Here is a 130,779-nt window from a genome sequence, read left to right on the forward strand (position 1 = left end):
AAACTAAAGCGCTGAAGGTCTCAAGTTCGAGACATGTCTGTATAGTATTTGGTTTAATAACATAATAAGTTTGACTGCAAAAAGGTATCCGTATATCAAGACAGTGAGTTTTGTGTCACATCTATGCCATTTGAGATGCATGCCACTCCGTATTTGAGATGGAAAGGAAGGGCATGTAAGGACAACCTGATCTTTTGTCACTTCTATACAAATTGCAAAAGAAACAAATGAGCTTTTTCTTTCCATCCATAGTTCCATACCTTTTTTCCTAAATCAATTTTGATCAATATTTTAAAAACCAGTTTTTGTTTTGACCCAGCAATTTGATAAAATATTAATTAACCATTAGATCATGAAACTGATGCACAAACATTATATATATAACAATTAAAGTTTGTTTAGCTACATCAACCTTTCGAGTTTTTTAATTTTTACCAACAAACTTTGGACTTTTCAATTTTTGCCACAACCTTTAATAAGTTTGGTTTTTAATTTGGACACCAAATTTTTTTTTTATTCATCTTTTACCCCTTTAAATCTTCTTCTCTTTAAATTGACCAACAAAGTTTGGGTTTTTTAGTTTTTGTCACTAACTTATAGTAAACTTTGGTTTTTTAGTTTTGGCAACCAACTTTTTTTTTCACCTTTTACCCTTTTAATCTTCTTTAGACCATTCGTAACTGTTCACCTTTTCACCTACACTTTTTTCTGCCAAATCAGCATCACCTTCTCATTTCATTCACCTTATACTTTTTTCCTTAACCATTCACCTATTATTTGGTCCCCACTTTTATTTAATTAAAAACATAATATATTTAATCAATATGTAAAAATGGACCACACATTTTGTCTTTTTAGATACGTGATTATGATCACCTTTCTCCCTTCATCTTCACTCATCATCTACACCCCTTAACCATTCACCCTTTTCACCTTTACCTTTCACCTACCTTTTTCACTTACCTTTAAACCATTCTTAACCATTCACCTTCTTCACCTACATTTTTTTCTGTCACATCAACATCACCTTCTAATCATCATCACCTTCTTTTTTTTCCCTTAACCTTTCACCTTCAAGTTTAATATCTCACTATACCCCACTATATCTTACAATACAACCAATCAAAATAGAACAAATAATAAAACAAAATAAACCAGACCCACCAATTTTCTTTTCACCTAGGTGAACCATTTCACCTAGCTTATTTCACCTAAGCATTTCACCAACCTACCTTAATAGTTCACCTACCTATCTAGTCATTTCACCTTTTACTTCACCTAGGCCTTACGAATGATCTTATGGTCTTATAGTGGTATAATTTTCTTATGAAATATATTTATATTATTTTATATGTAGATAGTATATATAAACAAATACGTGCACATATATATAGATCGAGTTATACCTAATATATATATATATATATATATATATATATATATAACTAAATAATTTGGCTTATTTATAATAAACCAAGCAACCAGCAAGTTGCGTAGTAGTCGAGCAGCCTATCTGTTTGAGGTTTTTATAAATCATCCTTATTGGCAGATTGTTGCGTAATTGCATGTAAGCAACGCTTAATATATATATATATATATATATATATATATGGGTTTAGTATTGTAAAACAAATATTAAAGTAAAACAAATAAGACAAGATCTTGAATTTTAAATCATGGTTAAATTGATGCACGAAGATTCACGAAGCAATGGCTGCCCGATGATTTTAATGATGCATGGTGATTTTCAGTGAAGAGAAACTTATTGTTTTATTTGTTTTACTTTAATACTTGTTTTATTTTACCTAAAACACACACACATATATATATATATATATGGGAAAGATAATCTGAGACCAACTAAAAAAGTCCAAAAATTTGTTTCTGCTTCTACTTTGTCTTTTTTTTTTTAAGTCATGCATATTAGTATGTTAATTTTATTATTTGTTATCTCCCGCCAACATCCCTAGCTGCGTGACCTTTATGTACTCCTTACTAGTTTTTCTTTTAAACACATATAACAGAGTTTTATTGCCAGACGATCAAAAAAAGTCGTTTCCGTGACAACACACGGGGATAAAATTCTAGTTCATAACAATTTCAGTTAAAGAAATACTCGTAAATATTTTTGTTGTTTTACCTTAATATGTGTTTAATTTATTTGAATAATCATATATGCATTTTGTAGCTATATATGTCGTATAACTGTTTTTGTGTTATAACTTATAAGACCGTTCCTAACGGGAGTGTCACCTCCTCGCCTCCAACATGTCACGGGGGGAAGCTAGCCATTGGCAAGCCCTCGTCTTCGTGGCTCGTCATTAGTTTTCGTCACCGAGAAGAATAGGAGAGGACGAGGAACAGTAGGGGCCCACAGACTGTTTGACCCATTAAGTAAATTATATTATATATTTGGGGGAAATGAGAGGAAACAATATATGAAGGATATATATGTAGCATTTTGAGGGCCACAAGCTTTCGATCTTTTGTGAGTTGCTGTTTAAGTGAATTCTGGGGAAATGAAATCACAAAACTAATCGGAGAAATCTTCAACGTTGCGACGCCGCCGACATGAACATTATTGGAGTGTTCGGATGCAAAGATCGATGATCGATCATAGTAATCCATGGCTCACGTGCTGCATTACATCTATTCTCATTTTTTATATGTTTTGTCTTTTCGGAATGGCAATTATATGCATGTTTTTGCTTGATCTATGAATATAATGATAGATACAGATAGATCGAGATAGACATAAAAATGTAATATAATGGTTAGGTGTGTATTGTGTATATAAGACACGTACTACGTAGGTTAATTACTACTTTATTTTCAACCTTTGAGAAATTAAATAGGAACACACTGGACTTATTGATATTTTTATATAATTTGTGTTTATTTTGATAATGTATAATTTTATTTTACAATTAAATATATTTATTTATAATATGTGTATTCTTGTTTTTTGCTTATAATTAAAAATCATTAAATAATGAGTAAGAAGTAAGGAAGAAAGGAAGAAGAGTTGTTGTTGGCATGAATGTGTCACTAGATTTAGAAATGAAGAAGAGATGATGTGGCAACGAAGAAGAGGTAAAGAATATGTCACTGTTAGGAAAGGCCTAACATATTGCCGAGGTAAAATCTTTTAACTACAAGAAAGAATGAAAGTCCCACAAAAATAAATCGTACAAATATATAATTGAAAAAAGAAAAGATCAGTAGAATCCATAGAAGCATGACAGTCTAGTTGTGATGGATTCTTCTGTAACAAGTTTGGAATTATGTTCATAATATATGATTTTTATAAATTAGTCTTACTAATTTGTCTTAATGTATGTCCTATACTTGATGCAACATTCTTCTTATCATGCAATAAACGTAAGATTAATTTTTTTAAAGTTAATTTTGATTCAGACGTGGCAATTTTTACCAGCAATTTGGTAGACATCCAACCTCTCCTCATGTAAAATACTTTGAGATGAAAAAAACCCACGACTCAAACCCGAGACTTTGGAAAAACTCATCTCTAGGGTCCGGACTCACATAGTGGATTTAGAAGATATCTCTAGCTAACCCACTTAAATGGAGTTGGTTAATTATTTTATAAGATTAATTAATAGTTGTATTCTTAATTATTAGACTTTTGATATGAAATAATAATATTTTTATACACGTTAATTATAGTCTTTTAGTATTTTACATCTTTCTTAATTATATTATAATAAAAAACGTTTAGAATAGTGTTAAGAATTACTATTGTGGTTTTGCCTTTAAATAAAAATATTAAATATATATTTGATATGATAAACTTTTAAATAAACTTATTCATGACAGAATATTTGTTCATTCAATACAAGTATATACTAAATAATACAATTATTTCAACACGACAATTGATGTCTCGCAACACAGGGCTGAATATTTCCTAGTTGAACAATATATTCATGAGTTCGACTAACTAATCAAAGTTAATTGTATCTGCACTAAAAAGTCTACGAAATCTATAAAATAACTAACATTTTAACACAAATTTTATAATAAGAGAAACCTATTTAAATATCATCTATTAAAAAGAGTTTTTTTCTAATTTTTTTTTTAATAAAAAGAATATCGTTAGTTATCATCGTTAGTTACCCGTTAAGTATCATGTCAGCATACCACATTATTAAAAAGCCCGTGTATACATCTCATGTTGCAGTTTTATCAGGATATATTGATCCGCTTCATATCTATTTCTTCGAAATCAATCAATATCTATATCCATTATCCATTTGTATATACAAATAAATTTATATATATATATATATATATATATATTTCCTATTTTCTATTTTCTTTTCTAAGATTCTTCAAATATCTTTTATCTTCAAACAATTAATCGGGGATAAACCATTATCTATGATGCACCGAAACTCCAAACAGGTAGCCGTATCCGTTTCCGAAACTCCATAGAAACGTTACCTCGTACGAAACACGTATGAAACATTCCCTAGAAATTTCTATAGATAGCGAAACGTTTCTTTGAAGTTTCCATACGGTTTCTAATTAATATCAAGGTTTTAAAGGACTTTTTCTAATCTCCAAACCCAAACATGCTATATTATATAAAATTTGATCAACATTAAATTTTTTATATTTCAAAACCAATTATTAAACACTAAACATTCAATGAGTGATCACTAATCAAGCATGTATTATACAGTTCTACATTTATAATTATACATAATACTCAAGTCTCAAGTCTCTCTTTATGAAAAAATTGATATAATTTATATTTGTATATTTTTTTATTGCCGTATCCGTATCCTGGATTTTTTAGTTTTGTCGTTTCCCGTTCCCGTATCATTCCCGTACCTCTTTCTTGTACCCGTTTTAGTGCTACATAGACCATTATTATTATTACTATTCAGATGCCACCATAGCCAAAGGCGCCGACTTCATCACCATCATCGGTGGATCTGTCTATATGTGTGTGTATATAGATAATTGAGAATTGTGTAGATCTGATGAAAATTAACGACATTTCCATTATTGAGAATTTTTTAGAAATGAGACGAAACCTAAAAAGGTTCTTTTTATTAATTAGAAATTTTAAGTAAAAAAAGTTATTTTAATATGATTTTTTTTTTTTTTAGAAGTATAAAGCACCTACATTATTTTTACAAAATCAATCTACATATTCTCTTATACGCATGTCTTTCATCTAAATACACTTGGATGTTTGCATGAATTTTGTTTTGTTTTTCAAACAAATATTTTCATAAACATTTTTTACTCATATTAATAGAAAATTCAACATTTATAATCAACCAAATAATTTTCAAATCATCAATAAATATCATCAAACCAAATTTTTTCTATCTATTTTCTTTTCTCCTCATGTTTCCTCGTCATTTCTATAAACAACTAAAGATTGATGACTTTTATGTCACCACTCCACTCATATCGATCATTACTCTTATTTACAGATAACCTCCAAATCACTCATCATCCTTCGAACAAACATCTTTGAAATATGTGGATAACTTTCGAAACAAGACCGAGTTAATAACACATATTTAAATGAGTGACGTTATGTGTGTACGATGAATTGTGAGAGGAAGTAACATTTTGCAAAATTTAAACAAGTTTTGTAACCGAAGCTATTAAGGCAATAGGTTGTCATTATGACTTATACTAGCTTATTACCCGCGTAATACGCGAGATTTGTATATTTTTTTTTCATTAAAAAACTTTTAGTATCAGAAAACTATTAACATCTAAAATTTTTTTACAACCTTTTAAACCATAATTAGAATACCATATTAATTGTCAAATAAAAATGTTACCAAATTATGTTTTTAACCATAAAACTAAAATATATATATAAAATGTTAAAGAGATATTTTTATTAACACTAAGCTGTAACTATACTTTTATTCTTATCAAGGTGCAAAAAATGTTATTTTAATCCATGTATTTAAGCAATCACATCAAAAAACTATGTAATATATAGATTTTTGATTTTTTTTTTGTAGTCTCGTTGAAATAAAATGTTATTAATGGAAAGAAAATGTAACCGAAAATTCTCGGAACAATATAATATTTTAATGTTTCATTACAATTAAACATTTAAAAAAAAAACATACAATCAAAATTCATTACCAAAAAACAATTAGTGAAGTTAAGGTATATATTATCAACAAATAAATAAACATATAGTAAATTTATCAATTTTTTTTTTATCAAAACTTTAATATCATATCCAATTTATTAACCTATTTTAGATTGAAATTTTGTCAAATACTTAGTTATACGACATTAAAAATACAAATATATAAATATATAAAACTTTTTATGCATGAAAATATAATATATACTATATAAATAAATGATTTTTTTTTATAAGTTACAACATTAAAAAAATAAAGAGTACCATTATTATAAAGATTTGGTTAGTACAATTAATGGGGGATATTCAATTAGGCGATATATTATTATACTAAAGTAAATAAAATTAATTGATTTATTTGTATAAAGGTAATGTATAAGGACTAAAAATGTTATTGACTAATTTTTTTGGTCAATAATGATGTCATCAAAAAAAGTCTAATGGTGAAAAATTAACGTAAAACTTAATCAATGATTCACACTTTCTCAATTTAAAATTAAGATTTTTGTTTTAATATATACGGAATATTAAAGATATAGTTAATATAATTATAGATAAAACATATTGAAATTTAATAATACTTTTAATTATTATAAAAATATTAAAAAATTTATATCAAAAGTTATTAGTAGGAAATGTTTTGTATCAGTTATAACATATTATTTTTAACTCATGATTATTTTAATTATATTATATTTTTTTTACCCGTACCACATACGAGCAAACTGGAACATGACGAATCCGTTATTATCAAAAGACTGTATATGCAAAACAAGGTCTCTGATGTGTTTCATAATTATCCAATTAATAATACCTCGCTTTTTGTGGTGGAGACAAACAAGCAATGCTACATGGGTATGTAATTTGTACTTTATCTACTACATCAATTTAAATAAACAATAATCCAAAACATATGACCTACAAGCCATCACGATTTGTATACGTCTCATTGTACGTGAGCTGAGCCTTCACAATAAAAATCGACATATCGTTCCAGTATTACTCTAGCAAGGTCTCGATCACTCTTTCATATTGTAAAAGCTAGCCCAACGTTATTGGTAAGGTATTTAACCTTAAGAAAGTTCATCAAAGTCTTACTTTTTATATTTATTATATTGGACTTGATTAATAGGTGATTTTTTGAAAGTACGATTCCATCCCAAGCATTGATGTAATGTAGCAAGTTTTTTTCAAGCTTTTTATATAGCAGTTAAAGTTTCGGATAGAGTTGTAATTAGTAAATCTAGATTGTGCTCTTTAGATATCTAGTATTTTTCGCTTTTATTAATAATATATCTACCCTTTTAAATAAAAATGTAGACCAATATGCCGCTTAAAAAAAATTAGTTTAAGAGTTTTGAATAACTAAATTTTTGTTATATATATTATTTGATGTAAAACAATATTAAAATAATTAAAATAAATATTGAATATTAGATAGCCTTTAAAGTGAAAGAGCGTGACTCTTTAAAATAAAACCCTTGATTCAATTCATGAATTAGCCCACTATGAGTCTACTCTACTGCATTTAAAAAAATATATGATCATGATCAAAATGAATAAAACTAATGAGAACAAATTCCAGTTGAAAAAATGGTTGTTTTACAAATTTTATTTTAATAAATAACAGCTATATTTGAACTTTGATCATATATTTATATGTGTGCGTGCGTGTATGTAGTAACGTAGCCTAATACACCTTTATCGACATGTAGTTATACGTATTTACGTACTTCCTAGTTAACTCAAGTGGTTGAACACCTGCCTTACAAGCAGGAGGTCTTGGGTTCAAGACTTGGGAAGTACATAGAAAAGTCTTTCTATGAAGGCTTGGCTTGGGTATACCCAGGTTCAAGTCTGAGGAGGCAGGGTTTACCCTTATTGATCGTCGTGCCTTTGGGCAAATTAGTAGGGGTGTTTTTTCCCCCAATCGGGTATTTGAAATAAGTATTTCTACTTTGAGGGAGATCTTTAGCGCGGACCCGGTTAAGACAACATATATTAAACCTCCCGCTGTCGAATCACGACACGAAATTTCAAACGAAATTGACCTTTCAAAAAAAAGTTATACGTACATACGACTAAACGTATCAAAAATTGCGGTTAATTAAGAATATCACCTCTACGGCTCTAGTCTTTCTGAAAACTTGGACAAATCTATGTTGGTCTTGGGCTCAAAATTTGGAAGTCGTTTTTCACATAAAGTTGAGTTGGAAATGGGTCGAATCCAAAGAAATGTGGGGCGGCATATAATGACAAAGAGAGTATCCTTTCCGAGTTCACGTGCCACTTTGTATCTATTTTGTGTACCAAAACACAAGAAGACATGACCTATGATTTTGTTATGGATTTCCCACCTGGACTAAACCTTCTCTCCATGTGGCGTCCACGTGTGGGACCCTACCATATTAGCTAGCATCTACCTCATCATTTATTAACCCACATGTCAATGTGATTGTAATTGTATCTATACATTACAAAATAGTAGCAAAAATACAAAATATCTCAAAAACAAAATGAACAAGAATACAAAAGATAATAACAACATGATGATCATTATAATCTGTAATACATTAAAGCGTAGTACATGAGTGAAAATGATCAATGAGATACCCTCATTTAACGGTTATGTAGCATTTCGTTTTCAAAAAGATACACAAGTTGATAGTTCATGTATTTATACTTTTATAATAATTGATATATATATATATATATATATATGAATAATGTTACGTATTTTACAGATACAAAAAATAAATAGTGTTGACTAGTTGAAATTCTAATGGCTAGGAGAGATAAAAATTAAGTATTATGCGTGGCATACCGCATATGTATTTTAACCTTAGCTAAACCTCTTTCTATTACTTAGCCCCGTGTCTTCTTTACTCTCTTTATATTACTTAGCCCCGTTTCTTTTTTACTTAAGTAGCACGATACCCGCGCAATACGGCGGTGTTGTAGCGGCGACGATGTAGTGGTGGGGGTCACTGTTGGTGGTGGCGGCGGCGTCGAGTGGTACAGATAAGTGATGTAAAGATAATTGATAAAAGATTAATGGAGATATATTAGATAAATGACTGATATTGTAATTTAATCTTTAATGGTATTTTAGATAATTCCTCCATAACTTTTAAAGAGAAGGTTGTTTTATTTATTAAATAATATAAAAGTATAGATTAGGTGTATAGGAGAATTAAGATTAAGAAATAAGGGTATTTTGGGTATAAAAAAAATGTTGAATTTCCTAAAATAGAAAAAGTCAATATGTTTTATAAGGGTTTATAGATAAACAATTTTTTTTTTGAACGACATTTATATTAATGATTCCGGCAAGTCACCGGAATAAAGGTACAACAAAAAGATTTTTTTAATTGACGGATTTCGTATCATAGTCATCTTAGTTGTTTCAGTGTCATAAAAGCATAACAAGCCATGAGCGCCACCGACTATTTGTGAATTGCAATCAAAATTGGGAGCGGGTAACCTTTTGATCATGTTGGAAATTGGCATCATCAGACGAATATTACATATTTGTAACCAGAGTTATCTAAATCTGCGTAACTTACAAGCAAACGATGATGTTGAATTTCTGGTTGACTGAAGAGGAAAGTGGTGTGAGCAGCAATAAATTCCTTGCTATCGGTCAAAGATGTTCATGCTTTTGAAACTTATCGCAATCGTATCAATGATTATAAATTATTAATTCTCTTTATGATTTCAATTTGGATTTTAACAGATCAGCTCTTGTTATTTTGATTTGATTTTCTAGGTTTAGGGATTTGCTAGGGTTCAGGGTTTTTTTTTAATTGAACATTCAGTCGGAACACGATATCAAAAAAACCTTATCGTATAATAGTAAAACCTTACACGTAGACAAAGAGATATTGTAATTTTGTAATTTAAAGTGAGTATCTAAATTCAAAAACAATTTTGTTTGATAGCCTGGCCCACAACCAATTAGGCCCTGAGTCATCAATGCAGCCCTTTAAGAGTAGACCCGGGGCTTTTTCCTCCTATCAGACTATGCAAATCCATATCTTCTAATAAGTTATTCTTTCACTCTAAACTCATTTATAATTGTAATCATAAATAGATTCATGACTTACACGGACCTGAGAATGTCTATTTTACCTTCTAACTGTGTACATCGGCGGCAGGTTTATGTTAGATTGTAACACGTTAATGAAGCAATGAATACTTTGGTAAAGCTTAAGTTGTTCAAAAGGCGGAGATGCTAATACGACTTACCTATACAACGAGTTTGTATTCGGACACATGAAGCTCATTTAAAGGCCCACATACATAACAAGCAATTTTTTTTAACCGGAAATCATAAATTATGGATTATGCTTTCGGACGAGGAAATGCATATAAGGGGAGCCCTTTATCCATATGAAGGGTGAACATGGTTCTATAAGTAGCTTCCTTATGCTCATCCACCAGTTTAAACTTGAAAAAGAACACTAGAAAAGCCGCCATTATTTTCATCTGTCTATATGCAAATTCCTTCCCTAAGCATATCCTTGGCCCACCCTAAACAATACAATTTAATCAACAAGTGTCTGTGTACTTATAAATCATGCTGAAGATAGTATTACATTTTTTTCGTACTTACCTGAAACGCAGTAAACTTAAACGGACTTTCTGACTGGAATACACCATCACGGAGCCATCTTTCTGGCCGGAAGTCCTCTGCATCTTCTCCCCAAATGTATGCCATCCTTCCCATCGGATATGCCATGTAACTTATTCCATCGCCTTTTTTAATTTTAAAACCATCTGGTAGAATATCATCATTTTCTGAACACTTCCCATCCTTGAAAAAAACGTTTAACATACTTAGTCAGGTAGAATATCATCATTTTCTGAACACTTCCCATCCTTGAAAAAAACGTTTAACATACTTAGTCAGGTGACAATTTTGGACCAATTATTTACAAATTAATGGGTTGATTTCGGTTGTCATTTTACTCAAACAAGCTATTTAACCTGTTCTAGTTATTGGCAGATCAAATGGCATAAAGTAAGCCCAAATTCTTGTGTATAAGCCTAAGGTCTTACTATTGTTTTAGACACTACAAAAGTAAATCATTTAATCACATATGGTCGAGCTTACCAGAGGAACGGCTGGATAGAGTCTGAGAGTCTCGGTTAAAGCTGCATGAAGATAATGCATTTTGTCAAGGGCAGTTTCGGCTAACTTCTGAGAGAATTCATCAATAGAATACGTGTACTCTGCTCCAGTGGCTTCTTTCACTTCTAATGCAATTTTTTCTTGAATAAATGTGTGTTTACAAAGCATGTAAAAGAACCAAGTGAGTGCATTTGCAGACGTGGCCTTCCCAGCAACAATGAAACTTAGTGATATGTCTCTCAAGTACTTATCAGTCAATTTACCAGGACCCTTCTCACTTTCGATAAGAAATCTTGACAATATATCGTCTTTATCTCCCTGTTTTCAGAGTAGAAAAATAAAGAAACCTATCAAAGCATGTCAAGTGCACATTAAAGTGTGAAAACTGGACAGATTAATGGATACAAAAACAAGTAAATTTTGGAATTGTTGTTCTGTTTCAGTGTTAAAACAGAACTAGAATCAACACATTTATAGGTAAATGAGTAAATCACCTCGAGTTTTCCTTTTTTCATCTGCTCCCTCTTGAGTTGTATCAGGCCATACACAAATTTGTCAATCAACTTAACGTTTTTCTTAAGAGCAGCTTCTGATCCAATGTTGAGATACCTTTTCACCCTCCATAACACATCAACATATCGTCCATAGAGGATATAATTTGAATCATCAAATGCTATCATAAACTGATTGCTGGCTTCATCCGAACCTGATAAAGTATCAAGATCAAACCCAAATCCGACTTTAAATATCGAATCTAAAGTTGATCTCATCAATAGAGCCTGCAAATTCGACACGAACATCATGATTATAATCAAACTTCATTAAAATCATACATATCATTTTTATCTGATATTTTGAAAGGCACAAACTATAAAAATCCACCCATACGTACAATATGTTCACAATAGCACTAGAACCCATATCCTAAGATATTTGCGCCAAAGATATCATTGTAAAATTTTAAAATGATATCTGCATCTAAGATATCATCGTAAAACCATATATAACATCATGTCAAGTGTAATCTACTTATTCTCTTTCTTGATCGTATTTCTTGATTTTGTCATGTGTCGTGATTGTGTAGGAGAATATTCAACTAGAAGTACATTTTAGGGGATATATATAAATACTTGCTTTGTGTTTATCAAACCAATACCTGTAAATCAAAATTTTGATTATGAACAACTGATTCAGAAACCTTATTCACCAGCTTAGCAGTGTTGGACCGAAAGACAACAGTACTAAAATCTCTAAGAACTTTAGTTGAAAACTCAAAACTTGCAAGCTTTCTTTGATGACGCCAAATATCTCCATCTGCTGCGAAAATCCCATTTCCAAAAAGATCTTTCATGATGCTTTTATGGTAATCACCCTGTAAAAATCACCATCATAATTTTATAACAAAATATCAATAACTTAATATGCATTAAACTTGGCTATGCAAGAATAAAACAAAATTATCCATAATATACCTTGGTGTAGTTCGGGAAGTTGGACTTAAGAATATGTTCAACGTTAATAGGATCAACAATATATACTTCACTTCGTGCTGGTGTGACAAAACGGAAAGTGCGGTGCTTCTTAGCTATCTCAGTCATATAATCAAAAAGATGGCTAAAGTGTATCAGTATAGTGAAAACCGAGCCTATCACTGGCGGCCGGTGATCTTTTGACAGCAATTCTCTCAAGTATTGAACAATTAGAGCCACCAAGATTGACAACATGAACAAAACTATGAGTCCAAAAAGTGTAAGCATGAAACGTGTTGAACAATAAAACCCTGTGAGGATGAACAGGTTGGCCAAAAGTAGGATGAGAGTGTTCATCCTTAAATGTTAACACAGATTGCTGATGATCATATGGTTTTGATTGTACCTGTCTTTCTTATATATAGACCATAGTACTATAATACTATTTTTTTTATCCCCGTGATATGGTACATTTAAACATGCAGCATAAAAGAAGAGGCCGATTAGAATCGATATATGCTTGAAGTAAGATTCTAAAATGTCGGTGTGAGCTATGAATAAGTTAAATCTTAAACATAGGAATAAAAGGATGAGGGTATTTCTAGCCGGCAATTTGTCCATGACGAAGAAGGAAAGAATATAAGGCAGGGGACAAAGCTGTACTACATTGGTGTTAATAATAAGGATAAAGATTTGAAATGCCAACGTACTATGGCTATATATATATAGATCAATATCTTCTTAGCGGTTGTCGGGATTCATTAATGTTGGTTTGAATATCAATTTGCTGAAGGAGGCTTTATTCTAATCAAAGACCCTTTTACATCTAAGCAGTTAAGTGCATGTATATAACCTGTTTTTTGATATGGTTATTGTCGACTTCAGGTGACTGCAGATTTTATTTCATGGGCTTAACCTTCATTTAATTGGTCATGACCTAATTAATTAGACTAAGATGGAAAGTTTGTCAATAAGTTATGGTGTTCGTCTCCACAAAACTATGTATATTTGCCCATTTTTTTAAACCATGTGAGGAAGAAAAACATTGTGGAAACCATGAAGAAAGTGTTCATTTTTGAGTTTGCCATCAAATGGTTGTATATATACAGATGATATATGATTGGGTTTGTTCATCACATTGACAAACAGAAAGTTGTTTAAATCCTTCACGATCCAATGCACACGATGCTCAGACTAAACTTAGACGAAAAATGATTAAAAAACATGCTTTTGATCTGATTTGGATTAATTATTTAGCTCTTCAAAAATAAAAATAAAAAATAAAAAACTTACCCTCAACTTTGATTCCTAATACCCAGCAATCTTAATTTGTCCCATTAAGGTTAGAAAGTACATAAACAATTATATCAATAGAATCTTTATTTTAATTTTAATTATAGTTAAAAGGGTAATACGGTATATAAGACTGTAATTAGCATTTCTTTTTTGTTAATAGTTCATATATATAAGGTAGCACTTCAATAAGAACACCCTTAGACTGGGCACACGTGTGAACACTTAAAAACTTCATTTTGATGCATTAAAAGTCCATAAACTAACAGAGTGTATAACTAATTATCATTATATATATATATCAATCTATGTTTTATGTTTGTAATTGTCAGTATTTAAATGTTTTGTTAAAAAACCTACTATTTTAGTTTCTTTCAAAACAAATTTCGTTTAATAGGGCATGACCGTTTAATAGGGTATATGTTCATGTCAGACTAGGAAGTGTAGTACGCAAATCCTATCTTCTATAGTTCTATGTTTTACATTCATTTCCAAACTCATTAAATCCTAACTATAAATAAATTCATATACTACTATACCAATGCGGTACATGGGACTAGGGGTTCACATTAATATACCCTTTTTAATATAGATCAATGACTAACAATGGCCTGCGAATGTCTAAACCTGTACATCCGCTCAGGTAATAGGGCTTAAGTTGTTCAAAAAGGCAAAAATGCTAACATGACTTACCCATACAACCAGATCGTATTCAGGCACAACTTATTTAAATGCCTATATACATAACAAGCAATTTGCCGTTAAAAAAGAAAAGAAAAATAAAAACAAGCAACTTTTTTAGCATGAAATCATAAAATATGGATTATGCTTTCGAACGAGGAAATGCATGTAAGGGGAGCCCTTTATCCATATGAAGGGTGAACATGGTTCTATAAGTAGCTTCTTTATGCTTATCCACCAGTTTAAACTTGAAAAAGAACACAAGAAAAGCCGCCAGTATTTTCATTTGTCTATATGCAAATTCCTTCCCTAAACATATCCTTGGCCCACCCTAAAAAATAGATTATAATTAACAAGTGTGTGCTTATAAATCATGCTCAATAGAGTATTATACACCTCTGTTTCAATTTAAATATCCTAGTTTGACTGACAAAGTCTTGTTTTTTTTTTGTAACGTTGACCATAAATATTTCCGTTTGTGTTATATTATACTTAATGAAAATACATCAGTGTAATTTACATTTAAAACTCAATTTATATATATGTATAATTCACCTCAAGTATTTTATAACAGATAATATTGATGGTCGAAGTTAACAAGAAAGTCTCAAAATTCAAACTAAGACATTTAAATTGGGACGGATGTAGTATATGTTTTTGGTACTTACCTGAAATGCAGTAAACTTAAACGGGCTTTCTGACTGAAATACACCATCATGGAGCCATCTTTCTGGCCGGAAATCCTCTGCATCTTCTCCCCAAATGTATGTCATCCTTCCCATTGGATATGCCATGTAACTTATTCCATCGCCTTTTTTTATTTTGAAACCATCTGGTAGAATATCATCATTCTCTGAGCATTTCCCATCCTTGAAAAACAGTTTAACATATTAAGGGTTGTCACAATTTTGGCCCAATTACTTGCAAATTAATGGGTCGATTTAGGTTGTCTTTCAACTCAAACATGCTATAGATAAACTGTTTTAGTTAAAAGGGTAGTTGGCAGGTCAAATAGCATGAAGTAAGCCCAAATTCTAGTTTGTAATCATAAGGTCATAGAATTGGATTATATTTGTAAGATTATGGTTTCAAACACTACAAAAGTAATTCCACCCGTTGCCCAACATGGATTTATTGCCACCTGTACAAGTGCAAAGTTAACTTAATCATATATGGTCGACGTACCAGAGGAACGGCTGGATATAGTCTGAGAGTCTCAGTTAAAGCTGCATGAAGATAATGCATTTTGTCAAGTGCAGTTTCCGTTAATTTGTGAGAGAACTCATCAATAGAATATGTGTGCTCTGCTCCAGTGGCTTCTTCCACTTCTAATGCAATTTTTTCTTGAATAAATGTGTGTTTACAAAGCATGTAAAAGAACCAAGTGAGTGTGTTTGCAGACGTGTCCTTCCCAGCAATAATGAAACTAAGTGATATGTCTCTCAAGTATTCATCAGTCATACTCCCAGGACTCTTCTCACTTTCGATAAGAAATCTTGATAATATATCATCTTTATCTCCCTATTTTTAAAAAATAAATATATCAATGCATGTCAGATGCACATTAAAATGTGAAAGATTTTTCTTCTGATTCGAGGTACAGAAATGAAAAGATTACGGATACAAAAAACAACTCACTTTTGGAATTGTTGTTCTGTTTTAGCTATAAAACATAACTAGAATTAACCCATTTATAAGTAAATGAGTAAGCGCACCTCAAGTTTTCCCTTTTTCATCTGCTCCCTCTTCAGGTCTATCAGTTCATACATAAAATAGTCAATCACTCTAATGTTTTTCTTAAGATCAGCTTCCGATCCAACGTTGAGATACCTTTTCACCCTCCATAACACATCAACATATCGTCCATAGAGGATACAATTTGAATCATCAAATGCTATCATAAAACGATTGCTGGTTTCGTCTAAACCTGATAAAGTATCAAGATCAAACCCAAATCCCACTTTAAATATCGAATCTAAAGTTGTTCTCATCAATAGAGCCTGCAAGTTTAACACAAACATCATGATTTTATTGTCGCGTCACTACACAAATCCACCCATGTTTACGATATATCCACAAATACACTAGAAACCATATCTATTAACCTATTTCTTGATAGGTCAACTCCAATATGGTTAGTACAAATGCCCTTTTGCCATATAAATATTACTATTATATGTGAAATGATACTTGCTCCTAAGATATCATCGTAAACCCATAACATTATGTCATATAAAATCTACTTATTTCCTTTCTTCAACGTATCTCTTGATTTTGTCATGTGTCATGATCGTGTTAGGAAGTTATATAACTAGAAGGATGTATTCAAGGGATAATAAAAGGGCATAAAACACCCTTTTATCAAACCAATACCTGTAAATCAAGAATTTGATCATGAACAACTGCTTCAGAAACCTTATTCACCAGCTTAGCAGTGTTGGACCGAAAGACAACAGTACTAAAATCTCGAAGAACTTTAGTTGAAAACTCCAAACTTGCAAGTTTTCTTTGATGACGCCAAATATCTCCATCTGCTGCGAAAATCCCATTTCCAAAAAGATCTTTCATTATGCTTTTATGGTAATCACCCTGTAAACATCACCATTATATATAATTACATAACAAAATATTAATAAATTAATATGGACATATAATTGGGTATGCAAAGTCGATGATCGAGTAGTTCACCCTTATGGTGGAGGGTGCTTGAATTGCTATTAGACAGTTAAACAAAAAAATATTTTTGGCTATGCAAGATTAGGACAAAATTAACTATAATAATACCTTGGTGTAATTTGGGAAATTGGATTTAAGAATATGTTCAACATTAATAGGATCAGCAATATATACTTCACTATGTGTTGGTGTGACAAAACGAAAAGTTCGGTGCTTCTTAGCAATATCGGTCATATAATCAAAAAGATGGTTAAAGTGTATCAACATAGTGAAAACCGAGCCTATCACTGGCGGCTGGTGATCTTTTGACATCAATTCTTTTAAGTAATGAACAAGGAAAGCAGCCAAGATTGATAACATGAACAAAACTATGAGTCCAAAAAGCCTAAGCATGAAAGGTGTTGAATAATATAACCCTGTGAGGATGAAAAGGTTGGCAAAAAGTAATATGACAGTGTTCATCTTTGAAAGTAAACACAGATTGTTAATGATCATAAGTGATAACTGTCTTTTTAATTTCTATTGTAGACGTACGTGTACTATAATACTATATTTGTGTCCCCTTGTTGGTTGACTACATGGCCTTGGACATGGAGTATATGTGTTTTTAATAATATCCTTTTTTTCATGTTTTCTGTGAGACGGATTTGATATGGGTTGATAATGGATTAGTTATTGATTTTAATACTATTTTTGTACTTATATCTTCAATTATCATTTGTAATTTCAAATTAGAATATGTTCCAAGAAAACTTCTAAAATGTTGTTGGTGTAAGTTATAACTATTTAAATCCAACAAAAATAGTCATAAAAAGATGAGGGTATTTGTGGCTGCCGGCAACTTGCAAAGTATTATAAGGCAAGGGACAAGGCTGACCTATGTGGAGTTGAAAATAACATATAGGTCAACATCATCTTAACGTTGTCGTAAAGTTTTATCGTCTATATATTTTGAACGGCAATTAGCATACAAAGAAAGCTTAAAACTCAAAATACATAGTACTATTTAATATACCTTGCAAACCAACGTTCCATGATCATTAATTGACCAAACAAGCTAAGGTGATCTTATCAGGTCATCTTGTCTTTCAGACATTTCATCAAACACATTCAAGGCACACGTCATAACCAAAATAACAACCGATTATAAATGGCTGCTTTTGAAAATGTATCTACCAGCTAGGCAGTGTTAGACCGCAATCAGCAAATACTAAATTATCTGATAAATCAAAACTTACAAGCTTATGCAAGTGCTGCCATATATGATATATCTCCATCTGGTGCAAATAATATTCCATTCATAAAAACATAATTAATGTGATATCCCTTTGTTGTTATTGCCTGAAAATACCATCCTGAAATATAATTAGGGAACATAACAAGTCATAAATTTTCTTGGTATACAAACTTGAACTCGACTATAAAGCATATTCCAAAATTGAGATCATTCTGTGGTTTCTTAGTGGAGTCATTGAGTATTTTTATTGGATATGTGACCAAAAAGGTCGATGCCAATAAATGAAATAGTTATTTACAACCTATGATGCACCGAAACCTCAAATAAGTAGCTGTTTCTGTTTCAGAAACTCCATCGAAACGAAAATTCGTATGAAACGCGTATGAAACGTTTCCTTAAAGTTTCCATATATACCGAAACGTTTCTGTGAAGCTTCCATACCGTATCAATTAATATTAGGGTTTCAATGAGCTTTTTATATCCCAAGAATGACTGTTATTTTGCGATTATGCATACCTCAAACACCAACCACATTATACAATTGAGATCACCATCAGACTTTTTTAATTCCAAAAAAGCTTAGTAAAAATTTAATCTGTGATCACCGGTCACCATTTCTCTATATAAAATCAATATATTTTTTTATTTTTTATTGCCGTATCTTTGTCGTACCCGTATCCTAAATTTTTTTGTTTTGTCGTTTCCTGTTCCCGTATCGTTCCCGTGCCCGTTTGCCGTATCCGTTTCGATGCTACATAACCCAGTAAATAAATAAAACCTATAAATAGTTAATAAAATTTATAAGATATGTGAATTATAATATCTCTAACCCTATTACTCAGTATCTTACATTTTTTTAAAGGTGTGCATCATTTGTTTGGCATAGAAGATCTATAGGTCCGCGCCATATAGCTTCTTAACTCTTTATAACTTGTAAGAGAAAAATCCTTCAATTAAATTGTCTAAAAACATGAATGAAAGTATGAAACCATACCTCTTCAGCAAGACTCGAACTTGAGTATTGTATTACTAAAATACTTGTGTCAGATAACTTGTATCATTGAGTTATTTCCTCATTAGTTATTTTTGAAAGTTTTTAAGAACTAGTATATATATATATATATATATAAACATATATATATATATGTTTTATATGTTTTAGGTAAAATAAAACAAATAAAACAATAGGTTTTACATCAGTAGAAACCACTGTGCATCATAAATATCATCGTACATCAATTGCTTCGTGAATCTCCATAGATCAATTTAACTATGATCTAAGGGTCAAGCTCTTATCTTATTTGTTTTATTTTAATAGTTATTTTACAATACCTAACCCCTATATATATAATCATTAAACTGTAATAAAATCGATATTAGTTAAACTATCAACATAATTTTAAAAAAATATTAAACTACCAATATTAAGAATATAATATTTTTTTCCCCACAGTTTTAAAGTTAAAAGACTTCTTTCATATGATATGATCATAAGATTTGATGAATCAATTTGATGAATCAAAATTCAAACATAGTCAACTTTAGTTTTGTCGTGGGTACATTTTCTTATATATCCTTAGTCTTATTTTATTTTTATTTTTATTTTTTTTAACTAGCTTCGTTCACATCCCTAAATTAAATTACTCTTTCATTTAGTTCCACGGAAAAATGTGGTAAGTATATCGATCGAGTATATAAATAAGCTGACATGTATAGAAATCAACATTTAACTATAGTTAAAATTTAAAAGGGGCATTTTGTTAATTAGTTACAGATATTTCGTCATAGTAAAATTATATATGATATCTTTGTTATTTCTTGGACAATAATCTTCGGTAAATGATTTAAATTTATTTATTAAACTTTTTCAATTTTTGTTAAATAAACCACGCTAAAACCATATTTTGCTTTTGCTTGCAAGCTAACAATATGGCATTGTACAGAAGATCAAAACTCTGTTTTGATGCCATATTCAGTTGCTACAACGTGCCCAAAACACGAGATCCGGTTTCATTAGCTATTTCTAAGCACAACAATATTAGATATTTCACTAAGTGTACATATAGTACAAACTGCCCTCTTAAAGTTTCTGCTAGAAAATCTTTATTTTCACCACGGGTAACAATCGATAGGAGCTTACGTTTTCAATCTTTTGGTAGTGGTTATCGATCATATTACACTCGTGCACAATTTGAACGATGGCTTAGGGACCCTGAAAATTTTTGGACAATTGTAGCATTTGCAGTATCAGGAATTGGTGCAACCATTTATTTTGGGACGGAAACTATACCTTATACAAAACGTAAGCATATTATTTTATTACCAAAAGTTTTAGAAAGATGGTTAGGCGTGTTTGTGTTTGTACGGATGAAGGGTGAATATATACTTAGGAGAAAACTTTTGCCTGAAACGCACCCGGATAGTATTAGGGTGAAAAAAATTGCAAATGATATACTGGAGGCATTGCAACGAGAGTTGAAGCAAAAAGAAAAAGAACTTTTGACAGATTTGAATAATGAAAAATCGGGTGAGTTTCTTGATGTTAAGTGCGTGGATCAAAGTTGTAGAATGAAAGGGAACGATAATAACGTTGCGATTGAGCATCTTGAAGGATTGAATTGGGAGATTTTGGTTGTGGATGATAAAATGATAAATGCTTTTTGTGTACCTGGTGGGAAGATTGTTGTGTTTACAGGGTTACTAAAACATTTCACAACTGATGATGAGATTGCTACCATCATTGGTCACGAGGTACGTATAACGTTATTAGTACAATCACTATATGTTGGTTTTAATTTGGGATGAAAATTATATATAAGAATTTAGAACTTTATTGACAACTTCGATTAATGATGAGCATATGACCTGAAAACCCGAGACCTAGCAGTCAAGGTCCATCCGAACCCGAACCGGCCGATAAGATAACGGGTCTAGCTGTGATGAATTGTGATGAACAAATGTCCCTTAAACCCGAGAGTTGAACCCAACCCACTCAAACCCGAACCGACCAGCCCGATAGGGTAACAGACCGGGTCACAGGTTCGATTTTGTTGCAGCGTTTCGGGTTTCCACGAACGAGACGGGTCCGACCGGATTTTGATATGTGCTCATGCCTAACTTCGATCAATTAGCTAGATTAAAGAATTTAGACTTGAATCATTTAACATGAATTGATTAGTAAAACAAAATTTGAGATCCACATAGGTTCGATTCTCACTTCCCACATTTATGAGGGTGGATTAATAAGGGCTTTTTCAATAGTTTTGGGCTTAATCTCAAACGTGTAGAAGTAAAATAATATGTAGTTAAAAAAATAAATAAATGGAAAGTCCGTTGATACACAATGTTTATGTATGTAAAATTGAAAAAGTACGTTAACGTTGAGTTTACGACCTAATTAAGGAGTACGTGTTTGTTCTTACTTGATCTAGGTTGCACATGCTGTGGCAAGACATTCAGCAGAGACGATTACAAAGTCCATCTGGCTTATATTCGGGCAGCTACTTTTAGCGGATTATGTTAAGCCAGATCAGGCCAGAACGATATCACACCTTCTTTTTGAGCTTCCTTTCTCCCGTAGGTACGCATATATGTTATCTGTTTATGAATTATAGATATTGTTGTCATGACATTTTCTTGATGAGGACTGAGGAGTTCAGGGGCGTCCATTTTGGAAGCCTAAAGCGAACTTATAAAATGAGGTCTTATCGATTTGAACTTTTACTTATTAACAGTGTCGGCTTCATAGTTGTTTTGAACTAGGCATGAGCGTAAAACCTCCATAAAAATAAGGCCCGCAATTTGAGATGAAATAAAATGTTATTAGATTGTGTTATTTTACATGAAGTTTCGGTAACTATCCACTTCATAAATTCTAATAGCCAGGGCATTTTCTTCCCAGTAAAGATAGTAAAAAGTCTCTGTCCCTCCATTGAATCTGTAATTAAATGCTTCAAATAATCTACATATATAAATAAAGGGTTTTGTTAGACTTTAAAATAGACCTTAAAAATTGGTGTCGCTTAGGCCCGTCCTTATAGCCGCGTCTCCCGGCGTCGGACGCGCGGCCGGGGAGAGCCGCTATAAGCACGGCTGCGTCTTCAAGTGCGTTCCGGCCGTTTATTCCACTTGCAGACGTGCGTTTCTTGGCTTGAGGTGGGTCCCTTTGCGAGTTTGAGCCATTAAAATTAAAAAAAAAGCTTTTTTTTTTTTTTTTTTATATCCGTTTCTAGCTTGAAAGGAACTTGCAGAACCTTTGAAGAAGAAGATCACGTGCAAGATTATTTATTACTAATATTTAATGTAAATTTTCAATTTAGCCCTTTGACTTTTCACTTGTTCACAATAAAGTTATTAGAGTTTAAAAAGTTTCACTTTTACGCCCTGCATATATATATATATATATAGTTTGAAATTGTATATTGTTTATTTTTATTATTTATAAAATTTTAATTAATTTGTTATATAATTTAAGAGAATTGTATGAAAAAGAATAATGGAATAATAAAATAGTGGATGAATAGTGAAGAATTGGGGAAGAAGTGGGATTATAAGGAGGAGTGTTCTTGGGGAGAAAAACCTGATGAATAGTGGAAGAAGTGGGTAAGAAAGAGGGAAGAAGTGCCTCCTATAAGGAGAGGCCTTAAAGTCACCAAAGATCGAGTCAGCCGTGCATATTAATACTTGACTATACCAAGGTCTAAGGCTTAGACATACTTTTGACTTATTTGCTTAAAGCCGGCCACGAAAGCCAAAAAGATATAGACCTTAAAATCTTAGATAATAGATTTATGCTTCTTTTGAAGTTAAAAGGCGGGAGTCTCTAAATACTAGCTTTAGTAGCTTAACCCTTGAGACACGATGTGCCGTTAACTTATGAATGATATTTTACCTATGAGCAAATTTGTATATGCCTGTCAAAATCATGTTACATATATGCGTAGACGAAATTCATTTTTAGTTACAACAAATTAAATTCGTTGTTTAGTTACGACTTACGACAAACTAAAAGGGTAAATTCTCGTTCCTGTGGTGTATGTATCAAAGTTTATGTGTATTGTGACACTTATGTAAAGGGTATAGATGCCAAAAGTGACAATTTGGAACCAACTTTAATATACTACTCCTGAAGTCCTATTTTAAAAGTCAATTTTTTAATTGTCATGTATTTTTCATCCAACTTTAACTGTAAATATTAGTCAACAACAACAAGACCAATCTCTGAATGGGGTATGGGGGAGGTAAGTTGTAAACAGTCTTACCCCCTTTCAAAAGTAGAGAGACTGCTTCCATAAAGACCCCCGATCAATTTGACCGTAAATATTAGTATTTGTGTTGTATAATACTTAACGAAAGTTAATTATATCAATGAAAATACATTTTAAATTGTATGAAGTGTAATGATAAATCCGCCTAAAAACCCTCATGTGATCATGATACTTGGTAAAATCAAATTATTAAGAAAGAGAATGAGTAGATTATACTTGTCATATTTTAAGATTTTTATAAGGATTATTAGGTTATTTATTAAAATGATATATCATTTTCATACAAGAAAGTGAAGAACCAAACGTTACAAAAAAAAAAAAAAAGTGTTTTTAGTTAGACTCACTTTCGTTAATTTGCAGTTCTTTTTTCGAAGGTCTCATACAAAAGAAACATTTTTCTTTTATGGATCTGATAAAAATGAAAATTACATTTTTTTAACCTAATCCTACACATGTTTCTTTTTATGAAACCTTAAAAAAAACTGTTTTATATAGTTGTTTAAACTTCTATCTATATATATATGTAGGATGGAGATTGAAGCTGATCACATAGGGCTGTTGTTAATGGCTTCTGCTGGGTACGATCCACGGATTGCACCAAAGGTATATGAGAAATTGGGTAAAGTAGCAGGTGATTTAGGATTTCTAGATTACCTTTCTACACATCCATCAGCCAAGAAAAGATGTAAATTGCTATCTGAAGCCTCGGTCATGAACGAAGCGCTTGCTATTTATCGCACTGACGAAAGTTTAGTAGATTAGCCAACATTTTGTTTTACAATCATTAACGACGACTAGGTTAATCTTACCATTTTTTTTCTGAGTGTTTTCTTGCGAAAATTGTAACTAGGAGGTAAGATTAAGATTTGGTTTCTTATTGGTCTTTTTTTTTTTAATCAAAAATCATGCCATAAGAAAGCTATTTTTGTTGCAGCTTCATCAAATTTATAGATCGATGTTATATTGTCAACAAGTCTATAATACCTTTAAAGTAATAATTTGGTTATGAGCAGCTCTTTTAAGTCTTAGAAGAGCTCCGCTCACATTCATATCCAGACTTTCTAGTCCTGCGATAAGTAGTACTCGATATATTTATATGCTTAAAATGTAATAACATCATATATATATATATATAGCACGTTACCCGCGCAATGCAGCGGTGGTCGTGACAATGGCGTTGTAATGGGGCCAAGTGTTGGCGGTGGAGACGGCGTCGAGTGGTGTGGATAATTGATGTAAATGGTTAATGAAAATATATTGAAGAATAAAGGATTGGTAGTGTAAATTAATCATTAATGTTATGGGGTAGTGTATGTTGAAATATTTTAAGGGGTGTTAAGTGAAAATATTACATATTTTTAACATTTTCATAAATAAAAGGGGCTATTTTTTTTTATAATATAGTATAGATAGTATAGATATATATATTAGATAAGTATCCTGGAATGTAACAAACTTTGGACGAATGTCTATAGTAAAAAATAACTAAAGTTGTGTGTATTATATGTAAACAACTTTAAAAAATGTTTATTGTATGTAAAAAAACATACGTGACAACCATATAGAGGTGCCAATTTGTAGCACCTCAACAAGGCGGAATCATGGGGTATCACAAGAAAAGCACAACACAACATGGAAATTATGTAGAGTAAGTCTAAATGCATAAAAAGGATCAAGTAATCCATACGAAACCATTCAATAATGCAAGTATCCGGATCACACATAAGCATAACCCCTAATTCGGGAAATGAATCACATATCCAAGAAGTCCAAGTCCAAGTCTAGCATGATCAAGCAATCAACCATCCAATATGTTTATGAGCTAACCTGTTCACCTGAAAAGTGTACTAACACGCGTCAACATAAAGTTGGTGAGTTCGTAGGGGTAAGTAATAGGAAACAAGTGTGTCGGGATAACAACCGTTAACGATATACGAGGATTAGAATACCTAATCACGTTCCAAGGAAACCCTAAAAGGTTTCACGTTATTACAATTCAACACATAACACAATTCAACACATATCGGCACGACTTACATATATTTCAAAGGCGTGTTCATTTCGGCATGACTTGCATATATTTCAAATGCATGATCAACGGCATGACTTACATATATTTCAAATGCATGATCAACGGCATGTCTTACATATATTTCAACGACATGTCTTACGTATATTTTAACGGCATGATCAACGGCATGACTTACATATATTTCAAATGCATGATCAACGTTACGTTACAACTAAGCATTCATATTCAATATACATGTTAAACAATATCGTTAACAACAAAGTTATGCCACAAATCGTGGGCTTATCGCTATGCCATCAACATGGACTTAATCGTTATCACAATCACAAATCTATAATACGTTAAGGGGGAAAATGTTATCATGCGAGATCCTATGTCCCGATCCTTATCAAAACGTTTTCCATCAATCAACAACACAATGCACATACACTACTTAAGATTCTAATTTCAAGGAATCATTGATGCTTATATATAGGGTCACCCGCAGCCTTCCCACCACATCTCCTATTCATTGAAAATATAACCGTATTCCTTGTATGTACTACCCAAACCACAACAAGTATTCATAAACGGAAGCATAATTAACCGAGCAACAAGTCAATACGTTAATCAAACAATCAATCAATCGATTAAACGACAATAACAAACACGTACTTTTTCAGCCCGAATCTCAATTGAGTAGGGAGGGTTTACGAAACTCACCTTGATTGGATATGCAAGCTAAGTACAAGTTATAATCGAGTTATAACGTCCAACAATCGCTTAGCGTGCACCACCTATAAACATATACATTACAAATCACGTGTCAAACCCTAAGTAGGTTTTAGAAAAGCAAATCAACCTTAGAAGACAATTGGGACTTAACTCGGTTACGTCACAACCCTAAAGTGTCTTATTGGTTCAACCGAATATGAACAAGGACACTTTATCACATCATTTTTGAAAATGGCAGTGGATTCAAGCTATAAGGATTATACCATGATAAAGTAGACCCTCTCACGATTCCAACGATAGGTCATACGCCTAAAACGGACTTGGGTAGAGAGAGAGAGAGTGAGTGAAGAAATGAAAAGGGAAAGGAAGGGGGGAAGGGAGTTGGGGGCCGGCCTATAGAGGTCTAAATGTGGCTCCCGCTCCACTAACTTCGACCAATAGCTATTTGTTACCCATTTAAACGCTAAAACGAGACCGTAAACATAATCTAACTCAACGTTACGTTAAAACATGTCAAAACGTTCCGGAATTTATCACTTAATCATACCTTAAATTTCGTTTCGTTACAAGTCAACATAGGTCAAAAGTCGCGAATGTTACATCATTCCCTCGTTAAAGGAATTTCGTCCCGAAATTCAATTCTACCTAGACTCGTTAAATAATTGGGTACTCGGCTTTTATCGAATGTTCTCGTTCCCCTGGAAATTCGGGTCTGCATCTAACTTTACATCGTGTTTTAACGTTTGTATACAAAATATCCTATAGCTTTCTAGCTTCTAGGTTTAGGATCCATATCGGCTCTCTTACGATCTTTAATGTTTTATCAACACGGATTTCTCAAAGAGACACATGAAGTGTTGGATTCGGCAAACGCTTCCAAAGATTACAAATATGAATAATATTATGAACTCTACTCAAGTATTGAGGAAGGCTCCAAACAATACGCTATCGGGCCAAAATGTTCTAAATTTTGTTAAATGGTCGTATAATCCTTGGACCCAATCTACTACGTTTCACAATACGGACGCCCCTTCTACGGGGACACATTCAACATAACAAAATCGCCCACTTCGGATTCGAGGGGTGTTCGTCTCACGTTAGCATAATTCAATCGTTGTTCTCAGGCTACTCTCAACTTAACTTTGATTTGTGAGATCACCTTTGCTGTTCAAATAACAAATTTTGGGCCCAATGGGTTGACTTTCACCAACTCCCATCCAAGCTAACGGTGGCCTACATCTTCTTCCATGCAAAGCTTTAAATGGAGCTATTGGATACTAACATGATGACTATTATTGTAGGAGAACTCGTCTAACGGTAAAATGCACGTCCACATTTGTCACCAGGCTTTAATGGCACAACATCTTAACGTATCATCAAGTGTTTGAATCGCTCATTCTCCTTGACCGTCAATTCGCGGATGGAACGTCGTACTCACATGAAGTCGAGTACCTATCTCCCTTTGGAACGCCTTCCAAAACTTTGAAGTAAATTGGGTATCTCGATTGGTTATGATGGAAATCGGCACTCCAAGTTTGGATACTACTTCTTTGAGGTACAACGTGCTAAGGTGTCAAATTTATCATCTTTCCGGATGGCTAAGCAGTGAGTTGACTTAGTCAACTGATTAACTATCACCCAATTGGTGTCCCGACCACTACTCGTTCTAGGTAACTTCGTGATGAAGTTCATGGTAATTCGTTCTCATCCCCACTCCGGTGTTACCGGTTGAACTAGTAAACCGGGTGGTCTCTTGTGGTCGGTCTTTACTTATAAAAAAAAAAAATGATACATTCACTAGCATACTTTGTAATGTCTTTCTTCATTCCCAGCCACCAATACAAGTCTCTCATGTCATTGCCGGACCCCGAGTGAACCGAGTACGCCGAGTTACGTGTTTCATTTATCAGTTTCATCCAAGCCCACCAAAAATGGGGATCCATAATCGTTCAACCAAGTATAAACCGCCATCGTCTTTTCTATCAAATCGTTCTTCGAAGCCATGAATGCTTCGTTGATGAAGTTCCCAGTCTAGTTGCCAACCTTTGTGCTTCAGTGATGGAGTCACGAAAACTCCTTTGCACGGTAAGGCTTATGGTTCTAATCCGTCTCTTTTACATGTTCCTTTCGGCTCAAGGCATCGGCTACAACGTTTTCCTTACCCGGGTGAGGCCGGATAACGCAATCACTTTACCCCGTTACATCAAAACAGAACCCTTGCTTGGATGCCTCACAATAAACGACAAAATCATCGGCTCCTTCGGGCAGGCTTAAGATTGGTGCATCGCACCACTTGTCTTTCAACAATTGGAAGGCTTGCTCTTGTTTCTCGCCCCAATCAAACGTCATTCTCATTGAGTCAATAAAGTTAGGGGTTGGGCGATCATCAAAAAGCCCTTAATGGAACGTCTAATATAACTCGTCACTAAGGAGTTGGTGAATCCCGGTTGGCGTCTAGGGTCGTCGCAAATTTTTCACCGTTTCAATTGTACTCGGGTCCACATGAATTCCTTCCTTGCTCACTACATGACCAAGAAAGTGAACCTCTTCGAGCCAAAATTCACACTTGGAGAACTTGGCATACAATTTTCTCTTCGAGGAGTAACTCTAAAACTTTCCTTCAAACGTTTCGAATGATCTTCTTTCGTCTTGGAATAGACAGGGATGTCATAAACGAAGAAAATGGCAAACTTATCCAAGTAGGGTCGACACACCCGGTTTATCAAGTCCATGAACACCGTCGATGCATTAACCCAAAAGGCATAACCGTAAATTCAAGTATCCATAATCGGTTCGAAATGTCGTCTTGAGAATATCTTGTTCATGGCTACGCAATCTGGTGGCACCCGATTGTGAACGAATTTTGGAAAAATAACAAGCACGTTGGAGTTGATCAAATAGATCATCGGTTCTAGGAAAAAGAGATAACGATTCTTCAACGCGAGTTGGGTGGCCAACTCTTGTATTTCAGTTAGAGCTAAGCGATAGGATGCTTTGCCACATGAGAACGTTAGGAATAAGATCGACTCGGAGATCACATTAACGAGATGGAGGCAAACCCGATAGGTAATCCGGAAATACGTTCATGAGTCCATTACCAGGGGCACGCTCTTCAATTCAACTTTCGGGACATTAACATTATATATTTTTCTCATCATATGGCTTGGTCGTCTTGCCTTGAAATACTAGTTCTTCACCATTTTCTAATGGAATCTTCACCACCCTACTACCGCAATCTATAACCGCATTCATTGCTGACATCCAATCCACTAATTCATTCTCACAATCACGTCAAAACTACCAATATCGAAAGGAACTAGGTCTACAAGAAACGGGTGATTCCACAATCTAACGTACAATCACGGACAACTTGGTCAATTTTCATAAACTCGCCATTTACCATTCCAAGTTCAAAGTAATACGACAACGGACTAGGACTATCATCGATCAAAGGCACAAAATCATTGGAAACAAGGCTAAAATCGGCACCGGAGTTAACTAATACGGCGGTATAATGATCGTTGAGAAAATAAAAGTACTTGCAATGACGTTTAGGATCAACACGAGTTTCAGTTGCAATTACTGTAAAAGTTCCTTCATGGAGAGTAAGTTGTCGTTGAACTTGTTGTTGGCCGATAAGATTTGGGCACTTATTACGGTGGTGCTCACGACTACCACACTCATAACAAGTACCTCGGGCCATTGGGGGACTTCAAGCATTGATCGGAATGGCATTCAAGGAAAGGCACAACGATTGATGGTACACATTTTGGTGTTGAACCCACTCGATTCTCTAACGTCCTTCACGATTACTACGGCCTTTACCTCATTTATTTCCTTGATCAACCGGTTTCTCTTACTCATCTTGGTGCCTATAATTCATGTTAGCTCTCCATGGTCTATCCATCTTTCCTCGAACACACGTGTTGGATTACCAAGTTAACCTCACAATTCTCACACAAGCATTCACAATTAACCGTCATATAACGACAATCCAAACTTAGGCTATCCTAAGTCATTACGAGGACACATTTCTACGGGGATATTATCATGGCAATAAACTATGTTATCAACATCTTTTTCGCTTTCTAACGAATCATACATTTCCAATTCAACCACAACCGAATATTCAAATCAACATTCAAGTTCAAATATAACGAGGCAAAGCATCATTGTCTTCATTCAATTCTAAATCAATTCACGATTTCAAACTATTGCATATAAATATATAAGGGGTCAAGTCACTAACAAGGCGGGTAAAGCATAGTCCGAATCTTAACTTCAACATTCAACACATTAAAAATGTATGTATACAGGTTGTACCAGCGGCTAACCCTCCACGCCGTTAATATATTGAATGGACATCAGGATTCGGTTCCGTTATGCTCTCTAAGTATTGGTCGAGTATGTATACAGGGTGTACCAGCGGCTAACCCTCCACCTAACCAACACTCATTAAACATACCGGGTTTCCTACTATACTTTATCCACAATGCGCAATCCACGAGACCATTAACTTTATATGACATAGGATAACCATAGATTTGTTGATCAGGCGCCTCTAGGGTTACCGAGTGTCATACTCCGTTAATGCCATCATTTCATTTTGCTTGGGTTAAACAATAAAACTATAAGAATATACATCAACGTTTATTCGGCAAGTCACGGTGTATCCCGACACTAACACATACGTCAATCAAGTCATCACATAGTAATCAAGTCATCAAGTCATGAAAAACCCTACGAACTCTGTTTAAACAAGTTTTATGCATCATACAATTCACGTTGCACACAAAATTTCCTACTATGCATGCTAATATGAAATGTGGGTGCAATGGCTATAGGCTAGGTCGATCCACCTAATTCTCTACAACCACGACTCTGATACCATTCTGTAACACCCCAACAAGGCGGAATCATGGGGTATCACAAGAAAAGCACAACACGACATGGAAATTATGTAGAGTAAGTCTAAATGCATAAAAAGGATCAAGTAATCCATACGAACCATTCAATAATGCAAGTATCCGGATCACACATAAGCATAACCCCTAATTCAGGAAATGAATCACAGATCCAAGAAGTCCAAGTCCAAGTCTATCATGATCAAGCAATTAACCATCCAATACGTCTATGAGCTAACCTGTTCACCTGAAAAGTGTACTAACACGCGTCAACATAAAGTTGGTGAGTTCGTAGGGGTAAGTAATAGGAAACAAGTGTGCCGGGATAACAACCGTTAACGATATACGAGGATTAGAATACCTAATCACGTTCCAAGGAAACCCTAAAAGGTTTCACGTTATTACAATTCAACACATAACACAATTTAACACATATCGGCACGACTTACATATATTTCAAAGGCGTGTTCATTTCGGCATGACTTACATATATTTCAAATGCATGATCAACGACATGACTTACATATATTTCAAATGCATGATCAACGGCATGTCTTACGTATATTTCAACGGCATGTCTTACGTATATTTCAACGGCATGATCAACGGCATGACTTACATATATTTCAAATGCATGATCAACGTTACGTTACAACTAAGCATTCATATTCAATATACATGTTAAACATACATGTTAAGAATCTGCACCCAACAGCAGCGGCTCATCACCATAAACAACCCAAAAACACCCATTTTGACCCCATAGTCGACAAAGGAGGATCTAGGACCTGATTTCAAGCTTGAATCCACACATTTGGACATAAACAAACTCAAATGAACACAACCCATTCCAAGATTTCATATCTAAACATCAAATCAAACTTCAAATTCGCTTTGACTTATTACAATCTCCAACAAACCCTAATTCGACTTTTGGCTTGATTTGTGACCCGAAAACACATGGTTACAACTAGAAATAAGTTTATAAGTATGAAGTGATGATTAAAGGATGAGATTCACTTACCAAATCTTGCACCAAAAGCTCAAACCCGTTTTTGACCCGAAGGTAAAGATTTCTTGCATCTTGAAGTTCAAAATTTTGATATGTTATTAAGATGATGAAGATGATGAAAACCCCTAACAATTTCTTGCTTAAAATTCAATAAATGTGACGCTTTTCTAGAGAGAGAGAATGAGAGTGTGTGTGTGTTCTTTCATTTGAGGGAAAAAGGGAAGAAAAATAGGGTAGAGAGAGAGAGTGAGTGAAGAAATGAAAAGGGAAAGGAAGGGGGGAAGGGAGTTGGGGGCCGGCCTATAGAGGTCCAAATGTGGCTTCCGCTCTGCTAACTTCGACCAATAGCTATTCGTTACCCATTTAAACGCTAAAACGAGACCGTAAACATAATCTAACTCAACGTTACGTTAAAACATGTCAAAACGTTCCGGAATTTATCACTTAATCATACCTTAAATTTCGTTTCGTTACAAGTCAACATAGGTCAAAAGTCGCGAATGTTACACAATTGTATGATTTTAATTGGTTAAATACATTTTCTTACATACAATAAACATTATTTTCAAGTTGTTTACATACAATACACATAACTTTAGTTATTTTCTACTATAGACATTCGTTCAAAGTTTGTTACATTCCAAGGTACTTATCCCTATATATATATATATAGGGGTTGGGTATTGTAAAATAAGTATTAAAGTAAAATAAATAAGACAAGATATTGACCCTTAAATCATGATTAGATTGATGCACGAAGATTCACGAAACAATTGATACAAAACGATTTTAATGATGCACGGTGATTTTCAATGAATATAAACTTATTGTTTTATTTGTTTTACTTTAATACTTGTTTTATTTTACCTATATATATATATATATATATATATATATATATAATTGGGGACTGTAAACTACTATCACATATATGAAGTTAGTGCTGCAAACGAGTCAATACTTTGGTATTCATGAACCCAGAAACTCGAAAGAAACCAAACTAAGAAATAAGTCAACCAAATTTAGTTTACCTTAGAGTGTTTGGGAGGTTGGTTTTAAAAATGTGTTTAACATTAACATGATTTGCAATAGTATCACTGTGTGTTTGGTGTAACAAAACAGAAAATGTGATTTGTCCAGGCAATATATGAAGGTCAAATAATCGACAAGATGGTAAAGTGTTGCAGCATACTCAAGATTGACCCAACCACCGGCGGTCGATGATCATTTGACATCAATTACGAGTACAAACAATGCTAACAAGAATGCAAACATAAGCAAGAAGTTGAAAGGAGTTAGTGTAAACATGAAAGGAGTTGAAAAGTAAAACCCTGTGAGGATGAAAACATTGTGAGATAAAAGGAAAAGGAAGAAAAAGAAAAAACATTAGTGTAAGATTATGAGTCCCATTATGATTTGTTTTGTGGTTAAATATAATGTGTATTTATAGATGAAAAAAAAAGGAAAAGGAAGAAAATAACTTTTAAAGGAATTCTCCCAATGGTCACACACAACGGTCCTTTTGGCCTTTACACGCGCATATTCAGTCCCAAGACCATTGGGATTTCAACCTTGTGAGCACGTACCTGCCGGAGGAGGGGCAGTGTTTGCCACTAGATTTCTCAAACCGTCGTGAACCCGGATCCGAAGAGAATAAAGATGAAAAATCAGACGATGAAGATCAAGATGATGACCTGGAAGATACATGCAATGAGAAGTAGGTGAAACGTAGACTGCTTAAAGAGATATAACAACTACAGAAGTACAGAGTAGATGCAAGGAAAAATTAAATTCAAGATACATACCATTTAATATACTTGTAGATAGATTATCTTGATTTTTTGCTGCATATATTCAAATACTCGTAAATTTCACTTAGTTGAACCCAGGCTTTTCTATAGTTTACCCAATGATAATGTATTTATTAATATATCCTTACAAACCCTTTTCGCCATTCCAACATTTCAAGCTTTTCCATACATATTCATAGTCGCTGTTTTAATCATCCCATTTCTCATCCAGTGTTTTCATAAGCCAAATGTTAACTATATCTAAATTCTAAACCTGGTCAACGAAGATCAAACCCATATACTGCCTTGAATAATGAATCAAAGGTTGAGTCAATAAACAATCACCCCAACAAGAAAGTTATGTTTCGCTGATTAAAAGTGGCTGGTTTTGAAAACAACTTTACCAGCTGGGCAGTGTTGGACTTAAAATCAGTACTAAATAATCTGAGAATTCAAAACTTACAAGCTTCTGCTAGTGCTGCGATATATCTCCATCTGCTGCAAATATTCTATTCATGAAAACATAATGTGATATCCCTTTGCTGTTGTTGCCCTGAAAACACCATCATGAAATATAATTAGAATGCCAAAACAGTTTCTAGACGAACCTAACACTAAGGCGCCAAACAAGTCATACCTTTTCTGAGTAGACAAACTTGAACTCGACTATACAGCTTACTCCAGTTGAACATTTATTGAGTTGGAGCTTGAGTACCAGAAGTAAGCTCATAATATTAGTTCAATTCGGGCTGACGGCTGACCAAACTTTTGATTATTCTTTGGTTTCTTTGCAGGGTCATTGATTATTTCTAATAGATATGAAGAAAAGTGTAAGACAATCGACAAATTTATTTAGAACACATATTATTCTTGTGTATGCATTACCAGGATCTTCACACTTGGAAGGTGGGGCCTCAAATTAACAAGGACAGTGTTGATATATAGGATTTGATGTATCCTGATATATCTTCGTCTCTTTACTTAGCATATGCAAGAGATCCTTAGTCTTCTCAATCATGACCTTATCAGATGGTCCCTTTATTGAAAACTCATAAGCAAGTCCGTCGATTTGGATAATACTAGTACTGAAAGTATCTTTTTTAAGCCCTCTTTCATTCATAAGAGCTCTAGTAGACATTAATTCTTTAAATTTACCAGCTTTGGCATATATATTACATAATGTAACATAAAAAGCATGATTTGAAGGGTCCAAATCTATCAAATGTTTGGCAACCTTTTCGCCAAGCTCTACATTCCCATGCAGTTGACAGGCTCCAAGTAATGCACCCCAAACAAAAACATCTGGATTCATGGGCATACTAGCAATAAGCCTTTCGGCCTCATCAAATAGTCCACCCGACCAAGAATATCAACCATACAAGCATAATGTTGGACCTTTGGCTCAATCATATAAACACTTTTCATAACATTGAAATACATTTGACCCTTGTCTATCAACCCCAAGTGAGTACACGCCGTCAATAATGCACCAAACGTTACTGCATTAGGTCTCAAACCACAAGCAACCATCTTGTCAAAAAGATCAAATGCCTCGTTTCCATACCCATGAAAAGCATACACCGAGATCATTGAAGTCCAAGCCAATATATCCTTATTACGAACATCCTCAAAAACCCTTTCGGCCATATTCACATTTCCACACTTCCCATACATGTCTACCAACGCCGTTTTAATAACCACATCACACTCTATCCTGTTTCTCACGATATATCCATGCACCCACTTTCCACGATCAAGCCACCCTAACGATGCACAAGCCGAAACCACACTAGCTAACGTGATCTTATCCGGGTAAACCACGTCCTCCTCTCTTAACCTAACCATTTCATCGAAAAACCTAAGAGCCTCCTTCGGCCTACCTCCCTGAACCATCCCGGTAATTATCGAGTTCCAAGTGAATACACTCTTCTTACCCATCTTCCCAAACAACTCACCGGCCATATCAACCTCCCCACTTCTCAAACACCCACCAATAACCAAATTCCATGACACAACGTCTCGTTCAGACATTTCATCAAACACCTTACGCGCACATTTCAAAACCCCAAAACCGGCATAAAACCCAATCAATGCATTACAGACATAAACGTCATCATCAAGACCAAACTTAACCGAATGCCCATGAACGATTTCACCCGAAAAGTAATCAAATCTATTCCCACATTCCTTAATCAAAAAAGGAATAGTAATACAATCAGGAACAATGTAATCAACCAACATTTGTTTATACAATAACAAAGATCTCGGTTTTTCGCATTCGGGGTTTGGTTCACTAGAGTATGCCCTGATCATTGCATTGTATATAAAGAGGGTCGGGTTATCGATTGTTCGAAAAACACGAGAAGCGTAATCAAGTGAGCCGGAAGGGGAAAGAGTGCAGAAGAAAATGAGACGTGAAATGAGGAAAATGTGATCGGATATGGAGAAAAATGGTGAGGTTATGATTTGGGAATGAATTTGTTTCAGGTGTTTCATTTGCTTGCATTTGTCTATTAATTTTGCTACTGATTTCAAAATGTTGCGGGAATCCATTGTGGGTTTTTTTTTTTTTCTTTTTAACATATAAATGCTGAAGATGGCCCTTCCTTTATAAGATGATCAAACTTTCAAATGTTATTCAAACGGATGGAAATTCTCAAAAGTTGATCCAGTTTATTGGTAAGTTGGATTAACTTTAATCATTAGATTAAATTCATTGATCAGAATTTAAATACCATATTTTAATCATGACCATTGAATTTAATCCAATAACTACTATAAAGTTAGATCAACTTTAGGAATCGTAAACTAGATAATCAATCCGGGTAACTTGGGCATCTTAATTAATATTTTAAATATATATATATGTATATAAATATTTTAAATATATATATATATATATAGGGGTTGAGAAAATTGTAAAACAAATATTAAAGTAAAATAAGTAAAACAAGGGGTTGAAGATTACATGGTAAATTAATTTAGTTTTAGTATTAATTGACAATTCTATATGTTAATTAATTTTGTAGTTTAATTTTACATTATTATATTATAAAAATTGTTTGGTAATTTTACATTATTATATTATAAAAATTGTTTGGTAATTTTACATTATTATATTATAAAAATTGTTTGGTGAATCCGGGACGAAAATTCTGAATCTGCCACTGGTGATATGTGTGCAAAATGAGTCTAGCATGCATCTGTATCTTATAGCTTAAACCCAAAATTTTAACTGAAAATCTTTACAATTTTGCTTTTCTATGTTACCTGTTTATAAATAAACTAAAATGGAAATTCTCATTATGGATACAAGTAGTGATATAATGGACATGATTACTACTGAATAATCAATAAACTTCTGATTATTTATGAAGTAAAATCTTGTTTTTTTAGAGACATCAATGTAAATAAGTTCTAGTGTTTAAAGACAAAGATAAGTAACAATTCAGCTCTTTCTACAATTGACACAAATCCGTTCACAGCTAGTTTGACAATGAACAAAAGGATTAGGACAATTATAATTTTGGCAGCTGACATACAAGCAGCATAGCTTCCGACATAAGGAGTGATCAAACGAATGTTGGTTAAATTTTATACAAATCGACCGTTAGCAGAAAACACATGTTCGCCTAAAGGAAAAAGCCATCAACCTCTCGTCCGGACATGGACTCTCGATAGATAGAAAGTGCTTCATGCATCACATTAGCTTCAGATAGCAATTTACTTCGCTTCTTTCCAGATGGATGGGTAGAGAGGTAGTTTTGCAAAGCCGAATCGCCTGATACTTGACCCAACTTCTCAAATACCTTTGGTGCAATACGAGGATCATACCCAGCCGAAGCCATCAACAACACTCCTATGTAATCAGCCTCAATCTCCATCCTACACAATAAAAATGATTTCAATATAATCAAGAAGAACCAGCTTTATAGAAAGACATATACATCTATTTTCCTTCAGAATTTTCTTCATGAATATGTGGCTACATAACAAAACCGAAAAATAGCAATAGCTTAACCGGCACTCCACTTAAAAATGTTATTCTTTTCGAACAACTCACTTCTTTTTTTCGATCAACCGTTTTGTATGTATGTTGATTGTATAAATTGTAAACTTGAAGATGCAGTTCAAATACAATTACCCAAAATGCCAGTGGCCCAATCATTAAAATCTCAGCGGTACTATCTATCCCCCTTTTTTTTTTGATATAAACCCAGCGGTATTATCTACACAACAATCCTATCCTTAAAACTAACATACGTGTGAAAATACAAAAACAATTAAGTTGACAAGTAATACAAAGAAATGCTAGTTGGTCATAATATAGCAAAAAGACACTCTGGATATCAGCTAGAGGATGTGGGATATTTATACCGGCACCAAGTACAATGTTTGCTTTGTGATTTTGCAGGTGATCAATCAAAACTGACATACCACAAGACGTTTCAAAATTCGCAATACATGCCTATATCTAAATTTTGTGACCATAAAATAACATGCTGCTATCTGAATTCGTTAGGCCATGTATAAGTGAAAAATAGTTAAGGAATGTATACATGATATTTAGGGGGTTTAGAGACTTTGATTAGCGTTTACATAACGTAATTAAATACTTACATGAAAGTGCAGGCTGAATGAGGTGGCAATTTCATGCCATTTACTTATAAATGTGTCAGTTTGTATTATGTACTTGAAGAGTCAAATTTGTAAAATCAAACAATGTTAGCTTAAAAGGGAAAAGATAAAACTGGTCTTAACACATCAAAAGTCAAGTCAGTACTTTTAGTGCATAAAACCTCCAATATCATTCTAACTAAAAAATAATTAGATTATCATTCAAATAATATAATCTCCATCATCAGATTTGACACTAATAATTTATCAGAAGAAGTTACAATTTTGGAAGAAGTGTTTTGGGTCAACCAAACCCATTTCGATTTGGTCAAAAATTAGACCCATTACCCAACCCATCTATTATACATTTATACCACTGCTTTCTCTAGTTCTCATGATAAAAAACAATTCATAAGTTAACGGCGAGTAACTGTACGAAACATTGTATCAGATCAAAAACACCTCATAAACTTATAACATACCTCCTGGAGAAAGGAAGCTTAAGCAAAAGATTAGACATCGTATTGACAAGATCAGGCATAACAAATTGATACAAAATTAGCTGCCCGATGGTAAACCAGAGGTTCTTTGTAATCTGCTCCGCAGCATGTCTTGCCACACAATGTGCAACCTACAACCATATTCATGTTTAGTCAAGATACCAACACATCGTAGATAAAATTTACTAAAGAAACCTATAACAATCAACCAAATGTCTAAAACACCCTTCAATAATGACAAAACCATCATATATATGCATTGAATATTGGCAAGTAAATATTAAACTGTAAACTGATACAGGTAACCACTAACCAGTCAAGGTTCAAAGTACATCAAGAAAAGAAACATTGCCATTATTATGGGACATTTCAGGAAGGAAACTGTTGCAATATAAAACAGAAAGAAGTATATGCTTTGTCCCAGCTCTGATAAAAAAAATGATGCCTTACTAAGAGCAGTTACATAAGTACTTGTCAACTTTCCACTTTGTTATAGCTTTCATACCAAAATCTTATCAACTTGAACTGTTAATTTCAAACTTGATCAATAACCATCATTGTAACTTGTGACCACAGCTTTAACTCTTAACTAATTGCCATTGACATGAAAGCAACTAATTTACTTAAATAAAAATTGTTAGACAGAAACAATTGAATAACATGAAATTCGAGAGAGCTTCAGTTAAAATGTGCAACAAAATAAAAGCGAGGTCTAGCCAAACTTTGCTAGTAGCCAGATCACAGATCCAGCTGAGAAACTCCCATATGCAGACCCCTGCAAATCGTCGAACTGCAAAGCAGAAATAAAAATAAAAGGTAAACCTTACACAAGACATAGGAAATAGCCATAGTAGATTTTAAAACAAAACCCAAAAAGACTTCTAGAGCCAAACCGTGACGTACTAGAGAAGATTGAAAAACCACAGGAAAAGCTCAAGGACATAACAGGATTTCTAAGATGGGTTCGAATTGAAGAGGAAATAAGGTTCGAGTCAGTAGATAATACTATAATAGAGGCCCGCTGAAGCATAGAGGATTCAAAGACGAGTGCCATGGAACCTGAAAGCAGTCACTACTAATGCACTCCGGCAAGACTGTAGTTTAGCATGTTGCTAAGAAAAGTTTCCAACGGTAACAGAATGATGGGGAAATTCAATTGTTAAGAGGCTAAGGCTTGAACTATCTGACAACTGTTGCTGGCCAGGTCATACAATATGCCCTGAGGTGCTGCAGTGTGTAGCCAGAGTTTTTAAAGGCTCAAGGAGCAGTAACATGCAAAAGGGAGTATACATCCACAATCCAACAAGTATTACAGCACTTAAAGTACCCATCACAGTTCAATCCAAAAATTTTAATAACCAAGCATAGTTAAATCTGTCCTAAAGATATCAAACATAGTTCAACTCAATATCATGGCAAAATGCATAAGCTTAAGTAGGAAACAAGTAGTATAAAAACAACAATCAAGGTCTAAATATGGGGTAGACTGATAGAAGACATCGCTTATAGGGTTACTCTTTTGAGTCATACTACGATTTTCTAGGTGATTCTTTAGAGTCGTACTATGATGGCTAGGCGTATGATCAAAATACACAGGTTTATTCAAATATAATCGCGGTAAGCCCTCAAGGGCCTCACAAACGAGGACTTCTGAGGCAGTGCTTTTAACAACTATGTGTGTAGCCAGCAGCCAGATAAGAGATTCTTACAGTCACATATAAAAACTTCAGTGATCTTCAATTTTTATTTATGTGTTAGAGCTAAAATGATTCATAGTTAGAAACTGAAATAAGAATACACGAGTAAATAATAACGGCCTAACAAAAATGTTGTTTACATATCCTTATGGAGTACTAATACTGTCTATCAAAAATTTAACTCCCTAGCCACTTCTCTACAGTTCATTATGGAATCAAACATCAGTTAAGGGTTGTACAATAAGATTAGCAACCAAAGTATATCAAGTTAACATACATTATGTATACATATATGCAAACGTATATCATTCATATGATCAAACACCTCAACAAACAAAACATACCTCATGCCCAATAATCGTAGCAACCTCTTCATCCGTTTTAAAATGCTCTAACAACCCCGTAAACACAACAATCTTTCCACCGGGCAAACAAAACGCATTCACAACATGATCATTCACCACCAAAACCTCCCACTTCAACCCTTCCAAATGTGCCGTATCCGCCTTATGCCCTTTATCTTTCCCCTTCTTCCTACTTTTATCAACCCACATATCATCCATAACCTCTTCTTTCCCCATCCACTTATCCCCTACAGCATCGCTCTCCTGACCAATCGCCATCACCGCCTCCTTCCCTCTCTTCTCCGACGACGCACCCCCCTCCGACGCATAATTCAAATCCGTCCAACCTTGTTCCTTCTTCAACCCGCGTTGCAACGCCTCAATTATATCCTTAGATATCATCCTAACCCTAATACTTTCCGGGTGCATTGCAGGCAATATTTTCCCTTTAAACCCGGCTTTCATATTCGTAAACTGAGACTCCCCTATCATTTTCTCAACGTTTTTCGACATCAAAATCAAATGTTTTCGTTTCGTATAAGGTACAGTCTCAATATTCCCATAATACAAAGTAACCCCAATTCCTGACCCTACTAAAACAACCATAAAAACATTTCTCGGGTTTTCGAACCATCTCTTAAACCCTCTAGGCCTAAAATGCTTAACTTGTCTAGAATCTACATAATAATTTCTAGCATACAAAGTTGAAAAAGATGGTAAATTTGAAGCCTTTTTAACACATACAGGTGAAAACAAAGGAAATTTAGGAATTCTTACAGATGGGTCGGGTCGGGTCAAAGTTGACAGAGGCCGGATTATGGGTTTTGGGGCAGTGGTGATCTTTGAAGTAATGAAATTGGAAATTGTGTTAAACCCTAGTCTTGATCTTCTGTACCATGCCATTTTTGTTTAAGGTTTTAAGAATTCAAAGAAAGTGTGGCATACAGAGAGAAAAAAAGTAAAATTTTGGAATTTGTTTTGCAAAAAAGGAGCGAGTATTCTTTTGTGATTTCAGGAAGGTTTGATTGTGTTCTAGAGAGAGGGAAGCGGTGACTGGTGAATGAACAAATAGGCCCCTCAATTTCTCATACATATTCACATTCACCATTTACCAGTATTCCTTCTCAAAAGTGAAAGTTTGAAAAACAAGCAGGCACGTATGGGTCGGTTTTTGCATAAAACCAAAACCCGAACTGGTCTATTTGGTTTTAGAAAACCAAAACCATTGGATTCGTTTTGTTCGATTCGGCTTGCCGGTTTTCCGGTTCAGTTTGGATCGGTTTCTGTTTTTGTTTCAGTTCTTTTTATAAACTTTTTTTTTTTTTACATTTTTTGTTTATTATATTATAAATTAAACTTTCAATTGTTAATAAAAAATATAATATAAAAACTAAAATATAGAGATGTTTTTTATTAACTAATTATATATTTTCGGTGTTAAAATTAGAATAACTTTTATAAAATGAATTGATTTTATTGTAAGTTTTCATATAAAACATACAATTTATATAGATTTTTACATTAAAAAGACAAAAAGTTTTAGATATATTAACATATTTACAAGTTATAAGTAATAAATATAAATGCTATATAATATAAATATAAAATAAATTAAAATACATTTGGTTCGGTTCAGTTTTTAATTGGTTTTTGGGTATATGAAACCAAAACCCGAACCAATCCGTTCGGTTTTTAGAAAATGAAAAACAATTCAATGGATTTCATCGGTTTTTGGTTTTTTTCGGTTTGTTTATACAACAATGTAATTTCAAATACTATAGTAGTATAGTGTATTTTCACTTAAAAAACATATAGTACTCACTTATACATAGAAATAATTTTATGCACTTAAAAATGCAAATATAATAATATACTCATCAAATTTAAGTAATAAAATATATAAATACAAAATAAAATAAATATTATATATTTTTGATACGGTTTGGTTTTCATATGAAACCAAAACCAAATCATAACTTTAGTTTTCAAAAAATCAAAACCAAAAAACAATGTTTTTTCGGTTTTTGGTTTTCATGGTTTTTTGGTTCGGTTTCCGCTCATCCCTTGTACACTTATACTCAACCAGACATGTGATGCGCTGATGCTCAATATAATTGAATCAATTAGACATTGCACAGTTATATATAGCTACATTTTAATGTACTGTGTTTCTTATCTAGAACTCAGCTGAACAATTTTTTCTTCACAAATCTTTTATAACATTTGTAATTTGTAATCTAAGCTACATCGTATTTTGAAATCCTCACTAACACATTTGTAAATAAAATCTTACGCCGGGTTTTCTGAATCATAAGTTCCTATTTCATCTCATAATTCAATTGGGCTCTTGGCAACAATTTAATTACACAACTTGGTTGGGTTGTGGCAACCAGAAAAACCACAGGTAACTATCTTTCCGGTGGAACTCTACCAATTTCTATAGGCCCCTCGGCCACAGGTAACTAGAGCCGCCTCTTACCATATTCACCATAGCCGTCTCCATAACGTCCCCTTGACTGTTCTTTTTCCTGCAATAGCGGCAATCCTTTCACCACCTCTAACCTCCGGCATTTTGCTGCCCTACCATAAGATGACATGATTTCATTAGTATTATGCATGCGAAGACACCAAGACTGTATTAATATAATGCAACATCCCACAAAGAGTTTAGTAGGGCCGACCCAAATAAAGTTATGAGATTGTACGTATTTGAAAACATTTTTTGTCAACTTTACACATCTTTGACCCAAATCGACCCATTTACTTATAAACGGATTGAATTTGCCAGATCTAGAATACTATGGTCAATGATAGATAACACCTGATACCTGCAAGGAAGGTGTCCAAATCATTAACAGCAACATCGAAGACGGCACACTTTAGATCAGCAGTCAATGCAAGACCTCTAACAGATTCGGCCGTCTCTTCGGGTAAAAACCTCCTCAAGACACCATAAGCAAAACTGCAAAATACATTAAACAGTTATGGCTTAAGAATAATGGAAGTATTAAGAAGTAGCAATGGAAGTTTCAATCCATTTTTGTGTGCATTTAATTTTGCATGGTTTGATTACAGTTATAGCTTCTTTCTAATGGGTAAAATTAATAGAATTTAGCTTTATAAAACAGGCCAAATGGGTCGAAAGGCACCTATTGTGTATTTTCAAGACTTAAAACCTCATGAATCATCTTGTTCCAAAACACTTGACACACTAGTTTTCAAACAAATAGCAAAAACGTATCTGGTGAACCCAACCAGGCACATACAGTAATTACCCATTTGACCGGTTGAAGTCCTATTTTCCCACCTCTGGGAATAATGGACCATAAGCTATACATGCACGCCAGCTGTAAATGAAGATGCTAATCAGATGCTCACGAATACGTGTAAATGGGTCTTCCAGCCTCGAGAAGTGTCGTCACATAGTTTTCCATGGAAGTTAGTAATGATCTCTGCTTGATCGAGGTGTAACCCTGCAAAAAATACATGCTTAAGTATAGTAGGCCCAAAACACCTTTTTTTCTCCTTTTCTGAATATATAATCAAAGCATTCAATACAATTACATACTTAAACTAATAATCCAATATTTTTAGCTAATACAATTTACGAGGCTATATGTGATTAAATATGATTTGGACTACTTTTCGACTCGTTCGACCAATTTGCCTTGTTACCTTTTTAGCTGAAAATGTTTATTTGACCAGTTCCCTATGAACCAAAAACCAAATTGAGTCATACATAAGCAAGCTGGTTAATACTAAGACCTCTATTAAGAATGATAAAAGGGGGGGAAAATTATGAAACTCACTGCATTTTTCTACAGGCAAGCGCCTTAGCGAGCAGTTCTACAGGTGAGAGACCAGAAGTTTTCAAGAGATTTTCCGCAGCTGACATAAAGATGGGAATCACACTGCATTTTTCTAGTTTTTTGTATATTATGATTTAATAAGTGGAGGAATCAAACACTTAACATAAGCAACTACAAGGGCTGTGATACCTATCCATGACTTGAAGTACAGCTTCTGCAGCATCACACCAGCAGCTTTGGCGATATCGGATGGTTGAAAAGCTGACACGTGTTCGAATTTTACACCAGCTTCTCTCTCTATCTTGAAGATATTTGCCCTGGGCTCATAAAGTGTAATGGCAATACCAGAATTTCCTGAAAAAGTTGAGAGTGTTGAATTCAAAATCACCAACTAACTTAGATACTACAAGTAGAGGTTGCAAAATAGGCCGGTAACAAGGAGAAATTGGTCTGTGCCAAAAACAAGTTAACTCGTAGTACATGTCAAACTGGTCAGACATGATCACATGAATAAACGACTTAGAAGGTTGTATGGATTAAAAATACAAATTTGGGTGACTCTCAACACTGACTTTCTCTCTTCTACCGAATAATGTTATTTGACCCGTTTAAGATTAACAATAGCCCAATTCAAAGCATTCGTCCAGTCTACTAGTTCGGGCTTGGACAATTCTACATTGACCGATTAACAACTACCTTAGGAGTAGTGTAATCTCCAAGAACACATTATCAGAATGCATGATAATAGAAGAATAAGTACGTTTTTTGATAGTGTGTACCTTGCGTTGAATCTGTTGTATTTTGTAAATCCCCATGCAATGACCGTGCTCCGGGCAACACTCCAGCGACTTCAGAACAATAATCTTTTGTTTATGTGAAAATAATGGTTCATCTTCCACTAAAGATAATTGGCAGAAAATATAAGAACATTGTACATTTTCCAGAACTACATAAAAATTGTAACAAATGTAACCTGTAATTAACTACTTGCTATGATGGCAAACTATATCTGGAAGAACTTGGTATCTGGCTAAACTAGAGCAAAGCATGATTATATGTCAAATGTTTTCATTGGCTTTCATTATCTCCACACCAACAAGATCTACAGTCTATTTGTATGCTTTTTGAAACTGTGAAGCAATTTAGCGAAGAAACAAAAAGTGACCATGATGCTCATCATACAATTTTGTAGAGGTGGCAAGATAGGTTTGTCAGATGAGTTGGGAATGCGTCTGGATTGAAATGGGTCATTACTAGAACGAGCCATGTTGGGTTGGGTTGACTAGGATCACAAAAGCGATATTATAACAAATAATAATAAAAAATCTATGAAGAAAATGATTTAGCAGGTTATATGCATACAACACAGACTATGGGCAAACTTCTAACCCTGTTTTATTTCACCACTTTTGACTCTCAAAATTCTTCAATTCGAATGGCATTATGAGTTATTTCATAAGCATCTCCAGGCCTTGGTATTTTAACTCCTGCGGTAAATCATACCTTATCGGACCTATACCCTGCAACTGCCACATTTTTTACTTTGACACGTATCAATACCTTTGTTTTCATCCCTCCAATGCCAGTGAGCTCTCCCTTCATCAAAATGCCTTTGACGACAGTAGCATACCTAATGACAGAAAATTCCTTGAAGGTAACCTCACAGGGGAGGGCAAGCACACCACTAGTTTTGCTTTAGTTTCATCAAATCCATAAGATACTATGTTGTTCAGGCAAGGATGGGTTTTCCTGTCATTTAACAACAAAATAATCTTGTCAATGGACAATGAAAATATTATGTAAATCTCATCTTCATTCAAATTTTAGCAAAAGCTGAAAACGAAATTGTATATTTTACATTTTGGACCATTTTAGTAGAGATGGGTTGATTTGGGGCATGTTATATTTCAAAGGGTAATAAAAATTACAATTAATGGAGGACGGGTCAATTTGTTTGAACAGGTAAACTAGTCGGCATTCGACCAAAGAGTAGTGTATGCATTCAGCAGTTCATTCAAATTTGTAGTTATAAAGTTTCTATAATCATATCCAAGGCACCAAAAATTTGTTGTTTTATCCACCAACCCCCATTTGCCAACTGTAAAATATATTATGATATTGCTATATATAATTGATGACAATATTCAGGAAAAAAGTAACAGACCATGAGTGGAGTAAGCTGAGATGCTTAAGGTTCAAGTCCAAACAGAAGCAAAAAAACATAAAATGGAAGATGGGTAAAAATATGTTTTACGCGGAAGCGGAAGTTGCCAACTGTTTGTATGGAACGGCTATTTTTATGTACCTATACTAAAAAGTAAGTTAACTTGGCCCACAGGGGTTTGGTTAGCATAATCCTATTTAGTTAACAAACAATTTGAAGTTGTATGCAATATACTTATATCAGACTTCAACCATTCATAAGTAAATGAAAACCGCCAGGTTTAACAAAGAAATTGAGCCAAACCTATCTCAAAAATCCACTCGTAATCTACCTTCGCATAATTCCATGTTATCATAACCCGTTAAGTATCAATGAATTAGTTACACATCATTACACTAAAGCAGCATTAGTCATAGAAAAAGAGTTCCTTGCAGCAAGAATGCACAGCGTGCATATAGACGTATTGTAGTCAACATGCAACTTATTATGACAAGTGACAAGATAGATGTTAAAGGTCGCTCACAAATGTTTAAGCTGAAGCGCCATTCAACTCTGAACCAGTCGACTCATATAGGATAACTCTTGGTCCTGAAGCAACCTAGATAACCTTAAATTGAAGCTAATGCTGATAATACCACCTTTCATTTCCTTTCAGTACAACTCTATAACCTAACAACAAAACAAACATAATAAAGTCAAGATCAGGCAAACAACTGGCATTCCATCTAAGAAGGTATAGTAATTTAAACTGCTAACACCTAGGAGTGGAACTTCGGACTTATTTGGGTCAAAAGAGGCCCGGTGTGAATTTGTACGGAATAAAACCTCCTCAATAATTATATTTATAAAAATCAAATAATAACTGAAATAACATTGTCTTTGTAAACATAATTGCGACACTAATTATTTATTAACAGTAAAGATGATTGACAAAACAAAATGTCTCATGTACACCCTCGCTCCTTGTTTTGACCAGCTCACCAGCACATATGAAAACAGTGTGACACTCAAGTGTAAGTAACTTAATTGGTGGGAACAAACTTACAGATAATGTGACCTCACACACGGTCAATGCCTTCTCAGCAGTTTGCATCGGAATTGTTCCTTTTGTTTGCCATGGGGCACCAGAACATTCGGTTTCCATAATTCGGACCTCAAAACTTTTCTATCATAAAAGTAACTTAAACAGAAGCAATCAAATAGGGGGAAAAAAAGCACAAGTCCAACCCAAAATCATAAACAAACAAATCAAACACTATTATTTTTGCTAAAATGCCACATTCTTGATAAGAAGGATTATATACGAGCAACCACCAGAAATATAAAAAACAGATAAATGATAACGAAATTGGTGGATAAAATATGATGATAAAGGTCAGCGCGACAATACGCTAAGAAGTTCAGCTTAGTAGATACAGAATATATAGAAGGTTTACAAATAAGCTCCAAAGAGTACATAACAAACTAAAAAGAACTAGTGATCGAAATGAAGCTTCCTTTCCACCCTGGCAAACCCTTTCACAACGAGGATGGCCATCGCTCGATCAAGATCAAGTGTGGCGGTGAAATTAGCCATTCCAAAGTTGCCATTGCATGGGAGGTCCACCTTGTTTTTGAAAAACAAATCCTTTTTGTTGTCACCCACAAAGATAACCTGATTCTCAGTGGTAAGAGTCATCTCTATCTCAGATTCAGTAAGGCCCGGCAGCATAGGAACTTGATATACAAGTTCATCGGCCGAATTCACTGTTTGCCGAGCCCGAGGGTTGTACCTACCGTACAATAAGTGATCGCACCCTTTGCCTGCAAGGTAGTTCCTGAATCTCCCATATGCTACAAACAAAGAATTCGATCCCAATATTAATAAAGTCTCAATAAAAAGCCCGTTTGGAACCTATGTTTGGAAGACTTGGTGGAAGTCATGTTTGCCCTGTTCCACCAGCCCGTATGCCCGATTCTATATGTGAAACCCGCAAATTTCAGGTCAGTCAAACTTAAAATATTAAAATATTGACGGTTACACGTGACGGTTTGCAACAATACGAGTATATGTGACAATATGTACATATATTAAAATTAAATATAATTATGATTGACTTATATGATATTAGAACCTATTACGTATTTAGAAATCATTTATATAATTAAATATGCACATACACTAGTTACATTACTTCACGAGGAAATCGCGACAATAGTCAATTTTTGTTGCGATCGTACCAAAATAGCCAAGTTTTTTCGGATTATCACAAAATAGCCATATAAATCGCAATAATCTGCAAGAATCGCAATAAGATCATGAGAATCGCAATGAGATTCTTGAGAATCGCAAGATCGCAATGAGATCTTGCATGATCGCAATGAGATCTTGCATGATCGCAATGAGATCATGGAATCGCATAAAAAACCTGGTAAATATTGAGATTCTATAAAAAAAAAATTTTCTTTTTTTTTTTTTTTGCAATTTTGTCAACAATAAATAAAAAAAAACATACTAGTTTATTATAAAATCCATGAATACAAAGCTTCAGAATTTCGATATAAATAAAGAAACGTTGTGTTATATTAGGTATTGAAGTTACATTTTTATCGAAATTCCGAAGCTTTGTATTCGTGGATTTTGTAATAAACTAGTATGTTTTTTTTATTTATTGTTGACAAAATTGCAAAAAAAAAAAAGAAAAAAAATATATTTTTTTTTTACAGAATTTCAATATTCAGCAGGTTCTTTATGCGATTCTATGATCTTTATGCGATTATATGATCTCATTGCGATCTTGCGATATTGCGATTCTCATATTGCGATTCTCAAGAATCTCATTGCGATTCTCATGATCTTATTGCGATTCTTGCAGATTATTGCGATTTATATGGCTATTTTGTAATAATCCGAAAAAACTTGGCTAACTTGGTACGGTCGCAACAAAAATTGGTATTGTCACGATTTTCTCTTACTTCACATACATAGAAATAATCCTAAGCACTTAAATAAAAAAAATAAAAATAAATGGAAGTTATACTAAGTATTCTATATTTATAAACAATTATGGATACTTATAAAACTCTAGACATAACTAACTAGACATGTATATATAAACTATTAAGATAGTAGTGTACAACTACCTGCATCATAAAACACTTACATATAAAATAAATATATAAAAACTACACTTACAAGAATAATAGCTTAAGACTTACAGCCCTTTACCCCTCCCCATTTAATATTCTATTCACTCAATTGTAAATTTCCTATAAAGTTAATTGTCTCCTCCACACTTCACTATCACACACATACAAATAAAACACTCAACTAACAAACAAAAGCCGCTCTCTCCTCCACCCCTTCAACTTCCGGCCGGCCACCCTATTGCCGCCACCGGACCGCCATCACCGGTCACCGGAATATCAACCAACCACTTCAAAGTCATCTACAACATCATCTCTATCCTTTAAACTCAAAACCCATCCCTTTAACCTTATCATTTTCGAGTATATACAAGACCCACCAACCAAAAACACCATTTTACTTCAAGCATTTCTTGGTCATCTTCTTAGTTGTTGTCTAGTTATTTGAGTGTTTAACCCTTGGTTTTAAAGTTTTAAACACTTGAATCTTGGTAAGGATAAGCACAATGTGTTCATGCATTGCTTTTCTTCTTGCAAAAATTTCAATATTCATCTTATATATTATGGGTTATCACCACCCAAAAATAATTTATAAATATTTCTAGTAAAAGCTATATTACAAGTACTTGATTGATGATGTAAATGAGGTGCAAGAGTCATGTTACTTACTTTCCTCCTTATATACATATATACATATATTTTAAGATTGTTCTCACCGGAGTGTTACCCTTTATATATATATATATATATTTTTTCTTTCATTTGTTTATTTTTAATTCATGACTCAAGTGTACTACTATGAATGTTGTCTAATGATTTTTATAAAAATAAGAGCATGGTTCATGAAAAAATATTAACTAAAAGCTTCTCCTTTTTCTCTACTGATTAATCATGAGTTTTTCCCCAAGTCAACTAATGGTAAAAATACATTTATATAAGATCAGATTTTGTTGACTTGGTATGTATATATATATTTTTGGCTCACTCGTGACTTATAGATGAGAAGGGGAATGGAATTTTCAAAATGATTGTAAAAAGGGAAAATTACGTAAATAAACAAATTAAGAGGGGTATTTTATAATCTGTACATGGTTTTAAAATACATCTAATTTAAACAAAACTTCCTTGCTATACCATATAAAAACACACAGATATATCTAAAATCTGACAAATGGTATAGGGTCACGTGCTTGTACCTTTTCCTTTCTTCTCTTTCTTCTTCTTCTAAAGTAATACCAAGTTTTTTTTCTTCTCCCCAAAAAACAAACATAAAGATAGTTTTTCTCATTCTGTTTCATGAATCATGATTAATATATTTTTTTTTTGGGTTTGTGATTATTGTAGGATGTATTGTTAGGCATTCATTTCATGATATATTAACCAGTAACTCTACCTAATGCATTGCGATTCAAAGTGACCTGTTTAAGTAAATCAACATTTAATTTTAGATGTAAATATAAGGTGAAGGATGTCCTCTACCGAACCATGAAGAAGTGGAGTAGTCTTGAGTGCACATTTGTTATTGTTGATTAGTTAGTCTTCCTAGTACTCCATGTAATCTTTATGCGAAAAGATGGTCTGAAATTAATGGATATAGTATGTCAAGACTCAACACTATTTCTTGAGTGTTATCTAATGATCTTATACTGTATTAAAGAGTTCAGATCTGTTGAATTTGTTTGGATATGTAAAAAGCTCATTTGCAAAATTTTCACATTGTCACCACAATCTGTGGTTAGGCGATCTCTACAACAAACCCATATACCCACAAACACATTTACTTGTATATTACTTGTATGGAGTATATGTTATGTTTTATGTCAACTAGTTTTATTTGATGTATAGAACTGGGCACTTGGTTCAGGATTTAATTAATTGAGGGTGGTCACTGGTCTGTTATTATTTTAGGGGAGATGGAAAAAAACTTGGTGTTGAAAGAAGAAGAAAGAGAAGAAAGGAGAAGGTACAAGCACGTGACCTCATACCACTTGTCAGATTCACATTGGCTTAGATATATCCGTGTGTTTTTATATGGTATAGCAAGGAAGTTTTGTTCAATTTGGATGTATTTTAAAACCATGTACATATTATAAAATACCCCTCTTAATTTGTTTATTTACGTAATTTTCCCTTGTAAAAAGGTTTTGGCTAGTATTTATTTATTTTATTTTTTTTAAATCAAGAGTTGTTGAAAAATGAATAATAAGGTCAGGTTCTTGCTCCATCTTGTATTTTTCATGTCCTACTACATTGAAGTAAATGGAAACTTTTCAAAATGACATTATTTTATTATGGTACATCTATGTCATATATATGTATTATTTATTTTGAGGTGATGTACAAAGAGGATTGAAACAAACGACATAATGAGTGTTTTATTTAAAAACAATATATTTTTTTGTTATGTTATTAGAAAAGAGAGTAGGATTGAAAAGTTTTAATCATATCACCCTTTTTAGGAACAATGATTTATTAGATTCGTATATTAAATACTTGGGTGATATATGAACCACCAGTTCATTAAATTACTTTTCTTTTGGAAATATAAACTTTTGAGGTATTTATTATCTAGTTATACATGTATGTAAATATTTTTATTAACAAAATTATTATTCTTTTACGACTATTGAAATCTGATTTTTAGAGTATTAATGTTTGTATATATATGTATCATAACAATGCACTAATGCATTGGAGATATATCCGGCAACAAACCACTCGTTCAGTTCCACATGCATTAGGATGCTTAGTTATGAATATGTATATGTGTATACAAATGATTAACTCCTAAAAATCTTATTTTATAAAGTTTTACAAGTTTAATTTTTCATCACTTTTATAAATATGCAAATTTCTAATGAAAGTATTTTTTATTTATTTATAACATTATCATTATTATTTATAAAATAATTTACAAAACCCAACAAAGTGTCATAAATCTAAAAGTAAATTTATTTGTGCATTTAATTATTTATTTTACATTATTTACATAACTTTATTTTTATTTTTATTTTTATTTTAAAAAGGAAATATTTATTCTAATAATATTTCAAGAAAATTTTTATCAAGAGACATTTACTAGCAAAAATATTTATTTATTTATATAATATTTGGGTGGTGAAAAAAAAAACTTAAAAATTTATTTATTATTATTTACTTAGTTAATTGTTAAGTATTATCAATTAAGCACAATATTAAGAGAGCTATATACTTTTATTTCACTAGGTTAACATCATAATCACTTGGAGATTATTTGCATCGTTACCTTCACATCCATTACTAAGGTGAGTCTTCATAGCCCCACTTTGTTTTATATATTTTTGGGGTGAGATATCTACTCTACGTGTGAACGCAAGTACTCAAAACTAGTATACATTATTTGTCTAAGTTATATTGCTCATCTATAAGCCCTCCTAATCGTGAAACGCTAGTTATGGATTTAAGCGTGAGTATGTTGGATAGTACTATTTGGGTTGACACCCCCGTCCGGGTTGGTAGCACCAACTTGACCCGTGGTGGTCGAACGGATGCATGCATACTTGTAAACTATTAAGTATTCTGAGCAAGGTACTTGTTGAGACAAACTATATTAACTTGTCGAGCTTCGTTTCATGAGCTTCGTACAAATTGTATACATTATTTCTATAGCATTGTAGTAGGACAATGGCTACTTAAATCTTGTGGTTCACGGATAACTTTTTACTATTAAACCTGTGAAGCTCACCAACTTTATGTTGACAAATTTTAGCATGTATTCTGAGGTAACTAGATGCTCTGCTTTGGACTACTTGATGACGTAGGCAAATCTGATGGCCTTGCCCTACTACACTGACTTTAGGAATGACTCGTCATTTTTCTAAAGTCTTTATCTTTATTTATGTCATTTTAAATAAATGTCTAATGTTTTTACAACAATCTACTTTTTCAAGTGTTGTATTTGAATTTGGAAGACAATGTTTTTTTTTAATAAATTTCTAAAACGACAACGTTTAGTAGTTTTTCATTATATATTGTGTTATGATATTGTTGAAGTCACACCCATGTGCTAGCCCTTATTTTCGAGGGTATGACACTATTTTTAAGTGAGTTTAGAGCTTACGCCTTTAAAATGTATGTATCTATAGTAGACCACCCAAAAAGTGACTAAGTGAGACCAATGACGGGTGAGGATTCCTTCAAGTTACCCTAACATTAGTCATGTTAGGATAATCTTGGCTTTTGGATGAAAATCAAGGGCCAAGATTCAAATATCATCTTTGAATCTTGGTCATTGATATTCAATCAAAGGTCAAGATTTTTCCAACTAATCATACAGTTCCAATTCAACCACAACTGAATATTCAAATCAACTTTCAAGTTCAAATATAACGAGGCAAAGCATCATTTTCTTCATTCAATTCTAAATCAATTCACGATTTCAAACCGTTACATACAAATATATAAGGGGTCAAGACACTAACAAGGCGGGTAAAGCATAGTCCGAATCTTAACTTCAACATTCAACACATTAAAAGTGTATGTATACAGGGTGTACCAGCGGCTAACCCTCCACACCGTTAATATATTGAATGGAAATCAGGATTCGGTTCCGTTATGCTCTCTAAGTATTGGTCGAGTATGTATGCAGGGTGTACCAGTGGCTAACCCACCACCTAACCAACACTCATTAAGCATATCGGGTTTCCTACTATACTTTATCCACAATGCGCAATCCACGAGACCATTAACTTTATATGACATAGGATAACCATAGATTTGTTGATCAGGCGCCTCTAGGGTTACCGAGTGTCATACTCCGTTAATGCCATCATTTCATTTTGCTAGTGTTAAACAATAAAACTATAAGAATATACATCAATGTTTATTCGACAAATCACGGTGTATCCCGACACTAACACATACGTCAATCAAGTCATCAAGTCATGAAAAACCCTACGAACTCCATTTAAAAAAGTTTTATGCATCATACAATTCACGTTGCACACAAAATTTCCTACCATGCATGCTAATATGAAATGTGGGTGCAATGGCTATAGGTCGATCCACCTAATTCTCTACAACCACGGCTCTGACACCATTCTGTAACACCCCAACAAGGCGGAATTATGAGGGTTACATACTAAGCACAACACGACATGGAAATTATGTAGAGTAAGTCTAAATGCATAAAAAGGATCAAGTAATCCATACAAACCATTCAATAATGCAAGTATCTGGATCACACATAAGCATAACCCCTAATTCGGGAAATGAATCACGGATCCAAGAAGTCCAAGTCCAAGTCTAGCATGATCAAGCAATCAACCATCCAATACGTCTATGAGCTAACCTGTTCACCTGAAAAGTGTACTAACACGCGTCAACATAAAGTTGGTGAGTTCGTAGGGGTAAGTAATAGGAAACAAGTGTGCCGGGATAACAACCGTTAATGATATACGAGGATTAGAATACCTAATCACGTTCCAAGGAAACCCTAAAAGGTTTCACGTTATTACAATTCAACACATAACACAATTCAACACATATCGGCACGACTTACATATATTTCAAAGGTGTGTTCATTTCGGCATGACTTACATATATTTCAAATGCATGATCAACGACATGACTTACATATATTTCAAATGCATGATCAACGGCATGTCTCACGTATATTTCAACGGCATGATCAATGGCATGACTTACATATATTTCAAATGCATGATCAACGACATGTCTTACGTATATTTCAACGGCATGATCAATGGCATGACTTACATATATTTCAAATGCATGATTAACGTTACGTTACAACTAAGCATTCATATTCAATATACATGTTAAACAATATCGTTAACAACAAGGTTATGCGACAAATCGTGGGCTTATCGCTATGCCATCAACATGGACTTAATCTTTTTCACAATCACAAATCTATAATACGTTAAGGGGGAAAATGTTATCATGCGAGATCCTATGTCCCGATCCTTATCAAAACGTTTTCCATCAATCAACAACACAATGCACATACACTTCTTACGATTCTAATTTCAAGGAATCATTGATGCTTATATATAGGGTCACCCGCAGCCTTCCCACCACATCTCCTATTCATTGAAAGTATAACCGTCTTCCATGTATGTACAACTACCCAAACCACAACAAGTATTCATAAACGGAAGCATAATTAACCGAGCAACAAGTCAATACGTTAATCAAACAATCAATCAATCGATTAAACGACAATAACAAGCACGTACACTTTTCAGCCCGAATCTCAATTGAGTAGGGAGGGTTTATGAAACTCACCTTGATTGGATATGCAAGCTAAGTACAAGTTATAATCGAGTTATAACGTCCAACAATCGCTTAGTGTGCACCACCTATAAACATATACATTACAAATCACGTGTCAAACCCTTAGTAGGTTTTAGAAAAGCAAATCAACCTTAGAGGACAATTGGGACTTAACTCGATTACGTCACAACCCTAAAGTGTCTTATTGGTTCAACCGAATATGAACAAGGACACTTTATCACATCATTTTTGAAAATGGCAGTGGATTCAAGATATAAGGATTATACCATGATAAAGTATACTCTCTCACGATTCCAATGATAGGTCATACTCCTAAAACAGACTTACGGATCAAAAGTTATAAGCGCTTGAAATTGACATATGACCAGAAAAATGTCACTGCGCCGCAGTGGGGTCTGACCCTTCCCACTGCGCCATCACCATAAACGGCCCAAAAACACCCATTTTGACCCCATAATCGACCAAGGAGGATCTAGGACCCAATTTCAAGCTTGAATCCACACATTTTGACATAAACAAACTCAAATGAACACAACCCATTCCAAGATTTCATATCTAAACATCAAATCAAACTTCAAATTCGCTTTGACCCATTACAAACTCCAACAAACCCTAATTCGACTTTTGGCTCGATTTGTGACCCGAAAACACATGGTTACAACTAGAAATAAGTTTATAAGTATGAAGTGATGATTAAAGGATGAGTTTCACTTACCAAATCTTGCACCAAAAGCTCAAGCCCGTTTTTGACCCGAAAGTGAAGATTTCTTGCATCTTGAAGTTCAAAATTTTGATACGTTATTAAGATGATGAAGATGATGAAAGCCCCTAACAATTTCTTGCTTAAAATTCAAAAAATGTGACGATTTTCCAGAGAGAGAGAGTGTGTGTGTTCTTTCATTTGAGGGAAAAGGGGAAGAAAGATAGGGTAGAGAAAGAGAGTGAGTGAGTAAAGAAATGAAAAGGGAAAGGAAGGGGGGGGGGAGTTGGGGGCTGGCCTACAGAGGTCCAAATGTGGCTCCCGCTCCGCTAACTTCGACCAATAGCTATCCGTTACCCATTTAAACGCTAAAACGAGACTGTAAACATAATCTAACTCAACGTTACGTTAAAACATGTCAAAACGTTCCGGAATTTATCATTTAATCATACCTTAAATTTCGTTTCGTTACAAGTCAACATAGGTCAAAAGTCGCGAATGTTACAGTGGGTGTGGGTGAATTTTGCTTGCAGAGATTAGAGGGAAAAAAATGGGGGTTTTAGACACAAATATGAAAGAAGTAAGAAGAAAAGAGGAGGGGTGAGCTAACTAAGGTGACATCAGTGCGGAGTGACAGCTCAGAGGTGATGGGCCATATTCCGGTACTTATTAGATAGTGATTGGTGGAGAATGTGAGATTTTCATTTTGATTGTTGGTAGGGAGCTAAAATATTTGAACATAATTTCTTTTTTGGCCATGTAAAGACAAAACGAGACCATCTTTGCTTTTCTATCAACCTGATTCTATTTCTCATCCATCGATCAATAAAAGACATACTTAAGCGGCCATGTGTAACTCGTCAAGATAATAGATATACTATCACATACAATTTTTTACAAACTCACGTCCAAACAATCAAATCAAAGAAAGAAAATTAAAAATAAAATAACTTGAAAAAATTACTTAAATGGTCGAATTGTATAATCTATATCTTAATTTGTACACATATAAATTTTTTTTACCTATTTAATCAATAAATTTTTACCACCTAACATCTTTTGTAAAAAATAAAATCAACAAATCAAATGATGCCAAGTGTCTATGATGGCTCCACAACTAAAAAAACACCTAAACTGCATATACAACTTCAGAGAAATTGCAAGTAAACGGATTCGGAGGAACTAGTTCAAATAGATGATCGCACCAGATCTTGAAGAAGGGATTTGAATTATCAATAATCGAACAAAATTAATTCATAGTCACAGCATTTCGTTGTTGTTTGTTCAGTCACACAACAACGCTATAAACCGATTGTGTTTTCTCAAAATAAAATAAAAGAAACGAAATTTTGTTTTCTCAAAATAAAAAAAGAAGTGTTTTATTCATGCTTGAGAAACAAACAGAAAGAAAACTTAAAACACAGTTAATGAACATCACTAGGTAATATACAAATCCAGTTTGAAACACAACTAAAATGAAGTCTATACCAAGCCTTGCTTATCATTTGCATTTTTATAGAATAAGCTATACAATAGGCATATATGCTAACACATTCAATTAAAACATATAATTAGATCATATATGTTTGTTATGTATGCTAAACTTCTTCGCAAGCTAGAAATTTTCTCCACTCTTCAATCTAGTGCTCAAACATGCCATAACATCTGCTCAATATGTTCTCATGACCTCAAAACAACTATTTGTGAGCTAAAGCCTTCATAAACCAAATTACTTATCAACCCGTCCTATGTACGTAATCTCACTTTAAAAGCTAATTCCATAGCATTATAAAAAACAACTCTTGCTAACATTATAGTCGATCAACAATCTTCCGTCAAATACATTTGAACATTCCATTTGCATAAGCCTGATCAGATAGTACAACGTCGAAAATATTCATTCCTTGCTACCATTTGTGATGGACGACGCCCATTGAAACATATATATATATATGTCCTTTTCATATGTAACTGAAGTTTTGATTCATAGAGTAACACAAAATATTCAAGAGATGGCAAGATTCTAGCATAATCCGATAGAACCACAAAATGATAGTTACAACTGTGTATTCACTTGATTACTTGAAAAATCAAGAAACGCTAGCAGATTGCCTAAAAAAAAGTCAATCTGATGGATAATTACTTGTTCATCTTTATAAATTCAATTGGAAAAACAAATTTTATAAAGAAGGAAATTTAGTACAAGTTATGGAGCCCTCATTTGTAAAAATTTGTTTGTATTTAGTTTTGTATACACAACATTTCTCTATTGGACGGGTTTGAGACACTTTTGGTAAACATCTTGAATTAGCATCCCTGCTAAGCTTTCAATTATTGACTTGAGCTCAAACAATTTCAGCGGGCATTTACCAAAACTTTCAAAAAATTTACAAGCACAAAAGCTGGATCTATATTTATTTTAACATTATTCGTTTTCAACTTAAGGATCGGAAATTCAAAAGATAGCTACTTCCAACATACTCTGTATTTTTAAGATGTAATTTATCTTACAACCCGATTAGATTATAATAACTTAAGTAGATAGTGCGTTTGACCCAGGCCCATTATAATGAAACCATTTTCACCTGAATTCATTTGATAGATTTTCAACAATCTTTTTCAACCCAAACCCGTTTTGACACCCAAAACCACCCATTTTACCACCTATACCAATTCGATTGTCATCTATCTGTATTTATGGTATGCTGTAGTTTTAGATGTAGAAACAAGTGGCTTAAAAATCCTCTTCTTTTCATGTAACTTTATCTTCTCCCTAATATCTACTTCTAACTTCTAATGAAATCTGTTGTTAAACTAGAGTAAAGAGAGGACCAAGTTCCCTAGTGTTTTTTGGGTTAACTATACACTTATACTTGACAACATGTGATGCTCAATATAATTGAATCAGTCAATATGACATTAAACATTTACCTATGCCTCCATTGTACTGTATTGTATTTCTTGTTTAGAGCTCAGAGAAGTCAGAAGAATTTCTTCTTCACTATTTTTTTTTTTTTTTTTTTTTAACATTGTAATCTAAGCTACATTATATTTTGAAATTCTCACTGATACATTTGTAAAGAAAACAGTGCTCTTATGCCGGGTTTTCTAAATCATAAGTTCCTATTTCATCTCAAAATTCAATTGGGCTCTTGGCAACAATTTGATTACATAACTTGGATGGGTTGTGGCCACCAGAAAAACTACAGCTAAATATCTGTTCGGTGGAGCTTTACCATTTTCTATAGGCCCCTCGGCCTCTACCTCCGCCGCTAGAACCTCTAAGAAACCTGTCATTACGACCATCTGATAGACCAACTCGTCCACCTCGTGAGAACCCACCAACATTGCCACTACCAGAACCGCCTCTTCTGTTACCATATCCAACATGGCTGTCTCCATATCGCCCCCTTGACTGTTCTTTTTCCTGCAATGGTGGCAATGCTTTCACCACCTCTAACCTTATACCACCGGCATTTTGCTGCCCTATATTGAGCACGATAAGATGACACGATTCCGTCAGTAGTATGTATACGAAGACACAAAAAATGTATTAAAAAATGCAATATCCCACAAAGAGTTTAGTTGGGTCAAGCCAAATACATATGAGTTCCCCCTTCTTTTTGAATTGAATAAATAATAAGTGTGTAGAAATTTATCATAATTCATAAGATGCTATCTTATTACTACGATTTTTTAAAAAAGTTAAGTTATGAGGCTGTATGTAGTTGAAAACATATTTTGTCAACTTGACACATGTTTGACCCAGATCGACCCATTTACTCATAATGAATTGAATTTGCAACACCTAGAATACGATGGTGAATGATTGATAACACCTGATACCTGCAAGGAATGTGTCCAAATCATCAACAGCAACATCAAAAACAGCACATTTTTGATCAGCAGTCAATGCAAGACCTCTAACGGACTCAACCTTCTCTTCAGGTAAGAACCTCCTCAAGACACCATAAGCAAAACTGCAAAAAGGATTAAAGAACATTTGGGTATGACAATTAAGAATTAGAATAGAAATTTTAATCCATTTCGTTCTGCATCTAATCGTGATGGTTTGATTACAGTTATAGCTTCTTTCTAATGGGTAAAATGGGTAGCATCAATAAATTTAGCTTTATAAAACAGGACAAATGGGTCAAAAGTCACCTATTGTTTTCTTAAGACTTAAAACCTCCTTAATCATCTTGTTCCAAAAGCTTGACACACTGGTTTTTAAATAGATAGCAAAGATATTCCTGGTGAACCCAACTTGATGTTGGGTTGGTCATGCTTTGACAGATAAATGGGCCATAAAACAACTAACGGATCATGGGATGTAAGTGGTCTTGCCTTGGCCGAGTACTGGTTAATGAACTGGAATGTGGGTATAGTATAGGAGTGAGTGGGTTTTATTATATGCTTATTTGTTTTGTTTCTTTATTAATAGCATAGCAGCAGTAGGTTTTATGTACTCTCTTTATTGTAAGTAGAATTGAAAGCAGCAAAGTTCCTTTCTTATGCAAATTACATAAGTGAGTTTGAGGTTGTGATTATGGGCCTAAACCAACACCAGGCACATACTGAAATTATCCATTTGACTAGTTACAGTCCTATTTTCCCACCTCTAGGAATAATGGGCCATAAGCAATACACGCACGACAGCGGTAAATAAAGATGAAAATCAGATGCTCACGAAGGCGTGTAAATGGGTCTTCCAGCCTCGAGAAGTACTGTCACATAATTTTCCATGGAAGTTAGTAATGATCTTTGCTTGATCTGTGTATAACCCTGCAAAAAGTAGCAAGCAGATGTAAAATTCTTAGTCAGACACTCAACACACACACAGATACATGCAAAAGAATAGTAGCCCCAAAACACCTTTTTGCTCATTTTCTTAATGCATACTTACACTCATAATCCAATATTTTAAGCTAATGCAATCTAGGAAGCTATTATGTAATAAAATATGACTTGAAGTTTTCGACTGGTACAGCCAATTTGCCTTGTTACCTTTTTTAGCTAAAAACTTTTTATATGACCATTTAAGGATAGACTAAAAACCAAATTTAGTCATGCATAAGCAAACGGGTCAAAATTACGACCTCTATAAAGGATGGTAAAAAAGAGGAAAAAGTATGACACTCACAATGCTCTTGGCAAGCGCCTTAGCGAGCAGTTCTACAGGTGAGAGACCAGAAGTGTTCAAGAGATCTTCAGCAGCTGACTTAAAGACGGGGATCACACTGCATTTTCATAATTTTATGTATGTATATTATATATAAATCAGTAGAGGAATCAAGTACTCAGCATAACCAACTACAAGGATTTGTGATACCTATCCGTGATTTGAAGTATAGCTTCTGCAGCATCCACACCAGCAGCTTTGGCGATATCGGATGGTTGAGGAGCTGACACGTGTTCGAATTTTACACCAGCTTCTCTCTCTAACTTAGAAATATTTGCTCTCCTTGGCTCATAAAGTGTAATGGCAATACCAGAATTTCCTTAAAAGTTGAAAGTGTTATACTCAAAATCACCAACTTAGATACAGTAGAGGTTGCAAAATAGGCCGGTAACAAGTTGAACTTGGTCTGTGCCAAAAATAAGTTAACTCGCAGTATATGTCAAACTGGTAGGACATCAATAAACGACTGAGAAGGTTGTATGGATTAAAAATACAACTGCGGGTGACTCTGAACACTGACTTTTTCTCTTTTACCAAAATAATTCTATTTGATTCGTTTAAAATTAACAATAGCCCAATTCAAAGCATTCTTAATAAGTTGGAAGAAATTTCCTCCTCTAATAATAATAACAAAGAAAACTGATAGTTAGAATTACCTGCTCTTCCTGTCCTTCCTGATCGATGAATATAGTCATCAACATCACGTGGTGGTTCACACTACATAATGAAAAAGTAGCCATATGCTCATATGAATAAGATCAAATATACAATTGCATATATGTATCCAATATTTGATTCTCACATATGTATCAAACCTGGATAATCAACTGAACATCGTTTATATCCAGTCCACGTGCAGCCACATTTGTGGCAACTAGTATCAGGAACTTCCCCAATCGAAACCCTGCAAGTGTTGCCTGTTCAAAATATCACTACTACTAGTTATTAAAAAATATAATTAAGATACATTCTTATTCTTAAAGTATACCATCTCCAATATTAGCCTTTTTCAGATTGTTGTCATTAACATAAAACCATGATGGAAGTTATTGGTCCAATCTACTAGTTCGGTGTTGGACAATTCTACATTGACAACAGCTTTAGGAGTACTTTACGCAAAAAAAAGCTACCTTAGGAGTAGTACAATCTCCAAGAACACATTATCAGAATGCATGATAATAGAAGGATAAGTACGTATTTTGATAGTGTGTACCTCGCGTTGAGTCTGCTGTATATCCCCATGCAATGGTCGTGCTCCGGGCAACACTCCAGCAAGTTCAGAACAATAATCTTTTGTTTCTGTAAAAATAATGGTTCGTCCTCCACTACAGATAATTGGCAGAAAATATAAGAACATTGTACATTTTTCAGAAGTACATAAAACTTGTAACAATTATAACCTGTAAATAACTACCTGTTATGATGGCGAATTATATCAGGAAGAACTTGGTATCTTGCTGAACTAGAGCAAGGCATGATTATATGTCTCACGTTTTCATTGGCCTTCATTACCTCCACACCAACAAGATCTACAGTCTTTTTGTTCGCTTTCAGAAACTGTGAAGCAATCTAGGAAAGAAACAAAAAAGTTGCCATGATGCTCATGATACTATTTTGTAGAGGTGGCAAGACAGGCGGGTCGGGTGAGTTGGGTAATGCGTTTGGATTGAAATGGGTCATTTCTATATATGAGTCATGTTGGGTTCGCTTCACTAGGATTACAAAAGCAATATTATAGCACAAAAGTTTAAAATCTTTGATTAAAATAATTTAGGAGGTTATATGCATACAGAGTAGACTATGTGCATAACTCTAGCCCCGTTTGATCTGTTCCATTTGTAATAAATCTAAACCCGAATCGACCCATTTATGAAACTACCACTTTAACTATTTTGGTGATATGCCATATATGATTTCTTGTGAGCTCACTATGAAAGAAACATCATATATTCAACTAACTGAACCTAGATAAGAATATGAGAAATCGAGAATCTTTAGATAGACTTACATGGTTTACCCAAGCTGGTAAAGTTGCACTAAACAAAACAGTTTGAACTTTGCTTGCATCATTGACCTTGCCTTGGAAGTTAAAAACCACAACAACATGATTTAGTAGATCTTTTCGGTTACCATTATAACATTTATGAAATATTTGGCAATCTACAATTATAACATATACCGGTACAACTGAAATGATTTGATCATAAATGATAAGTAGGGATATGTACGATTACCTAGAATATACTCCACGTCTTCAACAAATCCCTGCCTCAACATTTCATCAGCTTCATCAAGAATGCGGAACTTCAGAGAACTGAAATCAAGATTTCCTCTCTCTATGTGATCCTACACAATTACCGTATTGCATAACGAGTTAAATGTAGAAATGTAAGTCTTAAGTTCTTTTTAAGATCATCAAAAACCGATATGCCGGTGTCAATAAAATACTTGAACTCACAACATAAGAATGCATAGAATCCATCTATATCTTGGAACATAGCTATTGAAAAAAAAATTGAAACCTCTTTTAAAGATAACTAATACCTTAACACGACCGACGGCCCCCACAACTATATCCACCCCTTTTTTCAGTTGTGCTGTTTGAGGAGAAATTGACGCTCCACCTCCACCATACAAACAACACGATGTCAATCCCACCGCATCACCATAGTATTTAAAGTCAGAAAATACCTATAACAAAAGCAACATTAATTGTCTACAAGATGGTGTTCGACTGTTCGTAATAACACTAAACAATGACTTAAAGCATATACCTGCTTTGCTAATTCCCTTGTAGGTAGAAGCACAAGAATTGTTGGTGCTCGACCGTAACCACTCCTCCGTGATGCTTTCTCAGGTCCATTTGTTAGGGACTCTAGTATCGGCAAAATGAATGCTAATGTTTTACCCTGTTTGTTAAAAGTTTAACTGAAACTTTCTATTTTTCTTTTGCCACAGTCCCACAAATGATCATATTGAAACCAAGCATTAAAACACAATTTCGTGAAGGGGAAAATAACCCAAAACAAACGATTACACTCTTCCATATCCAAATGCATAAACCTAAATATGCTACTAACCTACTAGTGATCCAAACTTCTTTATAATTCATCTCATATTACTAAAAATAACCGTTATCAAAAAAATCCACTATAACCTAAAAAACAATCCCATAAAATAGCAGCATATTTTACAAAATAATACAATTTAGTAGTAACACTTTTTATAATGTCCCAACACGGTAATGAAAGCTTTAGGAACGGGCCAAGATAACATAACTACCACAAGCTGCTACCAGTACCGGAAGCACATGGGGGCGAAGGCTGCCATCTTCCCCCAACCCCCAAGAACTATATTTAGTATTATTTTTATGTATTAATTTAGTCTGTCCAAAGTTAACCGTAGAATAGAAAAAGGTATTACCCGGCAAATTAGACTATATTGTATGCAATATGTACTTCATTATCCTATAAAACTTGCATTAATCGTAAATTATAAACAGTAATTCGATGAACATATAAAACACTTCATGAATCCATGCTAAGTTAACAAACCATACATCACAATAATGATGTTGAGAGTTCTTACTATATCATAACCCAAGTTTCACACATTACAAATGTCATAATTATGAATCTCGTATACAACTTCAAATAGTAGAAATACCTGGCCAGTTTTAGCCTTTCCAATCAAATCATGACCGTCATATATTAATTCGAACGTACGAGCTTGAATAGGAAACAAAGATTCAATCCCCTTCATCTCCAATGCGTTCCTTAATGGTTCTGATATCTTGAAATTCGATACCGAATTTGGATTCTTATCATTAACACTATCATTATATTCATGCATTCCCATTGATTTCATATTCTTCCTTTTAATCGTCTTCAATAATCATATTCATACTCTTTAACATATATTCAAAAATGAAATAAAATCTATTATAAACAAATCCATAACACTTTTATCTTACGTAAAATTCACAAATTGAAGAACATGAACGTACGTAATTAATGCAGAATCTTGAGTTAGAAAATGGATCAACTTTTTTGAGTATATCTCATGATCTAGTTCTGTTGAAAATTCTTTTATTAATTACTTGAATATGGAGTATGACGTGGCAACTTTGCTTTTTTTTTTTTCCTTTATTTTTTTTAATAAAAATAATACGTGGAACGAAAGACTTTATGTTTATCGACACTGTTGTAATCGATAAAGTCGATAAATAACTATATGCTGACACATTTTATTATCTAACCTCATTTTTGTCATCGACACTGTTGTTATCGATCGTTTTTAATGTTGAACTAGTGAGGTTTAGGTCCCGCATTGTCGTGTTGAAACGGTTTTGCTATGATAGTTTACTTATGTTGAAACTATTTAAAAATCCAAAAGAAAAAAAGTGCGAACAAACTAAGAAATAACTTGAACAAAACAAAAAATGTTTGTGCGGGAAAACTAAGAAAACCACGTAAAAAAGTTTGCAATATCGAATACATATATTTTGTTTGTGCAATAAAATGGAAAAAACAAAAACAAAGGAAGAACAAAATATTGAGTAAAACAACAATAACAGAACTCAATCCCTGCGCGGGGTATGGGGGAGGTAAGTTGTAGACAGTCTTATCTCTACACATAGGTAGAGAGACTGCTTCCATAGGGACCTCCGGCCACAAAGATGTGCAAGACGGAAAATGAGAATTGTTTAGAAAAACCATACCTGTCTGCCGAGAATCTGAAAGAAGAAATACTCGTCTGCTGAGTCTGGCTACTTTGCGGGTCGGAACGAGTATCAACCATACGCTCTACCGAAATCTAGGTGGGAAATCTAGCTCGCTACTTTAGAAAATATTGAGTAAAAGTTTCCAATAATTAGTTGAGAACACAAAAACCAAAAAACTATGATAAACACCAAGAAAAAACCCCAAACGGGATCTATAATGGCAAGATCTAAATAGTGATGTGGGGTATACGATGATCCAATAGAAGATTACACAAAAGCAAAAGAAAAAACTGTCACACCCCCAAGATGGGGTACGACATGGGGTGCGACTTTTCAAGTAATCACAACATAAGATATAATGAACGACCACTAAACGTGTCGTTTTTGAAATACATTTAGAAATATCATCGTTTTGATAAACATAATAATAGAATACTTGAAATAGAAATTTGTTCTTACAACATTAGATTATTAAACAAAATAATAAGATAAAGACTTTAGCAAATTGATAAGTCAATTTCCTAAGGTCTGAGAGACGGTTTAAGCTGTCCTTAGCGCATGCAACAGTAGGCATTCCAAGTCATAGCAATTCGTCTAATTTCCTGAAATACATGCTAAAAGTTGTCAACATAAAGTTGGTGAGTTCCATAGGTTTTTATAAAAGTAGGTTCCATGAACCACAAGATTTCCGAGTAGCTATTGTCTAAAAACAATGCTAAAGTAAAGAGAGTATACATTGAACTAAGCTCACGAAACGAAACTTGACAGTGGTGTGCCTCAAGTAAGTACTTGTTCAGAGTACTCAAGTTTTCCAAATATATATGCATCCATTCGCCCGTACAGGTCAAGTTGGAGCTACCAACCCGGATGGGGAGTGTCAATCCCAAATAGCGCTACCCAATATATCCACGTTTATGTCCATAACTAACCGTTTCATGATAGTGAGGCATTAAGTGAAGAGTAACTTAGTACAATCTATGTATACACTTTTCAAAGTACTCGTATCCATCATACAAGTAAAGAGCATGTATTTCACCCCAATAATAATTAAATAAAGCGGGGCTATGAAAACTCACCTTAGAGATTTGTGAACGTGGTAAGTATAAATGCGAGTAAATTTCCAAATGTGTGACGTTAACCTAAATGCACAAAATTAAATATTTGTCTTAATAATATGTTTTAATCATAATTATTCTAAAAGCTTTTCATCATCAAGTAAAGAGTCGGTATATTTATTGTCTAAATTTATTGTAATTTGTTATGAAAAAAATATATTCTCAAAGTTATTTAAAGTTTGATAAATAACTTTTATTTGAATATCTCTATCTTAAATAGTGCTTTATTTATAAAATAACATCTTCTTGTATTAGTAATACAAAGGTATACTTTGTATTTGTATGTTTCGAAAATTTCGACAGCTTTAGGATCGTGATTGTCATGATGCATTTTGTGTTGGAAGTAATATTATTTTCACTTTTGTATTTAACTAGTTATATAATGAATAATTATATAAAGTTTTAGAGGGTACAATGAATATATCGTTTTATCATTTTTAATGAAAAGTCATTAGTATGTATCTAGTCTACTCCATGTTCATAAATTAACTTCCTAGATGCATATTCAATATTTTCTCCCAAATAAGAGGTTCTGGTGTTTGTTGTTTCACAAATACTAAAACAGTTTTAAATATAGTTCATGCTTAAAGTTTACTAAAAAAAAAATACAAAAGTATCTGCTTAAAAGCTTGTCATCACTTTTAGAAAGACAATATAAAACCTTGACCATATATCATTTTCTATTTATTTTGAAGTTAGTAAGATAGTTGTACATATTTTGGTCCCCACACTACCCATCACCACCATGATATAAAAGAAAGAAATATGAAGCCACTTTCATATTCCGATAATTCATACGTGAGATTCAACATTTCAAGTACAACTAATATTTTATTTGGCTTTTACAATCATTTCTCTTTATTATGGTTAAAAAGGACTTCCTTGAACTATAACCTCTTATTCTTAATCTGCCTAAACCATACTATCATATTAGTTTAACCCTTTTATTCATCATAAAATATAATAGTAGTAATCGGTTAACAGCTTTAAGTGTTGGTTTCTCCCAACCCAAACCCATAATATACATAATTAATTACAACAAAAATATGGGTAAAAGAATATACATATGAAACCCAACAACTAATAATATAGAGAAATACATAACATTTTTAAGGTGATGAATAAGGTAGAGAGATATGATAAAGATAAACTTGTGAATAATTCATGTTCTTGTTCCTACCATCATTCAAAGTGTTTAAAACCAAAGGTTAAACACCCAAATGATAGCAAGTGGGTCTTCAATAAAACCCAAAATAAACAAGAAAAGAGTTAAACCTATTGATTTAAGATGACTAGATGTTGTTGCAGTGTGGTGGGGGTTCGGTGGTGTACTGGTGGTGCTGTGCCGCTGCTCCGTTGGTGGCTGCCGGCGGTGATGGCTGGCTGGTCGGAATAGTAAGAAAGGTGGAGGGAGAGAGAAGGAGTCAAGGACTTGTTTGTTTGTTTCCCTTTTTATATATATATATTTATAAGTATATATGAAATAAAATGAAAGTATGAGGGGACCATTACCTTATATGAGGTATGTATATATATAGGGACAAGTGGGTTTAGATATTTTGGTGGAAGGGAACGGTTTTGGGGGTTTGGTTGGGGTAACAAGTCTAGTTCCATGTTAAGCATGAGTTAAGTAGATGTGTGGATATCCATTTATGTTTGCTGTGTTCATTTTGTAACAATAATAATAATAATGCCTAGTTTAAGTTCACCTGGACTTTAGCAATGTGTTGAGAATCTCAAGTTGAAATTAGATCTAGAATGGACTTTTTGTTGACTTAATCACCACCATTCATCTTACTAATCTACCTTGCTAAGGTATACTAATTTTATATAAATTAATTAAATGTTTAAAGTTTATAATTTTAATAACTCTTTTTATTACTTTATTTATTGTTTTCTTGATTTATAATTAATATATATATATATATTTTATATATATAAGATTTACATTGTCTTGACTAGATAAGTATATAATTATTACAATCTACAATTATAAGTATTAATGAATGCCAAGTTTTGTCCACCTGAAATTTGACGGGTGTCACAAAAACTATGCAAAAAACCAAGAGAAACCGAAAAAAATAACTTTAACGGGATCCGAAATAACAAGATCTGAATAGTAACCGTAGAGTAAAGGTGAACCAATATAATCGCGTCATGTGACAGTGGCACTGTTCATTAGCCTTACGTTTAATGAGACTACAATATAAATAATATATAATGAAACAAAGACTTTATGTTTATGAGATTATTCATAATGTACTATAATCTATAATCTATAACGTTTATATGATAATTTTAGCCCCATGTTAAAAGCTTAGATTTTTGATACACATCAAATGATCATTTCACCCTTTAATGACAAAATGCATTTATATCATTAGTCATTTATCTTTTAAAATATCTTCACTAATCTCTTTAAATCAATCACCTGCGCCACTCGACGTCATCACCGCCGGTCACCGCCACCACCACATGACAAAATGCATTTATATCATTAGTCATTTATCTTATAAAATGTCTTCACTACTCTCTTTAAATCAATCACCTGCGCCACTCAACGTCATCACCCTCTTTTCATTGCATAGGAGCAAAATAGTTAATTGGTTTTTTGAATGGTTATTATTTCTTTTCCTCTTCAAATTTAACAATTTTAGTTTTCACTTAATCATCATTTTTAAAAAACTAAAATTCTATCATTAACTTTTTACTTTTATTTATCTTTCCTCATCAATGTATATTTTATTAATTTATAGACCTATATCAATATATACATAAACATAAATTTTTAGTTATATGTTTTGGGGTTTATTTTTTAATTTTGTTTACAACATCTTTATCTTTTGGTCATTTTCGAGAATAAACATAAACATGATTGTGTTGTTGTATATTGTACTAAAAAAAACGTATACGTAACAACCTGATTTTGTACTATTTGTTTTATTTCGAACCAAATGAATACAACATATTTTTTTGAAAAAGTTTGTTATTTCTTTAGCCTCGACCCATTAGACTTATGCTATGAGAAACCAAAACCTCCCCACCAGGGGCGGTGTTACATGGAGGCAAAGGGGGTTAATGTTATTCTCCAAATTTATATTTTGTCATGTATTTTTAAATTTCTTATAAATTTTTGAAACTTTCTTATAGGTCTGTAATATTTTGTCCCTTTTAGATTTATTTTTCATGAAAATTTTAATTTTAACCCTTTTAAGATTTTTTTTTGATACCGCTTCTACTCCTCCCTTAATTTATAATACGAGTAATAATTAGAAACTAGAAAACCATAATAAAATCACATCATAAGTACATTGTATTATAGTACCTAACATTTTAATCACAAGTATTCGAATTGGTTATTATGTATCAACTAGTAAATAAGGCACAAATCAACTGAAAATTGTTTGAAAATTGTGAAGAGGTATCTACTTAAAAGTCTTAAGTTCTGTTTTTTAATGATAAACATATGAGATTTTTTTCATAAAATTCATTGCAGTTACAAGGTCTTTGATCTTGGGATGATCCACCTTGATTCGAGTTTTATTGTTCACATTTATGAGTTGGATTAATCGGGAGTTTTTCGAGAGTCCTGATCTCCCAACATACATGTATTTTAATAGTAAGAGTAAAATAAAATGTCGTTAAAAAAAAATTCTAAATTGCTCGGAGTCTAATAAGATCCATGGATCGGACATTAAAAGGAAAATTACGTGTCAACAATATATTCCTCCCGCCTGAATATATTCTCTCAATTGCCGATTATAATAATAATAATTATTATTATATTATTATAGTTAATAATAAATCTATCAATCAATTTGTATATCTTAGAATAGAATATTAATAACAAAATAAAATAAAATAATAATCACAACGAACCCCCATTTGTGTTGGCCATCATTTTACGTCAAAACCGTTTCTTTTTCACACTCTTTCTTTCTTTCTTTCTGTTTCTTTCCATCCAGAAAGAAAGAAAGAAAGCAAGAATCAGTTCTGACTATTGAAAAATTCAACCAATTTGAATTCTCTCACATTTACTATCAACAGTTTCTAACAATGGCGAGAATATTCGCCACAGTTTTGATGATAATGACGATATTGATGATTGTAAAGGTTTCTGCGAGATCTGATAAGGAAACAAGAGAGAGATTTTATGGAAGTTTAGTGAATTCGTCGGCGCCGGAGTCCGGCGATGACGGCAGTATTGCTAAAATGTTTGATCGTGTTTTAGAGAAAGAGTTTTCCGATAATGACGCCACTGATGCTAGTAAGTTCTCCTTTTTATTTAAGTTTTTTTTATTTTAATTCAAATTTAGTTCATTAATTCATCTCTTTTGTTACTTAATTTAGGTGCAATTTAGCTTGATTTCAATTGCCTGACTGTCTAGATCTGATTATAACCGCTTATATATATATATGTATGTATGTATATCTTGCTCGTAGTGTAAATGCATGATTTGTTACAGAAGAATTAAGTTTTACAGGAACTATATATATATATTGCTCGTAGTGCAAATTAGGGAGTGAATTTTTGGATTTAGGCATTGTGTGATTAGTATATGGATATGAATGCTATTATTAGCGATGAGTGATGACTTGGCATGTCTAGCTTTGTGATTAATGAGGATTTTCGGATTATAAATCTTTGGATTATTTAGCTCATAATGGAAGTGAATGAAATGAAACAGAAGAATTAAATTATACAGGAGCTGGGATTTTGGATTTTAGCATTGTGTTATTATAGCTTGCATTTCTAGCTTTGTGATTAACAAGGATTTTCGTCTTATGAGTGGAGTGCATTATTGAGGTGATTGTGGGATTACTCGAGATTGAAGGGATTGCATGTTAAGGTTTTAGAATTAGGAGGTAGGTTCAGGGGGTGTCCATTCGTATATAAATCTTGGGTAGATCTCCTTGTAGGGGTCTAGAGGTTACTGCTAAAACGAATGGGTGTGATGCCCTTTTCCTGCAACCAACTTTTAACATAATTTATACTGAAAATCTGATTTTTGGGTCTCAACTCTCAACATACAATCACTTTGTTTATGGCTTTATGCTGTTTGATTTAGTACCTGAAAACTGCAGTAGTAACCTTAAAATATCGAATTGTGGATTTCATGTAAGCTGAGGCATAACAGGGGCGAAATACTACAATTTGAAAGTGTTCCCAATTCACAGTAGTTATAAGAGTCATATATTGATCATCATCTCTCACTAAATTCCAACATTTTTGTTATTTATATATCCAGTAACCTACAATCTGGAACCTAAAAATAGTATTGAGAATTTAATATATCTTACCTCTATATATTGGTTAACAAAAAGAATGTGCAAACTTGTTGTGGCAGTAGTATCAACATAGCATCTTGCCTGATCAGAAATATGAACTCCCTGTTATCTTATTATTGTGGGTGGTTTATTAAATGTGCCTTTGTCTAACAATGTGAGTCAAGTTAAACTTCATTATAGTGACTTAGTGAGTGGGCTATTAGTAGACGCCTTTTACATGTTTGAAACTTATTTTGACAAGCTGATATAGGAGAAAACAATTTACGTATAAAATAAAATATGTATGCAATGATGCTTAATGTACGAATCCTTACACCTTTTCATAAATCCTTATGTTAGCAACCTCTTATGATGTGACGGACCCGGCTTTTATATCACATGATCACTGTGAACTAATTTGTTGGCCCTTACTGAGTTTCATTTTCTTCTTCATGTCGTTTCTGTGTTTAGTGGTATCTCACACTTATCCCTTTGTATAATGTAGGTTCTGCTCGAAGCAGTTTCAATAACAGTGTGGCTGATCAAGAAGTAAGATTTTTATTAATAGTTCAAAGACAGTGCTCTATTCTATTTGAACAGCTGTTCAAGGACAGTAGTTAGTTTCACTTTCATATTTATGAATATACTTTAACCATTTTAGACTAGGATATCTCGGTGATATCATGGTTTTGATCTAAATTGTAATAGGCAGCTTAAGAATTATTTTATTTAAATTATTTAATAGCATATCTCATCTATTTCAGTTATTGCATATCAGTATAGGATTATTAATCAAATGGTATATTGCAGGCTGTACTGGAAACTGTTGCTAAAATCACACATGAGAAGGCTAATAAAAATGACACTCAAGAGACGACGTAAGTATCTTATCATGCCTATTGTGTATACCCCTGTCAGTTGATTGAGTTCTGAACTTCTGATTACTACAGTATAAGTTAGTGTAGCAGAATATCTCCCCTTACCACTGTCCAAATGCCACTGCAATGTTATCTTTCCTTTTGATAAGATAATTGCTACAACCTTGGATCCTGTTCCATATAACTAGACATCCATACTAACTTTGTGAACCTTTTTATACTGACAGTGAAGATGAGGGCACACAAACATTGATAGACAAACAGGTAACTGAGTAGATGATACTCTATAATGTTATTTGCTTCACTCTTCTACCTTTGGATAATCATTATATGCTGTTGTTTAATTGCAGGACAACGTGTTCGTAATATCAAACAAGAAATCTAAGTATCCAATACTTCAAGTAGATGTAAGGTCAGATCTTTTGTATTTTTGAGATACTCTTTTTTAAATTAATTTTGAGTTTCAAGTATCTATGGATGAAATGTTTGTGGTCCTGGATATCAAGTTGATATAGCTCTTGTGTGTGTTTCATGTCTATAGGCTGATTTCAGATTTGGTGGTGATCATTGTTTCTGCTGCTATTGGTGGAATTATCTGTTCCTGCCTTGGACAACCGGTTTGTATATCTAGTTTTGAAGTTTTTCATGTTTGTATTTGATCTTAGATTTCAAGAGTTTTTCTACAGATCATAACCTGTAGGTGGCAATTTTGACTATCTTACTTTTTAATTGGTCGATTGAGGCTAGGTTTTATTTTTAAACGGAAATGGGCCGGTCAAATGGATCAAAAGTTGTCCAACTTGCGTTTTTAATGTTTAAAATTGTTTCATGGAAAATTAGATTGTTTTTTATATGGTTAGACTTTGTTATGTCTGAGCATAATATTCTCTGTGCTTCAACCTGAAACTAATACCTTGTTCCATGGCTGCTTTGCTAGGTTATTGTCGGCTATCTTCTTGCGGGGTCCTTGATTGGACCTGGTGGTTTGAAATATGTAAGTGAGATGGTACAGGTTGAGACTTTTGCTCAGTTTGGTGTGGTGTTCCTTTTATTTGCTCTAGGATTGGAGTTTTCTATGCCAAAGGTATGCTTCCCGCTTTTCAGATGCCTGCTTTCATAAGCTCTTTGAGTTATATGCGTAAGTTTCTTCATCATGAAGTAAAGTCAGCATCATTTATCTGTTATGCAGCTAAAAGCTGTTGGTCCTGTAGCTGTTCTTGGAGGTTTACTTCAGATACTTATTCTAATGTTTTTGTGTGGAGCATTGGCCATGGTACTTGTAATCTTCTTTGCATTGAACTTCACAAATTCATATGGTTCTGTTTAATTGAATGTTTATCGCTGTAATTGATGGGCACAGTTATGTGGAGCAGAACTTTCAGAGGGTGTTTTTGTTGGTTGCTTCTTGTCAATGTCTTCAACAGCAGTGGTTTGTTACTTCATCAATCTTGGATTGTTTGATTTGTGGTTTGCTAGTCTGGGAAATGAATATGTGCTTGGCTTTCCTCTCTTCAGGTTGTGAAGTTTTTGGTTGAGAAAAATAGTAATAATGCTTTGCATGGTCAAGTCACTATTGGGACACTCATTTTTCAGGTAACTAGTGGCCGCATTTTCCATGATTGGAGGAGTATATAAGCATATATGATCAGAAATAAAGAAATGCTTGTAATGCATATTCTAATTTACTCATTTTGCCTTCCCAGGATTGTGCTGTAGGCTTACTATTTGCTTTGCTGCCAGTTTTGGGTGGTAACAGTGGGGTTTTTCAGGGTTTGGTATCAATGGGAAAACTGTAAGTCTTTTGCTTCTGGCTTTTTCTATTTCTTATATTAATGTGCATGCAGCAACAACCCCTTCACACTTTACAGTGAATTGTTTGTTGGGAATTCTGTTTAACTAGGCATCTATGCAACTCTTCCTGTAAAGGACTACAGTTCTATGCAAATTGTTCAAAACATTACATTACAGTTAAGGTGGAAATTTTAACGATTCGAGTTGTATATGATTTTCAAGTAGAATAGATAAATATAGCAAAAGCAAATGGGTTGAATGTGTCAAAATTCTCCAAGCTGGGTTTTTAACACATAAGTCTTCTAAATCATTGTATTTGAAAAATCAGACATTATCGAAGTTCAATAGTTTTTATGCTAATAGTTTATAGAAACCATAACTTTTGAAGAAAAAGCATTCCCGGTTATCTGCTCATATTTCCACCTCTAGGTACCATATCGCAGCAGCTCATCTGGAATGGGACATTAACTATATTTTTCTTTGCTAAACATTTTTTGTTCACTTCAGGCTGATGACTTTGTCAACATATCTCTTTGGTGCTTCACTTTTGACATGGTCATTCATGCCCCGATTCCTTAAGCTGATGGTGCAACTATCATCTCAAGTAAGTTATGGCAGGACCATGCCATTATTAAGTTTTCAATAATATTTATAATCTAGACAGCACTCCAGCGGCAGTGGTATTTCCTTTATGCGGGTTCATGTATTATTTAAACTGTATTTTTTTCATTTTAATCTTTAAGATACATTGCTTGCTAGTATATGTTTGTAATTCTGTTTGTTCTTGTGCTTCAGACAAATGAACTCTACCAGCTTGCTGCTGTAGCTTTTTGCTTATTATCTGCTTGGGTAGGTTAATCAATCTCTTCACCCTTCATTAAATTTAGGCATTTTTTCAAGGATCTGATTAATCAAATTAACTCATTAGTGGGAACTACTTTAAGAATTAGGATACAAATTTAATCGCATAAGTATTTTCTTGATCAATTTCATTATCGAATGAATTTGTAAACCTGTTGATATTTTCCCCATAGTTGTTATCTAAGCAATGCTTTCTCTGCAACTATTAATTAATAGATCGTTGGTGTTCTATTCATGAACTCATACCTTATACAGTTCGTGCCCAGTTTCTACTCTGACATTGTATTTTAATCCTTCAGTGCAGTGATAAGTTGGGGCTAAGTCTTGAGCTGGGCTCCTTTGTGGCTGGTGTTATGATTTCTACAACGGATTTTGCACAACATACTTTAGATCAGGTAATTTACCATGCAACTTTTTCTGGAACTTACATACCTGTGATAGCAATTTTGACCAATTGACTTTTGAATGGATATGTTTGGGTCATTTTTTTAATTGGTATTTAAAAATAAAAAGTAACTTAAAAGGAAACTTTGCAAATGGGTCAAGCATGTGGACTTCTTCTTAATCATTTTTATTATTATATTATTATTATTATTTTAATATCTTTCGTCTGTAATCATGTTTCACGCATCAACTAGTTGTAGAACATAGACAAAAGTTGCTTAGGTCAACTCAAGCCACACTAGAAACAACCTATATCAAATTGTCACCAATTCACCTGACCAAATTGTGTATAGCGCATGCATATTAATTGTTATAAAAAAGAAAAATCAAAGTTCTAATATCCCTGCATGTAAGTCATTCTGTTTATTGGTTATGATATGTTTTCCATTAAGTCTTGAACTTCCATTTTGCTGTATGGGTACACTTGATTAGATGGATGGTTCGTAATCTTTGAATGTCTTTAGGTGGAACCAATACGCAACTTATTTGCAGCTCTTTTTCTATCAAGCATCGGAATGCTGATACATGTGCACTTCTTGTGGACTCATGTGGATATACTATTAGCATCTGTTATTTTGGTGATTGTTGTTAAGACTACAGTTTCTGCCGTCATTACCAAAGCCTTTGGTTATGGTGTTAAGACATCGTTTCTTGTAAGTTGGACTACTGAATCTCAATGAATGATAAAAGATCACATATCCAATTTACTTGGAATTTTCTTTTGGTAATTTCTGTAGGTTGGAATTATGCTTGCTCAAATTGGGGAGTTTGCTTTTGTCCTATTAAGTCGTGCCTCAAATCTTCATCTTGTTGAGGTTCTCTCTCTCTCTCTCTCTATATATATATATATATATATATTACACACACATTTGAATCACATCTCTAAGCAAGCATCGTTTAGTTATCTTTTCTAGTGAACTTTGAAGTCTTCTTTAGTAAGTCTGTTTACGTATTGAAAGACTTTATACATATATCTGTGACCAAAGTTAGTCAAATCAGCGGTATCTATAATCTTATGGGCTTATGGCTGATGTGCATGGGGACATTTAATAGGAATAACATATTCCTTTTGTGTTCTGTCCTGTATTCTGAGTCCAATTCTGACTTTTAACTGTTGGATTAATCGCTTTCAACTTAGAAATGATCAGTCTCACTACATTGCACAAATCTTCTGATAATTTTATATTAAATGAGGAAAAGTATAGCAATATATCGAAAGAGAAATATCAAAAAATGTTCTTCTGTTAGACATTTCAGTGTTGATCATCTTATTAACCTGTGCTAATTAATATTTATCTCCATCTAGGGTAAGATGTACCTTCTTCTTCTCGGCACAACGGCTCTTAGTCTGGTTAGTTTCCGATACTTTCTTTCTTAAATTAATCGGAAAATTTTCTTCTTCATCTAACATTCATGTGCAGGTGACAACTCCTGTACTCTTCAAGCTGATACCTGCTGTCATGCACTTAGGAGTTTTGATGCATTGGTTTCCTGCAGATACCACCCCACAGCCTGAGGTATCTCTCTCTCTCTCTCTCTCTCTCTCTCTTGTGTGCGCGTTCCGATTGAAGCCAAGTGTTTTATACATAATAATCACTTAGAATTGGAGCTCTTAGCAATACTATTGACTGAAAGTTGATAAGTTCCACCACAAAGAAACAATTCGGAACTGTAACACCTATAATATTGTATGGGGCGAATTTAATGATTGCCTGTTATACTTCAAACTATCGTTTTTACCGACTTAATTCTATAGTATCATTGATTTTTCCTTTTAGTTGTGGTTCCCTTATTTCTAATTCATTTAGGAGTTTCTGTAGAGCTTGATGATAAAAAACCTAGATACATTTTTCACATAACTTGGCTTGTAAAAGCACAACTAAAAGAGATATGTAGTCTGTCTGCTTTCTCTTGAATCTGTTTCGGACTTGACCTAAAACAACATGGGTATTGAGATTTAGACTGTACGAGTGACGTTGCTCGTTCTGGTTTGGTCGTGACGGGTTCTGGTGGGTTTGTCTGTTCAGGCCTATCTATTCCCATCTCTAGTAGACTGTATTTTATTCTTTTATTGCTGCTGACATTAAACATGATAATTTCTTGACATCATCCATTATTTTTAAACTGGCATCAGGGTTGTCATATATTCCCTGTGCCACTCTCTTTTAGTGTGAATATAGAGGTGGCAGCTTTAACCTATGTACTTTTGAATTGGTGGTGCTTCACGTCATATTTTATCACTAGTTGGCCCGAAGGGGGTAAAATAAAAAAGATTTGCCTAAAAGAAAATGGGTCAAATTAGCTCAAAGGTGTTCAAACATCAAACTATATTATTTGATGCATGAAACCTCCCAAGTCATTGTAGTCTAAACATAACATTATCATTGGAATTATATAATTTTAATCATAATTATGAATCTGAAGTTTTATAACAAATGATGTTTTGTTCAACCTATTGACCAAAAGTTCTATAAGAATTGCCTTGCAAAATAAAGTTCTATAATAGGTAATGCGGCATCTAAGGCAACGTTTTACGTATAACCCAAAGCTTTTGGTTTGTTGCAGTGGATCTTGTATGCATTATGAATTTACCATTGTTATTTAATGTTAAATATCTAAGATTTGAAAATTGCCCTTCTTTTTTTTTTTCTTAAACTGTTCTACTCAATTGTTTGCAGGAGAAAACTTTGGTGACTGAAGGACATAGCAAAATGACGGAACAACGGAACAGAGTGTTATGAGTCACAAACTCCAACATGTTAACATCACCAAGAGTTGTAGGCTACAACAGTCCTGATGATATTGATGATGCCTTTTGAGTTACTAGCTATACAGTAGTATATGGCAGTTAACTTAGTTAGGAATATTCATGTACATATAGGAGAGGGGGGTTTTGTCTATCTGTAATACATGTGCACAGGGCATTTAGGTAGGTGCTAATGTAGAATGTGTGACAATACATTTTAACAGCCAATTTTGATAGACTTCTTGGTGGGAGGCACATTTATTCAAGAATGCCATATGCACGTTTTGGCATATAAATGTGGAAAGCTGTATATTTGATTGTACCAGATGTCCCAGTAACTATATTTTCAGTGAAGAGATATAAATGCAGATTTTTTTTATTTTTGATTTATTTTTTTGTGTTTGTGTTTGTGGCTAATTGTTGTTTCTAACATCTGCGTGATTCTGTTAATAATAATAATAAAAAAAAACATGTGTGTGATTGCTTTGAACTAAATATACCTGAAACTAATTTTGTTCATATTGCTGCGAATGAAGCTTAACAATTTTAGGCAGAGTGTTGAGCTTGGCCTTGGTTTCATATCAAGACAAATTCGATTCATTAAAAGCTGATGAAACAGCCGGAAAGCGTCTAGCAATGGTTAAGGAAATCTTTGATAATTGAACTTGGTGCTACACAAAAAAATTGTTGTTTGATAATTGAAAAATCCGAATGAGAACAAAGATCAACAAAACAAGTTTTAACATATAGCCAGAGTTACATAAAGAAGCCATAAATGACTCTCGCTCAAAGCCAAATTATCGACTCCAGCCGGCCAGAATATGGATCTCTCTTTGGTTACTTGTTTTTAATAAGAGTTGTACAAATACAAGTCTACCATCCGGGTTGTATGATTTTTTTTTTTTTTGTTTGCAACTGCTTTTATGATAATTATTACCCAACTGTCCGTGTCAAGTACAGTATATAGTTTTCATGATCAAATTATGTCAAGTACAGTATATAGTTTCCATGATCAAATTAGCTGGATTTTTAGAAGGCCGCCAAAGCCCAACCCACACCTATAGGTTGATGGATCATTATTACTCATAATTTATACCACAAGAGCCAAGAGGTAAAGCTCAACAACAAGAAGTCACGATCCCAATCCCTGCATCTAGGGGCATCAAAATACACAATAGGGGACTCTTTATCCAGGGGAACCTCTTAATGGCTGCTGGGGAGGTGAAATGTAGACAGTTTTAATTTGTCACTACCCAGAGGTAGAAAGACTGCTTTCATAAAGACCTATGGCCAAACAAGGAAATAATAGGAGAATGTAAAAGGTTTGGTAACCATACCTGTCGGCCTAGTGTCACTGGCTATATTAAGAGTAGAGGTAGAGCTCAATGGTTAATAATGTCTAAGACGCTATCTAAGTCTTTATGCAAACTAAAACAATAAAAATAAAAAGCATACATAATGAAAGATATTAAACTTTCATACATGTTGGCATTTGATGAATGCGAAGTGCAAAAAGCCTGCTCTCATTGAACAACAAACTCATACATATAAGCAACTGATATTTAACCAATAAGTCTTTGACTAACAACAAAGATGTGTATCTAAAAAGAGAATACAAACACAAAAAACGGATTTATCAGTTTCCTCTTTGAAGAACCATCCATCAAAGCATTTGCTCTCCTTGCCATCATGGTATGTCGAAGATGATGTGCAATTTTCAATATGGTACTGTTATACTGACCCCATAGATATAGATCATTGATGGAAATGGTGTTCTTAATTTCTTCCATTTTATATATTGAAATCATTAAAGATGACGGCTGGTAGAGAAAATTTAACGTCTTGAAAGGTGTATGATCAGTTGTCATACTTGAAGCGAAACTTCTGCAAAAAGCGTTGATAGATAAAAACGTTTAGATGTATCTAATTAAATGGAATGTGTATACGATTAATAGATTTAGTACAACCTGTATTTCAGGCGTGGACCGAGTCATGCTTTTCATACGGATGGGCAATGAAGGAGAATCAAATATCTGCAAAATCATAGATTCATATAAGATACGATTTTATGAAGTTGTTTTTAAATGGAAACGGAACTAAATTTATATGTTAGTTGATCTTGGGTACACACCTTTCTATTCAATGGTAGTGCTTTGAAGGTATGCATATTCGTTTCAGGATTACTATGGGACCTAAAACTTAAAGAAAGAAAATATACATGTGTTGAATGGAATTATCCAATGTTCATCGTTTGCAGCTTGCGTATGATAAACTTATTGAAAGTAAAGCTGCAGATTCTGACAAGAAATATTACCTACGCCATTGAGCTCTTTCTTCCGTCATCAACTTCGGTTCTTTAGGGACGGTAGTTTTAGATCCGGGCTGTGGACATGAGCAATATGCACATTTTTATTATATCAAGTATTTATTCACGGTCTCGAAGTCTATCTTTCCAAGGCTACTAAGTACTTTACCTTTGTCTTGTGCGAAAGTGAGGTTTGGTGCTTCAGCTGTGAAACCTATTTTGTGAAACAAAGAGAAATTAGAATATTATACCAGTACAAATTGATGGAGGTATAGTAAGTTTTTTAACTGATGGTCTGACCAGAGGATGGTAATATGTATCTATTACAAAACAAGTAGTTACTAGAAGTCTCTGCATCGTTAAGGACGCCGTTAGTCATATTAATATAACCTACAGAACATTTTTATAAAGAAGTTTAAATGATTTTAATGTATTAATGTGCTCCATCCACAAAATCATCATCAAACCTTGTTAGTACTACTTTAGGTTGCTTCTCTGATTTCACAAGGTGGGCTAAAACTTGACCAAAAAGGACAAAAACTCGTACGTATACTTTATTATGGTCTAATATAACAATCGAGTACATACTATATGAGTATATATGTCTGTGTCTCTGCATAATCGATCATATTCACTTTAATATATATACAGAAGAAAACTCTTGACATAACAAATAAATATATACTTAAAAGTCCAACGCAATGCACCTTACGCAAAAAGCCAATCTCTAATTTCTGTCTTTTGGTGTCTTCAGTTTCTGATCCATTAGGAGTTTGAACCTTTGGTGACCTGTAAAAATTGGAAATCAGAAAAAAATGATTTATGAGAAATAAAACAGTATAATATATAGAAAATCTGAGAAATATTATAAGAGAAGCAGAAAAATAAAAAGTTACACAGTGTCTATGCATATAACTATATATATACACCAGCTTGTCTATACAATGACTGTAGTTAGACAGAAAATATAAAAGACTAGAATCGATCGAGTTAAAGATAACCACCTTCCATCACTTCCGGTATGAGTATCTACCATGTTATTCAGCTTGGCCATACGACAGGCAGTAGGCTTCATAAATGTTTTAGTACTTGAATTAGATGATCTACTCATGGACTTGAATTCACCTTTCAGAAATTGTATATCAGCAAGGAGATTTTCACAACTGAAAACTGAAACAGTTGGATATACATATTAAGCATGTGGTTAGTCATCTGCACATAATATATGCTCAACAAACTAGAAACTAACGAAAGAGATGCATTCATTTCTTTACTTTTAGTAATTTCAGTTATATACCGACATTCGTTGCCAAACTTACTTTTATTTCAACTGTGGATATCATTTATGACAAACTAAATCCCTAAGTACACTTGATTAGTTTAGTTGAACATAAGGAAAGAAAGAATGTCCGTACATTGCATTTATAGTTGATTAATAAACCGACTCCAAATTTTTTGTGGCACGGCTAGAGGATTAGAAGTCGTCATGGGATCTTACAGACCACCATCATAAAATATATACTTGAACGCATTAAACAGCATGAAGTAATACACACCTTCATTTTTCTCATCTGAAGAGGACATTAAGCCACAATCTGAAGGAGTTATCACGGACGGACTAACATCTTCAACACCTCCTGTTTTGAGGGAGTTGGTGCTATAAACTTCATTTGCAGGAGTGCTCTTCAGCTTAATCTTCAAAATGTAAGCTAAACATCCACAATATTTATTAATCATAAGAAATACATCAAAGAAAGTTCACATAGCTAGCTGCCAGTTATATATAAAGTCCTTCAAACCAAATAAGTAGTAACAAAAACAAAATAAAACTTGTGGTAACATATACTATATATAGCACTGGAATTCAACAAGCTAGTTCACATTGACTCATTTACAACCTACTTACATTGTTTAGGAGGTGTAGATATGTAGTTTATGAATTCATAATGTACATTCAATCTCTATCGATTATAACGTTAGTTATTTATGTCCTTAAGAAACATTTCTGATCACTATATATGCAGATCGATCTTTTTGTTAAAACTACAATTAGGAAAATATTGGAGCAAAAATCATCTTCATTATATTATCATGGTTAATTAAAAAGTTCTATGTAGCTTAACCTCAGACATAAAACATATATAAACTTTAATACACAATTGATGAGTAAGAACAAAATTACTTTGTATCTCAAAACACTGTTATTTGAATAAAAATCAGAATATAATTTAGATTCAAGCACTATAAATCAACAAATCAAGCAGCCTTACTAAATTAAAACTCTAAGTAATAATAAAAATGAGAAATATATGCATGCTTACGAGCAGGCGGATATTCAGGAATACATCTGAACCATCCTTCTGCTTTTCGTACATCAGAATCCGTTTCGTTAACAGATAAATCGAAGAACTGACATGCATCAAACTCATACTCAAGATCAACATACAAAGATGATGATGATGATTCATTTATAGCTAATCCTTCCATCATTTCCTTTATAACTTCATCCATGTGTGTGTGACACTATATATCTAGTACTGACAGCAGAATGAAGAACAAGAAAACCCTAGCTAGTTGTTTGATTTGGTGAAATTGTGAGATTTTTTTTCAAAGGAAATGTAATCAATGTATACAGACAGGGTGGCATATATTTTGGTGCTGAATTATATAGCGCCGAGAGCACGTACTACATTTGAAAATGTGGGCCTCACTTTCCTTTTGACTTTGACAAGAATGTCAAAATATTTAATAATAATAAAAAAGAAAAAATCTGCATTCATTGCTTATTAAATTAAATGAACTTTTTTAACAAATGTGGATTTTATCACGAATAGGAATATTAATGAATCGGGTAAAGATCGGATTTAGGTAAATTTCGTTTCTAGATTCGATTAAAAAAATACTTGCCTCAAACCTGTAGTTGCTAATTATCAGATAACGGACTTTCTCATGAATAATGATCAAGGATCTAGAAAACTGTTCCTGTCTGCTTTTTCTATTTTGATTTATTTTATGACTTTCTCATGAATAATGATCAAGGATCCGTTTTACTTATAATCCTTTTACTTAGTAAACCAATTAACGTTACATGGTTGTTGATACTCGACCATTGGAAAAATAAAAAGATAATCATGTATGTAATGTATTCGGGTCAGGTCAATGTGTCAGACGGATATTGTGACAGATATGCGAGTTTTTCATCACAAACTGTCTCCGGATGTGAGCCCTAAAAAAAATTAAACCATCCTCACACTCGGCCTTAAACTCATATTACGGAACTGGTCCTATATTGTTGGCTTTTTAATTAATGAAATTTTTAATTTACTAAATCACAGAGTATGTGTATTTAGCATTTCTCAATTTTTAAAGTTTTTTATATTAATCTCAAATAAAAATCACGTTAAACTTGACCTACCTGCGGCCATTCAAATCAACTTACAAAAGATGACTTCTTTACATTTGACTCATAATTGTCTTATCAACAACGTACTTAATCAGGGCTGAATTCAAATAACATTCTTGTGTTTCTGAAATGTAGTCATCTTCATTTTGGAACTAAAAATTTACATCATGACATATACAAAAGTGAAATTACAAACACCAAAAACAGCTCTCCCCAATGTATATGCATATTGCTGCATCAAATTAATTTGTGTTCCATTCTATATCAATTTGAGCTGCAGTTGCCTCTTCAATTTCTGCAATCCTCCAATATCAATTCCACAACATCCAAATCCATTCATCATCATTAAGTCCTGCCATTAAAAATATGTCCAATCAACCTTACAATTCTTGAATGAAATAAGTTCAATACAATCCAAAATAAAGTGCTGGTGATCTGTTGTGCTTATGCAGGCGGCCCAACTGTAAAAAAAATAATTATATAGAACGAGGGTAATTACGTACGTACCGTTGAGTGATCATCGTGTTGAAGTGATCTCACAGCCCTCTTAAGAAAACTTCTTCTTCGGCTCATCATAATCATTTCACCAAGTGTAAAGGGCTTTCTCTCATCAGCATCATAGCTTACAATCTGAGTACACGTATTATTCGTTATCCCCCTCGAGCCATGATCAGCCTTCGTTTCTGTCACACCACTAGCTTTCTTGGTCATGAGTGGAAACATGCTTTCCAAGAATGACGAGCCAGCTAAGGTCGATGCAGTAGTTATTTCAGTAGCATAACTGCTCGCAACACTTTCGGTTTCCCAAGCCGGTGATGAAGGAGCATGAAGGTAGTCGTCGTCATTATTGTCATCACCATGTTCAAATTCATCATCAGAAGTATCACAAAATGGATTGTTTTTATGGGATGCATTTTGATAATTTGATGAAGAGTGAATGAATCCTAGTTCTGTTTCCGAACCAAGATTAATTTCTTGATTAAAATGATCATGACCGGAATCAGAATCAGAATCAGAACCAGAACCCTCAAACGGGTTACTTCTATTAACGGGTTGAGGTGGTGTACAAGGCATGATCATCTTTGCTTCTCGTGATGATGAAGGGTGCGAAAAGGGACCGGCAAGTGGTGTTCCTGGCTTTTCTTCCCACATGAAGGGGACCGAAGCGATTAGCTTGATAGGCATTTGCATGATTGGGTCGTTAACGCGTTTCCAACCGGTTTTTGGTGTTCCTGGCTTTTCTTCCCATAGGAAAGGAATCGAAATCGTTTGCTTGATTCGTTCCGTAGTCTGGAATTCGTTGGTTTCTTGATCTACCATGGTACGTGTTGGATATGATATATATGAATTGTTGCTTAGTTAAAATATGCACGCGCGGTCTTCTATATATATATATATGTGCATGAAGTTAACTTAGGAGAGTTGGTAGCTAGAACCTAGAACTAGAAGTGAGTTAGTAGTTATGGGGATGTTCACCTAAAACATTTCCTATGTTTGAAAAGATTAATAGAGTATTATATTTTTTTCTTGTTAGCATGATCAATGCTTGCATCATTACTTAAAACGTGTTTAGATTTAGGTGGCTGTACGTATGGATTTATCTAGCAAATTCTTAATTTTCGAAAAAAAATTAATAAGTACACATTTTTCATATACTAGATGAATGCGCACATATATGATACGTAGACAATAATGATGGTAGCAGAAACAGTGTATTGGTGGATGTAATGGCAGCGGTAGTAGTGAGTGGTGGCAATGACATCCCTTTCAACAACGGCAAAATCCGTGGAAAATCTCTCTTTTCCCACGAATTTGTTCATAGACAATTCTGTACCTAGTAGCATAACTTATAAATCTGATTTACAAAATCACTTGTTAACAATTTTGAAAAATCAACATAAATATGATGTATTAATTTTAACATTACAAAGACTACTTTATCAATTAGCTAGTAATACATTATACGGGTATTAAAATTAAGATATTTATAAATCATTACTGCTCATGTGTTTATACAAGTTTAAGAGTAAAATAAAATAGTATCTTTATCTTTATATATAGTATAAAACAGTTGAACTAATGACTTATTAACCAATCAAATCGCTCGATTTCATCAAATTGATTCTCGCTTGTTCCATCATCCAGATTAACTATAAATTAAAAATCCTAATAATCATTATCCACATATATTATTGTTATATTAGTAATTATATTATTTTATAGAAAAAATCTCATTAATTTACACTTTTTTGGTTTTTCATCAATAATTTACACTTTTTAGCCCTGAATAATTAATTTTTATATATTTTTAGCAGTTAACTTGAGGAGATTTTTAAAACTTTTTTAAAAAAAGTTAGAAAAAGTATTTATATTTAATTTTTTAAAGATACAATTGTCACTCAAATCAAGAGTCCTAATTGTTATAAAAAACATTAAAACAATCATAATTGTTATCTAATGATCATAGGACAGGTTATTGAAAATAAACCTATTCGTATTATGGGCTCACATCAAATACATATGCTTGAATGTCAAATATATGATCACAAGTATGTTTATATTTTAATTCTTAATTATTTTTCATAATAATATCTATCACAATATAAACTGGTTTCAAAAATTTTTTATAATAGATAAATTATTGTAGCATGTGCCTTGTAGAATGATTACGACAAAATAATTCCATCAATATGTCTCGGCTAATAATGAAAGTAACAAACCTATAATTATTGTACTATAACTTGCAAAGTATAACATTTATAACCATATATCTTCAAATTATAAGCTTTTATGAATTGAATGTATGAAGATCTAATATTGATAATATCGTAAACACGTGTCCAGTGTTAGACACGGGTTTAAAATCTAGTTTGTATTATATTATGAAGTATTGAAGAAATATTTTAAAATTTAAATTGTTAAAAATTTTTTTAAAATATGGCAAGTTATCAATATGCCGATAGCACGAGTACTTCCAATATTGAAATTTTGAACCGACTTTCCATGTATGTACTTGCAATCCAAGAAACCTTACAACCAATTCAAACAAATATATAAATACGTGATCGAATGCTATAACCCAAAATTAACTTCAGCTAGCATAGTTTACGAAATCAAGAAGAAAAACCAAACACATGGAGAACGATACATACGATTATTCTCTCATCAAAACGATAACCATGTTACCGAGAATCAAAGTCAAAGCTTCAAACATCTCAAATCCTGATGATTGTTTAGATTTTGATCATGACTACTTGCATGATGATATTGAGAAGAACAAACGGCGGTCATGCCAGTATTTTTGTGATAAAAGAGTTGGGTCATTGTTCGCGTTTAGATGTCGTTGTGGTGGGTGGTATTGTCGACTTCACTCTTTTCCGGAGGATCATGGGTGTAGATACGATTATTCGGGTGTGGGACGTGATTATTTGTTGAAGGAAAATCCTATTTTCAAAGTCGATAAGTTGAAGATAAGGGTTTAATTAATAATTAAATAGGCTTTTATCGATCATCATTAGTTTATTAGCTTTCGAATTAATTGCTAACAATTCGATATATAATAATCGATGGCAAGATAATTAAATTCGATCAAGGGTGCCGGTTGGCTGGCAATTACTAATGGGTACGTTGTTTTTAAAGTTCGATCGGAAGCTTCCTACAAAACAAGATTATTAACGAGAAAGTAATGGTGAATTATATCTTGTTTGACTGACCATGGGCCAAGATGACCAAATTAAGGATCGACCAGGTTAATTAATTATGGAATCTCTAGATTAATCAAACGACTCGGTTTTATTTACCTTTTCAGAACGGATGATTATTATCGCAGGATGAAGACACAATATCACTAGACAGCTGGCATAACCAAGATTGAAAGTGACCTGATCGACACGATAAACTTATTAGCACTAATATTATTGTATTCGTGCAAAGTTATGATAATGACTATATGGCTAGTACTATTATTAATGTTTTCTATTGTTTTTGGCTATTTGTATTGGTTTATATGAGTTTTTGACAGTTTTGTTAGTTTCTATTTCATATTTAGTTATACAAATTTAATTAATATGACTTTATAAATCTTATACTTTTGTGACAATTGTGCAATCTTTCATAAGTCGAGAGTTATCAACATTCATTGGTATTTATCCTATACTTTTTTGGTGCATGATATCACAATTAAATACTCAACATGCTATATATTAAAAAAAAAAAAAAAAAAGAAGAAGAAGAAGCAGCAGCTATATATATGAGCGGATTTGTTCCGACCCTGCAAGCTAGCAACAGGCATACAAAGAAAAAGATGCGGTTTTTGGGTATTCTCTTTTCGTAGTTGAGCAACAATTCAACATATACATGCCAAGGATGAAAAGTTATTTTAAAAACCTTAAAAATAACATAAACCATCAATTAGAACTTTTTAATTTAGTTCAATCATTAATTTCTTAAAATTTTTTGTTTAATGAATAAATATTTTGACCCCTATGAAATTTATAGATTAAAAAATTAATATGTGAGTGTTTAACACCTAAACTTAGATACCTAACAGTCTTATATTACCATATATCTTTTTATATATAATGTAGATTAAATTAAATGTTTCAAGTGTGTGCGAATCCTGCAAAGAAGAAATGTGCATAACTAATGTACTATATCTGCTAATGGGAACTTTCGTTGCTATATATTCAGTTGAATTGAAACTATAATTGACTAGAGGATTTATATATTGTGGCTGTAGTTTTATTTTCAGAAAAAGACTAATTGCAATAGCCTGATAAGTCAAATTAGTGTGCAAATTAAGTAGAATTGTGTTGGTGTATAGACCAAACTAGCTATTCTTCTAACATAAATAGGCCAATCTCTTTAAATAAGATGTACCAACAAAAAAGATGAAGAGCAAGATGAATCGGTATGATGGACCAACACTTAAGATGGACCAGTGAGTAGTGTTAAAATATACAAGTTTATGGTTAAAGAGTTACTTATTACATTATTTAGTATCTGCAGGATTAATTCTACTCATAGAAGTCTGGATAAGGGCTAAAGATGTCAAGTATTGAAGTTATAGCTGGAAATGAAAAGAAGATAAAGAGGAGGGACTAAAGTGGAACTTGGAGATATATATACACCCTTATGTCAATTTAGCCAGAAAACAATTCAATTGATCATTATTTTCTCTTTGGCTGCTTACATTCGATATTTCTCTTCTTATATTCATATATATCATTCTGTATAATTTGTATCATCAACTTGGTGATATTAGATCTTGTTCTTATTATATCTTTAATTCTGTAATAATAATCTCTAAAGATATTAATCTCTATCTTAATAACAATTCTCTACTTGTTCGTATTCTAAATCTGATTATAAATCAGGTTAGCTTTGTTATTGATTCTGGTGTCTTATAAGTAGGATGAACCAACAAGGCAGATCAGTAAAAGAGATGAACCAAAGAGTGAGTCGAGCCAAAATGATTCTCATGAAACAGCTAAGAAGAGACTCGCTATCGTCTAATAGATACAAGGATTCATAAGACAAGGGAAAATCTAATACTCAGGGTGATGAAACACTCCCAAAGCAAAGCATGCTATTACCCAAAATGGGCACTATAAGTATATAGTTGCCCTTAGATTATCATTCCAACATCACAATGATCACCACATACAACTCTCTCTCTAACTAGGATTACATCTATCATCGGAGGTTCAGTCCAAATGAACCGTGCATGGCGTACCAATTCTCCTACATATGAGGTTTGTGAGTTACCAATAGGGAATCACCACCCGAAGGATACCTCTCATTCGGTCCTCTCATTGTTGTGTGTTGTTCCATCGTATTCAGTTTATCTCTAATTAATCAAGCATCCGTCATCCGTCTTAGAATAACTGGACCACTTCTGCCCATATCATCCAAACTGTTTCATCATCCTTTAGCATGTCTGGTTGGGTTGACTCGAGCCAACTGTATGATCCCAAGAAGGGACACAAATACCATTTAACAAAGTTTGTTAAATTTCAGGATACTAATCTCTTTTTTTATTTATAAAATTGCTTCTCTTCTTTATACAATTTCGATCTTTTTGTTTATGTTGTACGTTGATACCAAATTATGACTTTTACATAGATTTTTCTTATTATATAGCGTAATAAATATTGATTATAAGTATTCAATTTTACATCGTTAGTATTTGATGATATTTAAATATGATATTACTGATATATGTATATGGTGCTAAAATAAATTAAAGATTAAAAATTAAAGATTGTAAAAATTGTAATAACTATTTTTCAATATTTTTTATCTGTGTTTCTTAAATAACAATATTCTAAAAATTTTAACATTCACTAATCTACACGGTATAATAATATATAAAATATTTATAAAACTGTCTTAAAATTTAAATACATAGAAACATTAAAATATGGCAAGTTATTACTTAATATGTACGTAAACAACCGAATACTTCCAAAATTAAAATTTTGAACCGACTTTCCATATGTATTAGAGTGAAGGCCCGTGCGTTGCACGGCCGGGCTTCACAAGTTGTTATGTACGTTTGTAAGATAAAGTGCACGCCCGTGCAATGCACGGCTGGAGGAAAACACATGTAAACGCACGTTTTTGAGATTCCATTTACATTGAAAACTCATGTTATGAAGTAATAGATTTTATAGTTGATATTTTTCTTTTGAAGTAATGCAACACATTTCAGGGCACGTCTTATAACTTATAGGTATATTTAGGGGAGCTATTATTTAGTTTATTGAAGAAGCTGCTCAATTATCTTAGACATGTGTGATTCCGAATAACTGAAAAACCACCTTCTTGTAAATCCAGCCCACTGCTACACATACTTATGATCAGGCCTCACGTACTTAGATAGCCTAAACCGGAAAAGCAATATGTGATTTCTTATCAGCTCAGTGCGCACTTGAAACAGGATAATGCACTTGAATTGTTATTAGAGCTCTAGCTAACTTAACTTCTATAATTCAAATCTCTACAGTTTTTCCGATTATGTTTGTGATTATTAGATGCTTTAAGTAGTTAAGTGCTAAGTGGATCATTAATGGGTTGTACCAGTAAACGGGCTATAAACGATTGCATAATGTACTTAAGTACATCGAATAATCACAAACATAATCAGAAAATCTTTAGACTAAAAAAGTACACAAAATTTGGAAGTAGTACACTTACAGATTTATTACCAAATGATCCACCCTTTTGTCTGACAACCTCAAATGCCAAATGTTCCACATGCCTCTTATGCCCCTCACCACCAAATTTAGTGAACCTGTAGAGATTTGAATTATAGAAGTTAAGTTAGCTAGAGCTCGAAATCCAAAAATAAAAGATACAATCAGTGAGAAAAAGAATAAACCAAACACGCCATCCTGTCCATGCCTCTGTCGAAATATTGGGGTTATAAGGCTTATTGGGTTTAAAAGGATCATAACAAAAACCATTACATGTGTTTTTATGTCACAAATCCCGCGTATCGTAAACGACCATAGTAGCAACTTTTCCTCTTCTGAATGCACTCGTAAAGTTAAGATAGGAAAACAAAAATGCTGGCAAACAAATGCGTAAAAGCCACCTTCAACCATTTGACTGTTACATCTTTTTATAGAAAGGTCGGTTCAAACTGATGTTTATGAGTATGAATCTGACCCATGGCCCGACCATCATATGTGATAAATAAGAGTACTAAAACAATAACGGTGTCCAGTTCTTACAATAGCATCTGGGACATCGCCTTGCTTGCACCAGTTCTTACAATAGCATATGGGACATCGTCTTGCTTGCACATGATCCAAGCGACACGTGTATGTAGTCTAACGACCATTTCTGTAACCATATAATTTCCAAAAAGCAATATGGTCAATCAAAGTTAATTTGAAAACAGACCTCAATGGCTCCAAGATTTTGTTGAACTCCATCTTATTAATTTTCATGCTGAAATGTACTTAAAGCATAGATTTGTTGCATTTTTCCTACTCAATGGGGTCGACATCATGAGCAACAATGGCCACTTGTCCCTTTTTCCATAACAGGACATAACATCGACTTCATTTTGTGTCCAAAAATTATACTCAAAAGAATGGTATAAAAAGCTAGACAAAAAAACAACAAAAATCATATTTGTGGTTTGCACACAGAAATTGAGCATACAGTTCACATTCTATATCTACCTTATTGATCCTTGATGATGCTCAAGAAAAAGACCTTATTACCTTATTGATCCTTAATGATGCTCAAGAAAAAGACCTTATTACCTTATTGATCCTTAATGATGCTCAAGAAAAAGACCTTATCTAAATCTTATTAAACAAAGTTTCATATGTAGCCATGCTCGACTTAAAACTCTTTCAAAGAAATGCGATTCCCTTTGATGTTTATTGAAAACCAAAGTATGGTTTTCCACATACACTCCTGCAAATAGAGAATGAAAACGATTTGTGTGAATACATCTAAATGCAGAAAACAAAAGCAGCAAGGTTGGATCAAGTGGTTAACACCCTTGCTTCTGGAGACAGAGGTCATGGGTTCTATCCTCATCCCTTGCAAGGCCGGAGGTCCTTTTCTATCTTTAGATAGAACCTGGAAGCAGCCTCTCTACACCGTCGTGGTAGGGGTAAGACTGTCTACATCTTAACCTCCCTCATACACCGTCAAGGTATTGGGACCTAAAACCCGTGGAAGACGGCATTGGGTGTTACTTACTTACTTACATCTAAATGCAGAAAACACAAATATATCAGATAAAGTAAAATTTAACGACATGAGCACGTATCTTTAATTAAAAATGGCTACACAAATTTTCACTTGAACAAAATTATAAAAACAAAAAACCTTAGAAGATGTAATTATATATTACGTATAAATTAAAATTACAAACAATTTGAGTCTCAACCATTTCATCCAACACCTTTAGCATAATCTCCAAATGACCAATGAAGCTGCAAAAAAAGGAACTACAATAGTACAATTCAAATTAAAAAAATCTTGTTAATTAAAATATTATCAACCAAATTTCGTTGAATTAAAAAACCCAATCAAATCAAAAAATAATATAAATCAACCTGATAAATAAATGAATAAAAAGGCTCACTTTCGGGTAAACAGCACTCTGATCCTCCGTTGTTAATATACCCTGCTTAGCTCTCGAAAAATTATTGTAATAAAAAGATTCATATTATTCAATTCACAAAAACTGAAAAGAAAAAAAAAGCATGTGGCATCAACAAAGAAAAGAGGCAAATCGAGCTTTTAGCCATGGTAAGAACAGTAATCAAATAACATATTCAATCTCATAAGAAATCATACTATACACATTATAAATCTTTTATGATATAAAATCAGTTTTTATCTAAGAAAATGTTTGATGATTTGACACCCATGCGCAATATCTTGGGGCAGCCGTTTCATGGAGATATTCTAAACCTCTAGCAGCATCAATTACAAATCACTGCCTTCTCATATTTTATGAATTAATGGAACACCTCTTTCGGTTTTCAAGAGGCATGTGCCTTCTCATATGCCTTCTTCTATTTATGAGAAATTAATGGTAGCAAACTAAACCATATATGTAAACATTATTAATTACTTCGTAAATTTTATTACTTTTATTTACTCGACCTATCTCGACCACAAATCCAAAGAGCACCGATGATGATTTAATGTATATAAAGCAAATACATATGAAATAAATATTAACTATCTTATAGAAACCTAATTACATCTATCAATTAGATACTATTAAATATCATCTTTTTAGAGAACAAAGAAGAAGATACATCATTTAGCCATCCATTAATTCGGCATTAACAATTTGCACATTAAATATTCTAAACTAAAGGAAGCTATTATGTCTATTAAGCAAATACCGATGAATCGTATAAACAAAAACACAAATACACCCTACTTAAGTAATTAACCTCATTAAGTACCCTAATTAACCCTATTAAGTACATATCGATAAAGCGTAAAGAATGCGTTGTTTTTTTCCACCACCTTTGATAGAAATAAATATTGATTATAAGTATTCAATTTTACATCGTTAGTATTTGATGATATTTAAATATGATATTACTGATATATGTATATGGTGCTAAAATAAATTAAAGATTAAAAATTAAAGATTGTAAAAATTGTAATAACTATTTTTCAATATTTTTTATCTGTGTTTCTTAAATAACAATATTCTAAAAATTTTAACATTCACTAATTTACACCGTATAATAATATATAAAATATTTATAAAACTGTCTTAAAATTTAAATACATAGAAACATTAAAATATGGCAAGTTATTGCTTAATATGTACGTAAACAACCGAATACTTCCAAAATTAAAATTTTGAACCGACTTTCCATATGTATGTTTTTCATGTATGTACTTGCAATCCAAGAAACCTTATAACCAAAACAAATATAAATTCGTGAATGCTAACCCAAAACTTCGCATAGTTTAAAAAATCAAGAAAAACTTAACACATGGAGAAATTAGAGATCGACTATTCCCTCATCAAAACGAAAACCATGTTACCAAGAATCAAAGTCAAAGCTAATTCAAACATCTCAAACCCTGATTGTTGTTTCGAACATTATTTGGGTGAAGTTGAGCATGATGATGATTGTCATAAGAACAAACGGTGCCAGTATTTTTGTGACAAAAAGGTCGGGTTTTTCGCGTTTAGATGTCGATGTGGTGGATGGTATTGTCGATTTCACTCCTTTCCGGAGGATCATGGTTGTAGATATGATTATATGGGTGTAGGACGTGATAACTTGTTGAAGGAGAATCCTATTTGCAAAGTTGATAAGTTGAAGACAAAGTAAGAGCAATGGCGGAACTTGAACAATTGTTATGAAGGGGCGGAATTCAATGAGACATAAAATTTAGCTTTGTTAAAGAGGTTAATACGTAAGATGAAAAATTATTTTTGAAAAATATATAAGAAAATTGGTATTAAAAATAAAAATTTGAAGGGGCTGGAACCCCCTTTGGCCCCTTAAAAGTTTCATCCTTGAGTAAGAGTGAACTATATCTTTTTTGCAGGATCATGGGCCAAGATGACCAAAGGATGAAAGGATTAGGTAATTAATTAATTGACATAATGTAGCGCTAAACCATCGATTAGGATGGGATCTCAAATTTAGTTAATTATGGGATGAAGATAGAATAGTACTAGACGGACGGCTCAAGCAAATAGTGGCAGAACGAAGACTAAAAGTGACTTGTAGGACAAGTTTTTTAGCACTAATTAATATTGTTGTATCCGTATTCCGTGCTAAGTAACTATGATATGGTTTTTTATTGATTTTTGGTTATTTGTATTGGTTTTAAAGAGTTTTTGGTAGTTTTGTTAGTTTCTATTTCACTTTCACTTGTACAAATAAATACGACTTTATAAACTTGTGAAAATCTTTCATAACTCCAGAGTAATCAACATTCATCACTATTTATCCTATATTTATTTTAAAACTAGCATGATAAAATACTCAACATTTTTTATATAAAAATAATTTAATATGCAGCGATTTTGTAGCTCAGACTACTCTACTTTCAATATAGTTTCATCCCCTGCAAGCTAGATACATGTACAGAGAAAGAAATATTTAAATTAAATGTTTCATTAATTTGAGTATATATCCATAGAAGAACACACATTTGATTATCATCATCAAGTGTGGTGTGAATCCTACACGAAGAAACGTGCATAATGTACAATTGAAATTATAATTGACCAGGATATATGTTGTACCTATACTTTTGGTTTCAGAAAGAGATTTTGTAATAAACTGATCATTCATATTATTGGTGAAAATTAAATAAACTAGAATTGTGTTTGTGACCAGTAACGAGATATGTTTCTAAGGGGGCGTTTAATTTATCATTGGAATTGGAATATAGTATAAGATCAAAAGACGTTAGTACCCTCCAATAATTAAAAACACAATTGATTTCCATATATGTGTGTTAAAATAATCAAAACCACCAGTAACTCCATTGTTACTGCCGCCCCCCATTTTCTTCAACCAAAAAAGTTTCCATTATCACCAACCACCAATAACCCAATCAAATCATTCAAGATCATACATCTTTCTTCAACCTCGAAGTATTCATTAAAACTGCAACCTCACCAACAACAAACTTATATAAACTAATGAGTGGTTTAACATGATACATCAGACAAGATCACACAAGGAAAGCTTTTAATGGAGCCATCGACTTTTCCAACCATCATACTTTGTTTTTTTGTTGCAAACAATCAGGTGTTCTTGTTACTTCCAAGATTTGATGGGTTTTGTCCAAAAAATAAAATACGAATGTACAACAGTGTTTTTCCCATTGATGTTCGTTATTCATGTATAAACAATTCTACTCACGATTTCTGGTATCCGAGATAGTTCTTGTTAAAAAGATTAGAATTTTATTGGATTTATGGGTATTTTGGTAAAGATACATAAATTCCTAAGGTATTTAAACTTTCCTTCCATGAACCCAAGGAATCTTGAATTCAGTCAAATGAGGGAATTTGAAGGAATTTCAAGAATTCCAATTCCGTATGTTTCTCAATCAAACACCCTAATCAATGGAATTTACATTCCAATTCCATTGAATTCTAATGAATTCCAATGAACCAAACAGGCCCTAAGTAATTTAACACAGACACTCGATTAAAGTATTGGGGAGATGTACAAAAAAACCGGGTTGGAACCAGAACCCAAAAACGAAACCGAACCCGAAACTGGTCAACAACCGGGTTTGACCCAAACCGGTTCGGGTTTGACCTAACCCGACGGTTACAAACCGGTTTGGGTTTTCGGGTTTTAATTTCGGTTAGAAACCGGGTTAAGTTCGGGTCGGGCTCGTTTTTTGGTAAAAAAACCCAAGTCAAACCTGGTCAATAACCGGTCAAAGTTTGACTCCAAACCTGCTTCAAACCGGGTCGGGTTGGGTCAAATCCGGTTTTGGTTCCGTTGACCGAAAAACCGGTTCGGGTTCGGTTTCGGGTTGAAACCGGTTTTTGTGATCTCGTGATTGGGGTTGTCGTTTTACGTTGCCAACCACTATATTTGTATGGTTGTTTCTGGTTTGCGATGGTTATTACAAAAAAAAAAAAAGTAAGAAATTATTAAAAAAAAAAAAAAAAAATAGTCTAATATAAGTAAAAAATTACATATACAAAAAAATCAATGATTATTACAAAAATAAATAAAAATTATTTTAACTTTAAAATTATTAAGTCTACAATCTTAAGAAAAGACAAGCTATTTTAAAGTAGGTATATATACAGTTTAATAGAGACGTTTGTAGTGAAAAGAATTTGTAGAACTACGAATAACTTTAGCTCTCGTAGAGATGGTGGTAGTATTTCGGCGTTTGACCTTAGTCACAAGCTAAATCAAAAGAACTTGGTAAATCTCAGGAAAACAAGTAAGATGACCAGTAGCAATAAGTGAATACTTTGGTAAAAGACTGATACGATAAGATATCCGCTCAGGAAATGTTGGAACTGTATCAAAATGGTAGACCCAAAGTACGATTAAATCAACTAGAAATCCTACAACCCTATATACAAGTCTTGAATACCTAAACGATATCTGCTAATGTTCTTCTCAAATTATACATTTTTATGACCCCTGTGTTAACATGAACCTGATCTAACTCAACAACCTCCATGATTAGATTGCAGAGCAGAAGGTACTAAATGGTGATGTGTACACTTTCACAAAAAGCTAGTGCCAAGAGCAAGGTCGTTCAAATTTGAAACGATCTGTGAACGTGTTGTCCCAATCTGGTTAGCAATTTCATGCTGATGTTCAAATGGGAGCATATCGTAACTGCGCAAAGGACAAAAAAGAGAAATCTATAAGATGCCAAACACGATTTAACTTCACATTTTTTTGAAATTCCATAGAAATGTTGACTATTGAGCAAAGGTCAATATGTCCCTTGACATATACACCAGCATAAAGAAAAAGAGTCAACAACTACACTTACTAATTTACTTGAATGGCAAACAAAAAGTAAATTCAGATGATAAGAACATCCGAGTATTATAACTACCGAAAAAAATTAAACATACGCTACCAATTCACACGAGGAAAACCCTAATCCACAGAAAGAAATAGCTAAGCATGGAACAGGTCAAACATGCGTAAAGTGAATTCTTAAACATTAAGAACTCTTGATTTATTTTACTAGTTCAAGTGCTTTGTAAAAACGGTTTGAATATTTAAGAATGAACTATTATTATAAAAAATATAACTATAATACAGCAACTATATAAGAATAATAATCATATTGTCACACAAAATATTTTTACAAGTTCAAAAAATTTGGACAGAAAGTGTTTCAGGTTAAAACCCCAAAACTGCCCCTATTGACAAGCCCATTGCGCCACCTCTACCAATAACAACTCAAATAATCAGATATGTAGCAAAGAAGACCATTTTAATAGCTCAAAGACGGCCTTGTTACTCGAATAATACTACTACTAACGGACCAACCAAGTAATTTTAAATAAAATGAAGTTTAAAACTTTAAATGTTTAATAGAAAACAGGTCAAACGGCTTAAGTCACCCAAAGCATATATTATCGTATGCATAACCCTCCTAAATGATTTGTTTTATATTAATCTGATTATATTGAAATGATGTAACTTTCATAAAGATTAAGTTGCCCAAAGCACATTTAATTTATGCATGAAACTTCCATGTATCTGATTTAAACACACAACTCCCGTCATATTTTACAAACTGGTCATACAAAGTGCTCACTTTGACCGGTTACCCAGAAAAATGCTAATGGGATTTAAAGAACTTACTGGCAAAGCAGCTCGCAGTCAACTATGCTGTCAGGTCCAGGCCGGTGAGCCTTTCCATTTGAATGGAATTGACGGAACGATCTCGGATTCAATCCCGCAACATGAGGAACAGCGTCCACAAGTTTTTTCTGCAGTGACTGGAGTCTGCGAAAAGTTAGTTCGTCAAGAGGCGCAATACACCCGATGCTGCCATCGAGAGTACCAAACAAAAGGGCAAAACGGTTTGTCTTATCAGATCCTGGAGGAGCATTCGCCCGATCTGAAGCTGGAAGCATTTGCAACCGTAAAAATTTAGTCACATGTGCCCCGACATGAAACTCGGCCCTTGCAAGTAACTTTTGTCCTTTCCAACTCTCTGACACCTTTGGTGCATAGTAAAATATCTGGGAGCTCACAAGAGAAAAAAACAAAAACCAGGTTAAAAACTACTAAAGTTGGCACTTAAGGGAAAAATAGATATACTGAAGGTGGCATTTCAAAAAAAAAAGGAGGATAAACTAAAGGTGACATACAAGTGGGTCGGCTAATTTGATTGACCCAAAACAATTTTGCTCTAAAATATACATTGTAGATAAGTAGTGTCAAATGTCAAATATAATATAATCTAGGAGGTTTCATGCATCAGTGCATCACAAATATACTTGGGTGACTTTAACCTCCATCAGCCAGTGTCCATGTTAACCATTTTAACATACCGTATGGGTCAAATATTCCACCTCTACTCATGAGCTACTGAGACCCCAAAGGCCAAAATAAACATACATCATATAACCAGATTGACAATTCCAAATATTTTCAATCCGCCTATAATCTTATACAACCCGGGTAATGTTGGTATTTGTAAATTGTAGTAATAAACATGAACACTGATTGCAGTAAATTTGGTCCAAAACATCAAATAGAATATAATAGAGAGAATACATGAAGACACGCTAACCTGAACATTCTTCTGGTCATCCGACACCATAAGACTGAGAGTGCTTCCATCAATCAGAAACTCTGTTGCTAAACAATCCAGCGAGCCAAAATCCTTGGCTAGTAATGTCAGTTGAGATCCATTTTCTTTCCAGCTTAAGAAATATATGCTTTTGTGAATATCCCCGAGCAGAATAAAATTTTTGACCTAAAAAAAAGTATCAAAGAAGTCATAGACATGAAAGAATTATAACCCTAAAGATTATGATATGAAGAGTAACCAAAGATTTTAATCTGCTCAATACTTCCTTCTACTGCTGAAAACAGATGATGAAGCATGATATAAGATTAACATACAATTATTATGATTCTTATTGTTATAATTATTATAACATGAAAATGAGACTACCATTAAACCCCTACACTAGTCCTAGCCACTTCCAAATCGAATAAAGTAATCAAACACAAACAAATCATACACCATTATTAAGCTAAAAATGTCAGATTGGCAAAAGAAGGAAAAATAAGTGCCACATCAGCTGAAAAACCACGACGGCATTTGAACAGGTAAGTAGATAACCAGATTAACACACTCACCTGGATGGAACACATTTGAAATCAAGTGATCAATCGATAGGGCATTTACAAAGGAAATACAATGAACTAGGTGTAACATACTAACAATAGCAAAAGTTTTCCCTATTCAGCATATGAGTATGCCAATTCAGCTTTTTTGCTTCTAAGAACCTGTCAACAGATTGTACCATGACCCGAATGGATCACATTTTTAAAGTCTAGTGCTCATGTCTGTACACAGAAAAGAACATTGACGTAATTCAACTTATGCGAGCTCTTATAAATATAAGTTGTATCGGGACAAGAGCACTAAAAGATAAATTATACTAGTAAAACTTAAGATATTTGTGTTCCATATACTGTTAAGTGCCCAGGTCCAGCAACTACTTACACATCCCAAGACTGCTGAAGCTCGTTATTGTAACAGAAACATAAAGGTGGTCATTGAGACATCTAAGATATCACCGGTTGCTAAAAGAAGCGAAGCATTTTCTATCAACGTGGTGATGGATTTGATGCTGGCTATCACTACTACAAGCACCATTGACTAGTGGTGGATAAATGGATATAGTTCAGAATGCTAAACATGGCCCTTAGGGGTATCATGAACTCAAAAGGAAAAAATTTACAAGACAGTTGCTAATTCTTTATATAGAACAGTTAATTTGATGAACAATACTTCAATGTGAGTTAATTATGGCCCTAGGGGTATGGTTAGCATAATCCTATCTAAAATACAAAAAGTTAAAATTGTATGTGATACACTTCTATCAAATTTCAACCTATTTGAAATGTTACTCTTCTCAACAAATTGTTATTGACCTGTTTGACACAAACCGTTCAAAGTAAATGGTTGACATCGCCAGCTTTAACCAACAAATTCAGCCAAACTTAACCCAGATAATCCACCTGTAATCTACAATCACATAATTCCTTATTTCTATAGCCCTTTTAAATATCAATAACTTAGTTACATATCATTTCATTTTAAGCAGCGTTAGTTGTAGAAAAAGTGATCCTTGCAGAAAGAATTTAGGTTACTGAAGATATGGCACAATCAGGCACATCTTGCATGCAACTGTACTGTAGTCAACAGACAACTTATTATGACATGATAAATGTTAAAGGTCACTCACAATGTTTAAGCTGACTACATAAAGTGGTGGAGCATCAAAAAATGCAACACCATTCAACTCTGAACCAGTCCATTTGTGTAGGATGACTTTTGGTCCCGAAGCAACTAATAAATAACCTTGAATTGAAGCTAATGCTGATATAGCACCTTTCATTTCCTTTGAATACACCTCTGTAACCTAACAAAACAAAAAAGAAAAAACAAACGTAAAAATGATGAGATCAGGCAGAAAACAGGCATTCAATTTAAAAAGGTATAGTAATTTCAACTTATTACACCTAGGAGTGGAACTTTAGACTTAGTTACTTATCGTTCACACTTCACAGATTACATACGTCAAAAGAAGCCCGATGTGCTTTTGTGCTGCATAAAACCTCCTCAATAATTATATTCATAAAATCAAAGTATTACTGAAATAACAAGAGAAAGGTACCCGCGTGTTGCGGCGGTGATGGAAGTGATGGTGGGGCGGTGATGGGGTGATCTACCAGACGGGCTCCGCCCTTAGCCATACGGGCTCCGCCGTAGCATTTAAAAATTCGTCAAAAGTATATCGAATGACCTCTCTAATGAAAGAGCATGAAATTTTAAAAACACCCATATAATTTTTATAATTTATCGATGTACGGTTTTTGAGATAAAAGATTTTGAATGAATTAGAGGAACAAAATGATTTATGAAGGAGAAAAAAAATGAGTGGTTGAAATCTGGGGAGAAAGAAAGGGTATTATAGTTATTTTAGGTAATATAGAATAAATAGGAGGGGCATTTTGGGGAAGTAAATGTTGAAACTTAAAGTTTTAGACAGGGGCTATTTGCTTTACAGTATAATATAGTATAGATATAGATATAGATATAGATATAGATATAGATATAGATATAGATATAGATATAGATATAGATATAGATATAGATATAGATATAGATATAGATATAGATACAGATATGGATATAGAAGTATAGATAATTGAGAATTATTTATATCGGTAAGATAATTGACAAAAATGTCTCACGTACACCTAAACCACTTTGTTTTGACCTGCTCACCAGCACCACAATTTACCCATTTTGACATATTACCCGACTTGTTTGGCCGACATATATTGCAATTTCTAGCTACACCTAAATCATTAAATAAACTTTAAAGATCACAGCATGATAAATATATTGCATAACCAAATTACCGTTGCCTGCAAAGTTTCACTATCAATTTCAACAGAGTACAAAAGAACACGCCCTCTTGCAGCTACATCTTCCCCTTGCACATAAGCTGTCCCGATCGCTAAGAGTGTTTCATTTTCTCTAGTTGTTGTATTCTTCAAAGAAAAGGAAAAACGGCATTTCAGAAACACTATCAATAACAATAAAGCCAAAAGATATAGAAACTGGGTGACAATCAAATTTAAGTAACTTAATCACTGCGGTCAAACTTACAGATAATGTAACCACACGCACAGTCAATGCATTCTCAGCAGTTTGCATCCGAATTGTTCCTTTTGTTTGCCATGGGCCACCAGCATTTTCAGGTTCCATTATTCGGACCTCAAACTCTTCTATGGTATAAGTACCATCAATATTAGAGTTGTCATGCTCGATTTGGTGGCCAGCTTCTTGATCTACCAAAGACGATAGGACTTGATTTAAAGGCTTTGCGACCTACAGAAAGCCAAAAATAAGTGTTAAAGCTTATACGATAACTTGTATGTGAAGAATATGTGATATCTGCAAACTGCAATTATATTATCAAAATACTATATATGAATGTTGTACAGCCCACATATTTTTAAAAGGTTGGCCACATTGACCTTAAGATTAAAGAGGTGAAATCAAGAAACCAACGAGAACTACTTAATCCTTGGCACATTGTGTGGGTACCATGCTAGTATTCTTAAAGATGACTCATCTTAGCTTGAATAAAATGAATCCAGATTAAGCCCATACTTACATATATAAAAATCAAAGAGCAACAACATTATAAATACTAAACAATGACACATTAGTAGACTACTAAAGAACAAATGACAAGTTAGAGTATAATTATTGTTGTACTTATAGCTAATGTAACCATGCTTATTCATGCTTAAGTATTCTATAGAAGATATAGTAAATGAACCAAAAAAAAAAAAGTTTCAAAGTTATACAACACGCCCATCCTGTGTTGAGCCACAAAGTAATATATTAACCTTTTTAAACTGTTATTTCAACCCACCTACCTTGCACCTCTACTGACATAACTGAGATTCCATTGAGCAACCCAAAATGACATTACAATACGAAAAGCCAATAAAATGATCATGACAAGAGGTGCAACATAAAGTATTGTCAGCTATTTAATCATTATTAGATGCACATACTATTAATGTAAAGGTTGCATCTGCGTACTTAACTAATGAATTTGGAGCAATATAGTCAATCACAGAAATCAATACTAAAGATCAACAAAATGAAGACATAATCTGAGAATCCACTCACAGGAACAGAAACTATAAGCGGATATAGATTCTTCTCAGCAAAGTAGGTGACTTGATGAGGAGTTGCCTTCAAAGGTATCTGTACAAATAGGTCGCCAATCAGAAAACTTGACTTGCTTGTTATAAATAAGAGTATAAATTAATGCAATTGCTACATATTTGTAATGACCTTTTGTACTGGCCAATAATTGTCATAGGATAGCAGAGATGGAAGTTGACAGATTTTCAAAGTACCCTGTTAAGAAAATTCATGCATTAGTAATCAAAGGATAGAATATAACAAGATTAAAAGTTAAGCTAACTGACCTGTGAGGTAACATAAATGAACCCATGGTTACAATGCGTGTTATGAAGGACCGTGAAGGCAATAACTGGTCCGTCACAAAGCTGTAAATAAAAAATGAGCTATTGTAAGGATTATTGCATTACAACTGGACCATCAATCTCAAAGGTGCAATATAAAAACATACATTGCCTTGAACCCCTTTACATCAAAGTAAACTACTGATGGCATATAAAGAAAAGTACCACTACAAGGTATGAAAAAAAAGAGTATTATAACAAAAAACCAGCTGTGTCTTAGCCCAGATTGACAAGTCCTGTTGTTACTATAAAATTCAATCATTAACCCAACACAGAAAACCAAAAATTTATATAACTAAAAACGGCTGTTTCAACCCATTTACCTAAATATGGTTGATCTGCCTCTAGCTATTGGACTAACTACTTACGCATGCCTTTTTTTAGTTGTAAACTGAAATTCTAAGTTAAGCCAAAAAAAAAAAAGTTGGTTTCATATTTAATCATAATTATCCACTTTTCTTATTTTTGTATAGGTAGATGTTCTTTAATGCCAAAGAAAATGTCACCACTTTAATGGTAAAGGGGTTATGAGTGGAGTATTATAACGCATCAAACAAGTAAACTTAAAACCATCAGAAGAGAGAGTAGGCCGGATCAAACAGGTCAAAAGTTACCCGCATGAATTTAGATGCTTTCAACCTCTTCATAGCTTAATAGAAAAAGATTAGATTAAGTTTCAAAATTGTTTTCACAGTCTTCAATACACTAAAAATTTACAGATTCTTATAGGGGTGAACAGAAGTGTCTGTCGACTAACCCACAACTCGGCCCGACTTGTAATAATAATATGCGTTCTGACATAAACCCATTTCGCCAGTTACCCAACCCACCCATTTGGAACTGAGAAGAAAGCAACCTGAGGATGAATTCGAAGTCGCTCTCTGAATTTCATAAACCAGGTGGGCCTTGAACCAGAGAGGAAGAGACCGGGGTGGCCACCAACATTTTTAAACATTGTTATTCGAGGATATGTGGTTTCTGTTGAGAACTCTTCTCTTGTGTATGTATCCAAGGAAACCCGTGAAAATCTCAAATTTTTAAGCCTTGAAGCACTTGGGCCACTTGAGTTTTGACCAGTCACAACTTCACTCCTAGAAACATTTTCTGAACCTTCATACAAGTAAGCATGATAACACAGAATGGTCCCATCAGCCAATATTCCAAAAAGAAAAGGGCGGCTACTCTTTCCATGCCATCTATGCATAGCCAATTCAACAACCTTCATGTTTGGACTATTATCTTGGGTATTATTGTTAGATATTTTTTGTGGATCATCAGAAGGCTCTTGGAATAAGTCATCTCCAATAAAAGTTCTTCCAGATACAAAGCTATGAGCCGAAAAAACACAGGAGAAATTTGGGACATCGTATATTTCAAGTGTCCCACTCTCATTACAAATCACACAGTAGATATCACCCTGATCATGAGATATACCATCAGGTCCTTCTATTGGTTCACTGACCCCTGTTAAAAGCCAAGCATCGGTACTTGTTTTTCTGAGCCATGGCTCGGTTCCTCTATCATGATAGAGTGTACAGGCGGTTATTGATTTCTTGGAGGCCTGAAATGCTGCCAAATTATTTATGCTCATGGTGCACGTGGAGGTATCTGCAAGTATTAAGAGTATAATTGATAATAGAAACAGCATATCTACTTACAAAACATGCACAAAAGAGGGAGCTTCCAGTAGTGATCAAAGGGGAACAGGAGGGGTTGAGTAACCAACAACATTTCCACATCTTTCAGTTTTCCAAATAATATAGTAAATGTCATTGCACAAACTTGTCCTACTTATTGGAACTTAGAAATTTGAGAGGTTGTACAAAAGTGGAGCATTCATTGGATACATTCAAGCAGATCATACCATATGGTCCATTTTCTTTTTTGTTAAGTACTAGATTTAAAAACCATGTTGGCACATGGGTTATTTATAATATTCATTATATGATCATACTTATATTTATTTTAAGAATAATAATTTAAATTAAATAAGATAGATCACTCCAAATACTTTAATGTGTTATAAATTATTTTAGACCAATAATCAAATTTTTTTGAGAAAGATGTGATTATAATATTATTAAATTTTGTAAATGCTTTTACCTAATATGGTTTGAGAGTTTTAAAATATATAGTGTTGAATAAAAAGTTTGTTTCGAAATTTGTCGCAAAAAATTTACTGCATTCGTGTTATATAAAAATATGAATATGATATATATCTACTACATTACAATTTTATAACTATAGGTGTATCTAAGTTTTATAGTATAAATTAAATAAAGGATTATGATTTGTTAATAAGTAGTAAGGTCAACTTTCTTTTAGCATTTAGTAAGATTTTAACTTTGCTTATCAAATACTTTTAGCATTAGATATCCACTGCATATACATAAATATGAAGCGATATAAACAGTGGACTAGAGGTAAGACAATAACATATCAAATTTACCTCCAACAAGGAGCTGAATACTCCCATCAGTCATCAATAACAATACGTAAGGATCAGCAATGGAAACTGACGACACAGTCATGGCAGCTTCAGAATTAGTAGCTCGAAAGGTTAGATCTTGAGTCATGAAAGCACCATCAAGAATCCGAGCACCACGAGCGTACACTTGTATGACCCGCCTCCTAATGGAAGTAAAAAAAGGTTGTTAAAATTACCAAGAACAGATCTAAAAGATAAGAAACAAAAATGTCATTCATAACTATAGATCTACCTTCCAAAAAGATTTCCGGCATAGATGGTACTTCCTTGAACAAAATAATCCACATTTTCAGTGACCTCCTCGAGGTTACTAACTGTCTGGAGAACCTGTGAACATGATAGATAGAAAGTCAGCTCAGTGAAGAAGTGTAAACGTTAATCATGTGTGCAACCTGGTGACTCCTGCCCTTTTTGTTATCAGCTTCATATTTATCATTGTGACATGATTTAATAAGATGCTAATATAGTACAGTGTGGTGCCCACCAAAATTTCTAATTTTTAATATCCAAACCACAACAAAAGATAAAAAAAAAGAAGTAAATAATAACTAAATAAAAAATAAAAGAATCTATGGAGCAAACAATTTACAAGGTAACTTTTTGCATAAAGAAGACATGTGAAACAGATTACCATTGTGCGACTTTCTAAACTTATAATCAAATATGCATGACATTCATCATCTTCAACTGCTGTTTTCGAATGTTCAGCTTGAATGCGTGAATTCTTGTGGTAGACAGTCCACAGCCCTTTGCAGCCTGGTATAGGTTCCTACAAAATAAACAGGCAGACAAATCGACAATCCTAAATAGAATAAAACACATACGCATAGGGCTATATATAAGATTTGAAGATAATAGTATATTTCAACAAGCTCTAATAGAAAACTACATAGACGAACATACTTGGACAATCATTTCTGGACGGATAGACTGCTGAAGCACACTGAGAGCACCATTCTTACCATGGCCGGAACAGCACACCTAAAGAAATTTTGAAACAGACATAAAAATTAAATGATATAGAACGTAAGCAATTGAGATAGAGGTGGCAAACGGGTAGCTTATGAAAAGTAAATACCTAAAGGGTAATGTGTCAAAGGGATCAAACAGGTTGAGAGTCATCCAAAGTAGACTTTAAGACAACCTCTTAAAGAAGTTTATCGAAATAACCACATTACTAACTGAACAGAACCTGTTTTGCGTTGTACCAACAAACTAACAGTATTGACGGGTGTAACCCAACCCACTCGGCCCACACAATCACCTTCAACTTTGTAAAGAAAATATGATAAGAACATATCATGTGTGAATATATCATGCATGCAGTTTACGTTGCCAACCTACAGAAAGAGGCGGACTCACAAGTTCATAGTTGCTCTGTTTAGCAACCCCTGTTGCATCGGGATCAGCATTCATCCTTAAACCATAAGAGAAGTCTTTCAAGGGGCCAACATTGATCAACGAGTCCCTCACAGTGAATGAGAATGTTTTCTGCATTTAAATATTTAAATAAGAAAAACAAGAGTTTGAAAACAATGGATCATGTATAATAGGCTTAAGCTGACAAATAGTTAATACCAGAATATGCCTCGTCATGGTACTTAACTACTTATGACCAAAAAGAATCTCAACTTGACTTGAAATTAGAAAGAAATGATTACCTGAGAAGACTGGGCATTGTCCAAATCTGATCCAAACAAGGAAAGTTCTTCGTCATTTACCATATCTTGCAAAGCATCAGAGGAAGATCTTCGTAATCGTTTTGTTGATGGAATATCGCCTTCCATATCACCAATCTTGCGAAACAGAAATTTAAGTAACAAATTAGTCACATAATTAGGAAAGTCAAATTTAGCCCTTACACTATGTATGCAAAATTTAAGAAAATTTTACATCGTTTTTCTAGTTATTTACAGTGTAGTAAACATCGGATTACAAGGCCAAGTAATCAGTAGTTACTTGGTACAAGGCCAAGTAATCTGATAATTTCTATTTTAACTCACCTGATTAGTGCTACTCAACATATACTTTCTCAAAACTACACACATACGATCTCATCGGCACTAGAAGTTTATCCAAAAATCTATGTCTTAGACTACAAATAAAAAAGAAGAATTTTGATTCCACATGGGAATTGCAACTGGCAGTCAGTTGTGAATTACAAGTCCGAACTATAGTGTTCTTTATATTTTGAAAGAGGGCTTCATATAATTTGGCTGCTCATTATGATAATTTTAGCATTGCAAAACATGGAACAGAAAAATGAAACATCCGATCAATAAACCTCTTCCTTAATCACCATAGAAGATCCTGCTCCACAATGGAACTGCACAAATAAACTATCCCCTAGACGACTCCCCAGAAAAAAGAAAGCGCTTCCGACAGTAGTGATTGCCTACAAGACAAGGAGCTCATTCAATAATGCAAAAAATTTAATTCAATTCAAATAAACAATAAGAAATGCAAAAATTCTCTTTTATCTTTTGTGTCATCTGTATAAGTGCTTACCGAGGTTAGTACTGAAGCTTTTGACTTGGAAAGGTCAAGTTTCTGCACAATCCTGCAACGATAAAAAAATTAGAAAAAAAAACAGTTAATGATGTTCAAACGTCACATATACAAAGCCAGTTAAACACTTCTTGATAACTGGAAGTGACTAGAATATGCAACTTTCAACCAAACCCACCCCCAGGATGTTTTGTAAGTTACGGCTAAAAGAAAAATTATAATACAGAGTGACGGTTACCCACCGCCCATCATGAACAAGTGTCAACAGAAGTAGTTCTCCGCATTTTGTTGATAGCATGGCAACATCATTTGATAACCAAGTTGCATTAGCAGCATCAAGCTCCACGCTAAAACTTGACCTTAACATTTCTTGACTGAACAAACAAGAAATCACTTTCAGATTCAAGGCAGAATGTTCTTTTCAACATTTTGTGATAATAAAAAGTTACATGGTAAATTCTAACAATCAGCATTGTAAAACTCAGATCCCGGTCAAAGAACCAGGGAGTACCTGGAACTCGGGTAGTTGCCAAAGCGCTTCATCTAGAATCGGATTCAAAATTGATCAAAAAGTCAAGCTCGAAAAACTTGGTCATGCTTAGTCAAAATCAGTTTTTTTTTTTATAAATTAAAGTATGTGAAGGATTATGTTAATCTTTCTAAACAATTATACTTATATTCTAGTCTATTTCTATACATATAAGTTCAAAAAATATATTTAAAATTAGAAAAACCCAATCCAAGTACTCCACGAGTAATCCAAATACAGTTACCAAGACCCCAGCTGATCCAAGTTTGAGTTGCGAGTTTTGCCACCTTCCTAACAATGACCAGAAATAAAATGCAGCAAAAAAAAAGGGGGATAGGGAGAGAGAGAGAGAGAGAGAGAGAGAGAGAGAGAGAAGAGAGAGAGAGTGGAGGGCAGAGCAAGTGAGAATGAAAACAAAGCTGACCTGCTATCCAGGGGAACAGCATAATTATTCAGAGCCAATATGCATGATGTTGACTGGACAAGAGCAGTTACGAGGTTAGAATAAAATAATTCCGAGGTAAGTGCTGGCGTCCAGCAGAGATATCAGGGGCAGAGATCTCAAAGACACGTTTTCAATCAGGTAGCATAATGAGAGGTGCAATACATAATCATTATGTTCAATAGCTATTCCTGGACAGATCGTTTTGTATATGCTTTTTCTGAACAGTACAATGAAAACTTTACTTAATTAAATAAAAGAGTTAAAGGGGTCAAATGTTGGTCAAAAGTATTGTTTCAATGCCTAAAACATACTAAATCATGTTATCCAAAACACTAGATACCGTTGAAATAAGCTAAAGTTTGAAATGATATTTGACACGCTAAGGGTTCACTATTTAGAAAACACTTTTGGATGGTAAAAAGTAGGTTGCAGGTCAACACAACCTGGGCCAACGTATATGATAAAATTACAAATTTTTAGCCATTACCCTACCCGTCCATTTCTCGCCTCTATCGGTCTATCTTAGCTATTCCTAGAGAGAGAAAGTGAAAGATTAACATTATAATAGAAAGAAGTTTACCTGGCTATGATAATGAATAGTATTTGCACAAACAACTAGAACTCCTCCAATTGGAGAGGGCACAGCAAGAAGTTTATATGCATCATGTGGAAGATTCTGATGGAAAGAACAAATAGAACACAATATAAGAAAACACAAAGCAAAGAAATTTGTATGACTGTATCTGATATGAACATATAGAACTATAACAATGTGGTCAAAACAGCAACCGATTTTTTATTATATTATGCGTGGGAATAATAATATAACATTGTTGTTATCATATTCTAACTTTATTGTACATAGCAGTTAATCATTAACTGAAATTTATTTAACATAATACCCGATAGATATCCAACATGTTCAATATCATTAAGCCAGAGATTGTTTATATTTTTAAAGCAATTTATTGATAGAAACAGCAGAAGAAAAAAATAGTTGAAACTACTCCTATATCCTTTATTTTACTTGAATTTAGAGTCGATTAGTATTTTACGGATACAAAGAATCACTTCGCAATTTTAGTTTAGCTGAACTTATGTACGTAGCCACAAGCCTTTATAATTCCTTTGTGTTTGAATTCTTATTATATTATGGTGGGAATAATAATATAACATCGTTGTTATCATATTCTAATTTTATTGTACATAGCAAATAATCATTAACTAAAATTTATTTAACATAATACTTCTCTTATGTTTCTAAGGTTTTAAGGCATTACATCTGGTTCATTAAATAAGGACTTACAGTGGCAGACCATATGAGCGGATGCTGCTTTAATGTGGTACTGATACTAAGTGCAGAAATTACACAAGTATGATGCTTATATGGAAGGCGCCCAGCCCATGTAAGTTCTTTCTCATGAAGGATCACCAACACCGGTTCAATGTAACCTATAGACTGAATGCTATCAAACTCGTACTCAGCAAGATACATAAAAGAAAATATCAAGATAAAACTAAGCCTAAATGCAAAAACATTCTTCAAAGAATACGACAGCAAAAATTAGTATTTAAAAAAAAAAAAAGTCATTCTGCGGGACCATCATCATATGTGTTATCTGTTCCCGCATTTTTAGTATTCTTAGACTTTATTAAAGCTGAAAACAAAATATGCGTGTGGCTGAGTATAGCTTCTCACCATGAACGAATATAAAATCCCTGACATGTTTGACATCCAGATCTCGTAAACCAAATATATATGATGACTGTACACGTGCAGAAACTGAGCCCCCGGCACTAGAAGAACCATCGTCACCTACCAAACCACTCTAACATCCAAAAGGAAAAGCAATTATTACTTCAGCTATCAACATCTTCTTAAACAGATATTCATTTGTGAAGACAACAAAAAAGATAAATAAAGCAAAATAGTGTCTGGATTAAGCCCGGGACAAAACTTCTACAATATCCAAAAGAAAGAAGCAGCAAAAGAACATTACATGAAGTATGGGAGAACAACAATAGAATAGGGTTTCCTTGTGAGAACAGTTAAATCTTATGAAGACAATATTCATTCAAGATAATCATTCAAGATATTTATACCAAAGCATTTAACTAGAGATTGCTAGTGAAAGTGTATATGTGTTCTATTTCATTAGAGCTAATCAAATCCCTAACAACGAAGGTACGAAACTAAATCAGATCAATTCCCTAAAAAATCCTCCTTAGATATAAAGCCTACTATTCTGAAAACATGCATACGCTTTAACAACGCTAAAACTATGCTAAACTGCATCTATAAATTCAATATACCACCAGTACAGTCAAGTGCACTTGTTACGGGGAAAAACCTACATCCAATTTGAAAGCAAGATTAATGGGGTAGAAAATGTAAATGTGAAGAAATACCTATCAGTAAACTACAGTGCTTAGCAGTAAAAATTAATAAAATATAAAGCAGCAGACAAAACCTCAGCAGCCTTGAGTATTATCATTTGTAGACCATAAGCAAGCACCCCGGCACACCTTCCAAGAGGATCTGCTTTTATTAACGGCCCTCTAGAAAAAGATTCCCGGCCTTTTTTCAAATGAAGCCACTGTGGACCTTCAAAGCAGTGCAAGGAACTGAAAAAAAAAACACAATATGTCCCTTAAACCATTTGCTAAAATTAACGAGAGTAAAGATATATTAACTTGCTCAAATGTTACAACCAATGAGTATAGTAATGTGGTTGGAATTCTGAACTAATAAGATATGCTGTAATTCCGTGGCGCCAGATAACTAGATAAGTGTAGGCTAGTTCAAATAGGTCTATAGAAAACTTGTTACATTAAACAAGACATGCAAACCTACGTAAATGTATAAAATGATGTATGGTAAAGTATCTATATCTTCGATATTCACACAACTGCAATTTTCTTTTGAGTGAAAAGGTCGAACTCACCTTGTACGAAGTCCATACACCGAATCATCAAATTCTAGAACCGAGATTTTTGCATCTCGAAACGTTAAGATAATCGAATCTCTTCTTCTGCCACTTTTCCGATCCTCTGCTCCAGAAGACAGCACACCTACCGATTCCACATTACCGTGCAACCTGCAACACAATAACTCAAACTCAATTCCTTAATTACAAAAAAAAATTTAAAAATTTTTTTTAGTTAAAACTAAATATGATACCTGTAGCTACAAACTAGTTCAAGCGAAGCACCGGAGAGACCGGACATGAGACCGCCACGTGGCGGTTGCGTTACGCCAGTGTCCTTCTTACCGTCTTCTAAAACCCTAACTGTATAAACTTCTAGAACATTCGCAGCGGTTACAATTAGGTTAGGAATGGGGCCTACAGACGGTGTTGACGTGGCAGGCCAAACGGAATCGATATCATCAGTCGGAACCGGGAGGATTCGAGAAGCGGAATCGGCCGGAGAATGTGTGATGTATCCGGACGCGCAGTTGTCGATTCCGGTGGGCGGATGCATTAATTTGTAGGCTGCGTAGCTCATTTTTGGTTGTGTGTGTGTGAGAGATAGAAATTGATTTTTTTTTTGGTGATGATTTGTGGAATGCGGGTGATTTGGAAGTCGGGAATTAGATGAGTGTGTTTCTAGGGTTTTGAAAGCTTAAACCTCATTTGTTTGAACAAGGAGGGAGGATATGGGTTAAAGGTTTGTTTCAAAACAAACCAAAACGAAAAGGGTGAAAATAAAAGATCTTATTAGGGAAAGGATAAATAAATATAGGAGTAATTTTAACTTTTTATTAATAAAATTTTCATCAATTAAATCAAGTTTAACTGATTTTTTTTTCTTTCTTCCTTTTACTTGATTGGAATATTTATATAAAAATTATTGATTTTTAAAATATTTGTCAATCCTTAAAAAACTAGATTAATACCCGGTCGGTGACCGAGTAAAAAAGTAAATTGATATATGCATGAGACATTGCAAAAAATATACGTCAAATTATTAGAAAATGTATCGTGAAAGAGAGAAAAAAAAAGTATATAGCTTAATTGTAAAAATGAATTTTTAGTTATATTCATTGATATTTTTATGATTCTCATGATATTAGTATTTTTTTTGGCATGTTTACTGATATGAAGTTTAATATCATAGATTGAATATAAAGTTCAAATAAATTTTACACACGTGTAATTTTAGGTATATCATGTTAAGGTTGTCAATAATCGATCAGTCTAACCCTATACTTAATTTGAAGAAAAATAATTTTATGTCAGGTATCTCAACCTGTCAACCTAGCAACTTGTTTTTTTTAGGTTAGTTCAGGTTGGGTCATCCTTGGTTTGTGAGTTCCACTTAGTCGTGTACAAGAACCGGTTTTTATCTCAACCCGACCCGGTTTTTTGGTCAACGGAATCAAAACTGGGTTTAAACCAACCCGACCCGGTTTGAAACCGGTTTTGGTCAAAATTAAAAATCGAGCCCGACTTGATCCCGTTTGACACAAAACCAACGCATTTGACATTTCAACCTGTCAACTAATTATTCTAGAAAACAACTCATTTGACTAAATTGATCCAATATCGACGAATTTAACCTAACAACCCTCAAACCTACAGGTTGACCGAGTTGGGTCTTAGTTGTAAATTTTGATATAAAATTTTAGTGGGTCGGGTTAAGATTAAAAGTTCTTAGTTTTGGGGTGGTCTTAATTAACAAATGTATATCATATATATAAAGCTTTTCATTAATTTTTATGTAGGCTAAAAAAGGCTCTTATTGATTAAAAAAGTGTAACCATATATTTGAGGAAAATTATATACTATAAATAATTATAACTTTTGTATTTAAAGACTTTTTTTCTTCAAAGGATGAGGTAGAATATGTAAGAACCCCTATTTTAAAATATTTTAAAATATTGTAAAAAATATATAATTATGCATGAAGAATAATGGTTGGATCAGTGGTAAACACCCTTGTCTCTGAAGACAGAGGACATGGGTTCGATCCTCATCCCATGCAAAAGTTGGAGGGCATTTTCTACCATTTAGGTAGAAACTGGAAGCAGCCTCTCTACTTATGTAGAAGTAAGGTCCACCTACATCTTAACCTCCCCATACACCGTCGAGGTATTGGGGCTCAAAAACACGCGGAAGGCGGCAATGAGCAGTTACTTACTTACTTTATGCATGAAGAATAATGGTGAAGTACATAATCCCACTTCTTTTAAACATATTTATAAAAGCTCCTATGTTTAAAAATATATAATAATGTAAATAAGCTAGTGTTATCGTTATATTTGACAATTGTGTTCTAGTTATATTGACTTTAACCAATTTACAAACCCATATATAAATTTGGTTTTTGTTATGTTCAAGTTAAATTAAAAATAAATCAAAACTATAATATTTCTTTAAATAATTTGTTTGCATCTAGTATTAAATATAATTACCATTTTATATTTAACTTCATTAATTAAAATATCTTTTTATAAATATATGTCAAATCATTTTCAAAAATAGTCTCAATCAATCAAAATACAAGAAAATAAATCCATCTGCCAATCGGAAGCGAGAGAATTAAATATTTTTTTCTCTCAGCTCTACCAACAATATATATATATATATATAATAAGCTGTTGTTGTCTTTTGAATGGGACCTAATTGACCCAATACATTTTTTTATATTCAAGTAGGCCTACAGACCCAATATATTTGTCAAAATTTCTTATATATATATACAATATATATTATCACGGTATCCGCGTAATGCGATGGTATTTGACTATTTGTGGCGGCGACGGTATAGTAGTGGGGAACGATTGTTAATGGTAGAAAATGCGACGAGTGGTATAGATAATTTATGTAAAAGTAATTGATTTAAAAGTAATTGATGTAAAAGATTAATGAAAATATTTTAAAAGATAAAAAACTGATAGTGTAATAATCATTAAGGGTATTGTAGATATTTTTTCTCATGTAACTTTCAACACGGGGGCTATTTTTTTAATAATATAGTATAGAAGTATATTTATATATGTAAAAGAAGCTCGTGTCTATTAGACTAGGATATGTTAATTGTAATTATTGTAATAGATAAGGGTATTAGTTGTAAATTGTATCTTTATAAATAGTGATTAATGAGAAGGGGAAACCCGAAGGAATTCCACAATCTTACATATTAGACTAGGATATGTTAATTGTAATTATTGTAATACATACGGGTATTAGCTGTAAATTGTATCTTTATAAATAGTGATTAATGAGAAGGGGAAACCCGAAGGAATTCCATAATCTTACATGGTATCAGTAGAAATTCCTAAACCCTAGCAGTCGTCCTCTTTAAAACCCTCCCCTTCTCTTTCTTCTTCCTGTTCTTTCTTTCCGTTCATCACCATGACTGGAACCCCTGAAAAACAGGTTGTAACACCCCTTCATCCAGCGACAACTGTTACCAACATCAGGAATCATATTCCTATCACCCTCTCCACCGAAGATGGCAACTATAACAACTGGTATGCCCTTTTCAAAGTTCAGTGTATTGCTTGCCAAGTTTCTGCTCATATCACCCCTCCCGCCACCACTTCTTCTGCTGCTACTTCCACTCCTCCTACTCCTCCTGATGATCAGTGGCGTCGTCTAGATGCAATCGTACTACAATGGATCTATAGTACAATCTCGCCTGATCTTCTGACCACTATTCTTGATCCTGAAAACACTACCCAAACGGCATGGAGCGCTTTGGAAAAATTGTTTGTTGATAACAAGCCCACACGAGCAGTTCATCTCAATCAGCAACTTGCAAACATCAAGATCTCCCAGTTCCCGAATGCTAATGCCTATTGTCGGGAACTCAAAAGTCTATCTGATAAACTGAAGAATGTTGATGCACCTGTATCGGATCAGAATCTTGTCATTCACATGATTGCGGGCCTTGGTCCTGATTATGATGGCCTCGCCACAAATCTGCAACAAGCTGACACTTTCCCCAGCTTTGATAAAGCTAGGTCGAGTCTAGTATTAGAGGAAGGTCGCAAAGCTCGTTAGGCCACCGAAGCACTCACTGCCAGTGCCGCTCCACCTCCTGCTCCAGAACCGGTTCCCATTGTTGTTGCCGCCGCTGCTAACCAGCCTCCCATTCGGCCGTTTGGTCGAGGTCAAGACTATTCACGCGGTCGTGGTAGGGGTGGTCGGGGTCGTAGACGGGGACGTGGGGGACGTGGAAACGGTGCGTTTTGGATGCATCCTTCCCAATGGTTATATCCCTCTCAATGGTCATTTGCGTCCCAGGTCCCATTCTCCTTTGCATCACCAGCCCCACCATGTCCCTACCCAACTTCTCCAATGCCTCGACCCATGCCCAACTCAGCCGGCTTACTTGGACCTGCACCTTCAGCCTCGTATGTAGCTTCTAATTTTGGGTATACCCCTACACAGATTGATCAAGCCTTTAATGCTATGACTCTTCATCCAGATCAGCAGTGGTATATGGACACGGGTGCAACTCATCACATGGCAAACTCATCAGGTAACTTATCATCTTCACTTAGTAATGGTTTAAAACACATACTTGTTGGTAATGGTGCTTCTATACCGACGACTGGAATTGGTCAATCCACTCTGCCGCCACCTTTTCCGCCTCTCAAACTTCCATCTATTTTAGTCTCTCCATCTTTAATTAAAAACCTGATTTCAGTTCGACGCCTTACAACTGATAACAATATTTCAATAGAATTTGACCCTTTTGGTTTTCTTGTGAAGGATTTCAAGACCAAGCGCCCCCTTTTTAGGAGCAATAGCACCGGGGACCTTTATCCGCTCAATCTTCCTCTTTCAAGTTGTTCACCCTCAAGTTTTGCTGCTGTCTCTCAAGATACGTGGCATCACCGTTTGGGTCATCCAGATTCAACACTTTTACGTTTCTTAAATAATACTCGTTCAATTTCTGTTTCTTCTTTTCGAAATAAAGGATTATGTCAATCATGTGTTTTTGGGAAACAAATAAGATTACCTTTTGTTGATTCTGTTAATGTTACTTATCAATCCTTTGATATCATGCATAGTGATTTATGGACGTCGCCTGTTCTTAGTTCCGATGGCCATCGTTATTATTTGTTATTTCTAGATGATTATTCAAATTTATTATGGACATATCCAATTTCCCAGGTTTATCCAATTTTTCTTTAGTTTCACACACTTATTAAAACTCAGTTTGCTAAACCAATAAAGTCGTTTCAATGTGATAATGGGACTGAATACAATAATCATAATTTTCGCAAAAATAATGGTATGCAATTCCGATTTTCATGTCCTCACACTTCTTCCCAAAATGGTAAAGCGGAACGCAAAATCCGCTCTATCAACAATATCGTTCGCACTCTTCTAACACATGCCTCTCTACCACCATCTTTTTGGCATCATGCTTTAGAGATGGCCACCTATCTTCTCAACATCTTACCTTCCAAAACTAAATCATCCTCCACACCCACACACCTTCTGTACCATAAACACCCTACCTATTCTCACTTGCGTACGTTTGGGTGTCTTCGTTACCCGCTCTTTCCCTCTACCACTATCTACAAACTTCAGAACCGTTCCACCCCGTGTGTCTTTCTTGGATACCCGTCTAATCATGGGGGGTATAAATGTTATGATTAAGCTACCAAGAAAATCATTCTTTCTCGTCATGTCCTTTTTGATGAATCTACCTTTCCTTATCATCATTCTTACTCCCCATCGGCCTATGATTTCCTTCACAAGTCCCCAAAAGCGGTTCTCCACCCTAATATTTTACATCACCCTATGCATTCTCCACACCCGACCGCTTCCCCAAATAACCTCCCTACCCCATCCTGTTTTGCCACTGTTTATCAACGAACTAGATCTCGTCCACCCCATCCCCCGCCAGCACAATCATCGACCATACCTCCCGCCTCCCCTATTATCGCCACCACTTCATGTCCCACTTCACCACTTCCCACCGCCTCTCCTCCGTCCACTGTCCCGACTCCACCCCCGCCGCTACCTACTCATCCAATGCAAACCCGTAGTATGACTGGTCACTCGAAGCCTAAACAACCATTTAACCTTCACATTGCCGTCACCATAGAACCTTTACCTAAAAACTTAAATGAGGCCATTTCTAGTTCGGTATGGCACAAAGCCATGACAGATGAGTTTTCAGCACTTCTTGCCAATCAGACGTGGGACCTGGTTCCTCGTCAACCGATGTTATTCGTTGTATGTGGATTTATAAACAGAAGATGAAGTCTGATGGTACCCTGGAACGGTATAAGGCCTGATATGTCGTATTTTATACCCATTTCCCACGGTTAATAGCACGGTTTATAAACAATTGGTGCGTTTATGGTATTTGTTAGTGTTTCAGGTTAATAGCAGATACTTGAGCGTATTTCTGAAGAAAACGACATTCTTGAAGTGAAATAAGTGCTTACGGATTATTACCGGGTCGTTTGGATGAAGTTTGGTGAAAGTCAACAAAAGTCAAACCTGAATCAAGTACAGCTGAGCAGCAGCTTAAGAGCTGCCCCGCAGCTGTGAAACAGAAGGTCTAAGCTGCGCAGCAGCTCGTCCAGTTGTGTCCCAGGCGAAGTCAATAAAAGTCAAAAAGTCAACAGCAGTCAATGAGGGGCTGCGCCGCAGCTTATAAGCTGCCACACAGCTTAAGGACGTTTCTGCATAGAATTTTTGGAAACATATAAATAGCTTGTTTTTCATTCCAAAACCCTATCTCATACTTTCCAGCCGTTTTGAAGACCTTTTGAGGAGACTTTTGATCAGATTTATCATCCTTGAAGATCGATATTAAGATTGGATTATTCTCGTTATTTCCGTTCAATTCTTTGTATTCGGCAATGATGAATTCTTTCTATTTGATTTGTTATTCGTATTTTAATATGAGTGGCTAATCGCCTTTTCATCCATCTTGATGGAGTGAGACATTATGTAGGGATTGCACAATATTTATTAATTCAAGTGATTTAATTTAACATTTTGTCGTGAACTTAACTATTAATTCTTTGTTATTCAATTATTGATTGCGGATAATTTGTGCTCATTGCTTAGTGACGACTAGGATTTGGGTATAAGTTATTTTGATTGCTTAGTTGGAAGCAATTGGTTCTATGACGGATACGGTAGAGGGTAATCAGTATTTGATAAGAATTAACGGGTTGACGGTTGGGTACAATCGATAGGCAAAATTGTTATCTGAAATGACCAAAACAATTGTTTAACTAGGGAAGTTATAAAAAGGCATCTCGGGGTACCGGTCTTAATAATGAAACTAGTTTGTGCAAGAGAGTCGAATAAGTTGTTAACTTGACGGGTACGGGGTTGACGATTAATTTGAGTCTCGGTCATTTGATCATTAAATTGAATTTGAACTTCATCAAATGTGCAATCCTAACATTCTGTTAAGCGAAATCAAGATGGGTGACCTTTAAATTATTGTTTTCAACAACAAACTTCTCTTTCGATTAATCCTTTGGGATTACTGACTTTTCAAACTAACTACTTGCAACGTGGCAACTCGGCCACAAAACCCCCATTTTTACTTGAATCATTTAACGTTTTACAAATGCTTGTTTAAGTCCTTGCGAACGATCTCGGCTTACCAGTTTTTAATTATACTGCATGCAATCAGGTACACTGCCTGTGAGTGTGTAGTAATCAGTATTTTCTGTAAATCGTGTTTATAAATTTAAAGCTAGATTTCGCACATCAGGCCAAATTGGTTGGGGATAGCCGGTCTCAACAGGTTGGGGTGGATTGTTCTGAGACTTTTAGTTCGGTTGTCAAGCCGGCAACTATCCGGACGGTACTTTCTTTGGCATTATATAATGATTGGGATATTAGTCAACTGGACGTGACTAATGCATTTCTACATGGTCACTTGTCTGAAACAGTTTTTATGCATCAACCTCCCTGGTTTCGTGATCCACGTTTTCCAGATCATGTCTGTCATTTGAAGAAATCATTATATGGGCTCAAACAGGCACCTCGTGCTTGGTATCAACGGTTCACTGATTATGTTACTTCTTTGGGCTTCAAACTTAGTTCCTGTGATGCTTCTTTATTTGTGTATCGACATGGTCATGATACTGCTTATATACTTCTTTATGTTAATGATATTATCATGGTTTCTTCTTTTATTGCTTTGAAACAACAGTTTATGCTGCACTTATCCTCTGAGTTTGCTATGAAAGAGTTAGGGCCTCTCAGTTATTTTTTGGGTGTTTCTGTTCAACGCACCAGCGATGGTATCTTTTTATCTCAGTCACGATATGCACAGGATATCATTACTAGGGCCAGCATGGCAGATTGTAACCATGTTCAGACACCTGTTGACACAGCAGGTAAACTAGGTCCTGATGCTGGAGGACCGTTCGCTGATCCCACCTTTTATCGCAGCCTAGCTGGTGCTCTTCAGTATCTCACTTTCACCAGGCCTGATATTTCTTATGCGGTTCAACAGATATGCATGCACATGCATGCTCCTCAGAATGCTCATTTTCTAGCTTTAAAGCGGATTGTTAGATACTTGAAAGGCACGTTACACATGGGGCTCCAAATGCGTAAGTCCTCTGTGTCTTCTCTAGTGGCTTTTACCGATGCGAATTGGACTGGTTGTCCAGCCACTCGGCGTTCTACTTCGGGATATTGTGTGTTTCTTCGTGATAATCTTTTATCATGGTTGTCCAAGCACCAATCAGTGGTTTCTCGTTCCAGTGCTGAGGCCGATACCGTGGTGTTGCCAGTGTTGTTTCTGAACTTTGCTGGCTCCGTAACCTACTTCTTGAGCTTGGTCGTCCTCTTCTAAAAGCTTCCTTAGTCTATACCGACAACATCAGTGCTGTCTATATGTCTGGAAATCCAGTTCATCATCAGCGAACGAAGCATATTGAGATTGACCTTCATTTTGTTCATGAAAAAGTTCAACGCGGGCTGATTCGAGTACTCCATATTCCTTCGCGTCATAATTTCTCAGATATATTTACCAAGGGATTGTCGAAGGTTTTGTTTCTTGATTTCAGATCCAGTCTTAGTCTCCGGGATCCTCCGCCTTCGACTGCGGGGGTGTATTAGACTAGGATATGTTAATTGTAATTATTGTAATAGATAGGGGTATTAGTTGTAAATTGTGACTAGGATATGTTAATTGTAATTATTGTAATAGATAGGGGTATTAGTTGTAAATTGTATCTTTATAAATAGTGATTAATGAGAAGGGAAAACCCGAAAGAATTCCATAATCTTACATTGTCTAAAAAAATTTTTGTTTGGATAGAAAGAATGGAGATTTAATTTTGAAAAAAAAAATCTCAATAGGCTTATAAATAGAACCTCAGAGGGTTAGGAAAAAAAAAAGCTTCAACCCCAAATTATTGGGATTACCCAAATAACCTTTATTCATTCTTTTCTTTTTTCCATAAATGCCGATTGAAGCAAATAGGCCTCCGAGTACTTGGAATTGTAGCAGCAATTGTTGCTATACTCTACTTCGTGTATAGCTTTCGAGTTTCGAGATAATTAATGAATTAGTATACTTCACTTTGTAAATTTGAGATAACTTTTTTCTTTAAACACCACCACCTTAGACTAAATGGTATGAGGGGTTCTAGAGGAGGGGGGTCTTTGGTCATGTGGCTCCAACTAAGCAAATGGGCATTACAACAAAAATGATGGTATGAAGCATTCCAACACAAAGGGGCATCTCTTGTCATGTGTCTTTGACCAAATGATTGTTTTTTTTGTTTTTTTTTTATAAACTTTTATTTACATTTTTTTATTTATATACTAACATTATATACTTGTTACTATACTTTAAATTATATGGTTGTTACTACACTTTTAAAATCCATTACATAAACAACTAAATAACATAAACTTAGAACACAAAATTAAACTAAAGAACATAATTTTAAAAAGACATAAACTTAGACAATTTTAATAAAGTACTAGTTGCCGCCGTAATACTTTCCCCGAATTTCCTTTTTCATGTCCTCCATGATACTACGTTCTTCGTCCTCAAGATAGCTATAATCTTTCGCCATCATCTTCAACTACTCTCCTTTTTTTCTTTAAGTAACAATTTTCTTTCACTTAACTCCGCACGTTTATTGCTTGATTCCATTAAGCCGTGCAATTCTTGTGTAACTTTCTCAAAAACTTCCGTGTAGTCAATACGCCGAACCAAACCCGAACCCGAAGCCGACCCCTATGCAGATGCCCTTTTGGCCGCGTCTCGGCCTATGGGTCGAATATACCGACCTTTAACTTCCTCATCCTCGTTTAAATCAATGTTCATCCTAATGTTGAACCCTTTGCTTTGTGGATCAACGGATGAGGAAGTTTTTGACCTTTTGGCTGTTGGTTCACCGCATGTAGCATTTCCATTAAACTCGTCAATAATATGGAACCTTGAACTTTTCTTAACAAGTTCCCAAATAGCCATGTACGAGAACGGTTTGAGCATTGCTCCTTGGTACTCGGCCAAAACTTTTTCCAAAATTTGAGCATCGTTACTACTACTTTGATGGTTGTTTTTATCTTTGTGACGAGTGTAGATTTGGTTGAAGACGACAACTTGAGACTTTATCTTTCGCCATTTCGAACCGAGTGAGTCTTGGTCACGGTAGTCATTTCCTTTATTTTCAAGAGTGCGAAACTTCTTGGTAATTTTGCGCCAATATATCTTCTCTTTTTGATAGTTCGCTACAATTTAAAAAAAAAACCGAAATTATGTTAAAAAGGAAAAAAAAACAGAAACATTTAGAAAAAAAAAACTGAAACATTTAAAAAAAAAAGAAACATAAACCTTTTTTTTAAATAAAAACTGAATACAAGTTAAAAAAGAAAAAAAAAACATAAACATTTAACAAAAAAAATAAAAAACAAAAAGTTTTTTTTAAAAAAAATAGAAACAGAAACAATTTTTTTAAAAAAAAACCCGAAAATAAGTTAAAAAAGAAAAACATAAACATTTAACAAAAAAAGACGGAAAGTTATTTTTTAAAAAAAAGACGGAAACATTTTTTATTTTTTTTTAAATGAAAACTTCTTTATTTTTATTTTTAAAACCGAAAACAGAATTTTTTTTTTTTAAAAAAAAAACCGAAAACAAATAATAACCAAAAAATAATTAAAGAAACCAAAATAGTATATAGAAAAGTACCAAACTTCGGGTCCTCCGTCACGTCGAGCCAAGCTTTGGCTAAGCTAAATTATTCATCTAGTGTCCAAGGGATGGGCACCACTTTCGCCCTCGGTTTGTCGGGTCCTTTCTTTTTGTGATTTCGTTTTTTTTTTGGTTGTGATGGACCGATTTGCTTTTCTTGTACTTGGGTCTCTTGTATTATTTCAATATCCGGCGAGTGTGGTGTGGGTGATGGAGTCTCGACCATCCTTTGTCATTCTAAAAGAAAGTGTAAAAAATTATATAAGTATATAAAAGTGTACAAAAAATTATATAAGTACATAAAAGTGTACAAAAAAAAAATATAAGTAAATAAAAGTGTACCAAACATTTGTTGTGGACTATTATAAAATTGTGAAACGGGTTGACTTTGCCCCAAACCGAACATATCGGGAATCGGTTGCATCGGCATTGGTTGCATCGGCATTTGTTGCATTTGAGCCATGTACCTTATAACCCCAGGACTATTCAAGACGTTTAGGTCGTTAACATCGGGTGGAGTTTGGGTATTTGATCTTGGAAATCCATAGTTGAAATTGTCGGGATACATGTTTTTTTTAAATAAATATGATAAGAAAGTATAGAATAAAAAAATGAGAAGAGAAGAAAGTGTAAAGAGTTGTGGAGAAAAGTTGGAGTTTAAATAGAGTTAAAAGTCATTTTTTAAAATTTTTGTTTTTTTTTTTGGAAAATTGATGTGTAACGGGTCAAATTTTTTGGGGAAAGGAAAAAGTGAATTTTTGGTCAACAGTTTTGCCCGTTCGGTTTGGGCTTGGATGGCATGCGAAACGCCCAGACGGGCCGTTGTGGACCACGTTTCACACCGCGTTTGGGTCGGGAGGGGGGGGGGGTTTGAACGCCTCACACAGTTGAGCCTTAGCTAATTGTCTTTCATTCTTTAAGTTTACATCGTCTTATAAGTTACAAACACAATACAAGTTATTATACTTATTAATTATTGTCTTTCGTGTGTGGTGATTTTCTATTCGTGATCCTTTATTGTTCAGAAAAATGTTATGCCTGACACGCTCATAAATTTCACTAATACCCTTTGAGTGAATACAATTTGTATAAATTAACATATTAATCTTATCAATTTCTCATGTTTCTCTTACTTTATAAATAAAATATTAGTCTTATTAACTTTTTATGTTTCTCTTATAGTAAAATAAGATTAATTTAATTCTATAATATTTATCTACATCTCATAGCTTTTTACCAAACAGTTTTTTGCAATTAAAGGCTTTAATTATCCCGATCAAGCCTTTAATCACATCTTTTAGTTCGAGCTTTAGCCTCTAGTTCAAACTATTTTTGCTGAACATACCCTGAGCCAATGTAAAAGTGCAAGATATATTTTTTTCAAAAAAAAAAAAAAGATAAAGCAACTTCAGTTGCAATAGGTTGTGTTTGTATTTTGTAATAATGTTACCTAAGAACTCTAAGCATCTTTAATAATTGCAAGGATTCGTAATACGAGTATCTGAGTGAGTTTTGTTTTAGGCACCTTGTTTTTGATTATTTATTAAAAACTTCACTTTTCACTGTTGCCTCTAGTCTAACCTGTTTTATAACCCACTTTTCATATTATTACTTTTTTGTCAACTTATTTCAGTCATAAGAGATTAAACAAAAAGGGCATCTACGATCTTTTTCTTTTCTTTACTCTAACATATTCACAAGGATTAAATAACTACTAAGTTTTTTTTGGCGCTTTTACAAAAGTGTTCATTGGCGTCGTCTGACAGGGAAAGTAACAAAACGACTTCTTGTTTTAACAATTTGGTATAAGTAAATGTAGTGATTGATTTAGGGTATGTTTGGCACAAAAGTTTGGAGCTGAACTATAGTTAAGGGCTAGGGGCTGGAGTTTGAGGTTGGGGCTAGGGGCTGGGGCTTTTTTTTCAACTCTCTTCCTACAAGCTTTTATTTTAAAAAACTTTTGGGGTTTTTAGGAGTTTTTCGAGGTTGAGAATTTTGATTTTTTATGTAATACCAAACAAATTTTCAAAGGAGCTTATTTTTAAAAGCTAAGGGCTTTTAAGCTTTTAAAAACCTCTTACCAAACAGACCCTTAAGATGTGGTCTCCAGCTTGATTCCATAGTTTCTTATTCTTATTTTTGGTATTCAAATAAATGTAAGAATAATTGTATTTTGTAGCACGAGTGGATCAACAACCCTTTCCTATATGCATGTAACGATAAATTTCGTATTCAGCCGACCTTTTATTTTAATTAATTGATGGTTCGTAAAAAAAACGAGTGGTTAACATTAAGCGTTATGTTTTGTCAAAAAAAGGTAACATATAGGTTTGAACCTTGTTAAACATCTTGAGTGACCAATAGTCACTATTGATAATGAAGATACCTGATTAGACGTTCAATATTTTTATTGGAGATACTCCACATCTTTAAGTAACATGTGCAAAGAAAACTGCATCAATTAAGATACTATATATGTTTAACATGATCAGATTTAATCTCATAATCATAATCATTGAAAGATTTGTAATAAGTCAATATCTAGCTCGGAGCTACAATTATCGTATCCTTAGTAAAAAAATAGGGTTTAGTACGCCGGAATGAAACAAACTATGACCAAAAAGTTATAGTGTGCACGAACTAACGTTTTTTCTTATTGTATGCATAAACTTAGTAAAAATGTTCAAATCATGCAATGTGTATACGTGGTAGCCTGTATGAGCTGCCACATGGAGAAAATTTTGTTTTGAACAGACCACGTGTATGGTTTTGATTGGTTGGTCACAAAAAGTTACATGATTTAAAATTTTTTATTAAGTTTATGCATACAATAAAAACAAAACGTTAGTTCGTACACACTATAACTTTTTGGGCATAGTTAGTTGTATTTCAGTGCACTAAACCCATAAAAATAATGCGAATAATCCAATAGGTCCGACCTGGTTTATGTCTAAAGTCTAAATTAACAGTGCCATCTCTTCTAAATTTTTTCCAAATAAATAATAATAATAATAATAATAATAATAATAATGAAAAAATTCATAAAAAGGTATTTACTCAAAATTCCTAATAAGGGGAACCTATTTAGTTTTCGTCTATTAAAATGATTTCATTTCTAAATATTTACTCAATAAAGGTAACATCGTTAATTTTTAACACCAACCCTTCATTAAATCCTACGTCAACTTGTCACGTCATTATAAAAAGCTGACTTGGACATCTAACTAGAATACCCCTTATTTTTCTTTCACCCCCTTAAAATAAAAGTAACTGCTCAGTGCTGCCTTCCGCGAGTTTTGAGCCCCAATACCTCGACGGTGTATGGGGGAGGTTAAGATGTAGTCAGACCTTACCTCTACCTAAGTAGAGAGGCTGCTTCTAGTTTCTACCTAAATGGTAGAAAAGGCCCTCCAACCTTTGCATGGGATGAGGATCGAACCCATGACCTTTGTCTCCAGAGGTAAGGGTGTTTACCACTGATTCAACCATGTTGCTTACAAACAACTAAAAAAAAGCTAATAATGTTTATATCAAAAATATATATATGTTTATAGATCAGTTCATACTCCCAATGACCACCAACACCTTCAAATCACTTGCCGCACATCCGGTCAACAACTATCCTAAATCTTCTAGATCTGCCTAAACCCACCTCACCTTTTGGTCAAAGAATTATTTATAACTAATCGACTACCCAAAAGTGGACTATAAAAACTTGTACAATCAAAGGATTATCCAAGAGTACAAGATTTCTTGATATATATGTTTTTATTAGAAAATATATATAAAGTTTATATCATAAAATTTATATCTATGTTTATTCTTTCTGTCTTTTGTTCTTCCGGAAAATAGACAAAGGCAATATCTCGTCGGGAAATGGAAAAGCATCTCTCTAACCCTTTTCTTCTTTCTTTCTATGATGGTTCATCGGGAAATAGACAAACCTACCAGCAGTGGCGGATTTAGGAAATTGATTTACGGGGGGCAAAAAAATTTCACAGCAGCCAATATATATG

The 130,779-nt window shown here is 33.8% G+C and overlaps 9 protein-coding genes, 1 long non-coding RNA gene and 1 pseudogene across 14 annotated transcripts; 2 read left to right on the plus strand and 9 right to left on the minus strand.

Annotated features, from left to right (window-relative positions):
* Positions 1 to 10,453: 10,453 nt before the first annotated feature.
* On the minus strand, positions 10,454 to 13,444 carry LOC122584903 (cytochrome P450 704C1-like). Of its 2 annotated transcripts, none has more exons than XM_043756979.1 (6): positions 12,761 to 13,444; positions 12,445 to 12,660; positions 11,783 to 12,067; positions 11,271 to 11,606; positions 10,770 to 10,961; positions 10,454 to 10,687 (listed from the first exon to the last, which is right to left on the minus strand). In XM_043756979.1, exons 1-6 carry the CDS (start codon positions 13,112 to 13,114, stop codon positions 10,499 to 10,501), a joined length of 1,572 nt encoding a protein of 523 aa, XP_043612914.1. In that variant the 5' UTR covers positions 13,115 to 13,444; the 3' UTR covers positions 10,454 to 10,498. The 2 variants fall into 2 exon arrangements, with proteins under 2 accessions (XP_043612914.1, XP_043612913.1); XM_043756978.1 differs by having other exon boundaries at positions 10,770 to 10,970; positions 12,761 to 13,442.
* Positions 13,445 to 14,410: 966 nt separating this feature from the next.
* LOC122585434 (cytochrome P450 704C1-like) lies at positions 14,411 to 18,725 on the minus strand. 2 transcript variants are annotated; one of them, XM_043757568.1, is made up of 6 exons: positions 18,646 to 18,725; positions 17,105 to 17,320; positions 16,447 to 16,731; positions 15,917 to 16,252; positions 15,400 to 15,600; positions 14,411 to 15,062 (listed from the first exon to the last, which is right to left on the minus strand). In XM_043757568.1, exons 1-6 carry the CDS (start codon positions 18,703 to 18,705, stop codon positions 14,874 to 14,876), a joined length of 1,287 nt encoding a protein of 428 aa, XP_043613503.1. In that variant the 5' UTR covers positions 18,706 to 18,725; the 3' UTR covers positions 14,411 to 14,873. The 2 variants fall into 2 exon arrangements, with proteins under 2 accessions (XP_043613503.1, XP_043613502.1); XM_043757567.1 differs by lacking the exon at positions 18,646 to 18,725 and adding an exon at positions 17,516 to 17,923.
* A 1,848-nt stretch (positions 18,726 to 20,573) lies between these two features.
* Positions 20,574 to 24,673, plus strand: LOC122588216 (mitochondrial metalloendopeptidase OMA1-like). Its single transcript, XM_043760343.1, has 3 exons — positions 20,574 to 21,395; positions 22,076 to 22,224; positions 24,439 to 24,673. The coding sequence occupies exons 1-3, from the start codon at positions 20,574 to 20,576 to the stop codon at positions 24,671 to 24,673; spliced, it is 1,206 nt and encodes a 401-aa protein (XP_043616278.1).
* Positions 24,674 to 35,282: 10,609 nt separating this feature from the next.
* LOC122588233 lies at positions 35,283 to 36,916 on the minus strand (annotated as a pseudogene).
* An 884-nt stretch (positions 36,917 to 37,800) lies between these two features.
* Positions 37,801 to 42,574, minus strand: LOC122580514. Its single transcript, XM_043752792.1, has 3 exons — positions 41,522 to 42,574; positions 39,463 to 39,611; positions 37,801 to 38,248 (listed from the first exon to the last, which is right to left on the minus strand). Exons 1-3 carry the CDS (start codon positions 42,422 to 42,424, stop codon positions 37,996 to 37,998), a joined length of 1,305 nt encoding a protein of 434 aa, XP_043608727.1. The 5' UTR covers positions 42,425 to 42,574; the 3' UTR covers positions 37,801 to 37,995.
* An 18,147-nt stretch (positions 42,575 to 60,721) lies between these two features.
* Positions 60,722 to 67,588, minus strand: LOC122586181 (DEAD-box ATP-dependent RNA helicase 7-like). 2 transcript variants are annotated; one of them, XM_043758287.1, is made up of 15 exons: positions 67,520 to 67,588; positions 66,466 to 66,706; positions 65,574 to 65,708; positions 65,344 to 65,490; positions 65,034 to 65,145; positions 64,808 to 64,878; positions 64,214 to 64,368; positions 64,013 to 64,124; positions 63,615 to 63,716; positions 63,456 to 63,516; positions 62,950 to 63,118; positions 62,761 to 62,857; positions 62,308 to 62,402; positions 61,464 to 61,597; positions 60,722 to 61,103 (listed from the first exon to the last, which is right to left on the minus strand). In XM_043758287.1, exons 2-15 carry the CDS (start codon positions 66,664 to 66,666, stop codon positions 60,850 to 60,852), a joined length of 1,845 nt encoding a protein of 614 aa, XP_043614222.1. In that variant the 5' UTR covers positions 66,667 to 66,706; positions 67,520 to 67,588; the 3' UTR covers positions 60,722 to 60,849. The 2 variants fall into 2 exon arrangements, with proteins under 2 accessions (XP_043614222.1, XP_043614223.1); XM_043758288.1 differs by lacking the exon at positions 67,520 to 67,588 and having other exon boundaries at positions 66,466 to 66,816.
* A 288-nt stretch (positions 67,589 to 67,876) lies between these two features.
* On the minus strand, positions 67,877 to 70,125 carry LOC122585678. Of its 2 annotated transcripts, XR_006321757.1 has the most exons (4): positions 69,913 to 70,125; positions 68,599 to 68,661; positions 68,258 to 68,446; positions 67,877 to 68,124 (listed from the first exon to the last, which is right to left on the minus strand). It is a non-coding gene; the product is annotated as an uncharacterized LOC122585678 (long non-coding RNA). The 2 variants fall into 2 exon arrangements; XR_006321758.1 differs by lacking the exon at positions 68,258 to 68,446 and having other exon boundaries at positions 69,913 to 70,121.
* Positions 70,126 to 72,561: 2,436 nt separating this feature from the next.
* LOC122603665 (K(+) efflux antiporter 5) lies at positions 72,562 to 81,015 on the plus strand. Its single transcript, XM_043776437.1, has 19 exons — positions 72,562 to 72,904; positions 74,411 to 74,454; positions 74,716 to 74,783; positions 75,011 to 75,047; positions 75,134 to 75,195; positions 75,325 to 75,400; positions 75,721 to 75,867; positions 75,973 to 76,056; positions 76,144 to 76,212; positions 76,299 to 76,376; positions 76,487 to 76,575; positions 77,082 to 77,178; positions 77,370 to 77,423; positions 77,735 to 77,830; positions 78,344 to 78,532; positions 78,617 to 78,694; positions 79,186 to 79,230; positions 79,301 to 79,396; positions 80,558 to 81,015. Exons 1-19 carry the CDS (start codon positions 72,694 to 72,696, stop codon positions 80,618 to 80,620), a joined length of 1,683 nt encoding a protein of 560 aa, XP_043632372.1. The 5' UTR covers positions 72,562 to 72,693; the 3' UTR covers positions 80,621 to 81,015.
* A 1,467-nt stretch (positions 81,016 to 82,482) lies between these two features.
* On the minus strand, positions 82,483 to 85,441 carry LOC122588240. The gene is made up of 9 exons (XM_043760364.1): positions 85,252 to 85,441; positions 84,487 to 84,639; positions 83,935 to 84,100; positions 83,638 to 83,719; positions 83,100 to 83,144; positions 82,940 to 83,007; positions 82,757 to 82,817; positions 82,593 to 82,658; positions 82,483 to 82,509 (listed from the first exon to the last, which is right to left on the minus strand). The coding sequence occupies exons 1-9, from the start codon at positions 85,439 to 85,441 to the stop codon at positions 82,483 to 82,485; spliced, it is 858 nt and encodes a 285-aa protein (XP_043616299.1).
* A 1,151-nt stretch (positions 85,442 to 86,592) lies between these two features.
* Positions 86,593 to 87,653, minus strand: LOC122588250. The gene is made up of 2 exons (XM_043760371.1): positions 86,841 to 87,653; positions 86,593 to 86,685 (listed from the first exon to the last, which is right to left on the minus strand). The coding sequence occupies exons 1-2, from the start codon at positions 87,651 to 87,653 to the stop codon at positions 86,593 to 86,595; spliced, it is 906 nt and encodes a 301-aa protein (XP_043616306.1).
* Positions 87,654 to 99,782: 12,129 nt separating this feature from the next.
* On the minus strand, positions 99,783 to 116,253 carry LOC122604778 (cleavage and polyadenylation specificity factor subunit 1). The gene is made up of 26 exons (XM_043777648.1): positions 115,782 to 116,253; positions 115,546 to 115,698; positions 115,072 to 115,225; positions 114,300 to 114,429; positions 113,907 to 114,052; positions 113,181 to 113,276; positions 112,580 to 112,632; positions 111,869 to 112,000; positions 111,627 to 111,678; positions 111,403 to 111,513; positions 110,780 to 110,914; positions 110,481 to 110,609; positions 110,022 to 110,099; positions 109,750 to 109,887; positions 109,351 to 109,445; positions 109,080 to 109,261; positions 107,487 to 108,238; positions 106,574 to 106,654; positions 106,437 to 106,502; positions 106,269 to 106,346; positions 105,231 to 105,452; positions 104,981 to 105,112; positions 103,798 to 103,974; positions 102,108 to 102,293; positions 101,171 to 101,553; positions 99,783 to 100,183 (listed from the first exon to the last, which is right to left on the minus strand). Exons 1-26 carry the CDS (start codon positions 116,105 to 116,107, stop codon positions 100,069 to 100,071), a joined length of 4,302 nt encoding a protein of 1,433 aa, XP_043633583.1. The 5' UTR covers positions 116,108 to 116,253; the 3' UTR covers positions 99,783 to 100,068.
* Positions 116,254 to 130,779: the final 14,526 nt, after the last annotated feature.

Source organism: Erigeron canadensis, chromosome 1 (genome assembly GCF_010389155.1).
Source record: "Erigeron canadensis isolate Cc75 chromosome 1, C_canadensis_v1, whole genome shotgun sequence".
NCBI classification, from domain to species: domain Eukaryota; kingdom Viridiplantae; phylum Streptophyta; class Magnoliopsida; order Asterales; family Asteraceae; genus Erigeron; species Erigeron canadensis.

Excerpts from the sequence above, each read along its gene's own strand:
- LOC122588216 (XM_043760343.1), top strand. The coding sequence starts at position 20,574 with ATGGCATTGTACAGAAGATCAAAACTCTGTTTTGATGCCATATTCAGT. Across the intron at positions 21,396-22,075 it reads CTACCATCATTGGTCACGAG|GTTGCACATGCTGTGGCAAG; the intron begins GTACGTATAACG and ends TACTTGATCTAG. Across the intron at positions 22,225-24,438 it reads GAGCTTCCTTTCTCCCGTAG|GATGGAGATTGAAGCTGATC; the intron begins GTACGCATATAT and ends ATATATATGTAG.
- LOC122588240 (XM_043760364.1), bottom strand. The coding sequence starts at position 85,441 with ATGGATGAAGTTATAAAGGAAATGATGGAAGGATTAGCTATAAATGAA. Across the intron at positions 84,640-85,251 it reads TCCTGAATATCCGCCTGCTC|CTTACATTTTGAAGATTAAG; the intron begins GTAAGCATGCAT and ends GTGGATGTTTAG. Across the intron at positions 83,145-83,637 it reads AGATTGGCTTTTTGCGTAAG|GTTTCACAGCTGAAGCACCA; the intron begins GTGCATTGCGTT and ends TTCACAAAATAG.
- LOC122586181 (XM_043758287.1), bottom strand. The coding sequence starts at position 66,666 with ATGAAATCAATGGGAATGCATGAATATAATGATAGTGTTAATGATAAG. Across the intron at positions 64,369-64,807 it reads TACCAGCTTGGGTAAACCAT|ATTGCTTCACAGTTTCTGAA; the intron begins GTAAGTCTATCT and ends TTTCTTTCCTAG. Across the intron at positions 61,598-62,307 it reads AGACCCATTTACACGCCTTC|TTTTGCTTATGGTGTCTTGA; the intron begins GTGAGCATCTGA and ends TCCTTTTTGCAG.
- LOC122584903 (XM_043756978.1), bottom strand. The coding sequence starts at position 13,114 with ATGAACACTCTCATCCTACTTTTGGCCAACCTGTTCATCCTCACAGGG. Across the intron at positions 11,607-11,782 it reads TGAAAAAAGGAAAACTCGAG|GGAGATAAAGACGATATATT; the intron begins GTGATTTACTCA and ends CTCTGAAAACAG. Across the intron at positions 10,971-11,270 it reads TCTATCCAGCCGTTCCTCTG|GATGGGAAGTGTTCAGAAAA; the intron begins GTAAGCTCGACC and ends GTTTTTTTCAAG.
- LOC122604778 (XM_043777648.1), bottom strand. The coding sequence starts at position 116,107 with ATGAGCTACGCAGCCTACAAATTAATGCATCCGCCCACCGGAATCGAC. Across the intron at positions 115,699-115,781 it reads GAACTAGTTTGTAGCTACAG|GTTGCACGGTAATGTGGAAT; the intron begins GTATCATATTTA and ends ATTGTGTTGCAG. Across the intron at positions 106,503-106,573 it reads TCATTTATGTTACCTCACAG|GGTACTTTGAAAATCTGTCA; the intron begins GTCAGTTAGCTT and ends TTTTCTTAACAG.
- LOC122603665 (XM_043776437.1), top strand. The coding sequence starts at position 72,694 with ATGGCGAGAATATTCGCCACAGTTTTGATGATAATGACGATATTGATG. Across the intron at positions 72,905-74,410 it reads TAATGACGCCACTGATGCTA|GTTCTGCTCGAAGCAGTTTC; the intron begins GTAAGTTCTCCT and ends TGTATAATGTAG. Across the intron at positions 74,784-75,010 it reads AATGACACTCAAGAGACGAC|TGAAGATGAGGGCACACAAA; the intron begins GTAAGTATCTTA and ends TTATACTGACAG.
- LOC122580514 (XM_043752792.1), bottom strand. The coding sequence starts at position 42,424 with ATGGCATGGTACAGAAGATCAAGACTAGGGTTTAACACAATTTCCAAT. Across the intron at positions 39,612-41,521 it reads CTACGATTATTGGGCATGAG|GTTGCACATTGTGTGGCAAG; the intron begins GTATGTTTTGTT and ends ATATGGTTGTAG. Across the intron at positions 38,249-39,462 it reads AAGCTTCCTTTCTCCAGGAG|GATGGAGATTGAGGCTGATT; the intron begins GTATGTTATAAG and ends TTTATTGTGTAG.
- LOC122588250 (XM_043760371.1), bottom strand. The coding sequence starts at position 87,653 with ATGGTAGATCAAGAAACCAACGAATTCCAGACTACGGAACGAATCAAG. Across the intron at positions 86,686-86,840 it reads AACACGATGATCACTCAACG|GACTTAATGATGATGAATGG; the intron begins GTACGTACGTAA and ends TTTTAATGGCAG.
- LOC122585434 (XM_043757567.1), bottom strand. The coding sequence starts at position 17,902 with ATGATCATTAACAATCTGTGTTTACTTTCAAAGATGAACACTGTCATA. Across the intron at positions 17,321-17,515 it reads ATTTCCCAAATTACACCAAG|GGTGATTACCATAAAAGCAT; the intron begins GTATTATTATAG and ends TGATGTTTACAG. Across the intron at positions 15,063-15,399 it reads TTAAGTTTACTGCATTTCAG|GGTGGGCCAAGGATATGTTT; the intron begins GTAAGTACCAAA and ends TCTATTTTTTAG.